This window comes from Melopsittacus undulatus, chromosome 10 (assembly GCF_012275295.1).
Source record: "Melopsittacus undulatus isolate bMelUnd1 chromosome 10, bMelUnd1.mat.Z, whole genome shotgun sequence".
In the NCBI taxonomy this organism is placed as follows: Eukaryota; Metazoa; Chordata; class Aves; order Psittaciformes; family Psittaculidae; genus Melopsittacus; species Melopsittacus undulatus.
The window spans coordinates 34836404-34959635 of NC_047536.1; the positions used below are offsets into that span (position 1 = coordinate 34836404).

Sequence of the window (123232 nt, forward strand, 5' to 3'; positions counted from 1 at the left end):
AAGCATCCCACCAGCCCGAGTGTGCCTGTGTCCTGGCACCAGCCCCAGCAGCTCCACTGCTCTCTCAGCACCCAGCCCTTTCCCATCCCCGCTGGTCGGATCCTGCTGCCGGTGTTGGTGTAGTGCGGAGTGGTGTTGGTGCAGGCACTGGGCCATCCACACCTGCTCCTGTTCCTGCACAAACACCAGTGGCAGGGAGGGGACCAGAGGCAAAGGCAAACAGTTACTGATTTACTGCTGCATTGTTGACTGTGGGGTTAAATTACCTGGAGACAGACCCCGGCAGAGTGGACACTGGCTCATGACTTGGGCAGGGACTGTGCCCCGGCCCCGTATGCCCCTGGCCACACAGGTCTGCAGGATGCTCCAGCCTGGAGCTGGATCTGCCCCTGGTGCCTCTGCAAGCAACAAGGGGACATCACTGGAGATGGGGCAGGTCTCACCCTCTGCCCTGTGCAGGCTCCACCTGTGACCATAGCCAGGATGGGTCCCAGAGAGCTGGGATGATCTAGGACTGACCTCCAGGAATGGGGTCCAGCCCATGGTGCCCAGCCAGACAGCACCGGCACCATGCAGGAGGACCCTCATTGCAGTGGCATCCAACCAACCAACGGTGTTGAGCTGACACCAAGAGCTGCGAGCCAAGGGGGGTCCTTGGGGTCCCCGTGCAGTTGCTGGGCATCAGGAGGCATTAAAGCCACCACTGACAGCACCAGTGGAGGAGACAGGAACTGGCAGGGCAGCAAACTGCTGAGAGCAGGGCAGGAAAGTGGCTGCTCCAGGCTGCTTGGAGCAAACCAACCCCTGCTCGATGCTGCATCCGGAGGGAGCCCGCAGGCCTCGGGAGGGATATCTCAGACACTGCCGTGCTGAGGGGCTCTGGGTCCTGCGGCACCGCCGTGCCCTGAGCACCGGGCGTGCAGCCAGAGCTGCCGGCTGCTCGCTCCCTGCCAGCCACTCACCCAACCGGTGCTGCCGGATGGTCCGGGCCGCATCCCCGGAGTGCTGGAGGCTGCGGGGATGGCAGGGGCTGAGCCGGGAGCCTGCGGCCGGGCAGCAGGAGCTGTCGGGGGGAACCAGGGGCAGCCCCGAGGTGAGGGCCGGCCGGAGGCAGAGCACCCTGGAGAGCCCTTCAGTGGAGGAGAGGAAACCGGAGGAGGACAAGCGGCTGAGGCAGAAGCCGGGCAAGTGGCAGCAGCCTCCGATGCACAGTGCCAGCATCAGGGACCAGTGACTCAGGCTGGGGCTCCGCTCGAGCTTAAGACGGCAGCAGTGGTGGTGGCAGGAGCAGTCTGAGCCGGGGTACATCCCGCACCACCGGTGCCCTGTGCCAGGCTCACCAGCGGCATCCCCTCGGGCTCCATCACCGAGCCCAGCCCGATGCCACCACAGCCCACAGCACGGGGCCGGTGGGCTCGGGTGCAGCACACGGGGCTGCGCCGGCGGCCGCTCTTCCTGCCCGGCCGGTTCCCGGCGCGGCCGCCGCTCTGCTCCAGGCTCCCCCTCCCTGGTCGGCCGCCAGCAGCGGCAGACACCTGATCCTCGGGTTGTGCAAGCGAAGGGGGAGCCTGGCCCTGCCCGGCCCCCGGGAGCCACCCGGAAGGCCGAGCCCTCCTCCGCCCGCCGCCCCACCTGCACGGGAGCTTAAAGGCCGCCGGGCGGCCCGAGGCGCAGCGCCGGTCCCGCACCATGCCCAAGGCCCGCAGCGTGCTCGTCCTGGCTGGGCTCCTGGCTCTCTGGGCACAGCTGCCGCCAGCATCCGCCCAGAATGTCACCAGTGAGTATGAGCGCACGGCTGGGCACGCCCCGGGCCAGCAGCCAGCATCACTGCCAGCCCCAGGGCCTGCCGGGGTGGGGGCCGGGGCCGAGAACCAGCCCTGGCGCGGTTGGGCTCAGCAGCATCCCTGGACCCAGCCCTGGTGCTGGCGGCAGCATCTCCTGCCGCGGTGCCCACCCATGGCCTCCACCTTTGCCTTGCAGCAAAAGCCGGCGTGTGCCCAGAGCCGGCCACAGAAGCAGTGAACTGCACGGTGGGGTGCCAGTCCGATGGCGACTGCGAGAGCATCCTCAAGTGCTGCCCAGCGGCCTGCGGCAAGGCCTGCCTGAAGCCCGACGGTAACGCTCCCTCCTGCTCCCGGTGCTGCTGCCGCAAGCCCACAGCCCAGCCTGGCCGGTGGCACCGGTGCTCCAGGGTGTGGGGCCTGGGCACCCGTTGTGCATCACCTGCAGTGCGGTTACTGGGGGCTGAGCAGGGACCCCAGCAGGCCTGGGGTGTGCTCCTGGTGACCTCACTCATCCTCCTCCCAGCTGCATACGACTGCTGCAGTGGGCAGGGGTCTGTGCCATTCCCCTCTCAGCCCTCATTACCTGCTCATCCTGGTGGGCAGCAGCCAGCCCAGGACATGGGCATGGTCCTGCCTCCCAGCCATCGTTCCTGGTGCTGCATGGACACGGCCCCACAGCCACCCAACTGAGCTCATTCTCTGTGCCGGTCCTGCTGGAGAGCAGCCCCAGTGAACGGGTGCAGGAGTTGAGATCTCCAGTGGCAAACAGACGGATGTGAACCTGAGGCTCTGGTATCTCCATGGCCACCTGCAAGGACAGAGCTGGGCCGGCTGTGCTGCAGTGCAGGACAGTGTGGTGCAGAGCTGGAAGCCCAGTGCTGGTGGCAGGCAGCTGGGCAGGATGGCAGGGACCCTGCGCACTGGGCCCTGACTGAGCCCACACACAGCAAGCACACAGCTGGGACTGGCTGTGGCAGCTGTGGGGGAAAGTGGGATGAAGGCACTGTGGTGGCTGTGTGTTCTGTGCCACTGGGTCAGACTGCATCATGCGGTACAGGGCTCTGCGGGCCAGGATGGGAGTCCCTCCACTGCGGCAGACAGGGGCTAGGCCATGCCCGCAGCTCCGGGGCCTGCAGGGTCGGCCCTGCCCCTTGTGCTGGTGCCGGCAGGGCTCAGGCCATGTCCCTTTGCCTTTGCAGAGAAGCCGGGTACGTGCCCGCCCGTCAGCCCTGGGATCCCCATGCTGGGCGTCTGCACAAACCAGTGCAAGTCGGACTCCAACTGCTCCGGGAACCAGAAGTGCTGCAGGAATGGCTGTGGCAAAGTGTCCTGTGTGACACCCATTCACTGAGGTCAGTCGGGTGCCCGCCAGCCCCGGGGATCCTGCTGTCCTCACAGCCCATCCCACTGACAGCTCTCTGCTCCCTTTGCAGGCACAGCCGCCTCCTGCCAGCGACCCACAGGAGAGCTGCTGCCCAACACGAGCCCTGCATGCCCAGGCCCTGGCCCTGCACCGTCCCCTTGGCTTGGAGCCTTCAGCCTCATCCTCCTCCCTGGGGTCCCCTGCATTCTCTCCAATAAAGCAGCCTCTCCCTGCCACTCTTCTTGCTGCCTCTCTGTACTGCTGTGCTCCTGAATGGGCAGCATCCTGCCCACTGCTGGTGCTGGTGCTGCCTGGAAGGGCTCCACATGACAAGCACCATCACTGACTGGTTGCACCGTATCTCCAAGGGTCGCCATCCTCTGGCACGGCCTCCACTTCTGTGCAGCCAAGTTCAGAGTGAGGCCATCAAGGTGCAGCCACATCTGTGTCCTATGGGAGCAGACCTGCTCTGCAATGCTCCCCAGGCAGGACCGGGGACAGGACACCGCTCCCTGTGTCCCATCCCTCCAGGAGTTCCATCCCAGGAGCTGCTCACGGGTCACTGGTGACCTGGAAAGGGCTCAGTGTGGAGGATGCACCAGTGCGGGCTGCGCGCCCAGCGCTGCCCTGGGAGCCTCCCCTGAGCTGGATTGTTCGTGCCTGGTGCTCCCACGGTGCCCACACGGTGCTGCTGTGGGAAGGAGCCGCTCGGTGGGGCCGGACCCCCCCCCAGCAGGGTTTAAATCGCGGTCCTGGGGCGCAGCCCCAGCTCTGCTCCCCGACGGCAGCGCCATGCGAGGCGGGCGCAGGCTCCTCCTGGTGCTCCTGGTGCTCTCCATGGAGCTGCCTCCCGGCCCGGCCCGGCAGCACCGCAGTGGGCACCGGGGCACTGCCCCCACGGCGGAGGGCAGCGGGGCCGCCCGAGCGCCCGAGCTCTTCTGCCTCTCGGACCGCGGCTGCCCCGGCTCCGAGCAGTGCTCCTGGAGCGGCCGGGTCCGGACGTGCCTCCTGCCGGCCGCAGGTACCGCGGGGCCGGGCGGGGGCCGGGGCCGGGAGCCCCCGGTGCGATCCCCGCTCCCGGCCGCCTGTGGCATCTCCCTGTGCAGAGAGCCCCGGTTACTGCCCCCGGGCCGGCGGCGCCAGCGGCAGGAGCTGCGGCAGGAGCTGCGCCAACGACACCTCCTGCAGCCCCGGCCACAAGTGCTGCCCCCGCGGCTGCTGCACCCGCTGCCTGCGGGCAGAGCCCGGTGAGCCGGCCCCGTGGCCCCGTGCGCGGACGAGCCCGAGCTCCGCAGCCCCCGTGGCTCCATGGGGCCGGTTCGGCTGCACCCGGAGCCGCAAACCTCCCGTTCCCTGCAGCCAAGCCCGGGCTCTGCCCTCGGAAGCGCGTCCAGAGCAGCGCCGTTGCCTGCCCCAACCGCTGCGCCGATGACCGGGACTGCCCCGGGAACCGCAAGTGCTGCTTCTCCGGCTGCGGGCTGGCCTGTGCCCTCCCCGACAGAGGTAGGGCTCCGCCATCCCTCCCGAGGCTCCACTCCCCCCAGGGCAGGGGCTCAGCAGACCCACATCTGCCTCAGCCCAGTGTGTGCCCCTGGCACTGCCCATGGCTGCCCCGCAGCCACCCCGTGTCCACCGCAGCTGCACTGGTGGTGGCACAGCCCCTCCCTGCCTGTGCCCAGCGGGGTGTGCAGCCGGTGGCGGCCGTCCAGGCCCCGGGGTGCTGCCGGCTGTGGCACCTGGTGCTGCACACACACCCTGGCACAGCCCCGGCCACTGCCTGGGACAGGGGCAGGACCAGGGATGTGATGGGGGCACAATGGGGACCAAGGTCACACAGGGCTGGGGAAAACAAGACCCTGGCACTGCCGCGGTCCCCGTTGTCACCAGGGAGCCATCATGCTGTGGTGAAACCTGGCACGTGCCCTGTGGTGCTGCGGGGGTCCCTGGGACCCTGCCTGGAGCTGTGTGACACCGACAGCGACTGCCCCGGGGCTGCCAAGTGCTGCACCACCGGCTGCGGACACGTCTGCAAACCACCCACCGAGGGTAAAAACACCAGCACCCTATGGCACTGATACCCCCCATGTCCCCTCCCTGCCCTGTCCCAGGCTGAGCTCCCCTGCCAGGGCCAGCACCCTCGTGGGAGCTGTAGGTGTGCAGAGACCCAGCTGCTGTCCCCATGGGGCAGGTCCGGGTGAGGAGCCCACCCCAGAGGGTGACCCCCTTACCCCTATGTAAGGGTCACCCCTTACCTAGAGGTTAGCCCCTCATCCCTCTGTCTCTCCACATGTGCCAGCACATCCTGGGCTCTGTCCCCCCGTGACCGATGGTGACCGATCAGCCGAGTGCCTCGTCCTGTGCCTGCAGGACAGGGACTGTCCCCACAAGCAGAAGTGCTGCCTGCGGGGCTGCGGCAGGACCTGCGTCCCCCCTCTGCAAGGTAAGACTCCCCCCGAGGCCCCCAGGTTCAGCAGCCCTGGGCACCGCATAGGTCTCACCCTGCTGTGGGTCCAGCCTGGTGGTGACCAAGAGTGGCCCAGGGTGGGAGCACCCCATGGTCCCCATCGCTTGGGTCAGAAGAACCTATTCTGCACTGCCTGCCCCGTCCATCTTCCCCAGGCACGGCCTAGCCCTGCCTGGGAAGGGCTGTACCAGGAGCTGGGTGCCAGAGCCGCTGTCATCTCACCCTGTGGGTGAGCAGAGAGCTGCTGCTGCTCCCAGCACCCACATCCCTCGTCTGTCCCTGTCCCGGATCCTCTGCACTGCCAGACAACTGCACCAGCATTGCTCTGACGGGTCCTGTCCAGGGTACTCAGCACCCCCAGACCCTGCACCCCATCGGCCTCGGCTGCTCCACAGCACTGGAACAGAATAAACTGCATTCAGCTCTGAGTGGCTCTGTGGTGGGTTCCAGGAGGCGCAGGCAGCCCTGGGCTGTCACAGGCAGTGAAGTGCAGGCAGGAACCCAGCAGCATCCCTGCAGGCAGGCACTGGCTCTGGGCAAGGAGAGGTTCCCGTTTCCATGCGGGTGCCTCCAGCCACCATCACCCCATAGTGACCATCCCACTGCATCTGGGGCTGCACCGATGTCCCCTCAGCAGTCATGGGCTGCAGTGCAGAAACCAGTTCCCTCTGGTTCCTGTCACCAAGGAAGGGTTCATCAGCATCCCAAAGTGTCAAAGCCTGATTGGGAAAGTCATGGGTTGGGGTAGGTGAAGCACCCAGACAAGCAGGGAGCAGCACCCACCTGCCAGAGGCCGCTGCAGGGTGCATGGGGTGCATGTGGGAATGCACGAGTGCACTCACTCCCAGTCCCAGCCCAGCCCCATCACCACGGAGGTGGCCCAGGACACATCTCCCACCTCTCAGGGGTGGCCGGGCAGGGCCGGGCTGTGCCCTGCAGGGTCAGCAGCCACCCGGCCCCAGCCGCCCTCCCGGCCCCACGGTCACCCTGACCTGCAGTGGGGCTCAGCCGCCGATAAGCGGGTGTCTGGCAGGGAGCCGGCGGGTTCCAGGAACTGCCCCTCCTCCTGCCCCCCTGCCCCGGCTCCAGCGGCCCCGGCACCAGCACCCACAGCAGGGACCTTATACCCATCCCTGGCTCAGCTCTGGACACACACAACATCCCCGGCAGCACCATGAGATTGGGTTTGCTCCTCCTGGGGCTCATCACCCTCCGGGCAGAGACGGACACTGTACCTCAGGAGACAGGCGGTGAGTACCGCAGGAGAACCTGGCAGCTGCCAGGCCCCCCTGTGCCCTGCTGTGTCCCCTCTGCCGCTGCCAGGCTCCTCTTTGTTCTAACCAAACAGCTGCTGTTTGGAGTGAAACCTCCTGCAGCGTCTCCATTTACAGCCCAAACAGTGTGGCTGGAGCAGAAACCACTGCCCAGGGGCATTGCCCACTGCTGGCAATGGGACACAGGCACCGGCTGGAGTGTGCACTCACCTGTGCCCATGGTAGGACTATCCTGATTTTCCCAGCATGGTCAAGAGGAGCACAGGGGATGGAGGATGATGAAGGAGCTCCATCCTGCTGACACAGGGGATGGAGGATGAGGAGCTTTGATCCCATTCCACTGCAGGGGAGCCCCAGAAGCCTGGGAGGTGCCCGCGGGACTTCACACGCTGCCTGCGCCTGGAGCCCCCGCTCTGTGCCAATGACTCCAGCTGCCCCAGCTGGTACAAGTGCTGCCTCCGAGAGTGCCGGCTCCGCTGCACCATCCCGGCACAAGGTACAGCACCACAGCACAGCCACCAGCTGGCATGGGTCATATGGAGGGGTTTGGGATGGGGCAAGTGGTGGGGTCCAGCCAGAGGCAGTGGAGGGGTCAGGCAGGGGCAGGAGGCACTGCCCTCAACACCATTGGTGCAGCCTCACCTCAGCCCATGCCACAACTGCAGAGAAACCTGGTGCCTGTCCAGCGGCTGCTCCCGAAGGGCTCTTCTACCCCTGCTCCTTCCCCTGCCTGGAGGACCGGGACTGCCTGGGGAGGCAGAAGTGCTGCTCGCTGGGCTGCGGCTCTGCCTGCCTGGAGCCGGTGCAGGGTAAGGCCCAGGGCAGCGGCACAGCCTCGGTTCACTGCTGTGTGTCCGCAGGCCCGGCCGTGCTGTAGCCATGTGCCTGCTCCCACGTGGGGCCTGGCAGTGCCATAGCCATGTGCCCGCTCCAATGGGCCATGTGCCGCTTCCCCTCCGCTGCCAGCACCCGCACCACGGTGAGGGGCCTGGGGACCCGGTGCGGGTGGGCACCAGCTGGGACGCTGCAGCCTCGCACCCGTCTGCTCCCCCAGACCAACCCAAGCCTGGGGAGAGCCCCACGGCACAGCCGGGGCCGGGGAGCCCGTGCCAGGAGCGGTGCCACGGAGACAGCGACAGCCCCAATGTGCAGAAGTGTGGCAGCAGCAGCTGTGGGGAGCAGGGCCTGCACCCAACCCCAGCCGGTGAGATGGGGGGGCCGGGCAGGGCTGGGGCCCAGGGGGATGCCGTGGGGCCGGAGCCCCCCAGGCACAGGGCTCTGGCACAGTGGGACCCCTCACAGTGGGTCCCCTCACCCCTCACCCCGTGCTCACTGGGGCAGGCTCTGCCGGTGCCAGCCGCTTGCTGCTGTGCCCTGTGGCTCCTGTGTGGATGCCACTATAGGGACACACCGCACGGCTCCTGGGTGGGCACTGGGGCCGGCAGGGGACACGAGGCCACCCCCGGCCGGCCACCATCGGCTCTGTCCTCACCACCGGCACCATCCGGCTCCGCGGTGCAGGGGACACCAGCCCTGCCACAGCCACACTGCAGCAGCCCCAGCAGCAGGGGTGCCACTGGGACCAGGACTGTCCCCCATCCGAGGTGTGCTGCCACCAGCAGTGCAGCCGGCAGTGCCACACACACAGCCAAGGTGAGCGGGTCATGGAGCTTTGATGGCTCTGCCCACCCTGGTCCCCATGGCTGTGCTCTGAGCAGTGCCAGGAACCGAGGGCACAGGGCACCAGCACTGGTGCAACCCTGAGGCAGTGGGTGAGTGCCGCAGCCAGGGCAGGAGTCAGGCAGTGCCAGGGTGGGAGGGGATGGGTTTGCCCTGGTCCCCACTGGCATTCCTGGCAGCACATGGGCCGTGTGCCTCGCAGGGGCTCCCACGGCCACACCAGCCTGGCAGGAGGGGGTGAGGTGCCGGAGAGATGGGGACTGCAGCAGAGGGGAGATGTGCTGTGATGGATGGTGTGCAGGGTCGTGCAGCACCAGGCACCAAGGTGGGACATGGGGGACACTAAATCCAGGGAGCTACAAGGGCAAAGGCAGCTCCTCTCCAAACCTCTGAGGGTCTGGTGCCAGACCCATGGTTCTGGTGGGAGATGCTGCAGCATCGCCACAGGGTAGAGCTGTGCTGCAGTGCCTGGTGCAGCAGGGCTGTGGTGCTGAGTGGGCTGCGGTGCATGCTCTGGGCAGCCCCCAGGCCACTCCGCACCATGTCCTCCAGAGAAACCCGGCTTCTGCCCTGCCCGTGCTGGGCTGTTCCCCACTTACGACTGCAGAGCCTGGTGCTGGCACGACGCCGGGTGCCCCGGTGAGGAGAAGTGCTGCCTGCAAGGCTGTGACTACGTCTGCCTGCCCCCGGCCCGAGGTGTGAGCTGCTCAGCCCCAGCATGGGAGCACCGGGCTGGGATCCTCCCGAGCTGTGGGGCTGTGGGTCCCCATCACCCCTGTGCCCACAGCTCCACTGCCTCCTGTCCCCAGAGAAACCAAGCATCTGCCCTGTGGCCATGGAGGCACCGACCGCTGCGGCCCCATGCGGCACTGCCTGCACTGGGGACTGGCAGTGCCCGGGGGATGAGAAGTGCTGCAGCAGCACATGTGGGCACGTGTGCTCAGCCCCTGAGAGAGGTGAGGACACAGCCACGGGGGTGCAGGGCCCCATGGACACCACGGACATGCTGCCATGGGGCAGTGCTGCCGTGGGGCAGGTACAGCCCACAGGGCAGGGGGTACCTGTCCCTCTCGCCCCTTCCCACCCCTCAGACAAACCCGGTGAGTGCCCGAGGGTGAGGCCCCGGCAGCCACCGGAGCCATGTGAGGAGGAGGATTCCTGCACCCACGACAGGGACTGTCCCTGGCAGCAGAAGTGCTGCTTCTCCGGCTGTGCCATGCGCTGTGCCCGCCCGGCCCGAGGTGAGCGCGGGCAGCCTGGACCCTGCATGGGGCACAGTGTGTGTGGGACCCGCACCCTGAGCTGGACCTGCCCATGCAGAGCACCCAGGGCAGTGCCCTCGGGCAGAGCCGTGCTGGGACCCACGGCGCAGGCGGCAGAGCCAGTGCCTGGATGACAGCGTCTGCAGGCGAGCTGAGAAGTGCTGCAACACTGGCTGTGCATGGGAGTGTGTGGCTGTGCCCACAGGTACCAGGAGCATTGCTGGGGGGAACTGGGCACCAGCCCCTGAGGGCCACTGGGTGACAGCAGTGGCTGTGCCCATGCAGAGAGCTGGGACAGGGACGGTGGGCAGTGCATGGAGGTGTGCAAGGATGACTCACAGTGTCCTCGGGGACAGAGGTGCACCAACAACGGCTGCGGCCGCATCTGCACAGACATCCCTGGAGGTGAGAGCCAGGCGGGTCCCCCATGGCCATGCAGGGCCCACCCCAGGGTGCCCCATGGTGGGATACCCCTGCGGGTGCTTCCCTTGCAGGCAGAGTGGGAACATGCCCCATCCCTCGGGAGCCAGGGACGTGCCTGGACCTCTGCAGCTTCGATGAGGAGTGTCCCTGGGGTCACAAGTGCTGCAGCAATGGCTGTGGCCATGTCTGCACCCCTGCCTCTCTGCAAGGTCAGCACCCAGCACCCCCCGGCTGAGCCCAGGGGTCCCCTCGACACCAGCCCCACAGGGACAGCCTGGTTGATGCTCCCCCCCCAGCGAGGAGGGGCTGTGCCCCAGGGTCCTGCACCCTCCCCATCCCTCTGTACCCCACCTCCTCCCATGCACGGGATGAGCACACGAGGCCTCAGCTCAGGGCTGCCCCTGCTGTGCTCTCCCTCCCTCAGAGCACGATGCCATGGCCATGCCCTGGCACGGGGCCGAGCGGTGCCCGCAGGAGTGCGAGGCAGACTCACAGTGCCCTGGGCACCAGCACTGCACCCACAGCGGCTGCGGCCACGTCTGCACGGACACCCCCACAGGTGAGGGGGGCTGGGGCAGCCAGGACCCCACAGCACCGTGGGGTGCCCCACACAGGCTGCTGTGCATCATGGGCAGGGGGGAATGTGCCACATCCCCAGGGGCCATGGGTTGTGTCTGAACCTCTGCAGCCTCCATGAGGACTGTGCCCGGGGGCACAAGTGCTGCAGCAATGGCTACAGCCATGTCTGCACTCTGGTGCCTTCAGGGAAAGGGGCACTGGGCCACCAAGCCGGGGCCAGCACCAGGGCAGAGCCATATGAAGGGCACAGTGTTCAGTGTGCTCCTGGCTCCACATCACCACAGCTGGTGGTGTGCCACCCTGCTGCTGCCCTGGCACTCTCCCCCCAGCAGAGATGTGCTTTTGGGATAAGGGGACCCGAAAGGACATGGAGCTCGATGAAACTGCTGCCAGAACCAGCCATGCTCAGCAGCACCCATGGCCTCCACAGCCTCAGAGCTCCCTAAAGCCACATCCATCTTTTCAGGTGCTGCATGACTCAAGAGCAGCTCCACCATGGCAGGAAGATACCCTCGGAAGGGGACACCGGGTGGCCAGCTGGCTTGTCCCCTCCCCACCACCTCCAGTAATAAAGCCTGTGCTTGGCCATCTCCAGCTGCACTCCCGAGTCTTGGCAGCACCAGGCTGACCTCACCAGGCACTGGGACAGCACCAGGGCAGGGATGGCCTTACCAGGGCTGGGGCTGGTGGCTCAGACCATGCCAGCATCACTTCACCAGAGGTCAGTGAAGTGATGCAGACACAGACTCGAGGCTGTGGGACAGGTGTACCCCAGCATCCACCAAAGGGTCTATTCCTCCTCCATCAGGTTGCTTTAGCTCCCAGCCAGATCACGTCGGCAGCCTGAGGGCAGAGCTGGGGCTGGGAGCCCATCCAGGGGCAGTGGGAGCTGCAGGGTGGTGACTGGGGGAGCCTGGGGCTGCATGTGGTGCTGCAGAGAGCACCCACCGCCTGGTGCCAGCACAGGAGGGCAGCCCAGAGGGATGGGCACTGCCTGCCCAGGAGGAAGGACAAGACCCAGACCCAGACATGCTCATCCAAGGACCTGCCCTTGTATTGAGGTGACACAGCCCATGGGAAGGTCAGGCTCCTCCAGGTGGGCACCATGGTGCAGGAGGGCACAGCTGTGCTGCCATGGGTGCACATCCCTGCCCCTGGGCTGGTGAACATCCCTGGCAGAGCCGCAGCCCCCAGCACAGGCACCCTGGCCAGCAGCGCCCATCACTGCCAGCCCTGTGGGCAGCGGCTCCAGGGGACAGGGCCGTGGTGACCAACAGCAGCTTCCCCTGGGCAGGGACCATGCAGGGGCCACTGTGCTCCCCGGGACAGCACTACCAGGCACCTGGAACTGAGACACAGCACATCAGGAGCGGGGCAGGGGCAGCCCAGGGCACACGGCACAGGCACAGGGTTAGTTACCAATGTGGGAGCAGGCCTGGAAACACTGGTCCTCGGTCTCGAAGTTGTTCCTGTTGCCACCGCAGCCGCCGTAGATGAACTCCTCACACTGCTGGCTGGAGGCGTTGAAGAAGAAGCGGCGGAAGAGAGCCTTGCAGCTCCCGCAGACAGAGGGCAGGTAGCACAGGTCTGCGTGGTCAGAGAGAACAGACTGAGCCAGGGCTGGCAAACGGATGCTGCCGGCTCAGCACTCCCAGGGCCCATGGGGAAACCTCCACAGCTCCCGTCCCTTCTTAGTACCAAACCCTTCCCACCAGCAGCCAGCTCTGCACCCACTGGCCCCATAGCCCCACACACCTGCAGGTGGTTACTCCCCACCCCACAGCATGGCCCCCCTGGCTCTGCAGGATCCAGCAAGAGCTCAGGGATACCCCAGGGAAACCCCCTCCCTGTCTGCTTGGCTCCCACCCCTGCTGCTGACTCCCAACACTGCAGCACCAAGCCCTCACCCAACACCGGCTCCTGGCACGTGTAGCCACACTTGCTGGGGCAGCACTTGGTGGCACCCGGGCAGCCAGCATCACTGGTGCAGTGGGAGCAGGAGCCATTCTTGTGGCAGGCGGTGCAGTCCTGGTGCAGCAGATCCTCCACATCTGGGAGGTGGTAGCAGTACCCAGGCTTCACTGCAGGACACAGATACCTGGAGATTGGGGAGGGCTCAGGGCAGACCCCACAGCTGGATGCAGGTCACCAGCAGCCCTGGGCCCCTGCAGACACGTGCAGGGAACTCTGGGCAGCAGCAGCATCAGGAGCATCCCCAGCACATGCCCCGAACACACTCACCCATCACCGGCTCCTCTTGTCCGGCTGTGAGTGGGGTCGGACCAGACCGAGAGGGGGAGAGCAGGGCTGCGAGGAGGGGGACGAGGAAGAGGCATCCGGGCAGCAGCTCCATGGTGCTCTGAGCAGCCGGCTCTGGCCCAGCCGCGCCGGGCTGGGATTTAAGGTGTGCCGGGGGGCGGAGGGAGCCCGGTTAATTCCTGCCATGTGGGTAACGAGCCGCACCCAGGCCGGGCCCGGCCTCCCCAGCAGCATCCAGCAGCGCTGAGCCGGGGCGACCGGTACGACGGGATGGCTGCGCCGGTGCGGCAGCGGCATTGCCCGTTCCGGGCTGGGGGCATCACCGGCTGCAGCCGCAGCCGCTGGGGACCAGCCGTGGTGGCGACGGGCAGAGGTTGGTGCCAGCCCCTGCGCTGCCACGGGGCACGGAAAGGGAGTGGAAAGCCTCCGGGGTCGCACGGGGCAGGGGCTGCGGGACTGCTCTGCCCCGGTGCAGGTCCAAGGGGAAAGGCCCCTTCACCCCTTCCTCTCGAGCTCCGCCCCGGTTGATGGAGCATCCCTGGCGGATGGTCCCACAGACGGCTGAGTCCCCGGTGCCCCGTGCGCCGGTCCCCACTGCTGTGGAAGGGAGGTCCCGCAGGACAGTGATGCTCCCATCTCACCCTACAGGCACTTTGCCACCCACTTCATCTTCTCCTGGGCTGGGACCATCCCCTTCACCCGCTCCTCTCCCGGGGCTGTCTGAGCGGAGCCGCTCCTGTGCCCCCCCCCCCGCGTGTGAGGCACTCCCTGGGCCACAGCCGGAGGTCCAGACCCACTGCAGCACAGCGCTGCGGGCGCTGGGCTGGGCACAGGCACATCCCCGGCATCCGGCCAGCACCCATGGGCGGGTGTGGGGTGAAACCTGCCAAAACCAGGGAGAAACAGATTAAGCTGTTGCCATTCAGCAGGAATAATTGTCTCCTAATTACGGGTGTAATTACCATCCCAAGGGGGAAGTGGAGGGCAAGGAAAGCTCCGTGGGGAGAGGCCAAGAAAGTTGGATGTGGGGTGCAGTTTGTGGGGACACCCACGTCCCACTGCAGCCTTTTTCTGTCTCTGCTGTGAAACCCCCGGATGGAGACCCCAGCAGTGGCACCACACGGGATATGAGGATGTGGCAAAGCCTGAGTGGGGCAGGAGCAAAGCTGGAGGGACATAACAGTGATGGGAAAGGGACCCGGGCACAGGGACAGGGGTGGTCCTGGGGCTGTAGCTCATCTTCCATGACCTGGAGCTGCACAGAACATTCCCAGTGACACAGAAACTCCCAGCCCTGTGTCCCACAGGAGGGCAGGGCCATGGCACCAAATCCACCAGCGCTATGTTTGTCCCCATTATCTTCCCATGGTGTCTCAGCTGCCTGGGTGATCACTGTATGGACTGACATCATCATCCAGAGCAGCCCCTGCTCCCAAAGGAATGCCATGGCCAAGCTGGGCAGACACAGCAGTGGACATGGGGCTGGTGCCGCTGGTACTGGGGCTGTGTCACCATGGTGCAGAGGGGGGTTGTGAGACAGCTTTGTGCCACCAGGAGGATGGCCTGATGGGACTGATGCTCCATGGGGTGATAGGAGCCAGGTGCTACCCTGCTGCCCACCCAGGGACAGGGACAGCCCCTGTTCACAGTGAGGATCCCCCAGCACAGCACAGCCCAGCCCGTGCTCCCCACTGCTGCTCATCCCATGACTCCATGTGCTCCTGGGATGGGTCACACCGATGGGAGCAAGCCCCCATGCAGTCAGAGCCATGCTGTCAAGTGCATGGTGCTGCCCAACCAGCGTGTACCGCGGATGGCTTGGCAGGCACATGCAGGTGTGTGGCACACACATCCATCCACACACACACACGGAGCGTGGACATGCACACAAACACACGTGTCCAGCCCGTGCCGGCTGTGGCTGCCCGAGCACATGCACACGCTCGCACACGTGCAGGCAGCCGGCCCAGAGAGCCGGAGCCCTCCTGCTCTTCCCGGAAGGGAGCCAGGGGGAAAGTCCCAGCAGCTCCAGAGCCTCGGTCCTTGCGACACGCAGCGGCAGCAGCCGACACCACCGACACCGACACCACTGACACCACCGACACCGACACCACCGACACTGACAGCCCCACGCAGGCCCTGCTGCCAGCATCACCTGTGGCACACTGGCAGGGTGGGAAGCACAGCCAGACCCAGGAAGGGCTGTGTCCTTCCAGATGCTGATCCATGCCCATGCCTGGAGACCCAGCAGCGGGCGGCTGCAGCAGCTGGGGTGGTTGGTCCCACCAGCCCCATGGAAGGGAGCAGGAGGCAAGAGGAACCTCCAGCACTGTGTGACAGGGACCTGGGCACCCACCCTGGCTCTGCAAAGGGCACAGGGCCTGGTGCTATGACCCCACAGTCCTGGCACCCAGACACAGCACCCGTGCACGCTCCAGTTCCCTGCCCCCAGCATCAGGGCCCTGTGCCCCCACAGTCCTGGTCCCAGCTGCTGCCCACGGTGTGGGGCCAGGTGGGCACGGGCTGGCCGGGAGCTCGGGGGCCACGGTGCAGCGTGGGGCTGTGAACCGTGTCCTGGCACAGGACGTCCTCTGGGAGCCAGCGATTGTTCCGGAGGCAGAACAATGCCTGGGGAGCTGCCAGGGCACCGCGGCCGCTCCATGGTGCCCGGACGGGAGCCACCTCCAGCACCCATGGCTCCATGTGGGTTCCCTGGACCCTGCCTTTACCCGCCCTGTGCAACAGGAAACTGCACCAGCTGCTCTTGTGGCATGGCACAGCATGACAAACATGGCACACATGGCACAGCACAGCATGGCATACACAGCACAGCATGGCACACATGGCACAGCATGGCACACAAAACACAGCACACATGGCACACACAGCACGGCACACATGGCACAGCATGGCACACATGGCACAGCACAGCACGGCACACATGGCACAGCACAGCATGGCATACACAGCACAGCATGGCACACATGGCACAGCATGGCACACACAGCACGGCACACATGGCACACACAGCACGGCACACATGGCACACATGGCAAACATGACACAGCTCTCCCAGGGATGCACAGAGCAGCAGCCCCTTTGTGTCTCCTGCCTGGCTCAACCAGCAGCATCCTGCAGGGAGGGGAGGGGGGGTCATGCTCGGCCGGAGCGTGCTGGGCACTGGGCACAGACCAGGTCACTGGGACCAGCCTCCAGCCCGAGAGGATTTAAAGCTGTGCCCAGCCCTGGTGCTGCCCTGCACCATGCGGCTGCTGCTGCTGCTCCTGCTGCTGGGGCTCTGCTGCCTCTGGGCCCGGCTCCTGTCCACCGGTGAGTGCAGGGTGGGCATGGGCAGCCGGTGCTGCGGGAGGGGGCAGCCGTGGCTGGAGCCCAGCTTCCCGAGCAGGGTCAATGGCTGCACCCCAGCGTGCTCTGCAGCCAGGGCTTGGGACATGGATGCTTTGGTCTCTCCCCAGGACTCACCTAACCCCTGCGTGGACCTGGACCAAGGACCCAGCCTGTGCGGCCACGGGACAGACAGACAGACAGCGGCCATGGAGGGACCCACCAGCTGCTGGATAAGGACCCATCCTCCCAGTCCCACCTCCATCCCTCACCCTCAGCTCCCTGCAGAGCACTGGGGTCCCAGTGCCCCCTGTCCCCAGTAAACCCATTCTGCAATGACCACTGGTGGCTGCTGCTGCATCAGGCTCCTGGTGAGCCCCCTGGGAGCTCTGGGCCCTGCGGGAGGGCCTGGGTCCAGCAGGGGCTGTCACCAAAGGCAGCGCATCCCTGGGGATGGGTTTGTCCCCAGCTCCAGCAGCTCCTGTGGGCCCTGGCCAAGCTCTACCATGGCAGCTGCTGCCGGAGGATGCTGCAGAGCGGCCATGGGGCAGCTCAGCCCAAGGAGCCCCTGGGAAGCTGGGTAGGGTCTCCTGGCCCAGAGATGTTCTGTTGGTTGGGGCAGGGCTCTTCAGGGCCATTCCTGTGGCTCTCTCACAGGGACCAAGTCATGGTGCTGTGCAAAGGGCCCTGCCAGGCTCACACCAGGTGCAGGAGCTCCTCGTGCATGGGACAGGCTGGGGCAGCCTTGAGGGGCTGGCCATGCCAGGCACTGACCAGGGATAGTTCATCATGCCAAGCAGGTGGCTCAGTGTGGGGTTTATTAGGAAAGAGAAGGACCTGACCAAACACAGCTGGTGCTCGGGGCCGGCCCTGGCAGAGTGAGGCAGAGGAGGAGCCCCAGGGTAGCCACCCCTGAGCCACCACAGGCTCTGCTTGCTTCCTCACACACCTGGTGGCATCGATCACCAAGTGCCATCGTCATAACCACCACCATCATTATCACTGTCATCATCTTCATCGCCATCATCATCTCCATAGTCTTCATCATCACCACCATCATCATTATCACCATTGTCATCACTGTTGTCATCGTCATTGTCATCGTCATCACTGTTGCCATCATTGTCATCACCATTGCTGTTGCCATCATCATTGCCATCATCTCCATCGTCATTGCCATCATCATCTCCATCGTCATCACTATTGCTGTCACCATCGTCGTTGCCATCATCATCATCACCATTATCATCACCATCACCATGCTCATTTTTACCCTTATCGTCATCATCATCACCATCATCATCATCATCATCATCGTCATCATCGTCCCCACTGTCACTCTGGTCAGACTCAGGTTTCTCTCCTGCCTCAGGCTTCCCCTCGCTCTCTGGCTTCTCCCCAGCCTCCGGCTTCTCCCCAGCTTCTGGCTTCTCCCCAGCCTCTGGCTTCCCACCAGTCTCCGGCTTCTCCCCCAGCACAGGTTTATCCCCAGTGTCCGGCTTCTCTCCAGCCCCTGGCTTTGCTACAGCCGTTGGCTTTTCCTCAGTCTCAGTCTTCCCCCCACATGTTGGCTTCTTCCCTGAACTCGGTTTCTTCCCTGTGTCCGGCTTCCCAGCCAGTGCAGGCTTGTTCCCACCCAACACGGGCTTGTTCCCATCCAGTGCAGGCTTGTTCCCACCCAACGCGGGCTTGTTCCCTGCCAGTGTGGGCTTGTTCCCATCCAGTGCAGGCTTGTTCCCATCCAGTGTGGGCTTGTTCCCACCCAACACGGGCTTGTTCCCACTCAATGCAGGCTTGTTCCCTGCTGCAGGCCCTCGCCCGGGCTCCGGCTTCTTCCCCGGTGCAGGTGTTGCAGCAGCCACGGGCAGGAGCTGGTCCTTACACACCCACTCTGCACACTCCCATGTCCCATCGCAGGCGGCATTCCCGGGCACCGGAGCGGGCACCGCGCTGGGCTGTTCCACAGGCAAGAGGCTCTTCCCGACCAGAGCAAGTCCAGGACATTCCGGCTGCAGCTGTGGGTCTGGGGCTGCTCCAGGGCGCCCTGGAAGGGAGCAGAGAGCAGCAGCATCACCATGTGCTGCCCTCGCACCTGCGGCTTCCGGACATTACACCCAAAGCTCCAACCCCTGGTTCACCCCCGTGCACCCCAAATCCCACCCACAGACTGGCACCGCGCAGGGGTGGGTGCAGGACTTGAGGAACTGGGCAGAATGGGGAGAGGAGAAGCAAGAAAGTGAGTGTGTGACTGCAGCAGCTGCTGAGCAAAACCACCCCAAATACAGTAGGTGCTGTTTAACCAGGGCAGGGATGCAGGAACTGGGAGCACTCTGGTCTGTGAGCTCTCATTGAGCAGCAGCACATGAACCCGCTCGGCAGCACCCAGCCCATGGCTCCCTACAGCAGTGCCATCTCTGGGACAGGGAATGGGACCAACGCGTTGACAGCGGAGGCAGCAGTACCACTGGTCGCTGGCAGAAGGTGGGTTATGCCACAGGGCTTAGAACCAGCCTGTAGCTGAGACCAAAAGTAACTCGGGTTTCCAGAGGAGCACTGGGAAGTGATGACATTTCTTCTGACACATTCAGATCAGTGCACGATGGCCCCAGCATCCTGTTACAGAGCAGCAGCAAACCGGGCTCCTACTGCACAGGAGCTGGTGCTGCCTCAGTTTGAGCTCGGCTGGCAACATGGGTGGGAGCATTTGGAAAGAAGAGGTTCTGCAAAATGCTCTCAAAACCCCTTCATGGCTCATTCAACACAAATGCTGTTCTCACTGTTGAAACATGGACGGTTTTCCCAGGAAAAATAATAATATTAGAAGGAAAACTTTTTCCTTGGTAATCTCTCCTCTCCAGAACAGCACCTCCCCTGGGCTGGTGCCTCCAGAGGGCTCATGATGGGAAATGCCCTGAACAGACCCAAGCCAAGCACTGGGGCAGCCACCAGCAGGACCATCAGGGTCCAGACCATCCCATTCCTGCTGCAGCACCTGGGGCTCTGCCTGGGCTGCATCAGCACCAGTCCCTGCTCCCGGCACTGGTTCAACCAAACCCCCCCTCAAGCATCCCTGCACCTGTGTGCCGGTTCCACAACCCTCTGCATCCTGTGTTGAACTCACAGTTTACACGATTAAAGCTAAACCTGAGCAGGGCTCCAGCTTCTCACAGGAAGCTTTCGGAAACACAGGGATTAAAGCAGACATTTAAACCCATCACCCCCAACACTGCTCTAGTGGAGGATGTCCCTGCTCATTGCAGGCGGTTGGAGCAATGACTCCCCCTCCAACCCAACACACAAACCCCCTCAGCCCCGGCAGGCCGGGGGCTCCCAGCCCGGCCGTACTTGCCTGCGGTGGGTGCTGCCTGCAGCCCTGCGCCCAGCGCCAGGAGCGCCAGCACCAGGACTCCCATCGCTCTCATGCTGCCGCAGTCACTGGTGCCCGTGCGGAGCCGGCGGCGATTTAAAGTTCCTCCCGAGGGCTGCGAACGGGAGGAAGCAGCTCCCAGGTGACCTGCGGGAACCTCCCAGTTTGCTGTAATTGGGTTTTCGGGAGAGCCACTCCAGCGCCGTCCTCCACCCTAACCCCAGCCGGCCTCACACCGCAGCACGGGGCCAGCAGGGTCTGCTGCAAGAGATGGAGCTCTGGGGAGGGGAAAGTCAGGATTTCAAGTGAAGAGCTCAGGCAAGGTGAAGAGAGCACAGGAATCTGCCCTCAGACCCCAGGTCCAAGCTGCTGACCTTCATCAGAGACCCACATTAAAAGACAAACACACTGCCACCTTCCCTTTTCTCTGCACCTGATTTCAGGGTAAAGACTTACTCAATGTGTTTGAGACAACAGAGTGAGCAGTACCTTCAATGAGTGACAACCTGTTTACACTGAGTTATTCTCAAGTCACACTGGAGTGTTGGGATCTGATTTTGTAATATTTTTCCTTCCCTATTTAGTTATTTCTTCCTGAATTATACACAACCCAAAGTGCAATCAGCATTGTAGGAGCTTTAGGACTAGCATGGCCAGGAGACACCAGCACTGGGCAAGAATGGGTCAGACTTGCTGGATCAAAAGGCAAAGTTTAAACCTGTAGCTGTGGGGGGACTGAAATCAACTGGTTTGAGCTCCATGTTATTTTTACAGTTCTAAGCAGTGTTCACTGCTTGCTGCCAGCACGGGAGGGTGAAGGTCCTGCTCAGAGCTTTCCATCAGTCATACCACAGTGATGCACAGCAATGCAAAGGGTGAGACCTGGGAGCAGGCAGGTGCACTGCTGTGTGCTGCCAAACCTGTGTGGGAAGAGGGCTCAGTGCAAGAAACACATTTTAAGAACAGGTTTAATCCTCTCGTGGCCATGACTCAATTCGGTGCCATTTCCACATGAACCGCCCGTGTTTGCTGGAGATCCGGTGTTCCACCCTGTGGCTCTGGGCCTGACCTCCCAGCCCATTGCTTATCATGTGCTGCTGGAGCAGGACACACCTGGAGCCTGCACTGGGGTGCTGGGCTGGGGCAGGTCATCACTGAACTGATGCTCACAGCATCCATGTAAGTCCCACTTCCATGGGCAGCAGGGGTTTGCTCAGGCTCCTGCGCTGCCCACCCAACTCCACAGACATGGAACATCCTGAGGCTGACACGGATTGATGGGAAAGGGACCCTCAGCTTTCAGACCATTGGGTTTCCTTCCCTCTTCCCTCCCCAGCCACCTCAGCCCCTGAAATGCAGGCTCCTCTCCTGTGCCCTTCCTGTGAGGGCTGGTGCACTTACAGCGTTTGATGCTAACCAGTGATGTTAAAGGGTAAAGTTTACAGGATGTGGTCCCATTCCTCGTTCCTAATGCCCTGTGCTGCCTCACACTGCAGCCATGTGGTGACCTGCAAGGGCAGAGCCAACGATGCCATGAGGAGCCAGTGAGATAATGAAGCTTTTGCACCAGTCTGCAACAGGATGTGGGATTGGGCTCAACAGGTTTCTGCTGCCACCAGAACCTGCCTGCACTGAGGGACAGACGGGACCTGTCTGAAGTGTCTGTGAATCAGGAAAGCATTCAGGAAGCCTCAGCTGTGAAGCGGCTGTTGGTGCATGGCAGACACCCGCAGGCTGGCGTGTTCTGCACACCCACCACACAGATCCATGGGAAATGTACCAACAAACAATGGGAGATCCAAACAAGTCCTCTCATCAGTTACGTTGTGGTGATCCCTGACATTGTTCTGATCTACCCTTCAAAAGACATCCCCACCCATGCCAGAACAGGGGCTCCCTTAGTGAGAACTTGGTGCAGTATTTAAGTCTCTGTGAAAGCTTTTCCAGAGACCTGATCCACATCTCACTTGATTCAAGCCAACAAGAGGGTTTGTCTGCTGACAGTGGGCACAGAGAGCAACCGACAGCGTCCTCCCAGCAGCACATACACTGAGCTGAGCCCTCTCTGTTGAGCTTTGCAGGTTGAACAGAACCACTTCTCTCACCTCCCATGACTCTCCACAGCCGTAGTTATCTTCCCTCCCCTCTGGACAATGTCCCATCTTTGTTGCAAACAGTTTGGAAGAACCAAAACAAGCATGTGATGAGCCAGGGCTGGTGGTGATGGAGCTGATGACAGATCCACATCCGCAGGTCAGGTTTGTGTATCAGCCTGGTCCCCTCCCGTGCTGACACAGCCAGGGCAGCAGGAAGGGGACAAGGAGGGCAGGAGCCTCCTCCGTGTGTATCCCAGCCTCTGATCCTGCTCCCAGCTCTGGTCTCCAGTGGGTGCTGAGCACGGTCACTGCTGACAGCAGCAATGGGAGGACCCATAGGTCACGCTGAGGGGATGCAGCCACAGACTGCAGTAACGCAGGCTGAGGAACACCCACAAGCCATCCTCTGGCAGCACCAGCACCGTGCCTGTGCCACAGACACTGGGCTGCAGTGTCTGGCAGACAGTGGGGACGGAGAAGCTGCTTGCCCTCAGTGCAGCACAGTGCAGGGATTTCCCCTTGCACATAGGGCACACCAGGACCCCTCTGCTCGGCACCATCCTCTGTGCCAGTGGCTCTGGGTGCGGGCATCGAGTGACCTCAATGCCTCAGGCTTTGGGAAATTCCATTTCTATGGGTTATCTTGCGATCACCTCGGAGGGAACAAGGAAAACCATTACCCGCACGTCAGCAAATGCTTTATAACCTTACATTGCTCTCCAGCTGACCCCATGGAAAAACACAGGTCTGGAAACGACAGAGCCATTGTGACCGTTGTGCACACACCGGACACCGGGGAGGTGAGGGCTCTGAGGACACGGACACGGAGCTGCTACAGCCGCAGCAGGGACGAGCCTGGGTTCGGGTCATGTGCGGGCCGAGGGTCATGTGTGTGCGGGTCCGCACGGGGACAGCTCCGCCCCGGCCATGCCGCAGCCGGTGCACGGAGACACGTGTCCCCGCTCCGCCCCGCCCGCCGCCGTGTCCATGGCACCGCATCACTTCCGGAGCGCGGGGCGGTGACGCGCACGGGGCGCCGCGGTTCCGGTAGCGCGGTGCGGGCCCGGAGCTGCCATGGGCGCCGCTCGGGATGCGGAGCAGCAGCAGCCGGGGCCGGGCGCGGAGGAACAGCAGGTGAGGGGTGAGCAGTGACCGGTGACTGGTGAACCGTGAACGGTGATCCGTGATCCGTGAGCAGTGAGCAGTGAACGGTGATCGGGGAGTGGTGAGCGGGGAGCGGGGAGCGGTGAGCGGTGAATGGTGAGCGGGGAGCGGCAGGGTCCGGGGCCGCGGCTGACACGTGTGTCCCGCAGAGCCCATGGAACATCATGATCAAGCACCGGCAGGTGCAGCGCCGCGGCCGGCGCTCGCAGATGACCACCAGGTACGGGCGGACGGAGCCGGGGATCGCGGCCGGACCAGGCTGGGGCCGGGCCGCGGCCGCCGCTGACCCCTGTGCCCCCAGCTTCACGGACCCGGCCGTGTCCATGGACCTGCTGCGCGCTGTCCTGCAGCCCAGCATCAACGAGGACATCCGCGGCGTCTTCAACAAGTACATGAAGGTGAAGGGCACGGGACGGGCCCGCAGCGGCCGTGGGTGCCCGTGTGCCGGTGCTGAGGCTGCTCAGGCCATAACCTGCTCCTCTCCAGTTCTTCCAGAAGGCAGCCACCAACGTGCGCGATAACGTCGGGGAGGAGGTGGACCCGGAGCAGCTGATCCAAGAGACGTGTCGGAGCTGCCTGGAGCAGGTGAGAGCAGTGAGGGGCTCCACAGCCTGCACCCTGGGATGTGTCCCCTTTAACAGCTGCGGGAACATCTGCAGCCATCACATGGTGTAGAACCACAGAATGGTTTGGCTTGGAAGGGACCTTAAAGATCGTCCAGTGCCACCCCCTTGCCACAGTGCCAGGTGCCCAGACTCTGTCGGGCTCAGATCGTGCTGTGCACACACACGCTGTGTGGTGGTGCTCTGAAAGCAGAGCAGTTATGGGGCTGTCCGGCAGATACATGAAAGAGGGGGTGTCAGGCAGGTCTCCCTCTGGACCCAGAATGGGATAACCTTTCTTCCTCTTCCTGCAGGCCAAACTGCTGTTCTCAGATGGGAAAAAGGTTGTTCCCAGGCTGCCCCATGAGCAGACAGTGCCAAAGGTAAAAGTTGTCATTGTCCCCAAAGGCCTCAATGACGTGTCAGAACTGGGAGGAGGAGGAGGAGGGTTGAAATTCCTTACTCTCCTGCTTCTTCCTGTCTGGGGGCAGAGCTGGTGGGAGGGGTACCTGCAGGGCCCCGAAAATGGCAGCTGGTTTGGTGCTTGTCACCAGGGTGGGGTGGGATCAGCCTTTCCCCACAAAGGGGAGCGGTGGCTGGAGAAGGGCCCTGCTCATCCCACTGCTGCTCTGCTTCCAGCGAGCCCGGCAGATGGACGAGGAGCTGAGCCGCCGAGGGAGCCCCATTCCCAAGAAGGTAGGGGCATTTCTGCAGGGCACAGGCAGCTTCTGTGCTGCCTCGGAGGAGGCTGCTCTGCTGCCAGCACCGCTGCTGGTGACGGGAGCAGCTGCCCTGGCAGGGGGAGGGCGGCCGAGCAGGTTCTCAGCTCACACAACTGAATCACTGGAGGATTTGTTCACACAGAGAAAGGGGAGGCCTCCAGGACAGAGCCTCTTGAACGACCGCGGGGTCTCCGGCATGGCTGCGTGAGTACCAGAACACATCCTGAGCTGGTGGGTGCTGTGCTGGCCCCACAGGGACTCATTCTCACTGCATCTTCCTTCCCCTCAGGTGGAAGCTCAAAGTCTCTGAGCCTGTGAGAAGGGATGGACCAAAGGTACTGGGTGGCCAACGCTGCTGGGCTCACCCTCTCCTCCCCTTTGCTCCCTCCAGCAGAGCCCTGCTGCTGCAGGAGCAGAGGCCAGCACAGAGCTGTGCTCTGCCCAACGGGCCCCTGTGGCACAGAGAGAAGCAAGAAGAGGAGCGAAGTGCCTGGAGGCCTTTGCTTGCCTCCCCCGGGGTAGCCTTTAACTCTGGTGTGGGGCTGGGGAGAGCAGGAGCAGCCACCAGGATCCCACAGGGTTTTCCCACCTTAAATCAGCCCAGGGGGATTGTAACTTCCCCCCTCTGCAGGAGTCTGGAGGTCTGTGTCCAGCTCCCAGGCCGGGGCCTGTTTGAGGCACCCCATCAGAGACCTGAGCTCGTGGAACATGGGCCAGCATCAGCCTCACTTCTAATGTTGCCCCTTTTCCAATTGCTCTGTAGTGGGATCCATCCCGACTGACTGAAACCACAACCTTTGTGCTGGGATCTCGAGCAAACAAGTAAGGAGCGGCCCTGTCAATGGAGGGTGGTGTCTTCAAGGCAGGAGCCCGTAGGACCCTCCCGTCACTTCGCTTCTCTGCCTCGAAAGCAGCAGGAAGGGCCTGGGGAGGAGAGAGGTGTCCCTGTGCTGCCATGGCTGCCGCTGCGCACTGTGACACCTCCTGCTTCTCTTCCAGGGCTCTCGGGATGGGAGGAACAAGAGGGCGACTCTACATCAAGCATCCCCACCTCTTTAAGGTCAGATGCTGCAGCAAAACACTTCCTTCTTCGGGGCTTGCCTGGATCCGGTTTCCAGTGGGAGTGGGGAGCCTGTGCTTTGGATTGCTTGTGTTCCTGCCCCACCATGTCCCAGAGCACATTCCCGCAGCCTGGCCAGGGCACTGGAGGCCAGCTGAGGGTTTAGTGCAGCCCCTGCAGCAGTGGGTCTGCCTGGAGCCAGGCCCTACAGCTGGAGGAGCCGGAGCCCTTGTGGGGAGCGTTGGAGCGGGTGTCCCGGCAGGAGGGGATCAGAGCGGGAGGGTCTGATCCTGTGTTCAGCCAGGTCCTTGCTGCTCTATTGCAGTACGCAGCTGACCCGCAGGATAAGCACTGGCTGGCAGAGCAGCAGCACATGAGGGCCACGGGGGGCAAGATGGTGAGTACGGCTGGGCTCCTGCAGCACAGAGACCCACCCCAGGGCCAGGACAGCGGCTCTGCAGGACACCAGGGCAGGGCATGTGGAGCAGAGGTGCTCCCAGGGTCCAGCCACAGTCCCTTGGTAACTGGGTGCCCAGGAGGGCGAGTTGTGCCATCTGGGGATGGGGGACATGACACTGCTCTCAGTATGTGTGTCAGCCCTGAGGTGTCCTCCCGCTGTGCTGCAGGCCTACCTGCTCCTGGAAGAGGACATCCGGGATTTGGCTGCCAGCGACGATTACCGGTGAGGAATGACCTGGATGTGGCCATGCTGTGGGGCCTGGGGCTGCTGCCCTGGGAACCCCAGCACTGTGGGGAGACTGTCCTGGAGGGGCATGCCCCATGCTGCATGGGGTGCTTGGTGCTGGTTGGGGGTGGCTGGGAGTCCATGTGAGTGCTTTGGGTCCAGGCTCAATGCCGGCTGGGGTCTGGGCTTGGTGCTGGGGGTCCCGGCTCGGTGCTGGGTGCCAGGGCCCACGGTGGGTGCTGGGTCCATGCCGGGGCCCCCACCTCACCGTAGCCCCCCCAGGGACTCGGTGGACCTGCGGCTGGAGGAGCTGAAGCCGTTCGTGCCCCCGGCCTGGATGACCGAGAAGATGCAGAAGCACATGGAGACCCTGCGGCGGGGGGCGGACACGGCGCCCCCCGAGAGCCCCCCGGAGCCCTGAGCCCCACGGAGCCCTGAGCCCCCCGGAGCCCTGAGCCCCCCCTGGGCCCCAATAAAAGCCGCTTCACTCTCACCTCCGCTTCCGGGGAAGGGATCGGGCCCTTTAAGAGGCAGCGGGGGCCGCGGGCGGGGCTCAGCGCAGCTCTCGCCGTTACCGGAGCATCGCGTCCCCGGCGAGCGCCCATTGGCCAGGTCGAACTGGGCTGAGCGCTGATTGGCGGAGCGGGCGCACGTTGCGTACATTCAAACGGGCGCGGGAGTGGGGCGGGACCGGATGCGGCGATCGCTGAGAGCAGCGTCTGGCGAAGGGCTGCGCTCCGGGACTCACCGAGATACCGGCACCCACTGAGATACCGGCACCGACTGAGATACCAGCACCGGGATACCGGCACAGGGACCCACTGAGGACCCGTGCACCGGATACCGGCTCCGGCACCCTGCGCTGCGGGCCCGAGCTGTGCGCAGCCGCGGGAGGGGGAGCGGAGGGGGCCCCGGTGCGGAGCAGCCCGGACGGAGCGGCCGCCGGAGCCGCCATGGCCTCGCAGAACGCGGATCCCGCCGCCGTGCCCCGGAAAGCGGCTGAGGCTGGGGCCACGGCGGCGCGGGGAGCGGTGGGGAAGCGGTGAGGAACGGGGCGGGGGGGGCAGGGCCCGGGCGGCCCCGGCAGGACCGGGCCGGTAACACGGTGCTTCCTCCGCAGGCTGCAGCAGGAGCTGATGGCGCTGATGGTGAGTGGGGCTGGCGGGGGGAGGCGGGGTCGGTGTCACGGGGTCGGTGTCACGGGGCCGGTGTCACGGGACCGAGCCCCGGGTGGGGGGGGTCCGTCGGCCCTGACGCGCTGCCCCCATCAGATGTCCGGTGACAAAGGCATCTCCGCCTTCCCCGAGTCCGACAACCTCTTCAAGTGGATCGGGACCATCAACGGCGCCGCGGGCACGGTGAGCAACCGGGACCTGGCACGGTGGGACCCCGGGTGCCCCCCGGTCTGTGCCCCTCTGACTCCCTTCTGCCGCAGGCCTACGAGGAGCTGCGGTACAAGCTGTCGCTGGAGTTCCCCAGTGGGTACCCCTACACTGCGCCCACAGTGCGGTTCCTGACCCCCTGCTACCACCCCAACGTGGACACCCAGGGCAACATCTGCCTCGACATCCTCAAGGACAAGTGGTCGGCCCTCTACGACGTCCGCACCATCCTGCTGTCCATCCAGAGCCTGCTGGCAGGTGGGTCCCATGCTGCTGGGGGGGGTCAGGGCCCAGGGGTCCTGGTGCCCCCCCACTGACCCCACTGCTGTCCCCAGAGCCGAACATCGAGAGCCCCCTGAACACGCACGCTGCTGAGCTCTGGAAGAACCAAACCGGTGAGTGCCTGGGGTTTACACACATCATCCCCCCCAAACCCCCCCAGTGCCCTGCTCTCTGTGCCCCAGGGTGTGCAGTGATGCAGCCCCCGGCCCCACTGCGGCTGCCCCTCAGCCCCACACTGCTCCTCTCCGCAGCCTACAAGAAGTACGTGCGGGAGACTTACGCGAAGCAGACCCACAGCCAGGACAACTGACCCACCCCACTGCATCCCCCGTCCCTCTGCCCCTGCCCAGCGCTGCCCCCGCTTCTGTATCATAGGCTATTATTAAATTAATGTTGCAGTCTGAGCCACGGTTAATGTATAAATAAAAGCATGTTTATAAATGTCCTGGGGGTTCTGTTGCCGCCTGGCACCCCTGAGTCCTGCCAATCCCTCTGCAGCTGTGGGCAGGAATGGAGGAACACTGGTCCTTGTGGGGTGAGAGAGGCTTTATTGAGCCTTGAAGGGCCTGAAGCTGGTCCCTTTCCCTCAGCAGGTGGGGGCATCGCTTGCCCTGGCTGAGGGTACACAAGGTCCCATCCTCTGTGACACCGGAGGGTGCAAGGGGGTTGCTGCTCCTGCCTCCCCCCCGTGCCTGCTCAGAGCACCCTGCAGAAGGGTCCAGCGTGAGGCCCCCCCTGCCCTGACCCTGCCGTGGTGCTGCCCGTCCCTGCCGCCTGCGTGGCCTCCACCGTCCACAGCGGGATGTTGGCTCCGCTCTCCATCTCTGCCAGCATGGCCCTCACCTGCTCCATCTCCTCCTCCAGGCACGGGGCAGGCAGGGGCTGCGCGGGGCCCCCCCCTCTCCGGTTCCCCATCCCGGTGCGCAGGAGGGCTGCTCCGTGCCCCTGCAGGGGGAAGAGCTGGCAGAGGTGATGGGCTCTGCGCAGGTCCTGCAGGAGCAGCTCCAGCGCCGACAGGAACAGCACCCACATCCGCTCCAGCTCCCGGCGCTCCCCGGTGCCCACCGGTGCCTGCCGCAGCCCTGCCAGCAGAGCACACCGCAGCCCTGCGGGACAGGGCGGCTGAGCCGGGTGAGCCTGGGCTCCTCTCCAGCCCCGGTGTGGGTGCAGGGGGGCCGGTGCAGCCCCCTCCTTACCGCAGCTGAGCTCTCGGGCCTCCGCGCTCCTCCTGCGCCGCTCCTCCCGCAGCCGGGGGCCGTCGGCGCTGCCCCCCAACTGCAGCACCAGCTGCCGGTGCCCGGCCATGGCCTTGCAGAGCGTGGCCTGGGCTGCAGCACACGGTCCTGCTGCTCCCCGCATGTGGCACACATCCGCTCTCCTCAGTGCCATCATGCGCCGTGAGGCTCTGGCAGGGCCCAGCCCCTCCATGGTGGCCCCTGGCTCTGGGCTCTGTCCCCCTGTCCTGCTGGGTGCTCCCTCATAGGCTGGGTGCTCCCTTGTTCCCTGCTGCGCTTCTGGCCGCAGAGCCTGCATGGAGCTGAAGCTGGAGCCAGGGAGGAGCACATCCCTGGGGAGCAGCAGTGCATGCCGGGTGGGCACAGGATGTCCCAGCACAGCAGCTCCAGCATTGCCTTGACTCCATGGGGTGGGGGGAACCCGTCCCCCCCTTTCCATCCCCTCCCCAGGTCCTCTGCACCCTCCTAGGCAGAGCACAGGGTTCCTGGTGTAGCGCTGGTGCTGGAGGCTCCCCAGATCCCCCCACAAGGGCAGGAGCAGCCCCAGGGCCCCAATGCTGCCGTGTGAACCGGCTGCTCCCTATGGAAACTCTGAGCTCAGCGCTGGCTCTGGCCCAGCCTCCCGTGGGAACCCCTGCCCCACACTGCCCTATGGTTCCACTGTGTGAGCGTGACCAATGCAGGCACCCATCACACCCATTGCTGCCAGGGGAGCAGCGCAGGGGCCGTGGGACCGCAGCCCCCCCCATGTGAACCAGACTGAGCCCTGCACCAGCAGCTTGAGCCTCTCCCTTTATTGAGGATGACACTGAAGCCACGCGCAGAGGAAGAGCTCGGCCGTGGCAGTGGGGCCGGCGCAGGGCAGGGCTCAGCTGCAGCCGGGGCCATGGAGCGGTGGAGCTGCTGCTCCCTGGCTGCTGTGGAGCTGGGCTGGGCACAGCCGCCGGCCTCAGGAATGTCTGCTCCTTTACTGCACCCCCTCCATCATCTTCAGGAACTCTGCAAGGAAGCAGCGTGCTCAGCCTCTGGCCCGGCCAGGCTGCACAGCACCAGTGCTCAGCCACAGCCGCACTCACCATCAAAGTCAATGCGGCCATCGTTGTTCTTGTCCGAATCCTTCATCATGTCCTCAATGTCCTCGTCGGTGACGGGCTCCCCGGTGGCCCTCAGGATCTCACCCAGCTCCTCGATGTCAATGAACCCGTCTGCATTCCTGCAGCAGAGAGGGCAGGATGTGCCCAGAGACATAATAAACATCTTGCTCAGAGAAGCTGTGGCTGCCCCATCCCTGGCAGTGCTCAAGGCCAGGTTGGACACAGGGGCTTGGAGCAGCTGCTCCAGTGGGAGGGGTCCCTGCCTGTGGCAGGGGTTGGAGCTGGGTGATCTTAAGATCCTTCCCAACCCAAACCATTCTGATTCCACGTGACCCCGCTTGCCCCTGCAGGCAGGATGGGGTAACCATCACATCACCCCCACTCACCGGTCAAAGACACGGAAGCAGTTGGCCAATTCCTCCTCAGACTTGCCCTTGGCATCCTCTTTCATCTGGCGCACCATCATCACCAGGAACTCCTCGAAGTCGATGGTGCCGCTGCCTGAGTAAAGCCAAGCATGGGTCATGTTGCCCACCTGGCACCAGCACCTCCTGCCCAGCACCCTGCTCACCATCCTCGTCCACCTCCTCTATGATGGCATCCAGCTCCTCCTTTGTGGGGTTCTGGCCCAGCATCCTCATCACTGTCCCCAGCTCCCTGGTGCTGATGTCCCCACCGCCATCAGCATCGAACATGTCGAAGGCAGCCTTGAACTCTGTGGGGAGAGGGTCAGTGCTGGGCTCAAGCAGGACAGCACCGGGGCAGGGCCTGGCCCCACACCTCCCCTGGGTCCGGTCCCTCTCTCCCATGCTCACCTGCGATCATCTCCTCGCTGAGGAAGGCGCGAGCCTCTGCCTGCTGGTCCGTCTGCAAGGCACAGGAGTGGGCTCAGCACAGCCACACACACTGCACCAGGAGCCCCATGCACCCCGGGGAGCACCGCGCACACCACCGCCAGCGGGGCAGGACGGGAGAACCCATCACAGCCAGGGGATGGTGTCAGGGCAGCTCCGGTGCCACGCAGGCACCTCTGGGGGCAGTGGGTGCTTGGGCCCCTCCATGGTGCAGTGCTCATGGTCCCCACGCGCATCCTTGGCATCCCGGGCACGCGGTGCTATTTTGGGGGTCTCCTCAGCTCCCCTTATAGGGATCAGTGGAGCTGCGGCCGCCGGCACCTGTCGCTCCCGATCAGGTTTCCCCTGGAGGCGCAGGCTGGGGCCGGTGCGATGCCGATGCCGTGTCCCATGACCCTGCGCTCGCCTTTCAGCCACCACTGCCACGGTGCTGCCCCGAGCTCCGGCCACAGCTGAACTCATGTCCCCAGGCACATGCAGCCCCCATGCAGCCCCCCAGGGTACAGCCATGGGGCCCCGGCACCACCATACCCTCACCCGCTGAGCTGTGCCCGGCCCCGGCTCTGTCTCCCCACCACCATGCACGGGGGCACCTCAGCAGCCCTGGTTCCCAGTGCACCCCCTGCTCCCCGGTCTCACCCCAGCACACAGCACATGCCATGCAGCACATGGCACGTGGCAGCTCTTACCATTGACGGCATCTTTGCTGCTTCCCTCCCCGAGGGAGTCACCACCTCCTGCAGCAGAGCCCCCAGAAGCTTCCTGGTGCCGCTGGCACCCCAATTTGTAGCGTCCGGCCGGGCTGGCGCAGCCCCAGGCGCTGGTCCCCCGGCCGCAGCAGCCTATCAGCTCCTGGGTGGCAATCCGGCCCCACTCATTGGCAACAGGTGCATTTTACCTAATTTAGCCAAAGCGTTATTGGCCAGAGCGAGGGATTAAGCGCGGGTCTGGAGCTGGGATAGAAATTCAAGCCCTTCGGGGAGGGACACCGGAGCCTTGGCAGGAGGAGGCTCTGCACCCCCCCCCCCCGCCCAGAGCAGCTCAGCGAGGAGGGGGTTAAAAATAGCCCCAGAGGCACCAGCATCACTCAGACAAGGGGCTCAGGACACCCCCGCCCCAGACATCTGCCCCAGGACAGGGGTAAGGACCATTACCCCCTTCCCCTGTAAGCCAACAGCCCTGCTGGGGCAGGATCCCAGGACGGGGCCAGGCTCCCCTGACACAGTCACCTCCTTCACCCTACAAGCCCCCTGGGGCTCCAGACTCGCTCCACCACTTGTGCCCCTCCTTCAGCCCCATTTTCTGCTCTGGGGGGCCAGGGCACAACCGTGTTGCAGCACCCACCTCAGGTGAGGAAAGGCCCCAGCAGGATCTGGGGCATGAAGCCCCTGCAGGGCACAGAACATGCTCCCCCCCCTTGGTATGGGGTCCCCAGACAATTGGCACCTGAGCCCGGAAAAGGCCGTGTCTCTCCGTGCCACCGGGAGAGTGGGAAATCTGCCCATGTTCCTCTTTGAAGGCTGTGCCATCACACAGCACAGCCCATGCCAGCCACCTCTGCCAGGGCCAGCCACGGCTAGTGGCCCTGGGGACATGCTGGCCAAGTGGCCAGTGCCCTGTGATGCTCTGAAGGGGATGCATAAGAAGGGAATGCATAAGAGCTGGGTGCTGCAGAAGGGTCAGGCAAACAGCACCTTGTTCTGCAGGTCCCAGTGAGGGAACATCCAGGAGGTTCCCTGAGTCCCGGTTTTGCTGGGAACACCCATTCCCAGAACAGGTGCTGGGGATGGCACCAACGCAGCCTCTGCAAAGGCCTTTGCAGAGTTGGGAGGGTTTGGGACCGCTGGGCACTGGGTGCTGAAGCCCCCGGACCCGCCGGTGCCGTGGGGAGCTCCGGGACCCCCGATGGAGCCCGGGCAGGATGCGGGCGGCTGGAGCGGAGTGCAGCGGGTGAGCAGGGGCAGAGCGATGGCAGCAGCTGTGCCGGGGCCTCGGTATTAATAGACATTCCCAAGGAAACGGCGAGGAGGGAGCGGGCACGGCGCTAAATAAGGCAGCGGAGCCGCACGGGGCACGTAGCGAGGCCGGACAGGGCGAGAGCCCGGGGAGCTCCCGGCCCCTACCCGGGGGTGCGGCACCGCTGAGCAGGTACGGGGTGATGCGGCACCGGACACGGCGGTGATGGGCGCCAGGACCCCGCAGCGCCGGGGGCCTCGGCAGTGGTGAGCGGCGGGGGTCGGGCTGAGCCGGCCCCGCTGCCGCGATCCGGGTTCCAGGCGGAGGCGGAGCCGCGCAGGGAGGATCCCGGGACGCGCCGCAGCCATCGCTCGGTACCTCCCGGTACGGACCGGACGGACCGGCCGCGGCTCCGCCGACGGGAGCGGGGAGGGGACGGGAGCCGGCCCGGGGCTTCCCCAGGGGGTCCCGGGGCCGAGGGGTCCCAGGGCCGGGGGGTCCCAGCCCAGGCCTGCTCGGGGCCCGCGGGGAGCGGCCCGGTGCGGCGGGAGCCCCCGTCCGGCCGCGTTGGGGTGACCCGTGTGACCCCCCCGCAGCCTGCACCGGGGGATGGCCGCCCGCATCCTGCACCGCCTGCGGCACGCGTTGTCCGGTGACGGTGGCCGGGAGGAGCGGCCGTGCGGCGGCGCTGAGGCCGAGGACTGCCCCGAGAGCTCGGAGCTGGAGGATGACACGGAGGGGCTATCGACGCGGCTCAGCGGCACCCTGAGCTTCACCAGCCACGAGGAGGAGGAGGACGAGGAGGAGGAGGAGGGTGCGGGAGAGGAGCCGGGGCAGGCACCGCAGCCGGCGGCAGCCGAGGACGGAGGTAGGTGCTGCGGGGCCGGGGCGGCAGCACCGGGGGGGGGCCCGGGCCACGGTGAGTGCCGCGGCTGACACCCGTCTCCGGTGCAGAGTGGGGCCCTGAGGCCGAGCGCGGCGGCGGCAGCAGCCTCCTGAGCCGGCAGCTGCAGGAGCTGTGGCGCAGGTCCCGGGGCAGTCTGGTACCGCAGCGTCTGCTCTTCGAGGTCACCAGCGCCAGCGTGGTCAGCGAGCGCTCCTCCAAGTACGTGGTGAGTGAGCCCGGCGGGGCTGTGTGCGGGTCATGAGGGGTGGGAGCGGGTCCTGTCCCCCCCCCCCGGGCTGGTGCTTATCTCTCTCTGTCTTTCCCTGTGCTGCTCGGACGGTGCCGGCGGCTCAGATGAGCCTCAGGTAACTATTGCCGATGGGCGCAGCAGCTGCTCCCTCCTGCCCGGGCAGACCCCACCACAGCCGTGCTCTGGCTCTGCCCGTGGCTCTGCCTGACGCCCGGCTCCCCCCGCAGCTCTACACCATCTACCTGATCCGCTCCGGCCGGTTTGACAAGGCCCCCGCTGCCATTGCCCGGCGTTACTCGGACTTTGAGCGGCTGAACCGCCGCCTGCGCTGCCGCTTCGGCTGTGACATGGCCGGAATCGCCTTCCCCAGGAAGAGGCTGCGCCAAAACTTCACTGCTGAGACCATCGCCAAGCGGAGCCGAGCCTTCGAGCAGTTCCTGTCCCACCTGCACTCCATCGCCGAGATCCGCCGCTCCCCAGAGTTCCTCGAGTTCTTCTTCCTGCAGGACCTGCAGGCTGCACAGCGCCTGACCTGCACCGGCATGTACCGCGAGGCCCTGGCTACCTGGGCCAATGCCTACCGGCTGCAGGACCGGCTGGGGGCCTGCGGCTCCAGCCGCTTCCTGCTGACGCTGGCCGGGCTCGCCGTCTGCCACCAGGAGCTGGATGAGCTCAGCGAGGCCCATGGGTGCTGCGAGCAGGCTCTGCAGCTGCTGGAGGCTCAGGGCAGTCACCCGCTGCTGGGGCCCTTCCTGCAGGCACACGTCCACCTCGCCTGGAAGGTGGGCAAGGACAAGCGGCGCTCGGAGGCTCTGCTGCAGGACCTGCGGGAGGCTGGGCCCCCCCTGCAGCAGCAGCCCACCCTCAAGGAGTGCCTCATCAAGGAGCCTCTGGAGTGAGCATCCCACTGGTGCTGCGGTGAATGGGGACAGGGGAGAGCAGCGATGGTGCTGGCACGAGGGGGATGGCGCAGGGAGGCAGCTCTGTGGTCCTGCAGCAGCACAGCCCATGCCCGGGAGCCGCCTCAAAAATGCACTTTCTCTGTGGTTCATCCACCCCATCCTGTGGGGCTGGGCACTCACCAATGCCCCAGTACTGCTGGGAGCTGGCTTGAGGGGCTTCGGGGGCGGATGGGACCTCAGCTGGGTCATACTGGCACTGCAGAAGGGAGCAGGAGGCATCTGCAAAGTCCAGGGCTCTTGCCAGAAGCTTCCCATAGAACTTGCATAAGGACTTTATTTAATAAAGTCTCAGTAGGAAGCAGAGCAAAGTGCCTGCAAAGTCTGTTCAGCTCCACCTCCCCCTGGGCACACCAGCAGGACACCTCATGCTGCCCACGCTGAGGTGGGAGCTGCTGCATCCCCTTTCCCTCCAGGGCAGGAGACGAGGGTGAGCAGAAGCATCAACTGAGGTGCAGGGCACAGCAGGGGCAGAAGTGAGAAGGGGAAGCAGAAGCTGCATGCACCACAGTGACACTTTCACCGGCTGCAGGGGCAGAGCCAGCCCTGGCACCTCCCACCCTCCCCTCCAGAGCTGGGGTGCGCATGGTGCCACAGGGACAAACTCCAGAGGCCAAGCCCAGCTCTTCATCAAAAGCTTTATTGCAGGTGAAAGGTGCTGATCATAGAGTGTGGTTCTGTGCTGTGCAGTTGGTGACAGCAGACGTCTCTGTGGGTCCCATCCGTCGCGGAGGGCCTCAGGCACTAGCACTCCCACAGTGCTGGATCCAGCCCATGCTTCAAGGCTCCTTCCGGCCGCCTGGGTCCTGCTCTGCCGCATCAGCTTTGGTCCCGAGGACCCCAATGTGCCCACGCCCCGCCCTGTGGGGCTCATCAGCTACAGCTTGCTCTGGTTTGGCATTTCCTGCACCCTGATGACTCCCTCCTGTGCGCAGGTGACAGCCAGGACCCCGTCCCTGCGCCACAGCCGGCCCTGCACCAGGCCCCGGCACCCACCTGCAGAGAGGTACCCTCAGACCACAGCTCCGGGGGTGGGCAGGGCCCCAAGGACACCCCGAGCACTCACCAGCCCAGGGGCTCTCGCACTCGTACAGCATCCAGTGGTCTGCTCGGAAGGGCGCATGGAACCACATGGAATGGTCAAGGGACACCATGAGCTTGATGTGGTACTGCCGGTGCGGTAGCAGAGCCGTGCCCAGGAAGGCATAGTCAGAGATGTAAGCAGCCACACAGCAGTGCACCTTCATGTCAGTCTCTCCTGCAAAGCAATCGGCTCTGCCCATCCCCACGGCTGGCTGCGGCACCAGCGAAGCCCCGGCCAACAGCTCTGCTTCCCGAGAGCATGGCACAGCCGAGGCACTCCTCCAGAGCAGCTGCCCTGGCTGTGCTCCCGAGGGAAGCCTGTTATGGCTGAGCATGGCACAGGGCACTGCTCCGTGCTGCGGCACCTGCATCACAGCCTTGAAATCCACAGGCTAGGGCTGCAGGAAGCCTCTGAACCACAACCCTCGAGTGCTCTGCAGCATGAGCTTGTGGGGCAGCCGAACACCCTCCTGGCAGACCCACCTATGTAGCCTCGTGCTCGCACCCAGAAGAACTGCTTTGGCTCCTGTGGTTCCAAGCAGAACGTGTCTGGCGGGTTCACAGGTTTGATATCAATTGGCACATCTTCAGCTTGTATCTTGGTGAGGTGCTTTCTGTATCTCTCTGCCAAGTTAGGATTCCTGTGCACCGACACAGAGAGAAGCGAGGTTAGTGCCAGGCAGGCCAAGGGCAGGTCCTTGGCAGTGGCTTCAGTCCAGGGCACACTCCTGCCCTGCCCTGCCTCTCTGCTCCTTTCCCACGTGTATTCGGGAATTCCTTGGGCAGTCATCCGAATCCTCTCCTGCCTGCTTTTGCCCCCGGACCTCCCCAAGCCCCAAGCACAGGAATGGCATCCCCGGGGTGCCCCTTCCACCCCACTCACTGCAGGAACTTCTGGATGAGCTCCTCTTGCGTCAGCAGGTCTTCAGGGGGGGGCACAGAAGGCATGGTGAACTGGTGCTGCACTGGGCTCTCCTGGGAGAGCTGGAAGGAGGCCTGGCAAGTGAAGATGGGCTTTCCGTGCTGGATGGCCTTCACAGAACGAACAGAGAAGCTCTTCCCCGTGCGGGTCCGCTCCACCTCGTACAGAACCGGCACCTTGGGGTCCCCTAGGACACCAATGGGACATCCTGACTGGGCCACCAGCACCGCAGATCAGACGCGATCTACAGAGACCAGGCCCTGGAGCCACGCGGGCAGTGCCACAACCCGGTCCGTGCTGCGCCGCACAGCGCACCCTGCGGGGCTCATCCACGGGAGTCACGGCCCGGCCCCGACCCCGGCTCCCTGCCCGCTGACAGCCGCCCCGCACCGCACACCCCTCCCGGCCCCCTGCCCGCTGACAGCCGCCCCGCACCGCACACCCCTCCCGGCCCCCGCACCTGCCCGCACGAAGTAGCAGTGCAGGGAATGGACCTGCTCGTCGCGGCTGACGGAGCGCGCGGCCGCCACCAGCGCCTGCCCCACGATCTGCCCGCCGAAGAGGCGCTGCGTGGCGGGCACCCAATGGTGCCGACCCCTGCGGGGGACACGGCGGTGATGAGAGCGGCGGCGGAGGGAGCGCGGCCCGGCCCCGGCCCCGGCCCCGGCCCCTGCCCCGGCCGCACCTGAAGAGATCCAGCTCCAGGCGCTCCAGGCTCAGCACGCTGGTGATGAGCGCGCTCCGCAGGTCCCCGGGCGGCGGCCGCCCCGAGCCCGGCCTCGAACCCGCACCAGCCCCGTTGGTGTCTCCCGGAGCCGCCATCGCATCCTCCACCGGCACCGCGGACACCATCCCCGGCCGCCGCAGAGCGTCAGGAAGCACCGCCCACCCCCGCGGGGCGGGGCCAGCATCTGATTGGCAGCCCTGGTGTCAGTCAAGTGGGTGTGGCAGAAGGCTCCGCTCTGTTTGGCTCCCCTCCTGCCAATCCGGAGAGGGCGTCTCTGATTGGCCAGATCCAGGGTGAGGGCGGGGCCGCAGGCAGTTTAAAGTAGGAAGCGCGGCCACAGCTGCGGCTTTTGTGGAGGCTCCGTTGGGAGCGTGCTCTGCTCCCCGCTCCTCCGGCTCTCTGCTCCCGGGTTCTTGGCTTTCGGCTCTCCTGCGTTCGAGCTTCCTTCCCCGGGATATGATGGCAGCGCAGACCCCACCGGTGCCACCGGTGCCACCGGACCCGGCAGCAATGGCCGCGTCGGGCTGGTCCATCCCAGGGGATGCTGGGTGTCCGCCCGGCCGGCAGGGGGCCCCCAAAGCCAGGGCACAGCAGCGGTGGGGCGCGCTAGAGCGGGGCACGCCGGGCAGCGTCCCTCCGGTACCGGCTGTGGGCGCTCGGTCGGTGCGGGGAGAGGCCCCGCCGGGGCTCGGTGGCGGCTCCGTGTGACCTGTGGTCACATGACCTGTGTGAGCACATGACCTGTGTGAGCCTCCGGAGCGCAGCCACGGGCAGCGGCCTCGCCCAACCCGGGGCTGGGGCCTCCCGGTGGCACTGGAGGTGTCCCCGGTGCTGCCGCGAGGAGGCAGTGGTGTGAGGCCGTGCGCTGAGGCCGTGCAGGTCTCCGGTGCAACGGGGACAATAATGGGCCTCGAGTCACTGGGCGCTGGGTCCCCCCCCACGCCGCAGCCGCCCCCTTTCTGCTTGTGGCGGCTGCTGCCGACCCCCAGGATGGGGTCCTGCCCCCGGCGCACAGGGGCAGCGGGGGGGGCACCGCAGCCCCGGGCGCTGAGCTCGCAGCAGGAGCTGCTCCAGAGCCCGTGGGGCTGGGATGTGGGGGGCGGTGTTGGAGACTTCATCCCATTGCTGTGCTTCGGTTGCGTTGGTGTTGTTGGTAGGCTCGGCCCCTTGCAGAGCAGGACTGCTGTGGTTGGGATTTCCTCTTGATCAGGGTTTTGTAACATTATCTGATACTATCAAATCTCTCGGAATAAACGCAGTGTCGTGTTCCCTAAAGCGCTGCTCTGTGCACTTGGAGCTGTTTGTTTCACCCCTAGCTGAGCTGTGGAGAGACCCCGGGGGCTCTGCCTGCTGCCCCCCGGCCATGTGGGGGCTTCCGTCCGATTCCGGAGGGCTCTGCCTCTTGCTCTGTGCAGTTCTGACCCTGTGTCCCCCCCGGCACCGGCACTGCAGGAGGGTGAAGGGTCTGGGGAGGGGTTGGGAAGCGCTGGGCTCCCCGCAGGCAGTGAGGTGGGAGAGCTGCACCCTGCACGGGGTCACCGGTCACAGGCTGTGCCTGAGCCGGTGCTGTGGGGCTCCCTGCGGTCCCGCCCCGTCCCCCGCAGGAAACAGCTCATCCCTCACGGGGTAAACACGTTTCCCAAGAGCGAAACTGCCCGTCCGGGGCCAGCACCCGCCTGTCATTTACCTCCACGTGAGCGCGGGGCCCTCCCGTGCTCTGCCCAGCCCACACACAGCAGCACCAGGGTCACAGGCTCAGCTTCAGGGGGCTGCTGCAGTAGGGGGGATCCCAGCCCGGCCGCAGCCCTGAGCCCTCCTCTCGAGGGACTCTCCCACCTTTACCGATGGCAGCACCCGGCAGCCACAGGAGATGCTGCCACAGAGGGCGAAGGAAACCCCCCTGGTGGGGACCAAACACCCAAAGCTGCAGCTTCCTCCCCAGGCAGGACAGGGGCAGCTGCCCCTTGCTCCCCGTGTCCTTGCATGCACCCAAGCCCTGCCGTGCACCCACTCGCTGGCTGAAGGACTTTATTGGGCTGTACCTGCTGCTGCCCACACACCCACCCTGCAGCACGGTCAGGGTCCCTCTGATGCACTCTCGTGTCCCATGTTGGGTGGCTCGTGCCGTGCTCACCAGTGCTGGATGCAGCTGCGGGTGCAGGTCCTGTTGCCGTGGGGGGAGCCCTCCACACCTCACTCGTGTTTGCAGAAGCTCTTCAGCAGCGGGGGCAGGTCCAGGCCGTCGATGGCCAGGCGGTGCACGATGTGCTTCTCAATGACCAGCCGGCACAGGGTCTGCAGGGATGGCACTGGGACAACACAAACAAGGAGCTGAGGGGGCTGTGGGATGGGTCCCACAGCTCCCCAGATGCACCCAAAGGTGGTGGTTTCTCTGCCACGGGAGCAGCAGGGTCCTGCCCAGGGCTTGAGCTGGCTGGGCCGGCAGCTGGAGGGCTCCATGCAGGGGAGCTGAGGGATGGTTCTGTGCCCAAGTCACACCTTGCTGTGCCTGTTTGTATCTGTCATCTCCTGGGGCTGTTGAGCAGCTCCCCAGGTCTCACACACCTGCCCTTGCTCTGCTTTCCCTGGCTCCTTGGCCTGCTCCCACTGCCGGGTGTCTGCAGGACAGCTCTAGTGATGCCTTTGTGACAACCTCCTTGACCTGTTCTGTGGCCACCCCTGAGGCTCTGCCTGGTTCCTGCTCCTGTGACACTCATCCCTCTAGGATCCTCTCTCCACAGCCCTTGGTGGCTCATCACCACGGTGTGGTTGTTTAAACAGGAGCTAACTCAGGTACAGCCTGTGGGCCTTGGTTCATCCACAGCCTCCAAGCCAAAGGAGAGCTCCCTGAGGCATCACACTCAGCCAGAGTGGACCCAGCCCTTTTAGCTGGGGCCTGCTAGCTGCAGGACGATGCCTCCAGGAGTTCACACCAGGCAGAGCAGGGCTGTGCCAAGCAGGACCATGGTGTGCCGAGCAGGACCATGCTGTGCCGAGCAGGACCACGCTGTGCCCAGGCCGCTGCCAGCCGCGGGGCTGGTTTTGGAAGGCTGGAGCACTTATCTCCACCTCGGCAACGTGGGGCTGCATCCTGCCAAGTGCTGGGTGGCAGATGCCCTTTTCCTGCCCCCTGCACCGCGTGTCACCAGCAGCTCAGCTGCTACTTCTGCTTTCCACTTCATCCCCCAGTCCCTGGCCAGGAACAGAAACTCACTGGGACTGATTTGAAACCCTGCGGATGTGGGGCACAAACTGCAGCTACTGAAATCTTAGCAGAGGAGAGGAAGCCAGATTGTGCCTCTGCAGCGGTGCCGGTGCCAGCCGCGGGGACAGCCTGGGGCTTGGCGCTCACAGGGACCATGGCTGCGGTGCAAGGGGCCAGCTCTCCACAGGTATGTGCTCCAGTGCATCCCTCACCCTCCACGGTCCCGGTTCCCTCCGGTAGGTCAGGTTGGTGACCCTCAGTGCACTCCCAAGGCAGGGCCTGGGCAGCCAGGTATGATTAACCCCGTTTGGATAATTGGGCTCATAGCAACTGGTGGAAGAATCCCAGATTCCAGCCTTGAGACAGAAGCAGCTGAAGGCAGCACCAGTAGGGACGCGGTTGGTGGCTGCTGGTGGTCAGTGCAGCCACCGCCCAGGCACCAGCTCCTGTCTTGCCCCTTGTCTCACCTCATCCTCACCACTGGGTAATTTATGCTGCTAATTAGCAATTAGGAGCCTGACTCCTCGTAAGAGCCATGATCAGCGCTGGCTGAGGGACGCCAGCCATTGCCCAATCTCCGGTGGCATCATGGGGTGTCAGCCCAGGCCACAGCACAGGGCACGGGGCTGGTGCAGGGCACAGTGCGTGCCTGGGCAGGTGCTGCCGGATGTTTTGGTGCCCTGCAGGACGTTGCCTGGCTCCAGTTGCCACGTGCCACGGGCAAGGCCAGGCACCGCGACGGACACCAACAGGCAGCAACCTGAGCACCAGCACCGGCCTCTGGTCAGGAGTGTCCATGCGGCTGGGGGTGAGCACGGCATTGCTGGGGCACCACAGCCCTCAGTCCAGGGCAACCCAGAACACCAACCCAGGAGCAGCAACCAGGCAAGGCTCTGCCCTGACCACCGCCACCAGGAGCTGGTGTGGGCTCTCACCTGAGACAGTGGGGCAAAGCTGTCAGCAGACACTGCTCATCAGCAGCAGTGTGGGCTCTCACCCCTGCTCTGTAGGGTCCAGGGCTCTCCTGTGCCCTCTGTCCCGTGTCCCTCTGCCCTGTGCCACTCTCTGATGCTCCCACTGTTGAGGTGACCCCCCCCAGCCACTCCACAGCTCCTGTCCTGTGCCCCCAGGAGGGTTTGGTGCTTACAGCCATAATCCACTGGGATGACCCGGACGCTCTTGGTGGAGGCAAAGACATCGACCACGGCGTAGAGCGGGCGGGCTGTGGGCAGCTGCCGGGCGCTGGGCCCCATGTCCTCCCCATTGATGATGATGTGCATGTCGGCGGTGCCGTCGGGCTGCGGGGTGTACAGCACACCAATGCGGCTGCGCCGGGCCGTGGGGGGCAGCACATTCGTCCTGTACAGCTCGTCCAGGATGTGGCTGTAGCGCCCGGGCCTGCTGCGCCCAACCAGCACATCACGGGGGATCCTCACGCGCTCGATGCACAGGAAGGGGTCCCCGGGGGGGGCTCGAGCCTCCTCCCCATCCACCGCCACGCGGTTGTGGTTGCGGGTGATGGCAAACACCCACGTGTCCCCCATGTTGACCAGGTCCGGCAGTGAGTACTCGGGCACGGGCTGCAGGCGCTGCGGGTCCAGGGCCGTCAGCCCCACGCGCAGGTGCCCGCACCAGCCCCGCTCCTTCTCCTCGATCTGCACCAGGAACAGCTCTCCCGGTGCCAGCGGCTCCTGGCTGAAGCACAGCCCGTGCCCGAAGCTCTCCACACGTGTGGCCCTCATGCGGGCCCCGTCCAGGCGGATGTTGGTGCCGTGGACGCGGTGGAAGCGCGCGGCCATCACCGGCCCTGCTGTGCCTATTTATAACCGGGCCCATCGGTGCCGGGGGGCGGGGACGGGCGCGGGGCCCAGAGGGGTCCTAGTGCCGCGGGGGAGGCCCCGCGGGTCCTGGGGACAGCCGGGCACTGCCGGGGACAGCCGGGGACAGCCGGGCACTGCCGGGGACAGCCGGACACTGCCGGGCACTGCCGGGCACAGCCGGGGACAGCCGGGCACTGCTGGGGACAGCCGGGCACAGCCGGGCACGGCCGGGGACAGCCGGGGACAGCCGGGCACTGCAGGGCACTCCCATCCTCAACGGATCTCCGCGCAGACCCTGCCCTGGGGTCCCGGCCGTGCCCAGCGCCGTCCGCTCGTGCCCGCGGTGCCCGGGCCTCTGCCGGTGCCGGTGCTGCCCTCACGTGCCGAGCGGACCGGGACAGAGCTGGGCGCCCCCGGAGCGCTGATTGGTAGCGGCGCGGCCCCACCTCGCTCACGTGACAGAGGGAGGTCATATGGGTGGGCATCATGTGCCTGCCGGTATTGCAGCCTGCGGGAGCGGCGCCGGGAGCTGCGGGGGTCAGAGGCACCGGACGGGACGGGGAGGGACCGGGCACAGGAGCGGGGCCGGGGGCAGCGGAGCCGGGAGCAGCGGGGCCGGAACCGGCAGCGGGGCCGGGGGCAGCCGGGGCCGGGGGCAGGGGGGCAGCGGGGCCGGGGGCAGCCGGGCCGGGGGCAGCGGGGCCGGAACCGGCAGCGGGGCCGGGGTCAGCGGGGCCGGAACCGGCAGCGGGGGCAGCGGGGCCAGGGGCAGCGGGGCCGGTTCCTGCGGCGCCGCCGGTGCCTTTCCCGGCCGGCAGCGCCCCGACCTCTCCCCGCCGCCCGCAGATGGGACCGGTGCTGCTGCTGCTGCCGCTGGTGCTGGGGCTGAGCCGCGCAGCCCCCCAGGACCATGAGGTGACCTTCCTGCCCGGGCTGCGCAAGCAGCCGTCCTTCCGCCACTTCTCGGGCTACCTCTGCGCCGGGCCGGGCAAGCGCCTGCACTACTGGTACGTGGGCCAGCGCTGGGCTGTGCCCCGGGCGAGGGCAGCGCCGGCCGGGCACTGACAACAGCATGTCCGCAGGTTCGTGGAGGCCCAGAGCAACCCCCAGAGCAGCCCCCTGGTGCTGTGGCTGAACGGGGGTCCCGGCTGCAGCTCCATGGAGGGCTTCCTGAAGGAGCACGGTCCCTTCCTGGTCAGTAGCTGTGGCTGTGCTGTGGCTGGGGCTGTCAGGCTGTGTATGCAGCACAAGCCGTCCTGCTGGGGCCAGCCTGGCTGTGCCCTTGGGCCACTGCCTTCTGCCTCCGCAGGTCCAGCCCGATGGGGTCACACTGAAGTACAACGACTACGCCTGGAACAAGGTACGGGCACCGGCGCAGCCACCACATCTGAGAGGAGAGGGTGACCCTGAGATCCTCCTGCCTGTGCCATGGAGCCCATTCCTGCAGCCCCCCTGCCTGGCTCACTCTCAAGTGTGCTCTCAAGACCTGGCAGGAGCCCTGGGCCGGGCCAGGCACCCGTGGATGCTGCTGGTTCAAGCCAGGAGCAGATCCTATGAGCTCCCTCTCCTCTGCTCTCCCTGCAGATCGCCAACGTGCTCTACCTGGAGTCCCCTGCTGGCGTCGGCTTCTCGTACTCCGATGACAAGAAGTACGCCACGAACGACACGGAGGTGAGTGATGGGGCTGCTGGAGGGGCCTGTCCAGGCACAGGGGTCCTGCCTTGCTGGTGACCCATCCCTTCCGCCCTACAGGTTGCTCACAACAACTACCTGGCGCTCAAGGACTTCCTCCGGCTCTTCCCTGAGTACTGCAAGAATGATCTCTACCTCACGGGGGAGAGCTATGGGGGGATCTACATCCCCACACTGGCTGAATGGGTGATGCAGGACCCCAGCCTCAACCTGAAGGTGAGCAGTGGGGCTCTGCTGCCGGCCCAGCCTTGCCACGGTGCCGGGGTGGGGACAGGCGTGCGGGGCTCTCTCCGGGGTGGGGACAGGCGTGTGGGGCTCTCTCCGGGGTGTGGGGCAGGTCCGGCCCCACCACCTTTCATCTTGTGCTGACTCTGGCAGCGGCTGCTGCGGACGTGCCCAGCGCGGCCATGTGGGACCCAGGGAGCGTTCGGAGGCAGCCCTGACCCTCCCTGTTCCCTCCGTGCAGTAAACAGAGCTGCATCTGCTTCCTGCCGCCTGCCTGTGCTGCCCTGCAGGGAGCTGGAACACAACAGAGCTGTTTTCTTCTTGCCTCGCAGGGAATCGCTGTGGGAAACGGTCTCTCATCCTATGAGATCAATGACAACTCCCTGGTTTACTTTGCCTATTACCACGGCCTGCTGGGGACCGAGTAAGAAAGGGGGGTTCTGCTGGATGCGCTGTCCCTGTACGAGTGGGCCAGGGCTGGCTGGGGCTGTGGTGTGTGGGACACGGGGAGCCTCTGGCCTGGGCCAGCAGCTGGGCTGTGGAGATGGCCCCTTGTCATGGGCAGCTCCCATGGGTGTGAGTGCTCATGGGCACACAGGGCACGGGCTGAGCCACGTGCTGTGCTATGCAGCAGCAAGGCCGGGAGCCTGCGGTGCTCTACAGCTGATGGCTGTGCTGGTGCTGCCATCTGGGCAGTGTGGTTCAGGACCCTGGTCTCTGCCCACAGGCTGTGGAAGGACCTGCAGACCTTCTGCTGCTCCCAGGAGAAGTGCAACTTCCATGACAACTCCAACCTGAACTGCACACTCAAGGTGAGGGGAGGAGCAGCCCTCAAGCACGTCCTGCACTGGTGTGGGTGAGCAGCACCCAGCACAGACCCTGCAGCATCCTGCTGAGTCCCAACCCCTTCCTGTGGCTTGTTGCAGATGGAGGAGATGATTCAGATCGTGGAGGAGTCTGGTCTCAACATCTACAACCTGTACGCGCCGTGTGACGGTGGCGTCCCCGGGGGCTTGAGGTCAGAGGCTGTACAGGGCAGTGGGTGTCCAGGGCTCGGTTTGGTTTGCGGTGTGTGGGTCCTGGCTGGCACTGGCATGGGGTGGGCTGGGACACTGACCAGGCCTGGCTGCTGTCAGGGACTCCCCCATGGAGGGCCCCAAGCTCTTGCTCCCCCAGAGCATTCAGCCCATCCCACGTCATCCGCTGCAGGTATGAGCGTGACTACCTCATCACCCACGACCTGGGCAACTCCTTCATCCGCATGCCGCTGCGGTTCTCCTGGCGGCAGGTGAGCTGTGGGGCTGTGTGTGTCCTGGGGGGTGGGAGGGGGCAGAGCCGCCCCTGCCAGCAGCTGTGGCAGCGCCGCTCCCGTCTCCCAGAACCTGTTCCGGATGCCGGTAGCACGCAGTAAGGTGCGGATGGACCCGCCCTGCACCAACTCCACAGACATCAGCGTGTACCTGAACGCGCCGGAGGTGCGGAGGGCTCTGCACATTGCCCCCGAGGCTCCGGAGTGGCAGGTCTGCAGGTGAGTGAGCCCCGGGCGGAGGGACTGGCCCCGGTGCCGGCGGCTGCCTGATGCTGACACCTCCTGCACAGCTTCGAGGTGAACCGCGGCTACAAGCGCATCTACATGCAGATGAATGACCAGTACCTGAAGCTGCTCGGAGCCACGGTGCGTGGGGGGAGCCAGGGCCTGGGACTGGCTCTGCTGAGCTGGGAGCACTCACCCTCCTTCTGCCCCACAGAAATACCGGATCCTGGTGTACAACGGGGACGTGGACATGGCCTGCAACTTCCTCGGGGACGAGTGGTTCGTGGACTCCCTGTGCCAGAAGGTAAAGGGGCAGCAGGCGCCGGTCGGGCTGCTCAGCAGCTCTGTGTGCTGGGGGTGGCTGTGGTGAGGGCAGCGGGTGCTGAGGGCACCGCACTGCCCACAGGTACAGGTAGCTCGCCGGCCCTGGCTCTACACCGAGAGAGGTGAAAACCAGATCGGAGGCTTCGTGAAGGAATTCACCAACATTGCCTTCCTCACCATCAAGGTAGGTCCTGTGGCCTCGGGGGGACAGGGCTGCCGGTGCTGCAGCCGCAGTGGGGCCTTGCTGGCTGGGCTGGGGCTGACCTGCTGCCACCCATCTCCCACAGGGAGCCGGCCACATGGTGCCCACGGACCGGCCGCTCGCTGCCTTCACCATGTTCAGCCGCTTCATTAGGAACGAGCCATACTAAAACCAATGGAGGCAGCACCCGGCTGCCCCCAGCACCTCCCGCACAGCCCCACTGCAGCTGTGCCGGGGCTCCTGCCCCACACACCCACCCCTGCTGCAGCCTGTGGGGCTCCTGCACCACACACCCACCCCTGCTGCAGCCTGTGGGGCTCCTGCCCCACACACCCACCCCTGCTGCAGCCTGTGGGGCTCCTGCACTAGCCTGGGGTGAGGATGGAGCTGCGGGCAGGAGGAGCAGCCCCGGGGGCTCTGCTCTCACTGGGTAAGGAGCTGCACGCCTGCTGCAGCTGCCAGCTCTTATGTGGCTTCCTGTGTCGCCGCTTCCCTGTCTGGGTGGCAGCTGCTTCCCCCTGTCTGGCACAGCCCCACACTTCCCTTTGCCCCTCACGCAGAGCCCTGGGCAGACTGAGGCACTGCCCCGTTCGGAAGCACAGTCCAGGCGGTGGCTGCAGGCAGCTCATGGGAGGTGTCTGCTCCCGCTGCAGGAAGCATTCCATGACAATCCCAGTGCCTGCTCCCTGCCCAGGGCACACAGTGCTCTGGGAACTTGCAATAAACTCTGTGAACCAGGTGGTTCTGCTCCTCACACCACTTTGTTGCCCCTCTGATAAGTACCACCCTGTGCCAAGGGTGCTGCAGCAGTGAGTGCTGCCGCACCAAGACTTGTGTGTCCTCTGTCCCCTCCACTGCTCATGGTCACTGAGGCCTGGAAATGGCCTCCACAAGAGCAGGGAGGGGCAGTTGCTCTGAGCCCCTCTGCCACTGGTCTGTGGCTGCCTCCTTCCCCACCTCTCCCCATGCACAACACAGGCACATCCTCCAAACAACGAGGCCACAGGGGTTAGAGTCGCATGGTTTATTAGTGTGAGGAATGGGAGCAGCAGGATTCCCAGAGCGTCTGTCTCCACCTTGCTGCTACCCACTAGGGCACAGGGCCCTGCAGGAGGTGTCAGTGGGATCGGGGAAGCTGCTTCCTACCTACAGTCTACGGGTCCAGCCCGGGCTCTGCCCTCGATCCCCAGTGAGGAGTGAGTGTGGAGAAGCACTAGAGCTGTTGGGGCTCCAGGCTGGGTGCTGTGGGCTCTGAGCTGGGGCGGGCAGCGGATGTGGGCGCCGGGCGGTATTTCTCAATCACCTCTCGCAGCTCTTTGGAGAAGTGGAGATCAGCTCCCACTGTGAGGAATCCCTGTGAGGGGGAGAGGATCAGCATGAGGCTGGTGGGAAGGGGCCCTGCCCCACGGGACACAGTCCCTGCATCCACCGCTGGGCCCCAGGCTATCCTCATACCGCATGGTTGGTGACGACCTCCTTGGTGAAGTCCATGCCTTCTGGCAGGGGGATCTGCACCCCCTTCTTGGTCCTCTCTGCAGGGAAGGAGAGACACAGTGAAGCCAAGTGCGGCTGTCCCAGGCACTGGGCAGGCAGCACTGATGCCTACCGTTAATGATGGGCATGATGGTCAACTGCAGCAGCGTCTTCAGAGGGGCCTGCAGTGAGAAGAGCTGTGGGGAGAGGGGTGTGGGTGAGGCAGCAACAGCAGCCCAGGCCCTGCACGGCCCTGAGGGGCTCAGTACATGTCCTGTGCCCCGGGCAGGGGCTGCTGCCTGAGCTCACCGCAAGTGACTCCAGTGCCGACTGCTTGGAGTAGATGCGGAACCTGCAGGGAGGAACCAGGCATGAGCAGGGCATGGGGGCACCGACCCACAGCCTCCAGCGCCCCGCACGGGCCCTACCGCCGCAGGTCCAGCTGCACCCGCAGCGCCTTCCCTTGCAGGTACACCCTGGCGCTCAGCTTTGTCTCCTGTGGAGAGAGGACAGTGAACTGCAGCCCTGGGTGCTGCTCCCAGCCCGGCTGTCCCCTGTTCTGGGACCCCGCAGCCTTCCATGGGCGCTGGGGAACGCGGCTCCGTGCAGAGGTCCCAGCTCACCATGGCCATACTGGAGAGCGGCACAGCCGGGCGACCAGGCGGTACCAGTGAGATGTTGAGGAAGGCAGAGACGGAGACGGAGGTGCCCGTGGGTTTGATGGTGCAGCGAGGGGGAGCTGAGACCTGCAGCACCAGCCGCAGGGGCGCATCCACAGTGGGGCTCTGAGGGGGGCATGTGAGCCACGGGCAGGGAGTGGGGCCGGGCTCTGCCCCCTGCCTCCCGCCCGGCCACGAGCTGCTCTCACCAGCATGAAGATGGTGCCAAAGAAGGTGGCTCTCAGCAGCACCTCCAGGTCCTTGGGCACCTGCAGGGTGAGTGAGCAGTCACTGTTGACCCAGCAGAGCTGCTCCCTCATTGCTGTGCAGGCAGAGCGCAGCCCTCCCTCCTGCCTGCAGAGCTGCCTGCTGGAGCCCGGTGCCCTGCACTGCTTTACCTTCTCCCCCTGGAGCTCAATGGCCAGCACGCCCGCCTGGAAGTACGCCTGCATGGCCGAGTCAAAGAAGTACTCGGAGAAGGCGACATAGACCATGCGCTCGGTCTCCTTGATCACCGGCTCCACCGCGTGGTTCTCCAGTTCCTGGGTCTCTCTTACACGTGGGAAGAACATGCCCTAGGCCGAGAACAGGAGATGTGTCTGTAGCTGTAGCACAGCCCAGGCTGCTCTGCGGTGCCCAGCATGCAGCCAGCACCGCTGCTGTCAGCAGGGCAGGATCCAGCCTTCACCTTGAAGTCCAGGTCAAGGGTGTCTGTGGAGACGGTCGGATCCCGCAGGAGGGAATAGTCAATCCCTATGTGCTCATCCACATAGTTCCTCACTGCCAGGAGGATGTGCTGCTGTCACCATGCCCGTGAGCAGCCCCATGCCCAGCTCTGCTCCCTTGCCCCAGCAACACTCACCCGGCACTGTGTCCAGCACGGAGTTGAGCAGCACCAGGCTGGCATGCTCCAGCGATGGGCAGATCTGAAAGGCAAGGGGCTGGGCTAAGAGGTCTGGGTGAGGACCTAGCCCTCCTGCTGCTGCAGGGCAGAGGGAGGCTGGGGTCCCCATTGCCTGTGTGCACTGAGCTGTACCTGCTGGCTGAGGAGGAAGCGCATTCCTGTGACAATGAAGGTGCTCAGGAACTCGTAGACCTTCCTGCAGGACCCAACAGCAGCTCTGCAGCTGCTTGCCTTGCCCTGTGACTCCAGCTCCATGTGAGCACACAGCCCAGGCAGGGAGGGGGCAAGGGTGCAGAAGGGGAAGTGTGGGACCTGGGCACAGGCAAAGCTGCCTTGGCAGAGGGACAGGGCTGCTGCAGTAGTGTCGGGTGTACCTGAGCGTGCCGGAGAAGCCTGCATGCATCCTGGCAATGGAAGCATTGCAGGTGATGTTGGAGATCTTGAGGCGCCCAGCCTCGTCCTTGGCCAGCTGCAGCACGGTGTGGATGTGGACACCATCTGCGGAGGTGTTGATGGACCCGATGTCATAGCTGGAAGCGAGGAAAGCAGATGAGAGGAGCCCACAACACCCAGCGGGCACAGCTGGGGGTGCCTGGGGCAGTGGGAAGCTCACAAGAACCAGTAGAGCAGCTGCCTGCGGAAGCGCAGGCTGATGGAGGCATTGTTGATGTTGAAGACGAGATGCTGCTGTGGCTGGAAGTGCAGGTCCGACAACGCCAGCTGCAGGTCCATCACCTTGACCCTGCACGGAGGGGACAGAGGGGGTGGGATGCACAGAGGGTGCAGGGAGCTGCGGGCAGTGGGCAGCACTCACTGGCTGATGTTGTAGTGGAACTGTCCCTCCTTCCCGTGCAGGTCTGATATTGTGATGTTCTGCAGCTCCTGCTCCACGAAGCGCAGTCCCTCCTGCTTCACTGCAAAGCAAAGGGAGCCCGGGCTGGCCACAGCCAGGCTGTGTTCCCCCCAGCAGCATCGCCCTTGTGTGTGCAGCACAGGCAGAGCCCGGCCAGGCTGTGTCCCACCCTCCCTCCCTCTGCCCAGGCCCTGGGGCCCCTTACCCAGGTCCAGCCCCTTGGAGGTGATCCGGATCTTGCAGCCGGGTGGGCTGTGGGAGGCAGTGACCAGCCAAGGCAGGAGGAAGAGGAGGAGGAGGCAGCGGCCGGCAGCCATCTCGTATCTGGAGCAGAGCAGAGGGTCAGCAGGGGCATCGGCCGGTGTCTGACCTGCTCACAGCCCCCGGGCAGAGCACGGCCCGAGGAGCACCCGCAGCTCAGACCCCATCGCCTGAACCCCCAGAGTGGAGCTGCCCACAGGAGGCAGAGCCCCACAAACCCCTGCACGGACCCGCGGGGTCTCCCGTGCCCCGGGAGCAGTCGATTCCTGCAGCCCTGAACTCCCTGAGTCCCGCAGAGCAAGGCACAGGCTGAGCTGCTGCTGCTGCTGGAGCCGGGCAGCCCCATAGCCCCCCCAGCCCCGCTGCGGGGATGTGCCAGGGTCCGGGGGCTGGGCTCAGCAGCAGCAATGGGCAGAGCTCTGGGGCTCCCCCCTGCACTGCCCCCCCCGGTTCTCCCGCAGGGCCCGGGGAGCCCGGCCCGGTCCGGGTACTTACAGCGGGGCTGGCCCTCGGTCCCCCGGCGGGGATCACGTGGAGCGGCGGAGGGAGAGCACCAACAGCTCCGGGAGCTCCTTCGGCGCCGGCTGCGGTTCTGCCTTTATAGAGCCCACCCGCGGCCACTCCTTGCGAGCCCACGGCTGGGAGGAGACAGCGAGGGGAGGATGCGGGTCCCGGGCTCGCTGCCTGCGGGGGGGGCACCTGGGGACTGGGGCTCCGTCAGTCGGGGCAGCCCCCCCGGCTGCTCCTGGTGCCAACTTCCCCTCTGCCAGCTCCGGGCTCGGGCTCTGGCTGCCGGTGCAGGCGGGTTCATGCCCATCTGCGACGTGAGCCCCAGAGAAGCCATCGGTGCTGCCAGCGCAGCAGCCGCTGCCTGTGCCCCTCGGGGCTGCAGGACGTGCCCAGCTTGCTGCCGGCGGCCTGGCAGGGCCCGGCACCTATGGCACCATGATGGGCACTGCTGAAGCCGCTGTCCTGCTCCCTCATGGCAAACCTCCAGCACAGCGTGTGTGGGAGCTGCTCCTGCCCCTACAGCTCCTTCCTCTGCCCTCGGGACCCGCTGTTCCCCTGCAGGCAGGGGTCGGTCGGTAACCCCTCTGTGCGCCGGGTTATCTGTGCTGTGGGGCAGCAGAGCAGGGGTGCGCTGCGGGCTCACCCCCAACACAGGAGGCTCCGGGTTGGCTTAGTGCTTACACAGCACTTACTGCCCCACAACTGCTTCGCCAGCATTAACCCCTGCATTGACCCCGGTGCTCCGGGAGCAGAGGGCAGGACCTGCGGGAGGGAGCGGTGCTGCCGCTGCCGGGAGCCCGGGGGCAGCGCAGAGGCAGCGGGCAGAACGGGGCCCGCAGCGGTGACGGCCCCACGGCTGGGCACGCACCACAGCAGCCCCGGAGCGAGGGCAGCCCCGGAGCGAGGGCAGCCCTGCCGAGCCGGCAGCAGCAGGGACGGGTGCGCTGCCGACGGCCGGCGGAGCGGCCCCGGTCACACCCCGGTATCGCCCGCACCGGAGCCGCTCAGTGCCCGCTGCCCGGCGGGGATGTGCGCTCGGACCGCGGGGCTCCCGCTGCGCTCCCCGGGACAAGCCCCACCCGGCCCCGCTGAGCCTCCGCCGCCGCCGCCTCTTCAAAGGCTCTTTGTGAGCGGCCGCCCGCGGCGGGGCTGGGGTGTGTCCGGTTGGGTATGTCCGATTGGGTCCAGTTGGGTGTGTCCGGTTGGGTTGGGTCGGGTCCGGTTGGGATGTGTCCGGTTGGGGTGTGTCCGGTTGGGGTGTGTCCGGTTGGGGTGTGTCCGGTCGGGATGTGTCCGGTTGGGTCCAGTTCGGGTGTGTCCGGTTGGGATGTGTCCGGTTGGGGTGTGTCCGGTCGGGATGTGTCCGGTTGGGGTGTGTCCGGTTGGGGTGTGTCCGGTTGGGGTGTGTCCGGTCGGGCCGCAGTGACCGCGGCAGGCCCGAAATAGCGGCTGCGGAGCGGCCCTGCCCGGGGCGGGCCCGACCACACACACCCAACATGGCTCCGCGGCCGCCGCACCCCCTCCGCGCATGCGCCCCCTTCCGACCAGAGCGCGGGCTCGGCTGTGCGCAGGCGCCCTGGCGGGCGGGCCGTGGGCTGCCGGTATCGCGCATGTGCCGGGCGGCGGCCGCTCGGCGGCACCTGCGCAGTGCCGAGGGGGGGCGGCCCCGCGCCTGCGCAGCGCCGGCCCGCGGTCCCGGCGCAAGATGGCGGCGGCGGGACGGGCGAGGCGGAGGTGGGGCGGGCGCGGCGGCGCGCGGAGCCCGCAGGCCCCGACAGCACGCGCAGGTGAGCGGCGCATGCGCGGCAGCCGCGGGCACGGGAGGGTGGGGGGGGGGGCAGCGGCGGGAGGCGGCGGTGCAAGGAGGCGGTGCGGGCCCGCGGCCGCCATCTTAGAGCTCCGCCGCCGCCGCCGCCTGCCCCGGCCGTGGCGGGCGCGCGCTCCCGCCGCTGCGCGTGCGCCGTAACGGGCTCGTGTCTCCGCAGCGGGCCCGGCGCGGGACGCTCCGCTCTGAGGATGCGGCGCCAGCGGCGAGCCCGGAGCACGCGTGCCCACACCGTAAGTACCGGGGCCGCCCGCCCCGTGGGCCCCTCCCGCTGCGGGCTCCTCCCCCCCGGCCTGCACTGTTGTGGCCGCCGCGCTGAGGAGCTCCGTCCGGTCACCCCCGTTCCGGGGAGCTCCGTCCGGTCACCCCACGCTCCGGGGAGCTCCGTCCGGTCACCCCACGCTCCGGGGAGCTCCGTCCGGTCCCCGCCGCCGGCCGCTCGCGTCCCTGCCCGCGGCGGACGCGGTCCCTGCGCTCCCCACACGTGTCCGGCCGCCCCGGGAGCGGAGCCCCGGCCGGGCGCAGGCTCCGGCGCTCGGGCCAGGGCAGGGACCGACGGAGGGCGGCGGGGGCAGGAGCGGCTCCGGGTCAGGGAGCTTTGCTGTGCCCCAGGGGCTGTCGCTGCTCTCCTTTGTTTGCGTTGCTGTTGTCCTGTGTAAGATTCCACCTCAGTGAAATGGAAACAAACAACGACTCTGTTCGCTGCACTTCGTGCTTTGTGTCTCCTTTCACCTTGCTGTGGTCTCCGGTTGTGCTGCTCCTGGGCTGTAAGCTCTCTGGGCAGGGACGGTGTCTGTGAAGTACTGTACACACCGTGGTGTATAAAACCAACCAGAATCACCATAAAGTGCTGGATTATTCTGGATCCCTTTATTATTATTCTGGATCCCTTTCACTGACTACATCCCAACACCAGTTGCATAAAGGTTGGGATTCCCATCAGTTTGCTTTTCCCTTTACCCATACCTTAAGGGTACTTCAGTTCAGTACTCATCAAACCTGATCAAGTAATAAATCTTCTTATCTCCTTCCACCATCCTGATTTATCCAGAAGTGGGAGAAGGCAGAGACAGGGACAGACCACTCTTTGCCAGTGGGTTTGAGCACCTGCAGGTGGCTGCAGCAGGATCTTCATAGCCAGCACTGTCACCTCTTGACATTCACTGGGAGGTCTGGTCCCCTCAGTATGTACTGGTTTGTTATAAGGTGTTCTCTATGTACTGTGCAGGATACACGAGCCCTGCGTGTGCTTCAGTCTGAGCAGGGGCTGAGCGCGGCCTGGGAGGGCTCCCTGCCTGCAGTAGTCCCTGGCTACCCTGCAGCCCTTGGCCGGCAGCTGAGGGGCTGGGGCTGGGCTGCAGGTGTGAGCGGCAGCCACTGCCCGGTGCTGGCTGAGGACACTGCACCTCCTGACCTGCACTGGAGCTGTGTGCAGAGGCTCTGCCTGTGGCTTGGTCCCTGTCACCTGCCTGATTGTGCTCCCGATTCCTGCAGTGTCCCAGACCTTCCCCTGCTCACCATGGCTGGAAGGATGGAAACATCTTCCAAGGTGCTGAGAGGGGTCAAGTTCTTCAGCCCTGGCCTGCATCAAACCAGTTCCGCAGGTGGTACTGCAGGCACCCAGGTAGTGCCTGCTGACTCGGGGGTCCTTTTGGCTCTCCCCATTCTGCTGCTCTGACAGAGCCAGCAGGTTTCATGGGCAGGAAGGGGAGCAGAGGTAAATAAATGGAGGTAACTTGGCCTGCAGACTGAACAAGGGAGTTAGTTATGAGATGATCTAAAGCAAGTGTGCAGCTGGGGCTGCTGTGGTGTTCAGTTAGAAACACTTCTGGGTACAAGGTTGTGCTGCTGCAGCCCTGACTGTGGTGTTCAGGGTGTCCCCAGAGGCCTGAGTCAAGTTAAGTAATTGAGGTAACAGTAATTATTTCAACTGCCTCATTTTCCCAGGTCTTTGCCACTGTGTTTCAGGCTGTGGGGAGGAGGAGGCTGCAGTGCTGGTAAAGAAACCTCCCCGGGGAGCAGTGGTGACTAAGAGGAGAAGCCTGGTCCTTTCCCTCTGGCTGGCTACCTTACATGATGATATAGGGGAGCTCCATTGTCTCACCAGAGCTGCTTCTGCATAACTGCTGTTATGCAAATGTAAAAGTACCAAAGGCTAAAGCTGCCTGAAGCCTTGCAGCCAGTCTGGGACATGCTGAGGAGAACAGGCCAGGAGGTCCTGACCCCTGTTATTAGTGAAGCACTAGGGCTATTTTATACAGCAGAAGTTGCTTAACAAGAGCCGTTTTGTTAAATTATGTGCACTTCTGTATGTGTAGATGTTGTTGTAAGCCGTCTCTGAGTGTAACAGGTCAGGTTCGGCTGTGGTGTGAGTGTGGCAGAGGTGGTACATGTTCCCAGAGGAGTGGATTTCTGGTTTATGCTCTCAGTGCTGCTCTATGGGTCAGGCACTGCACTCTCAGTAGGGCTTTAGCTGGAAAAAAGAGTATTTTGAATGCTGGCCTTAAGAGCTCCCTACCTGGCACCACACAGAGCTCAGCACTCCTCACAGCTAGCTGTGTATGGGACAACAGCTACTACTGAGGACTTAGGTGCTGTGTGTGCTTGTTCAAACCCTCTTTTATTGCCAGAACAAACTTGCAGTTCTGTAGCTGAATGGACCAAGTGCATCTGGGATCTCTCCTGCTGTGACATGGGTTTTATGTCTGTGTTTTCTAGTGTGGTTGCTGAGAAATGGCCAATGAGAATCACAGAAGCCCTGCGGAGGAAGCGTCTCTCATGAGTCACTCACCCAGCACTTCCAACCAGAACCAGCCCAGCTCCCCCAAACCTCTGCGACTGGTGCAGGACCTGCCAGGTACAGCTCTGCTTTAGGAGGGCTCAGCACGGAGCTCTCCTGGCCCTGGGGCAGGGGAGGGTGCAGGAAGGTGCTGTGGGGGTGCTGCGTGTGTCAGGGCTGCGGCAGCAGTGGGGCTGCTCTGCAGGATGCTGCTCTCCTGACTCCCACTGTGTTCCCAGATGAGCTGGTGCAGGCTGGCTGGGAGAAGTGCTGGAGCAAGCGGGAGAATCGCCCTTACTACTTCAATCGCTTCACTAACCAGTCTCTGTGGGAAATGCCTGTCCTGGGGCAGCACGATGTCATTGTAAGTGCACACTTCTCCAGGGACTGTGCTGATGGTGGGGTGTTCTGCAGGGGCAGGTGCCCTGGTCTTGGGGACATCAGATTGCACATGTGGGAGGGTCTTCACTGCCTCTAGAACTCCTTGTGAAGCCCATCGTGTGCCTTGGTTCCAATGAGATATTCTTCCTCCTGGTGCACATGCGGCTGGTGCTGTTCCAGGGTGGTGCCTTGCTCAAAGAACACCCTGGGGGAGCTGTGATGCAGTTTTCTCAACTAAGTCATAAAAAAAGCACACAGCACAGGTCTAGAAGGGAATTTTTTAGCTTCTTCAGGTGTGAGCATTGGTGTTCGTATGTCCATCCATGTCAGGCTAGGGCTGAGGGCTTATTGTCTTTGTCTGGGACCCAGGTGTGTCCTGGGTTCAGCAGCAGCTGGTGCAGTGCTGTGGTTTTGACTTTGAGCCTGGGAACAGCGCTGATAACACCGATGGTTTCAGTTGTTGCTCAGTAATGTTTACTGTGACCAGGGAATTTCTGAGTCTCATGCTGTGCCAGGGAGGGGAGGGGAAGCTGGGAGGAAACAGAGACAGGACACCTGACCCAAGCTAGCCAAAGAGGTATTCTGTACCACAGCATGTCATGCCCAGTATATAAACTGGGGGCAGTTACCGGGAAGGTTAGATCACTGCTGGGGTCAGGCTGGATATTGGTCAGCAGGTGGTGAGCGGTTGTATTCGCTTCCCTTGTTATTTCCTTTATCATTGTTTTTATTGGTGGTGGCATCAGTGGTTTGTGTTATACCTCAGTTACTGGACTGCTCTTATCTCAACCAGTGGGAATTACATTCTTTCCATTTTCCTCCCATCCCTTTGGGAGTAGGGGGAGGAAGAAGTGAGTGAGCAGCTGCGTGGTTCTGAGCTACCGGCTGGGCTAAACCACAGCAGTTCTTTGTACTGCTAACATGTGCTATTGTTGTTTGGGTGTTCACAGTCAGACCCTCTGGGACTGAACGCAGCTCCGATGCCCCTGGAAGGTGGGATGATAGATACCTCTGTGGAGAGCAAGCAAAGGAAGAGGAGATTCTCTGAGGAGGTTCCACCAAGCGGCAACAGTATGAAAAAGCCCAAGGTGGGTCTGGTGCTGTGAAACAAATAGGCTTAAGGATGTTGTGCCCACTGAAACCTAGAGGGTCTGGAGCTTGTGTCTGGGTTTTTGAGCTGTGCAGGTCAGGCCACCCTGGTGTAGCTCAGCTGATCCTCAGAAAGTAGAAGAGCAGAAGCAGACTCAGGTCCTGGCAAGTTGTCATTTCTCTCCTATGGCCTGAGTCAGACCATGGGAGCTGGCAGGTCACAGAGTGGGACTGAGAAGCAGTTGGGACATAGACTGGGACTGAAGTAGGGTGACTTGCACATCCATGTTAATGTTCACCAGCACAGGCAGAATGTGCTGTAGCAGTCTGGGGGTATCCTGAGTGCCACTTAGCAGGACTGTTGGCTGCACCGGCTGCTTTCCCTTTACCTGTTTCTGTGGGGCAGTAATTCCTCTTTTATACCCCCAGGCTGATGTCCCCGGGAACCCGGCTGCTCAGCCAGTCCCCAGCTCTCCCAGTATTCCAGGAACCTCTGTTCTGAAGGCCTGGTGTGTTTCACCTGAAGATAAACAGCAGGCAGCTCTCTTACGACCAACTGAGTGAGTTGTCTCCATTTGTCTTCTTCTCTTGGTGGTAGATTAGACAACTGGTTTTCCAGACATCTTTGAAGCAGAACCTGAGGGATGTAACACTCCTGTGTCATTGCAAGGAGCCTGGATAGTTCAGTTTCCTGGCTGGTCAGACAGCCCAAGGAAGCATCGCTAGCAGTAATATTTGATAATTAATTAGGCCATGGTCTGATCACCCTGATGACATCTGCTTCTCCCATAGAGTGTATTGGGACCTGGATATTCAGACAAATGCAGTGATTAAGCAGAGGGCACCATCTGAAGTGCTTTCTCCACACCCTGAGGTGGAGCTGCTTCGATCCCAGCTCATTCTCAAGCTGCGGCAGCATTACCGTGAGCTCTGCCAGCAGCGAGAAGGTGGGTTCCTGTTGGCTCCCTGCTCACCTCGGTCTGCAGTACTGAGGTGATCTGCCTTTTGGTTTGTCTGTCTTGTCCTGTGATCTCCTTTTGTGGTGGTTTTACTCTCTGTGACATGTTGGTTACATACTTGTCAGGCAGAATTCCAGTGCGCTGACCCATATCAGAGCTTTTGGGCACACCTTTGTCGTATTGATTAGAGCCTTTTCCTGTGTTTCTTCAGGGATTGACCCCCCAAGGGAGTCCTTTAATCGCTGGATGCTGGAGAGGAAGGTGGTCGACAAAGGGACAGATCCTCTTTTACCCAGTGACTGCGAGCCAGTAGTATCTCCTTCCATGTTCAGAGAGATCATGAATGACATTCCCATCAGGTACTGTTCAAAGCAGGGCACCTTGCTGGGATGGCTTTGGGTAGGTCTGGTTAGGTGGTTTATTTATCTGCCTTGGTTTTGTGCTCTTGTGTTTTACTCTGGGGATAAAGTGGGATGCTGGGGATGTCAGTCTGGGGAACGGGACCTGGCCTCTGGGGCAGCTGTGGAACTGATGCATCTGAACTTAAACTGACCTCAGGTTGTCCAGAATCAAGTTCCGGGAGGAGGCCAAGAGACTGCTCTTCAAGTACGCTGAGGCTGCGAAGCGGCTGATTGAGTCCAGGTGGGAGTTCCTCTTACATTGCTGCCATGCTCAGAGGAGAAAATAAAGTTACAGGGACTTTAGGAGCTGCTGCATCCCATTATTCAGCATTGGTCATAATCTTATTGAGGAGAAGTAAGGTTAGGAACGTACAGAAGAAAACCAGTAGTGTTGGAGGCATCTCTTGATGGAATGTTGGGAAGCTGAGTGAATGTGGAGACAAGTGAGAGTCTGTGAAACACTGGACACGGGATGTCCTGTGCCACGTGTCCCTGAGAAAGAACTGGGTGCTCAGGCACTCGCTGCTGTTGAAGAGCAGCAAGCTGACAGCAGGATGTTATTACGCTGTGTGCGATTTCTCTGACAAACTCTGCCACAGGGCAGAGTTGAGGATGACAGCCACGAGGGAAGTGCAGAGCTTGTTAATGGGGTGGTTTTCTCAGAGCCACAAGCTACAAACAGCAGCTGCATTTGAACATGGGAGGCAGGGTCAAAAGGGATCATTTCCGAGACAGATGAATGCTTCCTCTGCCTCTCCGTGCAGAGGGCAGTGGGCAGCTGCACTGTCCTTCGGCAGTCCCTAGTTGTGCAGATGTCTGGAAGCACTTCCCAGAGGAGGCCTGGAGGGAGCAGCAGCAGAGCTGTGGTGGTGGATGGATTCTGTTGCCCTGCGGCTGTGGGTTAACTTGGGCTCCTCTGTTTTGAGCAGGAGTGCTTCGCCAGACAGCAGGAAGGTGGTGAAGTGGAACGTGGAGGACACCTTCAGCTGGCTGCGACGGGACCATTCTGCCTCTAAGGAGGACTACATGGTCAGTATCCCTCTGTGTGGGCAGCTGAGCACAGGGAGCCTGGGAAAGGATGGGAAAGCCACAGGAAAAGCCTTTATGTGACGTGTTGGGAATGGATGAAGGTCCTTCTGGAGAAGGCGACGACTGCTTTCCTTTACTCTGTGATTTGGGAGCGCCGGAGGCTCTGCATCCCTCTGGTGGGATGTGTGAGGGCCTCTGGTTCTCTGGTTCTTCAGGACCGCCTGGAGCACTTACGCAAACAGTGTGGGCCCCACGTGTCTGCTGCAGCAAAGGACTCTGTTGAAGGCATCTGCAGTAAGATTTACTACATATCCCTTGAGTACGTCAAGCGGATCCGGGAGAAGAATCTTGCCATACTCAAAGAGAACAATATATCTGGTACGCAGTCAGCTCTGAGGAGCTGTCAGGCTACTGCACCGCAGCACAAACATCCTCTGGCTTGGCCCCACTCCAGCAGCGTTACGTGCTGGGGGGTTGCTCTGAGACCACGGGGCTGAGTTCCATAGTCAGGAATAGCCAGTCCAGTGTAGGTCTTAGCTGGCACTCACACCGTGTGTGCAGAGGCAAAGTGCTTTTCCATCAGGTGCTGTGGCCAACTCTAATATCAAGTATCATAAATTATGGTTTGTCAGGATGAAACAGCTTGTTAGGAGCTGACCCCAGTGCACGGGAGGTCAGTTCATTGCCCTGGATCATACCTTTTTTCTGTACTTCTGCATGAATTCCTGGGGGCAGCTGACAATCCCTTTCCTCCACAGCATTCTTCCTTTCCTGGCAGATCTGTTCTTTCTTCCTAGTTGATGTCTGTACTTCTGTCTCTGGTCACTTTTTGCTTCTTACATGATTCCTGCTGCTTTCATCACCACCAGTCCATAGTCCTTTTCCTTTTTGAGCCCTACCTCTCCTCAGATTCCCTTCAGATCCCAGTGTGTGCCTTTGGCTGCTCTTGGTTTTGCTGCTTTTCTTCCCACCTGATTGAATCCCTCATTCCATCTAACCAGTCTTTCCCATGAGCTCTCTTTCTCCCAGCTGAAGCTGCTGCCCATGATGGGTAACCACAAGGTAGCAGGAAGATTCCTTTGCCTCCTGTGCTTGACAACCTGGGAATATTTATTGTGGTTTGGATGAGTTTGGGGCACACTGAAATAATAAGTGTAGCAACAAGGAGGGTGTTTTACTTGTCTGAATGTGCCTCACAATGCTGGGGTGCTTGTGTTCAGCCTACAGGTCTGTCTTAGAGATGGATCCTTCCTGTGCTCTGGCAGCGGGTGATGGAGTTAATGTGGGGAATCAGCTCAGAACCTAGGTAGCTGCTTATGCGATCTGTGAAGGATCACCATGTACTTCTGGGGGGACCACTCTGCTCTTTAGCCCTGTTCCTGTCACTGCATGTTTGGAGGTGAAGGGAAGATCTGTCCCAGATGTCCTTGGATTCTAATGGGCTGCCTTTCTCTTTACGGTCTGCAGCTGAGGTGGAAGCTCCCGAGGTCCAGGACAGGCTGGTGTACTGCTACCCAGTGAGACTGGCCATCCCCTCCCCACCGCTCCCCAGCGTGGAGATGCACATGGAGAACAACGTGGCATGTGTGCGATACAAGGGGGAGATGGTCAAAGTGAGCCGCAACTACTTCAGCAAACTGGTACGTGCTGAGCCCTGTGTCCCCCTGTCTGTGAGGGGGGGGACAGTGCAGGGGATGGGGGCTGCTGGACACTGCCCTGATCACAGCAGAAATGAGGACACCTTAGTCAGGGTCACGCTCCTGCTGGGAATAGCCCCAGGGTGACGTGTGTGTGTGCTTTGGACACAAACTGTGCTGCGAGGATGGCTGTGCCCGCTGGTGGGCACGTTCATGCTAGTCAAGAGCTTGTGGTTCACTCACGTGGTAGGAGCAGATGTGCTGACAGCTTCCATGCAGAGCCCCACCTGCTCCTGCTGCTGCTGAGCATTTCTCCAAGGCGTGTTTGTGTGCTCTTGTCTGTGCTCATTCTGTCTGTGCTTAATGCTGGGCTTTCTCTTGCAGTGGCTTCTGTACCGGTACAGTTGCATTGACGACTCCAGCTTTGAAAAGTTCCTGCCCAGGGTTTGGTGCCTTCTCCGTCGATACCAGGTGCTGTCTCATCACAGCTCTATAGCAGAAAGCTTCACTAATAGCGAGGAACTTCATCTCTGTGCTCTGGGAGAGGCTCACAGCTCCAGGAGCCTGATGCAAAATAGGGTTTAAACTGGGTCTGTGGTCTGTTCCCAGTGTTTGGAGAGAGGACTCCGGTCAGGGGAGCAACTGTGATCTTGACAGGAGACCTCAGTGGGAGGAGAGATTATTATTTATGAGAGAAACCTTCAGTAGTGGTGGACTCAGGCTCAGCTTCACGGGGGATATGTGTGGAAATCAACACTTGGTTTGTGGGGCCTCAGTTGGATGGAATATCTAAAGAGGCATTCTTGGGTACGTGCAGGGGACCTACACGAATTTGAGAAAGGACGAGGGGGCCCTGCATACCTAGAGGAGTGGGTGCATGGACGTGTGGCCTTGGGTCCGTGGTCAGTGAAGGGAGCAGCAGGAACAGCGAGTGCAGGCACAGCTCACCCGGGGTTTGCTCTCCTCAGATGATGTTTGGTGTGAATCTGTATGAAGGAACTGGTCTGCAGGGGTCACTTCCCGTGCACGTCTTTGAAGCCCTCCACAAGCTCTTTGGAGTGAGTTTTGAATGCTTTGCCTCGCCCCTGAACTGCTATTTTAAACAGTACTGTTCGGCCTTCTTGGATACAGACGGGTATTTTGGATCCAGGGGGTGAGTCCACATTTGGTGCTGTGTTTGTGTGTGGATGTGGGGCTGGGCTCAGGAGGATGTGTGGCTTCAGGGCTGCAGAAGGGCAGTGAGTGGACACACGCTGGCTGTGAAGTGTGGGTCTGGCTAAAGGCCTCTGATCCTGGGGTGATGCAGTTTGTGGGTCTGCCAGCACCTGTCCCTGTTCTGGAGAGTGGGGCCCCAGGCCCTTAGTCAGCTTAGGTCAGCAGTCACCTGCAGTGAGGACTGGTGGGATGTGTCCCCAAGGACCAACACCCCTGGTCAGGCTCTGCACTGCCAGAGATCTGGGCTTCCCAAGAGTGTGACTGCCTTTCCTGAGGAAATGTGCTTTTTGAGGTAGAAAAATCAGACTTGCAGCCTCTCTGACAGGGATCTTTGCCTTTTCCTCCAGCCCGTGCCTGGATTTCTTTCCTGTAAGTGGCTCTTTCGAGGTAAATCCTCCGTTCTGTGAGGAGCTGATGAATGCCATGGTCTCTCACTTTGAGGTATGTCTGCTCACGTGTGGAGCTGCATCTGTCCTGTCCTCCCCACTGCTCTGCAGCCTCACAGCAGGGCTGTGATGCGGGAGGTGAAGGAGGGTGACTGCTGCAGCACTGCTCTAGGAGCAGAACTGTTTCCTGTCTGTCATTGCTCTGCCAGGGCTGAGTTTGTTTCCTCCTTGAACAGAAACTGCTGGAGAGCTCCACTGAGCCTCTGTCCTTCATCGTCTTCATCCCTGAGTGGCGGGACCCTCCTACGACAGCCCTGATCCGCATGGAGCAGAGCAAGTTCAAGCGGCACCAGCTCAGCCTGCCAGCCTTCGACCACGAGTACCGCAGTGGCTCCCAGCACGTCTGCAAAAAGTAGGCCTTTTCCTGGGATCCTTCTGGGAATGCGAATCTGAGCCATGTGACAGAAATGTCCTAAGTTGAAATCAATGGGAACAGGGAGCGGACAAGGACAAGGGTCACCCCCACATAAAAATTTCATGTTGGTTTCATGACTGCTGAGGTATTTCTCCACAAAAGGCTTGTGGGTGATGTATTCCTTGGCACAAGTGCAGCCTGATCAGGTCCTACCTGGGGTGCTGTGGGGATTGGCTCTGGTCCACCCCCAGCCAGATCTGGGGAGCAGCAGTTTGTGGGCTGCCGGATGCTGCAGTGTTCAGTCCCTTGGGGAAGCAGAGCAAGGGGCAGGTGGGATCTCGGTGCTCAGTGGAGCAAGTTGGCTGCTGAAGAAACAAGTTCAGGCAACAGCTTGTTCAAGCAACAAGTGCTCAAACACTGGAGTTCACTGTACTTGGTTAAGACTGACACCTTAGCATGACAGGTCTCCTTCTGCAGGGACAGTGATGTCCCCTGCATGTGGGAATTCTTAAAGAGCCAAGGCCACGTAGTGAGCGATCCCGATACCCTGAGCCTTGTTACTGTAAAGTAAGAAGATTCTTGGCAGGCGTAAGCAAGGTCAGTTGTCTTGTTAGGCCCCTGTAATTTTCTGCTGAAAACGTGCAGAGAATGATCCCTGCCAAGGTTGTACTTTCCCACTGTATTTTTAGAGTAAGGTATTTAATCACAATTATAACAAGTTGTAAACATCAGCTCTGTAAACGATAGTAACCTGTATACTCACCAATTAGAGCTCAATATCCAAGGCTGTTACATAAGGGAGTAAGGGTATAAGAAGAGCACTGTATCTAATAAAGTTTGATCACATTGATTGTCTCCCGTTGTCCGGGACTCCTGCGTCAACACCTGCACGTGCAGGTAGAGAGCAGCCTGGCTGTGCAGCATCGTGATCCTCTGCCTTACTCAGAAGTGCCTGATACTGTGTTCTGCCCACTCTTGTGCTCAGGGTAATGAGAGTCAGAGAGAGAGGGTGTACTTGTCCTGGATGTGGCACAGGGAGAGGGCAGGTGCTGGGCAGGGGGTCTGGGTGCATTCTGAGCTGGAGATGCTGAGTGCCTGTTGTCTTCTCTTGCAGAGAGGAGATGTACTACAAGTCTGTGCACAACACGGCCATCCTCTTCCTGCAGAACAGCGCAGGCTTTGCCAAGTGGGAGCCCACCCCGGAGCGGCTGCAGGAGCTTGTTGCAGCCTACAAGCATTCAGGCCGGACCCTCAGCTCCTCCTCCTCATCTTCCTCCTCCTCCTCCTCCATAGTGGACAAAGAGCGGGAGCTGGGCCGAGAGCAGAGCAGCAGCCGGGAGACCAACCCCAACTAATGCGCATAGCAGGAGGCAGAGGGGAGGTGCCTTGGCCCCGGTGGCAGGGGGGCAGTGACAGACTCTGCCTGGCAGCAGCTCCGGGCACCGCTTCCCCCCGCGAACTGCACGGGAGGGGAGGCTCCGGCAGCGCCGGGCACGGAGGAGCCGCAGTGCCCAGGGAAGGACGGGGCAGGCGCAGGCCCGGGCGGAAGGACAGCGGCATGGGATGGACGGAGGCACAGGCGGCGGGTGCTCGGCACCGGGGCTGGAGGGGCCCTGGCAGCGCCCACAGCCCAGCGCCGCCGGGACAGGGACGGGCAGAGCCCGGGGGCTCCTGCGGCCGGGGCGGCACCAGAGCAGCTCCGTGTCCATAGTGTAAATAGATAGGTCCGTGGCGCCGCAGCTCACGGGGCTGCTCCCATCGCATCCGTGTTTCTTTCCCTTGTGTGAGTCCCGTGTTCGCCCACGCTGTGTACTGTATAGGGGAGGAGCGGAGCAGAGGAGTTCCTTTGGTGTGTAAAGTCTTTGCAGCTGTTTTGTAGTCGTCGTGGTTTTTATGCGGAGCCTCTGGGCTTTATTTAACCTCCTTGGGTTTTGTTTTGTAAGGATTAATTTAACACCGCTAACCATTTTATTACTTTTATCAAGAAGAGCAAAGTCTATTTTTGATTTCTGTTTCCTAGTTCTTAGGAACATTAAAACCAGCATTACAGCTCTGCGCCGGCTCTGCGCCTTCTGTCAGCCTGGGGCTGTGCTCACCCCTGCCCTCCCTCTGGATGGAAGGTAGAACAACGTTGAGCTTTTCCAGATCCATCTGACCCTTCTGTGCTGCCCATCCCTCCTGGGAACAGGTTTTCCCACTGACTGCTGTGAGCCTCAAGCCCCCCAGCAGCTGCCACTGAAGGTTTGGCTCTCCCTGCCCTGACTCCAGGGAGCAGCTGTGGTCACACTCGGGCTCCTCAGCACAGAACCAGCCCCTGTCTGCTTGTGTGGTCTCAGCTCTTGGTGCTTCGGGTGCTCCTTGTCCCAGTCAGGGGGGCCCAGGCTGAGCCTCATGGCACAAAGCAGCCACTGGTGCCATGCCAAGAGCAGGCCTGGGCGCCCTGCAGGGGGGCCCTGATGGCCCTGGTGAGAGGGGGACGTTCCTGGGGTGAATGCACCCAACTTCCCCCTTGGGTATTGCTTCAGCATCTGTGTTCAGTCTCACCGTGTCCTGGCTCTTGGGCTAAGGAGCCATCACTACCACCATTCTCCCCTGGTCTGAGGCTGTAAGGGCAGCTCGGGGTTAAACACAAATAGTCATTCTCTGGTCCAGGTTTCCTGCAAACATCTAGAGCGTTTCCCTGCCTCTGGATATGGCAGGAAGAGCCTGGCTCCAAGCACCCCCTATTCCCAGTGTTCCCACAGCTCTCCAGGGATGCTTTCCATGACAAGGAGATCATTGACGCCCTCTGGCCCTGGGGAGGACTGGGAGCCCTAGGGAGGACTGGGAGCCCTGGCACTGAAAGCTGCAGCTTTGGAAACCTTTTTTGCCTGTTATTCATTCTTTGGAGCTGAGGCAGCTGGTTCCTCAAGCGCAGGTGAGCACAGACACAGGCCCTGGGGAGTCAGTGAGTTCTCCTTGGGGTCTGTCCCCAGGTGCTGGCCCATTGCCTTGTTAAGTGCTTTATTGCTGAGGTCTCAGTGGAGATGTGAGTGCTCAATGGCCAGGCAGCTCTGTGGTTTCCCTTCCAGGACATCTTTACCCAGTCAAAGGGAACAGAAGGTAGAACCATGGGGGCTCTGTGGGTGCTGCCATCCTGGAGCTTCCCTTGAACAAGTGGAGGGGACAGGTCCTGAGCAGGAGCACCCCAGGACCCAGTCGGGGCTGTACAAGGGGCTGTAGGGATGGGGCAGCCAGGGGCACAGCTGGGAACACTGGGGGGCATGAGCAGCACTGGGGGGATAAGCCCAGGAGCTGGACCTGTCCTGGGCCCTGGTTATCCCCAGCTCGCTCAGACCCTGATGGTGTGAACTAATGGGGTCCTCTGGGCAGCTCCAGTGGCAGTGGCTGCTCTGGGCTGAGCCAGTGCTGAGCTCGTCAGGGTGTGGACATTAATGACAGGGCAGCTCATGGAGCTCAGCACAAACCCTTCATTCCCTTGTGCACAGACGCCCTGTCCTGAACCCGGGGCTGAGGGCAGCGGGTGGGGGACCCATCACTGGTGAGGGCTGGAGCCCCCCACACATCCAGGCTCAGGTCTGGGTCCATGCGCAGGGTCCATGGGTCGCTGCTGCCCTCACTGGGTGCTCACTGCCCTCACTGGCTGCTCTCTGCCCTCACTGGGTGCTCGCTGCCCTCACTGGGTGCTCACTGCCCTCACTGGCTGCTCTCTGCCCTCACTGGGTGCTCACTGCCCTCACTGGGTGCTCACTGCCCTCACTGGCTGCTCTCTGCCCTCACTGGGTGCTCACTGCCCTCACTGGGTGCTCACTGCTGCCCTCACTGGCTGCTCTCTGCCCTCACTGGGTGCTCTCTGCCCTCCTGTGGTTAGTGCTGGGATGGGGTTTGTCCTGCCCGGGCTGGGGGCTCTGATGGCTGCTGCCCACTGGAGCTGCTGGAACCACCGCTGTGAGGGCTGCAGCCGGGGGGGGGGTTGGCACAGGGGTAGGGATGTGCTTGGCTGTGTCCAGCCTGGATCTGGGAAGCTCTGCAGCCCCGAAGTGCTCCTGGGGTGTGAGGGTGGAGTGAAGGGCCTGGGCACACACTGGCAGGTTGCTCTGCACCCCAGGACCTGCTCTGTGAGGTGCTGCTGGGACGGGTGTGCGGGGCCCTCCCCTCCTGAGCAGGAGCCGCCATTCCCAGGCTAGGGAAGGGCAGGGGCTGTGCCAGTGCTGGGGGTGCCTCAGGACCCTGCTCTATGGCAGTGCTGTCCCCAGGGCCGGAGGCTGCAGTGTCCCCACTGCCGGCATCCGAGGCAGGGAAGGAGCATCCTCAGGGCTGCCCAGGAGCAAAGGAGCAGTGGGGCTGCATTGATCCCCCAGCACCGACCCCCTGCAGCCCGTAAGGGGCCGGGGGATCCCCCTGCCCCCGCTGTGTCCCGTGGTGTGCAGCTTGACCCGAGCTCCGCACAGCACCGGCCCCGGCCGAGCATCCTCCTCCCGCTCCCGTTGCCAGGCCAACGCCGCGTTGGATGCCGACAGCCCCTGCGCCAGGGCCTCCGCAGCGTGCCGGGCAGCAGCCCCACAGCTCCCCATGGGGTGCCCGCTGCAGCCGGCCCCCCAGCTGCCCCCACGACGGACACTGACCCACGGCCGCGTCCCCTCCCGGAGCCCCGGCGCACACCGCAGGTATGGGGGGTCTGGGGGGGTGAAGTGCGGGGCGGTCCCTGCAGTCAGCAGAGCCGTGTCCGAGCCCCAGGAGCCTGCACACATGGGGAGGGATGAGCATCCAGGCCCAGGGCCCTCAGCCGCTGCCGGTGCCTCCCTCCCAGCCAGGCACCGAGGCAGGGATGCGGCTGAGCCCCAGCGCTGGCAGCAGTGCCCAGTGCCTGGATCCCGGCTGTGCCAGCCCTGGGAGGCGGCTGCTGCTGGTGCCGGTGCTGGTGCTGCACTCCCCTGGCGCTGGGCAGGACCTTGCCAATGGGGCCAGGCAGGAACCAGCCCTTAGAGCTCACAGGGGTTCCCTCTGCCCCAGCCCCGGCAGCCCCAGGCCCCGGCAGCCCCAGGCCCCGGCAGCCCCTGGCCCCGGCAGCCCCAGGCCCCGGCAGCCCCAGGCCCCGGCAGCATGGCGCAGCAGGACTCAGAGCATGGCCCTCGGACGACGGCGCCGGCAGCCCCCGAGCTGGAGTGCAAGATCTGCTACAGCCACTACGACACCTGCTCCCGCAGGCCCAAGGTGCTCGGCTGCGGCCACCGCCTGTGCGCCCGGTGCCTGTGCAAGATGGTGCCACCGGCGGACGCGTCCCCCCCCCGGCTCTGCTGCCCCTTCTGCCGCCAGCACAGCCCCGTGCCCGCTGGGGACGTGCAGCAGCTGAGGGATGATGCTGAGGCCCTGGCGCTGCTGCCGGCTGAGCAGGACGAGCAGCAGGGGCCCCCCCAGTCCCCCGAGGTGCTGCTGTGCCCCAGTGTGCTGGAGCCGGTGCCCAGCCCCGAGTGCCTGGTGGTCACCATCCTGCAGGTGCCGGAGGACGTGTCACCGCCCGAGGGGCTGGGCAGGCTGGAGGTGGTGCGGTTGTACCGTCCGGCCAGCCCGGCTGCGCTGCCCTGCCGCGGCCCCGGCCACAAGTGCCGCTCCTGGGGGTGGCGAGCGGTGCCCCGCTTCATGCTGGGCGTCCTCTGCCTGCTCTACTTCAGCTCCCTGCCCTTCGGCATCTACCTCCTGCTCATCGAGCACCACAGCCTGGGCATCGTCCTCGTCAGCCTCGTGCCCTGCACCCTCCTCCTCTGCATCATCTACAGCCTCTGCCAGTGTCTGTGCCGCGAGCTCTTTGGGTTCCCCCACTCCTGACTCTGCCTGCTGAGCTCTGTGCTGTGCTGGGGAGGTTGTGGGCACCTTGGGGAGCTGTCCCTTGGCTATGGGTGTTCCTGCCCCACAGCTGACCCATCCTGGGGGTCTGCCTGGACCGTGGGAGATGCTCAGTGCAGAGCAGCGCAGACTTCTGCAGGAGCACAGTGCAATCCACGAGCGTTCAGAGCCTTGACCCTCGTGCAGCAGAGCTGGGCCTGGGCTGGGTGCGATGTGGTCACCAGGAGGGGAATGGCAGAGCTCGTTCCCAGCTCCCTGGCACATTAAAACCGTGGTGCAGCTCTGCCCTGTCTCTGCCTCCCCGGGGCTCCCTTCTCTCCCTGCCCGGCTCCCCTGGCCCAGTTTGCACCCGGGGCTGTGCAGAGCCGCCTGCCACAGTCCGGCCCTGGAGCCAGGGCCTGAGCCCCATCCTGGCAGCGATGTCCCGGTCAGTGCCCCCCGTGTGGTGCCTCCCCCATCCCCATCAATGCGTCTGTACCTCCCTGTGCTGTGACAGCAGGAACGGCCACCCCCAGCCCTGCGCCCCACACGTGAGCCCACCCCACGTGTGACCCTGGGCAAAGGGAACCTAAGCAGCTTGTGTCAGGATCTGCCAAGATCCCTGGGAGCTTTACAAAGTGGAGATGCCCCCATCCCACCAACATCCCCATCATCATCCCCCCCACAGCCCTGGATCCTTCCTGGACCCAGCATCCCCCCTGCAGCCCTGGATCCTTCCTGGACCCAGCATCCCCCCTCAGCCCGGCAGCACCAGGATGCCCAGGACAGTGACATTTATTTATTGCTCTCCGTGCCCGCACCCCCCGCTCTGCTCTGCGGGGCAGCAGCCGGGGCCGTGTCCGTGTCCTGCCCTGCTCAGCCCCGGGGCTGTCCCCTCTCGGGCCCCTGTTCCTGCTCCCGGCTCTCGCTGGGTGCCACCATCTCCGCCACGCTCCAGATCTTGGGTTTTGGGGGCTCACTGCCCTGCTCAGGGCCCGGCCCCGCCTCGGGGCTGCCCCCGTCCCCCTCCTGCTCGGGGCCGGGACCTGGGTTCGCCCCCGGGCCCCTCTCGCTGTCGCTGTCGTCGCCGTCGGAGGCTCCGCGCGGGGCACAGCTCCCGTTGTTCTCCTTCTTGAGGCGCCTGCGGGCGTTGGCGAACCAGGTGGAGACCTGCGTGAGGCTCATCCTGCAGCCCAGCGCCAGCATCACCTTCTCGCCCTTGCTGGGGTAGGGGTTCCGGGGGTGCCGCGCCAGCCACGCCTTCAGGGCCCCGGTGCTCTCCCGCGCCGCCGCCGCCTTCCCCCGCCCCGGCTCCGCCGGATGGACCTGGGGGTCAGGATGGGGCTGAGCACCTGCCCCGGGCTCTGCGCCCACAGTGCGGGGGGTGCAGGGGACAGCAGCTCCCCGGCCCCAACCATCCCACACCGGCCGGTGCTGGGGCAGGAGCGGGTCCCACGTCCCGGCTGCCCCTGAGTGGTGCTTACCAGCGGTGCCAGGAGGGTCAGGGGGGGCGGCAGGAGGCTGTAGGTGGCCAGCACGGGGCAGGGGCAGGGCAGCAGCGCTTGGGGGGGTCCCCATGGCCCCCCGCAGCTGCCTGGTTCTCGGCCTGGGCTCCCCTCGCCCCGCGGTGCTGCCATGGTGCAGGGAGAGGAGCTGGGGAGCTGCTCTGGGGTGTTTTATAGCTGCCGGGGTCCGGTGACTGACAGCTGATTAGGGGGTATTAGCACCCACGGGAGCAGGGATCTGGGGCAGCCGATACATCCCCCCCCCCCACCAGCCAGGATGTGTCCAGGCCCTGCAGCCCTGCATGGCCCCAGCGCAGCCCCCAGGGATGGGGTGAGCCCACAGACCCCCGTGGCCATGGGGACACAGGTGGGACAGGGCACACTGTGGTTCTGCTGCAGTGCCCAGGGCTGGCAGTGCCCATCCCTGCCCTCAGCTCTGACCTTCCCTGGGCAGGGGTCCCACTGTGGGGCAGGATGGGAACTTGTGCATGGTGCTGAGTGCTGGGCTGGAGCCTGCACCTCCTCTGTCCTGGTCGGGTCCTCACACAGCCCCAGTGCTGCCAGACCCTCTGCCCAGGAGCAAGGGGGCATCACAGCCCCTCTGGGGACCCTTTTCGGGGGGGGGGGGGGGGGGGGGGGGCATCCCGTGGTGTTCCTGCCTGCATGAAGGCGCAGCAGGCAGGGGGCAGGCAGGGCAGACATGGGCAGCTGTGCGAGGGGCCCTGGGAGCCTGAGACCCCCTCAGCCATTGTGCCCCCCTGCTAAGAGCAGGATTATCCCACAGGTTGTGGCCGTCATTAAACACCAATAATAACACTCTCAGGATATTAAATATGTAACAAACCCGCTTAGCGCTGGTGGGACGGGAAGGGGAAGGTCACCGGTGCTGCTGAGCCTGACACATCCCTGGCCTCCCCGCAGGCCTCTGCTGATGGTACAAGGGCCCCCACTGTGGCTATGGCCAGAGCTCCAGCAGACCTGGAGCTCCCCACGTTGGCAGCCGGGAGCTCTCTCCCGTCCATCCCATCCCCACCTCAGCTGCTCCTGGGCTCTTGGCAGCCACAGCCATGGAAGGCACCAGGCAGCCAGGACGGGACCAGTCCTGGCCATGGCCCCACAGCAGCTCCGTAACCTTGTCCCCACAGGACTCCTCCATCCCTGATCGGTGCCAGCAGCCGAGGATCCGATTTATTAGATAATGGGGCTGTAATCTAGGGAATGCTGCACTGAACCTTAACCCTGCTCGGCACAGCTGGAGAGGGAGGCCCAGCCAGGCAGGCACAGGGGCAGGCACAGCTGCCTTGCACTGAAGTTGGGTGGTTCTGGACCTTTTTCCCCTCTGCAGATAATCACTTTAATGCAAGAGCACCAAACTAAAACTCAGATTAGCTGTTATAATCACATGTAAACACTTCCAGACAATCCGCTCAGGGGGGAGGCTGCTGTAGTCCGGGACAGTTACATGGGATTTAGGCTGTTTACCACTCGATTAATTTCATGACTCCAGCCCCCAGCCCACCACTGCAGCTGATGCCCGGTCAAGGTCACTCGGGCAGAGGAAGCCAACAGCCAAGTGCAGCCACATGTGCCTGGCCCCAGAGCCAGGCTCGGACTCCCAGGGACAAGCAGCCAAGGCAGGAGGGAGCCCCATGCCCCTCAGGCAGGCACAGGCACAGGTTTCAATCCCTTTCTATTCATAAGCACAGTCAAAGCTTGAGAACATGAGAACTGAACACCCCACAACCCAACCCCAGAGTCCATCCCTCTTTAGAAGAAAAATAGAGCATCTTCCCCCACTGCCATGTCCTGCTCTGGGTTCTTCCAGTCCAAAGCCCCACTGCTGCCTGCCTGCAGGCCAGAGAAGCCAAGGGAAGGCCAAGTACCCCGCATGCAGGGAGCGCATGGCTGTGGCTACGCAACCCTCCTGCAGCTCACCACAGGCTGTGCTCAGCCCCACAGCTCCTGCCGGACCCTGGTGTGCTGGGCAGATGCTGAGTCCATGGAGTTCAGAGCATCCAGTGCACCAGGCAAAGAGCCTGTGCAGACAAGTGCTGCCCCTGCGGCTGCAGAGCAGGTGCTGCTGGAAGAGCCGTCCGTGCTGGGGCGATGTGCAGGACCCTCACGGGGCACAGCAGAGCTCAGGCATGGCCCTCATGGCCCCGAAGCAATAAGGCAACTGCTGAGGAGGCTCCTGCCGGCATGGGGGTTCCCGGTGCTAGTCCGTGAGCGTGATGACATCGTAGTGGATCCCCTCCTGCAGCTGCTGCATCTGCTCGGCTGCTGCCTCGGCCGTGAACACCCCCTGCGCCTGGGCCATGGCTGCGTCAGCCACTGCTGCACAGGAGAGCGGTCAGAGAGGGGCTGCCCTGCACAGCCCCATGCAGGAGCCTGGTGTGAGCACAGGGGTCAGAGAGGGGCTGCCCTGCACAGCCCCAGGCAGGAGCCTGGTGTGAGCACAGGGGTCAGAGAGGGGCTGCCCTGCACAGCCCCATGCAGGAGCCTGGTGTGAGCACAGGGGTCAGAGAGGGGCTGCCCTGCACAGCCCCAGGCAGGAGCCTGATGTGAGCACAGGGGTCAGAGAGGGGCTGCCCTGCACAGCCCCAGGCAGGAGCCTGATGTGAGCACAGGGGCCGCCGCGCTCACAGCCAGCCCACGTTAACTACAAAGGCATCAGGGCATCTGCACCCTGTGGAAGCTGCAGCACATCCCAGCACCTCGGCTCCAGGGGAAGGGAGCTGGAGCTGCTCCACAACTGGGGCAGCAGAGATCAGACACCAGGGCTGGCCACCTCCCAGAGCTACAGGGACTCAGGCAACCAAGTGGCCACAGAGTCTCATCTCCCCAGCCCGCTGGCCAAGGGCAACAGCACAGCCCCCCCGTCAGCTGCAGCAGAGGAGCAGCATTTGCAGCAGGGCTGGGCTGGGCCCATGGCATGGAAGCAGCTGCCAACGGCATCACAAACTTCCTGGCAGGAGCAGCACCCCAAGACCTGGAGGGAGACAGAGCTGCCAGAGCTACACCAGAGCTTGACTCTGGGCCCTGGGATCCTACCTGAGACTGCTGAGTGTGCCGCTGCCTCCAGCTGCGCCTGCGTGACCAGCTGCTGCTCAGGCGAGACTGGCATGTACTGGATCTGCAGGGAGGAGAGGACAGGAGGGTCCTGCACTGAGCTGCCAACCCACATGCACCTTCTCTTTCCCACCCCTCCCTCTCCAGCCCATCTGCACCAGCCACCAGGCCTGGCCCCTCACCTGCGGCTCCTGCAGGAACTGGCTGCCCTGCTCGTACTGGATGTGGGTGATCTGACCATCCTGTACCTGGAGACAAGAGCTGCAGTGAGGCTGTGTCAGGACCACCGGGTATCTGTGCCCTCAAAAGAGCTGTGGCTTGAGCAGAGCGAACCACAGGGAGCAAGGAGGTCCAGCCCCACACATGCACACTCAGGAGCCCCATCCACCACACCAAGGGAGCAGATAGCCTGAACCTTACCTGGATGTGATGACCCCCCGGGACAACAACATACTCGTGGGGAAGCAAATGCTGTACACTGTCCTGGGCAATGATGTACTGAACCTGCAAACACCGGGATTCAGACCCAACAAATGTCACCACTGCCCCATGCCCCTCCCCAGCAGGGCTGGTTCTTGCCTGTTTCCTGTCCCCACCTCACCTCTCCCACTCCAGCTGCACAGAAGCCCCCTCACCTGGTTGTCAGAGGTCACCAAGTGCTGCACTGTCTGTCCATCAGCAGTTGTGATCTCCTGGATGTACGCAGCCTCCTCCTGCAGGTCAGCAAGAGCCAGTGTCAGTGGGTTCTGGAGCAGGGAACCCCAGAGCTCCCGGGTGGGAGGAGATGTGGCTCACCTGGCTCGGGACGCTCTGCCCCTGCGTGACAATGATGTGCTCCTGCCCTAGAGCCTGCTGCAGCCGCTCGGGAGCCAGCACTGCCTGCCCAGACTGCAGAGCTGCTGCAATGGCAAGAGAGCTGCTGTGGGTGCTGCCAGGGCTGTGGGCACTGCCGGGGCTGTGGGCACTGCCGGGGCTCTGGGCAGCACTGGCCCCGTTCCTGAGCAGCCCCTGCCCAGTGCCTGCCCCAACGAGGAGTTGGACACTTCAGAGATCTGCTCACAGGTCAGAAGCTAAACCAAACTCTCCCAACATGAAGGGAACTAGAGCTCAGTGTGGGCAGAACAACCTCCACATCAGAGCATGAACTGTGCTTCCCATTTCAGCTGTGACCTGCTCAGAGCACTGCTGCTCCCACAGTGCACTGAGCAACTGGGATGTGCCTGGAAGAAACCCCAGACCCTGGTTCTGCACAGAAGCACTCAGCCAATGCCTCACGGGAAAGGTCCCTGTGCCCAGCCCTGTCCCTGCACCGCTGGCACTCACCATCAGCAGGGGACCCCTGGCCCTGATCCCCACACCCTGCCCACAGGATACATCTTACTCTGCAGTGTGGCCAGTGTGTCCTCTTCGCTTTTCAGTATGATGGTCTGTGGGGCAGCAGCTGCAGGAGCCCCTGGCCTCTTCCCCTCCGAGCTGTGCAGACGCTGCATGTGGAACTTGAGGTGCCCGTTACGGTTGAACCTGCAGGAGGGAGAGTGAGGTGGAGCTTACCACAAGCAGCACAGAAGCTTTGTGACTCTGCAGGGACCCAGGCCACAGCCACCACATCCTATGACATGGCCTGTCCCAGCTCCCACAGTGCTTCAATCAGTGCTCAAGTACTGCACCTCCCCATGCAGCAGCTCCCTGAGATGAGGCTGGGCCCACCTGCAGCAGGAATGGTTCTCAAGGACAGGGTCCTCTCTACCAGGGGGATGCTCCCAGCAGCAGGATTGGGGCAGTCACTCTCTGCCAGTATCCTATCTCCTCTTGAGCCCTGGGGAGCTCATCTCTCAAAGCAGCAACAGCCTCACAAGCTTCACCCACCTCTGCCCACAGACTGGGCAGGAAAAGGGCTTCTCGTTGGTGTGCGTCAGCATGTGCCTGCGCAGGTCCTTCTTGTTCTTGGAGGCGAAGCTGCAGTGGCTGCACTTGTGTGGCCGCAGGCTGGCGTGTTGAACCATGTGGCTCTGGGGGCAGAAGGACAAGCGCAGGGTCAGGAAGCCCCGTTTCTCCAAAGCTCCTGTTGCCAGGGCTGCTCTGTGCTAGGGAACCTACCCGAACCTCTGGCCAGAGGGCTGCAGTGAATGGACAGTCAGGACATTTGAAGGTGCTGGGCCCAATGTGGGCTCTCTTGTGACTCTCCATTTCTGCTCTCCCTGTGAACATGGCTGTGCAAATCTTGCATGAAAACTTTTTGGCTGTGGAAATCTTGCACGAGAGCTTCTTGGCTGTGGAAACCTTGCACGAGAGCTTCTTGGCTGTGCTTTGGAGCGCAGGCCACTTGGCCTTTGGGGATGAACTTTCCTGGCCCTCGGAGGCTGGGGATAAAGACGAGTCCTTCTGGAGCTGACTAGTGACACAGTGCACCAGGGGCCACTTGACACCAGCCTCCCGGCGCTCCGCAGGCGAGGGGAAGGCAGCGACTCCGCTGAGGGGCTGCAAGAGAAAGACCCGGTCACAGCTGCACCAGCATGGCCCACACCAGCACTGGTGCAGCTCCTCACCTCTGTGTGTTGGAACTGGCTCTCTGCAGCACCGGGAGGCACGAGACAGGGATTGCTGCGGCCCTTCAGATCCTCCTCTGCCATCACAGCCTCGCTCACAACCACCGCCTCGGAGGTCTCCACAGGGCTCTCCTCCTCACTGTGGAGAGGATGGGGTCACCTCACCACTAAAGCCTCCTCATTCGAGGCCACAATGCCCCCACCTGCCGCAGCTGACCTGTACAGGGCACCCGGAGCCTGGATCTCCTCACTGATGGGTGTGATGATGCTGTACTCTGTTGTCCCACCAAAGGGGATAGTGATCTGCTGCAGCTCTGAGCCATCCAGGGTCGCCTCCTCATAAGCCTCCTGCACCAATGTCTCCCCAGGCTCCACCATGTGCAGCGTCAACAACTTCTGCTGCTGCTGCTGCTGCTCCTTAGAGTCGACCTCTTCCCCCTCCTCTGCCTGGGGCTCACAGGAGACTGCTGCCTCTCCAGAACCATCCTGCTTCACCACAGCCACCTGCAGGGCGGCAGCAGCCCAGGCTCTGTGAGACGGCCCCTGAGCAGAAGAGGCCTCCCCCTGCTCCCTGAGCCCTCCTCACCTGCAGTGAGCCCGGGGCCAGCTCTCGCTGAGTGCTCATGTTCAGCAGGAGATCCAGGGCAGTCTGCGTTGCCAGCTCTGCAGATCCAGCCACATCTGCAGGGCTCACAAGGGAAGGGTCAGGCACGTGCTCGCCCACCTCTCCCATTCCCATCCCCACCCCTACAGTGGCCACTCACTCACCTTGTTCATAGATGATGGTGGCCCCTCCCAGGGAATCCTGCGAGAGGATGGGAGGCTCTGTTCCTGGGAGGGCCTGGACCGTGTGGTAGGTGACGGGCGCAGTAGGTTCCTGTGTGAGAGGGTGAGCTGACAGCACAGCCGGGGCCCCGAGCACCAGGAGCTGGGCCATGGGCAGCAGCACTTACCGGCGGACTGGCCTCTGGTTCAGCCGGGGCCTGGACCTGGCTGTGCTGCTGCTTCAGCTCCTCAATCTGCTGCAGGGTGAAGAAGGGGCGGCGGCGGCACGGCGGATCCTCAGGGTGCATCTTTGCCCACTCCTCGAAGGACTCAGCATGGCGGCAGTGCACGTGGAGCCGCAGGTTCTTCTTGTGCTTGGTGGTGAAGTGACAGAACTCACAAGCAAACGGCTTCCCTCCTGCAGGAGATGGGAGTCAAGCAGGGGGTCCCTGCAGGACAGCAGCCAGGCTCTGACCACCTCCTGGAGAGCAGCGGACACGAGGGCAGTGGGCAGGCAGGCAGCTCCTCTCACCCGTGTGCTTGACAGCCATGTGGGACACCAGGAAGTCTTCCCGCAAGGTGGAGTACTTGCAGAAGCTGCACTTGTAGGGCTTGTCGTTCATGTGGGACAGCTGGTGGTTCAGCAGGACCTTCTTGTCCTCGCAGACGTAGTCACAGAACTCACACTTGAACCTGCCAGGACAAAGCCACCTGTCACACGAGCAGCAGGGACCTTCTGTCCTCCCCCGAGGGGAGCTGGGACACGGCTGGGCTCTGCCAGGGCGCCTGCGGGCTCTGCTGGCTCCCACCTGCGGTTGGCAATGGCCTGGATGTGTGTCAGAAGATGCATCTTGAAGGTGTAGCGCTTCTTGAAGGACTTGCCGCACTGCAGCGAAACAAAGCACAGCAGCGTCCACCTCCCCTCAGGCCTCACTCACTGCTGCCACCCCCCAGGCTGTGTGTCCTCCCCTCACCTTGTCACACATGTGTGGCTTCTCTGTGCTGTGTGTCTTCATGTGCTGGGTAAGCCTCTTCTGCATGGGGTAGATGCGGTTGCACACAGGGCACGGGAAGGAGTTCAGCTTTGGGGGCTGGAGGAGGAGCATGAGGATGAGCTCACTGGGAGGAGCTCACCAGTCTCCTCACCCTCTCCCCACCGCAGGACTGGGCTGCCTTTCCTCAGATGATGCAGAAACACTGCCTTCAACTAGGCACCAAGAAGTTGTGGAAGACCCAGGCATGCCTCTTCCCATGTAACGGTGTTGAGGGACAAGCCAACAAGGAACTCAAACTCACCGGATCTGCTCTTTTTTTCCTGAAAAAGAAATAAGAAACCCCCCTTTTGTGTCAGCTGTATCCCAAGCCCGAGCTCCCTTGCACCCAGACACCAAAACTCCCTGTTTTGGAAATGGCCAGAGGTCAGGGAAGGGGAGGGCACAGCTGCCTCCCAGGGCAGGAGGAACACCATTACTGCAGCTCAGCTAGGCTGCAGGGCAGTCTGTAGGACTGCACATCTCTTACCTGTCCCGGCTGTGCACTGCAGAGTGCCGGATGACATCCTTCTTGTACACGCTGGTGTAATTGCACTCCTCGCACTTGTAAGGCTTGCTGCCCACATGGTTGAACATGTGTTCCTGTGGCAAGCAGAGTAGGGCCCGTAACTCCCAGGGCTACGACCCCCCGGTGGGCACAGCAGTGGGACAGACATGCTCACCTTGAGAGAGGACCAACGGCGGGCACGGTAACTGCACTGTAGACACTTGAAGAGCTGTGGGTTGTTGGCCTCGTGTGAGTTGACATGGAAACGCAGATCATCGTGTGTGAGGAAGCGTGAACCGCAGATCCGGCACAGGTACGGCCTCATCAGGGGCTTGGGTGACTTGTAGTAGTACCTGTGGAACAAGGCATGGGCTCAGGGCTGCGGGAGCAAGCTGGGGCTGGACCGGCCCTGGGCAGAGGCCAGAGGGCCCAGCACCGCCTCGGCTCACACCCCTCACCTGTGCCCCATGTACTTGCGGTATTTCTTGCCCAGGAAGCGGCGGGAGGGCCGCCCGCGCCGCCTGGGGAGCACGTCTGCCTCCTCAGAGCTCATGTTGGAGGAAGGGTCCTTGTTCTCTGAGTCGGACTGGCTGATGCTGGGCTCTGCCAGGCTCTCGCTGGTCCCATTCTCCAGCCCAGAGGATGTGGCTGCTTCCGAGTTCTGCAGCTCACAGCCTGGTGTGCTCTGGGATGTCACCAAGGGCTCCGTGTCCCCTCCTGCTCGACAGAGCACAGCACAGCTCCAGCACACAGCTCCCTGCCCCAGGCCACCATGGGGCTGCTGCCTCTTCCCCCCTCACCTTCAGCCACATCCTGGGGCACATCCTCCAGGGGAGGACACTTGCGGGGTCTCCCCAGGCGGCGGCGCAGCCTCTCCTCGCTGGATGTGGGCACACTGCGGCTGAACTTGGGCTGCCGCCCACGGGGCTCGTCCTCAGCTGGGTTGTAGTCACTGTCCTCTGGGATAAGGAGCCCAAAATGTGAGACACACACTGGAAAAAGACTAAGCTACATAAGATGTGGGGAGGACAAGTCCTACCTTCAGAGTCATCAATAGCACCAGCATCCATAATATCATCATCATCTTCGTCTTCTGGGACCTCCTCCTCCACAGTCTTTGGCACAGATTCCTCCTTTTGTGAACGTCCTTTCTTCAAAGCCAGAGCTGAACCCGCTGCCACAGAGAACAGAACAAAACCAACCTGCATGGTGGAACAGGTCCTTAAACCCCTCCCCAAGAGCAGAGCCCATTTCCCCCAGCACCCAGCACCCACCTGGCTGGAAATGCCGCTCTTTCATGTGGTTAATCAGTGTTTTTTTGGAGATGCTCTTGTACTGACACATCTTGCACTTGAATTGCTGCACCACCACCACCTCCATCATCTCTTCCAGGGTCTCCATGTCTGGCTGGTCCAGCTCCTCCTCACCATCCACCTCTTTGGCCTGATCTGGCTGTGCTGGCAGCTCCACCGCTTCCAGCTGCTCAGAAGGCTCTGAAGGGCCGGGCTGGTCAAGGCATGTGGAGGTAGGTCCATCAGCAACAGCTTCTATCGCCAAGCTATTAGCCAGTGCAGAAGTGGCCATCTGGGACACAATGGGAGCACCTGAAATGCCAAAACTAGGTCAGCCAAGAAGACCCTCATCTGTGTCTAAGGCTGCTCCCACCTCTGGGGCAAGAACTGGACACCAGTTCAGTGACCACCTCCCAGCAGTCATCGCATCCCGAGGGACTCTGGCACAGGCACTGGAATGCTCACCCCAGGGTGCAGCCTTACCATCGTCAGGGCCTTGCAGGATGAGGTACTGGGTGGTCTCTGCCCCACCATCCTCCGCACTGGTCACAGCAATGCAGCCTGAGAGAAAACGGAGAGCAGGGTGGGTAACTGCCAGGCACAGGGGCTGTAGGGTCTGTGGGGCTGTCCCACGTTTGGACACAAGCAGGAAGTGGTGAGGAAGGTCTGGCTGCAAGCACCACAGCTGAAGGAGCAGCCAGACAGAGGGAGGGCTGGTCTGTCAGCAGCTACGAGCTCGTCGTCAAACCCTCCAGCCACTGCAGCAGGGCAAGGAGAGAATCCCCACTGACAGGGGTGTATGATGACACGTGGATGCACTTCCCCCTCCTCAGGCATGGCACAGCAACAGCACCCTTCCCAGCACCCCAGGTGAGAGCAGGCTGGGCTGCCACAAGTGAGCAGCTCCCACTCACTCTGGATGATGTCAGGCCCGATTGTGGACTCGATGATTTTGTCAATGGCAGAGCCTAGGTCCGAGGAGGTGGATGCGGTGGAGTCCGACACGACTGTGGCTCCATCAGTGATGACACTGGAATGTACCAGGACTTGTGGGGACTCTGACACCATGATGGACTGGCTCACGGTGGAGACACTGGAGACCAAGGTGGACTGGGCAATGGAGGATGAATCCGGCAGGTAAATCCGGGGAATGGCATCTGTGCTGGAGCTGCTTTCCGACACCTCTTCCTGTATGCAAATGACACCAGCACAGAGCTGCTGGGAAAGGCATCAGCAAACTCCCTGTGGCACTGCCAAGGACCCTGGCCCTCCGGGCCTGCTCTTGCTACTGAAGAGGCTTCTGTTCCTCAGGTCAGCAAGCAGCCCCTCCACCAGCACTGTGACAACACCTGCTGCCACCGGCTGAACTACAGCCCTGGCTCCGAGGCTGGGCCTGCCAGAACCATACAGAGAAGCACCAAGAGCCCCAACCCAGGCACCCTCCCCTCCGAGCCGAGCGCTGCCCCACGGGCTCCTACCAAGGAGGCCTCGCAGCTGTCGGAGCTCTGCCCCACGCCGGTGTCTGCCGCTCGGGAGAGGGCTCCGGGGGCCGGGGCGGTGTCGCTGCTGTCCGCGGACACGGCCTCGGAGGAGCCGACGCCCAGGCCGCTCTCGGACGGCTCCTCCCGCGGGGCCGCGTCGCTGCTGCTCTGCACCGCATCCTCCTCCATGCCCGCCCCGCCGAGGCCCCCTAAGCACCACCTGAGGAGGAGGCCGCCGCCATCAGCGCCGGAGCCCCCGGGGGGGACCGGGGCTGCCCCCGGGAGCGGCCGCGGAGCAGCCCCGTGCCCGGCGCTCCCGTCATGCCCCGCGGCGCCGCCCGGCCTCCGGCCGCCATCTTGCTGCGGGGTCCCCCCCGCCGCCTCCGCGCGCGCGCACACGGCGGGGCGGCCCCGGAGCGCCGGGGCGGGGGGCACCGGCGGAGCCGCACGCAAGGACCCGCGGCCGCCGCCCGCCCGCCCGCCGCCTGCGCGCTCACCCGGCCCGCAGCGGCCCCGCCGCGCCTCCGCCGGAGCCGGCACCACGGCGGCCGCCATGCCCCCCCCGCCCTCGCGCCGCGGAGCGATACGGCCGCGCGCACTCGCGCCGGGACTACTTACCTCGGCCCGGGGCCCGGGCCCGGCCGCGCCCGCGGTGCTCGCCGCCGCGGGGACCCGCTCCTCGCTCTGGCCATCGCCGTCGTCTCCCGGCAGTGAGCAGTGAGCCAGCGGGCTGCGGGAGCCCTCGTTCCTCCTCCGGCAGGACTACTTCCTCCGCGAAGGGATCACGGGCAGGTGCTGCGGCTGTGCGTCACGGCGTCACGAAGCGGCGCCTGGGCCCTGAGCGTCGCCGTCGCGCTGGGTTGCGCCCTTCACGTGACGAGGAGGAGGAAGTGGCCGTGGTCCGGGCGCTCCGTCCGCCGCCGGTGGTCGGGGCTGACCCCCCCATGGGCGCACCGGGGGCACCTCCGGAGCGGGGCTCCCAGCGCTCCGCAGCGCTGCGGCTTCACCGACACTTCCGGACGCTCCGGTGTCACCGCAGGGACTCTGCGGAGCCTGCGGTGCTCCGCTCCCGGTGCAGTGCTGTGCCGCCCCTCCGGACCAGTGCAGCTGCGGATGGAGAGCCGGGTTCGGGTCTAGCAGCCCCTGCTCTGGCTGACATGTTGTACACACCCCTGGCTCCAGTCTCACCGGTGTTCTCTGTGCTTGCTGCTCTGCTGAGAGCGTCTCCATCCCAGGTTCTCTCTGGGACGGAGGCAGCCGTATTGTGCCTGCTCTTACCTCCTTCAGCTCCGTTAACCTGCCCGAGGGAAGCCTGAGCTGAGCTCTTAGGCAGAAGCTGTTCCCTGGGAGGGTGCTGAGGCACTGGCACAGGGTGCCCAGAGAAGCTGTGGCTGCCCCATCCCTGGCAGTGCTCAAGGCCAGGTTGGACACAGGGGCTTGGAGCAGCTGCTCCAGTGGAAGGGGTCCCTGCCCGTGGCAGGGGTTGGAGCTGGAGGAGCTTTAAGGTCTCTTCAACACAAACCAGTCTGGGGTTTTATGGTTTTGAGGCTGGGGCTGAACCCGGCTGCTCGGCCCCTGGGAATGGACATTGTTGCTGGGTGGGGGTTGGGGGGCACATGCTGCAGTGCGGCTCCATCCAGCGCCGGTCGGGGCAGATGGTTGCATTGTCTCGCTGGCCAGGACAGCCGGTACCGGGCCGGTGCTGATGCGGTGCCAGCTGCAGCAGGACAGACAGTGCCTCATCTGGCACAGCCTGCTAGCGCTGAGCTTGCCTGCCAGGAACCTGGGCTGGGTGGCCTGGATCAGTGCTCGGTGTCGTTTGACTGCGGTGCCTTCAGGTCCCCGGTGAAGGCTGGGCTCAGCCCAGGGCTCCTGTGCCGGGCTTTGCAGGTCCGCAGTGTCAGCCTGCTTCTCACCTGCTGCCCTCGGTGAGCTGCCCGGAGATGCCATGGGCTGTAGAGGCCGCAGAGGAGCTGCTGCTGAGCCGCTAGCATCTTTTGGGGTTTTTTTTCAAGCTAATTAAACATATCCTTGACAGGTTTGTATCCTCATCCATCCCTAATGCAGGTACTGAGTCCCTGCGTGCAGCCACTGCTGCGTCGCACCTACGGCTGTGACAGCCCGAGGGGTTGGGGTTTGCTTCCTTCCCCCATTACTCCATTTAAAGCCACCCTGTGCAGCTTTGTGGTTGCTGTGGGGAAGTGGAGCCAGGGAGGGTGCCGGGGGCTCCTGTGGCTGATGTCCCCTCTCTGTAGTCCCGTGGCTTGCATGGGAGGAGCCCGGTGCTGCCTGGGACAGGCTTTGGGGCTTGCTCTGTCGGGGCTCGGGCTGCCCCTGTGCTCCCTGCTGGGGAAAGTCGGTGTTTCTGTCAGTCCAGGGTGTGGGTTGAGGCACAAGTTACCTCCCAGGCAGGGGTTTGTGTCGGACCAGGCAGTTCCCACTCGTTTTCCTCCTGCCTTCAGTCAGCTGCTGACTGTGAGACAGTGAAAGGTTTTCCAAGGGACAATGGTTCCAGGGCACTGCAGCCTGATCTCTGTGAGCCACAGGGGCTCATGCGGACCCTGCTGGTGCTGGCTCGGCTGGTGGAACACGGGCTTACAGCTGCTGTTACCCTGCAGATGCCCATGCCCTTGGTCTCAGAGGGTTGTACCCTGCAGATGCCGGTGCCCGTTGTCTCGGGTTGTACCCTGCAGATGCCCGTGCCCGTTGTCTCGGGTTGTACCCCGAGCTCTGGGGATGGGTCACCTGCTATTTTTAAAGGTGCTGCATGCCCCAGCAGAGTGAGGGGATTTCCAGGAGCGGCTCCTGCTCAGCTCCCATCGGGCTCCTCTGCTGCACTCCAGTGCCTGAACTCACCCTGGGGCCAAAGAAAACACAATGAACTCTCAGCAAGAGGCTTAAGAGAATCCAAAAATGGATGCGGCACGTGTTGGGTGCACGTCCAAATACCTTTAGCAGGGGGAGCGCTGGGCTAAAGGCCTTTTGGGAATGGGCTGAAGAGACAACACAAAGCTTGAGCCTGGAGAGTAAAGCGATAAGAGAGCGGTGGGGGTTGCAGCTGATTTTTAACAGGCACTGACAGGCTGTCTCCTGCTGTCCAGCTGGGATAAGGCGCTTGGAAGCAGCTCCAGCCGGAGAAGCTGCTGCCTGGGGCAGGGTGAGAGTGACCCTGGTTGGGGTCCTGCTCCTGTGGTGCCCCTCAGGGCAGCCCCAGCAGCAGCTCATGGTGCTGGCCGGGGCTCCCCCTGCTCCCACGACAGCTTCTCCATGAGCCTTGGTCAGTGTCCCAGGATAGGTGGTGGCTGGTGCTGAGCGCAGTGCCCAGGGCAGAGCCCCCCCCGGCCCCCAGCAACCCGAGCCCGGATCCGTGCTGCCGGTTGTGTCATTGTGTTGTTTGTTCCTCCTTGTTTCCATTTGTCTTTTAAAGAAACCACTGCCGGTGATGTTTGTGTAGCTGCAAAGCACCCGTCCCCATCCGCGCCTGTGTGTCTGTCCCACCTGGGAAGCGAGGTTGCATCAGCACATTTTGTAAAGGGTTGAGCAAAACAACTTGCTGCAGGAAATGGTTTTTCCTCACAGCAGATTGCTTCACCACCAGCTCCTTCCCAGCAGCGGTGGCTCCAGGAGCAGGCTCCGGGGCTCTCCTGGGGCTTGCTCTGAGCCAAGGGGCAGCAGCCAGGATGCTCCCACCGTGCCCAGCCGCTCTGCTGTGTGCCCGGGGATGGCCGGGACACGGTGCCAGCCATTCCTGCTGGGACCTCCGCTCCACAGGCCCCTGGTGGGTAGCACCCATTTTCTGTGGCCAGCACCACTGCAGCTGACCCCACAGCCTCAGCCCTAATGCTGCCCTTGTGCTGGGCAGGGCACTCCAGCTGCTCCCTGGGTTCCAGGGAGCCTGTGGCCGGGACACTGACACCCCTGCGGGGTCCCCTCAGCACAGGCAGCTCATGGTCCTCAGCTCTGCCGCAGGGAGCTCCTGCCTGTGCAAGGAGCAGCAGTGCCCCAGCAGTGTCCTGTGGCCTCCTGGGCAGCTGGGACCCGTGTCCCACACCCAGGCTGGGGCAATGCCGAGCTTTGCCCTGCGTTGCCAGCCCTGTGTGCCTTGTCCCGGGTCACAGCTGTGGCTGCTGTTCCCACAGGGCTCAGGACCACCAGGATGTGTGTGGAGCTGCTGGATGTGAGCAGCCATGGCTGCAGCCCCTCCTCACCAGCCAGAAGTGCTGCTGCTGCTGCTGGTTGTTTTCTTTCCCCTTCTGGAGGGATCCTGTGGCTTCCTTCCCAGACCTCGGAGCCACGGTCCAAGGCCGCTGGCTTCCACCCTCTGCAGTGCTGCTGATTCATCACTGCTGGTTAGTTAGAAAAAGGATAATCAGCAGATTACTGAAATATAAGTTAAAATAAACAAGGTGGGCAGGGGAACTGCATGTGTAGCAGTGTCCTGGAGGCCTGAGCCAGCATTGGATCAGGCTGTTCCCATCTTGTGCCCGTGGCCTGCATGGAGCGGGGCAGCTCAGCACCCAGTGCTGCCACGGTGGCTCCTGCTGGTGCCAGTCCTGCAGCCCTGCCCATGGCTGGTCCCTCCAAGGCTCCCGGCTGCTGCCCAGGCTGTTTGCCATTCCCCGGCTGCCTGGGTTTTGTCCATATGCCTGTGTTGACAACTGAGCTGCTCTGAATTAATTTGGCAGAGGATGATTCGAACAGTTGTCAAATGTTTTACTGAAACCTCAGTGGTTTATCCACCAATCTTCCTTCTGCTGCTCAGAGTTTACCATTAAATACAACTGGGTTTGCCCATATTTCACCTTCTACAAACGCCCGCTGCTGAGTCCTGAGCTGCCGGGTTGGCAGCAGCCAGTGGGTCCCTGGTGCCGCACTGTCCCCTCCGCATGCCGGGCAGGTTTCCGTCATTGTCACAATCGCTGCTCTTCCCAATTTAGCCGCAGCTGCTGTGCCCATCTCACTGCTGGGGAACAAAGCGCTCCCCACCTGTGCCGTGCCACACTGTGCTGTGCTGTGTTGTGCTGGTGCAGGGGCACAGGTGATGGCCTCTGTGGGCTGGGGCTGTCAGGTCACCCCAGAGGAGGTGGCCTCAGGTGGCTGGGATGCCCTTGGACACCCCTTCCCAAAGCCACCAAAGGAGGTGAGCAGGTCTCAGTGCCGCCCCTTGCAGCCCTGGGCCCTGTGCACCCACTGTGCTGCTCTCCGGGCTGGTGGGAAGGTTTGGTTGGTAGACCAACAGTTGGTCAAAGACCAGGTAAAAGCTGAGCAGGGGCAAGGTCTGAGGAGTGGGGATGAGTTTACAGCAAAGCACGTCATGAAATACTGCACGAGCCCTGTGGCTTTTGGAGCTCTTGCACACATTTCATATGGCCCCAGTGCTGCCAGGGGCTGCCGGGCTCCTCACACCACTCCAGTGGGATGCTCTGAGCTGTTTCCCCTCCAGTGTCAAATGCCTCTGACGAATGTCTTCAAACCCTTCCTGGGTTTCCCACCTTGAAGGCTTCCCAGCACACAGGAGCTGGTTTCCTCTCCATCCCATGGCACCAGGGAGCGTAGAGGCTGTGGCGATGGCTCAGAATGCACTGGGTCCCCTCCACCATCAGCAGGGCTATGTCCAGTACTGCCCTGGCACAGGTTGTGCCACTGCCGGCTGCCGGCCCTGGTGCCTGGAAGAGCAGAGCATGGGGTGGGAGACCCTTGATCCACATCCCTGAGGGGCAGGCAGCAGGTTCCTGAGGGGTGCAGGGGCCAGGGAAGGTGTGGAGCAGGGAATGTCCCAGCCCGATGCGGGGAGGTGACTGTGCCACCCACCCGGGTGGGATCCGTCATGGGCGGCTCGGGGCTGGGATTGGTGCTGCCGAGGGGTGAAGCTGCTGTGCTGGTTTCAGTGCCTGCAGGCAGAGGTGATGCTCACTGACAGCCGCTGCGTCAGCCTCACCCAGACAGAGCAGCAGCAGGACTGGGGACCAGACCCCGGGGCAGGGACAGGCAGGGACGGGCAGGGACGGGCAGGGACAGGCAGGGCCCTCGCTGCTGTGGTGCATGGCAGGGCTGCAGCTCTGCAGGACCGCGGCACGTTCTGTGCTTTGCCAAGCAGGGTCCTGGGCGCAGCTGGAGGAGCTGATCCCGACCCACGCGGGGCAGGCGGCAGACACGGAGTGTGTGCAGGAATGTTGTTTCTGTCTGGAGCCCTGGAGCAGCAGTGATGGGGCTCCCAAAGCTGCTGACGCACACAGAGCTGCTCCCTGGGCCTCTGGTCCTGCTCCCGCACCGAGCATCCCCATGTTCGGGACACAGTGTCCAGTGATGGCCGGGGCAGCCGGAGTGCAGGCAGTAGCCCCACTCCCTGGGCTCAGGGTGCTGCAGGGCCCATAGGATGGCAGCAGGGCCAGGCCTGGGGCTTGTGCCGGTGTCTGGCTCTGCCGCAGCAGCCGGGGCACACGTGTGTTGTATGGTGGCTGCCGGGTTCGAGCAGTCCCTGCCCTCGGCACGGGCCACGGTGCCCGTTGGCAGCACTTTGCTCTCCCTGACCCGGTGCTGTCTCACCCACACAAGACACTGACTCTACCCCCTCTGCTTCCCCTTCCTGCTCACTCCCTGTGCCCGGTGTGAGGCACCGGCTGTGGCAGCTGCGTGTCCCCTCATCCCCTATCCTCAGCTCTCACCTTGGCACTGCTGCGGTGCACCCCAGGGCTGAGCCGTCAGACCTCACCTCCCTGCCTGACCCCCCCTGCTCACCAGTGCTGGGGGAGAGGAGCTGGGGAGCAGCCTGGCTCTGGGGGTCCCATCCCCCTGACCCCACTGCTGGCCTGGCTGGAGACCTGTAACCTACAGAGGTGCCACCATGTCTGGTGAGCCCCTGCCACAGGCAGAGCCGCTGCCTCTCCAGCACTGATCCTGGCCCCAGGTGGGTCCTGGGCCAGTTTCCCACAGGAGTCTCCCGGCAGTGGCCACCAGTGTGAGGGTGGCCATGAGTAAGGGCGTGGGAAGGGGCTGCGGTGGCTCTTCCTTCCCCTTTTGGCAGTGCCGGTGGTGACGGGCAGCCTCGTGGCTCAGCAGCAGCTGGGATGGACAGTGTCTGTGTGGGTTTTTCCATGTCACTTGTCCTTACAGGGGCTTTGGGTGTGAACGGTGCCTCTGGGTGGATGAGGGCTGGGCTGGGATGCTCCTGCAGTCCCTGACAACCAAAGTCCCCTGGTGCTGCTGCACTGCCTGTGCTCATGGCTGCCCTCCTCTCCCATTAGCTGCAGCGGCTGCCCTAAGCATCCCTCCACATGTGCCCATCTCAAGGGACCGATGCCCCAGCTCCCTGTAGCCGAAGTGTTCTGTTTCCAGCAGCACCGAGCCCATCCCCATGGACTTCCCCTGCCCAGCTCTGGGGCCGGTGCAGGCAGACACGGGGGTTTCCTGGTGCCCCAGCCCTGCCTCTGCTCCCTGCGGAGCTTCCACAGTCATCAGAAAATCCCCAGGCTGGTGCCAGGAGGAAGCTGGTGAGCGGGGCCGTGAGTCAGGGGGAGAGGCTGGGCCAGGGGCAGACCTGCAGCCAGAGCCCCCTGCGGGAACAGCTCCAGGAGGAGCTGGGCCGTTGTCCTGAGCCCCCCGGAGCTGTGCACCCAGCACTGGAGGGGCCAGGCAAGCACGGGCTGTGTGCCATGTGGATACGTGTTGGCTCCTCCTGCCATCACTTGTGCCTGCTCTCAGAGCCCTGTCTGTGCCAGCTCTGCTCTGCTGGACCATGGCTCTGCCCTCGGGTGCCGCAGGCAGTGCCGTGCGGTGCAGGCTGTGCCATGGCAGTGAGCCCAGGCTGTGGGAGCTGTGGCTCTTGCATGCGGTAGAAATGAGTGATGGGAATAGCATGGGAAAGGCCCAGGGATCTGCCACAGCCCCAGGGAGCTCCTGGGCAGTGAGCACGAGGAGCCGCTGCCTCCTGCCTTGCCAAGAGCTGAGCCGGGCATAGGGCTGAGGGGTACCAGGCTGGACCCCGCAGAGGGGGCTGTGTGTGGGGGTCCCTGTCCTGTGTTCCACTGGGAGCAGGTCGGGCTGGATGTGTTTGTCACCCCAGGACATGGCACAGCAGCTGCTTGTGGAGCAACTTCCTGCGCCTGGGAGCCAGGGCTGCGCTTGCAGGGCTGTGGTGGGGAGTGAGGCAACCCCACAAGTTCCCAGCACCGCTTCTTCCCAGTGCTGTCCATGAGCTCCTGGCACCCAACCACCTGTGGCCCTGGTGCTGTGTCTGCCCAGCACCGGTGCCCACCACTTGTCACTGGGCCATGAGGGGGTCTTGGGCAGAGCCTGTGCCCAGGGTGAGCTCTTCCACGAGCCCCCTGCCCTGCGTGCGCGATGCTCCCCCAGGGATGAGCCCCTCTCCTCTTGCCATGCCCCAGCCGTGCTGGGCACTGCTGGAACCTGTTCCTACACCGGCTGTGCCAGGAGTGGTTTGCTCCATTCATCCGGAGCCAGGGTGATGTGGGGAGGTGGTGGCTGCAGGGGCATAGCACCGGGCCTTGGGGAGCACAGGGCACCAACAGCAATGGGGCAGCGCAGGGGGATCGTCCTTGTGGGGCACCGTCAGCAAGAGCTGGGGAAGGGGCACCCACCCCGAGACCTGCACCCCAGGCAACGTCGCTGGGCTGCACCCCCCTCCTGCATGCCGCTGACACTGCGCCTTCCTCCCCGCTCTGCCATCTGTTTTCCCTCACTTCTCATCCCTGTTTGCTTTCCCCTTCACCACTCCTGTTCCCACAAGCGTAGGCACTTTGAGAGAAGCAGGAAAACACCATCCCATGGTGAGGTTTGTGTTGTGCCAGGTGGGAATTTGCATCAACAGTGACCTGTGGAGCAGCCAGCAGTGAGGATGGGGCACCCTGTGCACCCCAGGCATGGAGATGCTCCCAAGCATGTGCTGCCCAGTCCCACAGGGCTCTGGCAGGCAGCTGCTGGATTAGAGGCATCTGTGGGGTGATGAGCCACAGGGATTGTCTGTGCAGGGAATGCTCTGTCCCACTGGGGTGATGCAGCCACAGCAGGGACATGGGGATGAGCATTGCATCCCAGTCAGGGCCCAAGCTCTGGTGTGCAGCTCCTGGGCAAGTGACTGCAGGCACAGGGCTCTGGGCAGGAGAACTCCTTCCCCGATGCCCACCCAGGTCCTGGCAGGTCAGGCTCTGGCTACATCAGCCCTCAGCCAGCTGAGCTCAGCATCAGTAAGCCCATGTGGTGACATGGCTGCAAGGTCCTGAGCACCTGGGCAGCCTCTGGCCTCCCTGACCCCGCTGCTGTCCCCACTGCCACTGTGGCCTTGAGCAGGGCAATCCTGGCAGCCTCAGGACCACTGTGCTGTGCCCGTCACCCTCCCTCGCACCGCGGGTGATGCAGGACCGAGTGTGTTTTGTAAACAAGGTGATGAAACAGTTAAAGGCCATGAACAGAGGAGCCTGAGTGTGCGTTTCGTCACCGTGGGAAGGGAGCGTGAGTCGAGGGGTCTGAGGGTGACTCACTGCCCTCCCGACCATAAATAGGCGCAGGAGCCAGCACTGGGACCGGCACAGCAGAGCCCTCCTGCCCCGTGCACCATGGCCCCCGCAGTGCTGGTGCCGCTGGCCCTGGGGCTGTTGGCAGCCTCCTGCTGCGCGGCCCCGATGCAGAGCACACTGCAGAGCACACCGCAGGCAGTGGTCACCTTCCTGGGGGAGCTCAGCGCCGTGTCCGACCGGGAGCTGGCGGAGGTGAGGGGAGCACCCCCGGACCCGCAGGGCTCTGGGCAGCGGTGGGTGCCCCTCGGCGGGGGTCACCCGGGTGTGCGGTGCCCGGGATCCCGGAGCCCCCCCGGCCGCGCTCAGCCCCCGGCGCTGCCTTTCCCTGCAGAGATACCTGCTGCGGTTCGGATACACCACGGAGGCCGAGGCGCGAACCGGCACCAAGCACGTGTCCCTGGCCAAGGCTCTGCGCCGGATGCAGAGGAAGCTGGGCCTGGAGGAGACGGGGGAGCTGGACACTGCCACGCTGGAGGCCATGCGAGCCCCTCGCTGTGGTGTCCCCGACGTCGGAACCTTCCTCACCTTCGAGGGGGACCTCAAGTGGGACCACACAGACCTGACGTACCGGTGAGTGTGCCCCGGGAGATGAAGCCTCATGGCCGCAGGGCAATGGTTCCCTCTGCACACCCAAAGCAGGGTCACTTCTGAGCCGGGAACCAGGACCTGGCAGTGCTGATCCCCTGCTCCCCCCCAGGGTGATGAATTACTCCCCTGACCTGGACCGTGCCGTGATCGATGATGCCTTCAAGAGGGCATTCAAAGTGTGGAGCGACGTGACCCCTCTCACCTTCACCCAGATCTATAGTGGCGAGGCAGACATCATGATCATGTTCGGCAGCCAAGGTGACGTTTCACAGGCAGGCAGGAAGCTGGGAGATGGCTCAGCCATGGGGAAGGGACCAGTGATGTCCCTGCCATGGAATCATCACCCTACACTATGTCTGGGATCCCCTCATGTGCCAACAAGGCATATGTGGGACGTGGGGCATGTACTCAGGGGTCCGTGCACACACCAGGGGCACAGGGCCTTGTTGATTGGAGCCGGCTCTGAGGGTGCTTGTCCCCACAGAGCATGGGGACGGGTACCCTTTCGATGGCAAGGACGGGCTCCTGGCTCACGCCTTTCCCCCTGGCCGCGGCATCCAGGGCGATGCCCACTTTGATGATGACGAGCTCTGGACACTGGGAACAGGCTTAGGTAAGGGCAGAGCGTGGCGGGTGGCGGGGGGCTGATGGCACCTGCCCAGCCCCGTCACTGAGCCGCCCCTCTCCGAGCAGTGGTGAAGACCCGTCATGGGAACGCTAATGGGGCCGAATGCCACTTCCCCTTTGTCTTCGAGGGCCGCTCCTACTCGCGGTGCATCACGGAGGGGCGCACGGACGGGCTGCCCTGGTGTGCCACCACTGCCAGCTATGACCACGACAAGAAATACGGCTTCTGCCCCAGCGAGCGTGAGTAGCAGCAGCTGCAGCCCCTGCCCGGCCCCAGAGCCCAGAGCTGTCCTCACCCCTCCTCACCCCACAGTCCTCTACACCAACGGCGGCAACAGCGATGGGGCCCCCTGCGTCTTCCCCTTTATCTTTGACGGCACCTCCTACAATGCCTGCACCACGGACGGGCGCTCCGACGGCTACCGCTGGTGTGCCACCACCAGCAACTTCGACCAGGACAAGAAATACGGCTTCTGCCCCAACCGAGGTGCGAAGGGCAAAGGGAGCTGGTCTCTGGGCACAGGATGGGCACCAGAGGGGTACTGGGGCTGTCCCATGGCCTGGCCAGTGTGGCTGGGGTCTGGGGCCAGCCCCAGTGACGCTGCTACACTGCAGACACGGCAGTGATCGGCGGCAACTCCCAGGGGGACCCGTGTGTGTTCCCCTTCACCTTCCTGGGGCAGTCCTACAGTGCCTGCACCAGCCAGGGCCGGCAGGACGGCAAGCTCTGGTGTGCCACAACCAGCAACTATGACACCGACAAGAAGTGGGGCTTCTGCCCTGACAGAGGTACCGTGCTGGCGTGGGGTCATGGTCCCTGGCCTGTGTGTTGTGTCCCACCCCACCAGACACAGAGGCTGGTGCTTTCCCCCAGGTTACAGCATCTTCCTGGTGGCTGCTCATGAGTTCGGGCACTCGCTGGGGCTGGACCACTCCAGTGTGCGTGAGGCCCTGATGTACCCCATGTACAGCTACGTCCAGGACTTCCAGCTGGACCCGGATGATGTCCGGGGCATCCAGTACCTCTATGGTGAGCAGCTGTGGTGCAGCAGGAGTGCTGGGGCCCCACAGTGCTGGGCTGGCCCCAGCCTCACTCGCTCCCCTGCATTGGCTCAGGTCGTGGCTCTGGCCCTGAGCCCACTGCCCCTGTGCCTGCACCCACTGAGGAAGCCCAGCCCCTGCCCACGGAAGCCGGCAGCACCTCCACCACTGAGGAGGAAGAGGAGGAGACGCCGGAGCCCACAGCTGAGCCCATTCCTGTGGACCCCAGCCAAGATGCTTGTGTGGAGAAGAACTTTGATGCTATCACAGAGATCAATGGGCAGCTACACTTCTTCAAGGATGGGTGAGCAGCTGTGCCTGGCACCTCCTGCCCTGATGTGTGCTGTGGTGATGGAGGGGTGTGGGGGAACACGGGGCTGTGCCTGGCCACAGTAATCGGGATGGCTGACCTTCCCCACCAGGAAATACTGGACCCTCTCATCCTTCTGGGATTCGGGCATCCAGGGTGCCTTCTCTATTGCGGACACTTGGCCTGGCCTCCCAGCTGTCATCGATGCTGCTTTTCAGGACGTGCTCACCAAGAGGATCTTCTTCTTCTCCGGTGAGCTCTGCTCCTGCTGCCTTCGCCCCCGGTGCTGCTGGCGCTGTGAGGAGCCTGGTGCCATGCCGGCACCTCAGCGCCTGCTGACTCCAGTGCTCTCTCCGGCTGTAGGTCGGCAGTTCTGGGTGTTCTCTGGCAAAAGCGTGTTGGGCCCCCGGGGCATCGAGAAGTTGGGCATTGGCAAGGAAGCCGGGCGCATCTCAGGGGCCCTGCAGCGGGGCCGTGGTAAAGTGCTGCTCTTCAGCGGGGAGAGCTACTGGAGGTGAGCAGGTCTGATGGTGGCGGTGGTGACCACCGGCTGCCCCAGAGAGGGGCTCCAGGCACCCTAAGCACGGCTCTGCTCTCCTCACAGGCTGGACGTGAAGGTGCAGAGGGTGGACAAGGGCTACCCCCGTGCCACTGATGATGTCTTCACTGGCGTTCCCCTTGATGCACGCAACGTCTTCCTCTACCAAGGTGAGCTGGGACCTGGTGGGTGAGAGGTGGGCGGTCGCTCCTGGGCTGCCATGAGCCTCCTGTGGGTACATCACAGCTCTGGGGAATGGCTCAGGAGCAGGAAGTGCTGTCAGCCCAGTGAGTCCCTGTGGTGGGGGTGACAGGGGCCCACGAAGTGCTCCATGCCAGAGGCAGATCCCTGTGCCCATAGCACATGGGTGGCCACTGGGTTGGGTGCTCTCAGGTCTGGCCTCCTGCTGACCCTGCTTCCCTCCTTGCCCAGACAAGTACTACTTCTGCCATGGCAGCTTCTACTGGAGGATGACACCGCGCTACCAGGTGGACCGGGTGGGCTACGTCAAGTACGATATCCTGCAGTGCCCCCAGCACTGAGGGCCCGACCGGACTCCTGTGGCTGGTGTGCTGCTCCCTGCCCACCGCCCCCAGCTTACAGCCTCCTCCCTGGGGCATGGGGGGCAGTGCAGGCTGTGGGGCAGCCCCAGCTGAGGTGGGGGCTCTGCTGTTCCCCAGCAGGAGGGGGCTGGGAGCTCTGGGGTTGCCCCTTGGGAGCTACCCGGCTGGGGAGCAGGACTCCTGTTGTGCCAGCCCTGCCAGTGCCTGCAGAGGTGTTTGCCTGGTGCAAACCACGCACGGATTTCAATGACTTTGTCTTTTTCCTGAGCCATCCGGGCTGGGATACACTGGGAGCTGGCACCCAGGGACTCGGCCAGGGCAGGGCTGGGGGCTCTGCCTCACTCCTGCCCGCTCTGCCCACCTCCATCTGCCCGTTTTTAATAAAGACAATCCTTTGGACATGGCCTCCAAGTGCTCTGTCACTGGCTGTGGTGTGGGGAGCCCCCATGGTGGTGAGCCCCACAGCATGGTGAAACCCCCAAGGTGCAGGGCAGGGGGCATCACCCTCCTGGGCTGTGGGATTGCAGCGCTCAGGGGGAAGGGGCATTGGGTGGGCAGGCTGCAGCCAAAGCACCCCTCTGCTGAGGGCTCTGGGGTCCCTAAGGGACACTGGGTACCATCAGGAAGGATGTCCCCTGTCTAACCATGCCCACCACCTGCCCCACACCATTTACAAGGCCCTCCCGTGTCCCTCCACCGTCCAGAGCCCCTCCTGCTCCCACCCCCCCGGACCCCGTCAGACCCCGGTCCGCTTCTACGTTCCCGTCTCTCCGTGTGCGGTGAGGGGCAGGCGTTTGCCACAGGCCGGGCCGCGGGGTGCGGCCGGACCCCCCAACGCTGCTGCCTTCGGAGCCGCCCAGCCCGGGCCCGCCCCGGCCGGACCCAGCGGAGGCCGGGGCCGGTTCATGGCCGGGGTGCCCGGGGCCGTGGCAGGGTGGGGCGGCCGCAGCCCCGGGGCTATAATTAGCTGTAATTAGCGGCCGTGGCTCCGCGCAGGGCGGGAGTAGAGAGCGGCCCCGTCCTGGCCCCTCCGGGTCCCAGACCCACAAGTCCCCCTGCACGGCGGCTGCGGGCGCCGCGCTGCCCGTCCCGTCGAACCGGGCCGAGCCGAGCCGAGCCTGGCTGAGCTTGGCTGAGCTGTGCCGATCCGTGTCAGCCCCGTAGCCGCGGGGCGGCGCGGCGGGCGGTGCCTCGGGCACTAGGACCCCGGTCAGCGCCCGCCGGGGCCGCGCTCGGCGGCCGCCGGGGCCCGGAGCCACTTGTGGAGGCGGCGGGGCCATGAGCCGGAGGTTCACCGTCACCGCGCTGCCCCGACACGGCCCCGCTCCCGGCCGCGGCCCCGACCGCGCATCCGGCGACGGCGGCCGCCAGCCCGGCCGCGACGGCAGAGGTGAGGGCCGGGGCACGGGCAGCGGGGCCGGGGGAATGTCCGTAGGGCAGAGCTCGTGGGGCACAGCCTGTGGGGAACGGAGTGGGGCAGCGTCCATGGGCAGGGGCCGTGGGTCGGGTCCGCGGGGCAGGGATGGGACGTCGGGGAACCGTGGGGGCGTGCAGGGCAGCCCGGGGCTGGCAGTTGGTCGGCCGGGCCCCTCGGAGGTGGTGGGGACCCCCTGAGAGGGGCTGTCGTGGGGCTGCAGGACTCGGGATCCGGCGGGAGCAAAGGGGGGAGCATGTCCTGGTCCCCCGGGCAGGCCTCCTCATACACGGGCTCTTTCTCAGGGCTGCCCCCATTCCTCGGGGAGCTGCCCTGCCCTGTCACTATCCCGGGGGTCTGTTGGAGTGAGGCAGGACCGACAGTGGGATCACAGCTGGCTTGCAGTGACATGGCTGTGAGGTGCAAGGCTGTGTACCCGCCTTGTCAAGCAGGGTGGGCTGTAGCGGGGCTGGTGTGAGAATATGGGGAGGGTGGTGGTGGTGGCAGTGCTCCGTGGGGCTGCGGTGGGCACGGGGGCTGGCAGGCTGTCGCCCTGCGATGCCCAGGAGACGTGGTGGCGGGGCTGTGCTGTTACCGGAGCCGTATCGATCCCAGACACCGAGCCGACGGCAGCACTGCGCTGCGCGGAGCTGTGACCTTGCACCCTTGGCGAAGGGCGCGGGTGGGAGGCAGTGAGCAGCTGGATGGGGCTGCAGAGTCCAGGCTAGGCTGCGCCCCCATGTGTGGTGCAGGGCTGCGTGTCACCCCATGGCATCGTGGGGCAGCTGGGCCTGGCCCGTGGGCTGCATCGGAGCAGAGCAGCCCCTTCTGAGCTGGAGCCACAGCTGGAACCACAGCTGGAGCCCATGGCCCTCCTGGAGCAGTCAGCAGCTGGGTGGCTGATGTGCTCATGGGTGGCTGCATGCAGGGTGAGGGTAGCTGGGGGTGCTGGGGTGGGCTATGTTGTAGGGGCTGTGGCAGGGATGGTGTCCCTCTGGCTGAGCTCTGACCTTGTGCCCTCGCGGAGAACGGTGTTGGCCCATCCCTTCCGGCAGCTGCCGGGACTGCCCCTGCAGCGGCTCAGCCACAGTGTGGTGGGAGCGTGCCCCGGAGGTCGGGAGCCCCGTGTAGCTGTGGGTGCAGCCTCGGGGATGGTTGTGTGACTGCCGTGTGGCTGTGTCTGCCGTGTGGCTGTGACTGCAGCGCTGCCTGTGCTGCCACGGGGCCGGACCGAGCTCTCGGTGCCGCCGGTCCTTGTCCCGGTCCCGCTGGGTGCGAGGGGCCGGGTGGGGCTGCAGCCCCGCGGGGGTCGGTACCAGCGCTGGGGGGGGCCCGGAGCCGCCCGGTGCCGGTGGCGCCGCAGGGGGGGCGGGACGGGGTCTCGCTGCCGCCAGGGGGCGCTGCCGGGACGGGACAGGGCAGCCGCTGGCCCCGCCCCCTGGCCCCGCCCTTCCCACCCCGCCCTCTCATGCCCCGCCCCTGGCCCCGCCCCCCAAGGGTCCCCGCGGTCCCCGTCCCGGCCCCCGGGCTCTGCCCTGGGCGGGGGGCACCGGAGCATCCCGCAGAGGAGCCCCCGCCGTGTCCCGAGCAGCCGGGCTCGGCGGCAGTCGCCATGGCAACCAACCGGTTAAGGAGCCTCTCTGGTTCCCATGGCAACCGGGCCCGGTGTCATCCCTGCAGGCGGTTCCTGGTGCCGGAGGGGTCCGTGGGGCTGTCAGCTGTGTGGGGCAGCGGGGGTCGCCCTCGAGGGAGGGGGACAGTGGGGACCCCTAGTGCAGGGGGGCTGCTACCCCGGGAGGGCTGGGGGGTGTGTGTGGGGCAGCTCTGCAGGGGGGATCCAGCCCCCCCTGCCCATCACACCCCTCTGCTCCCGGCGTCCCAAGCCCCAACTGCCACCTGCGGCATGTGCCCAAGGCCTCTCCATGCCACCGAACCTGCTGCAGGGTGCTCTGGTGGGGTGCCAGGCCGGGGTGCTTGCACAGGCTGGGGTGTCTGGGCTGGGGCCCTGTGGGACACAGGACACCCCAGTGCCTCGGTCAGCCATGTGCTGGTGCTGGACTGTTCTGGTAACAGCCGCTCCTTGGCCAGCACAGACCCCACAGGCCCTTGCTCAGCTGCAGCTGCTGGCATGGGGCTGCTCAGGAGCTCCCCGGCGGCTCTGAGCAGCATTGGGCCGGTGGCTGCTCCCAAGGCTGATCCCTGTGCTGGGCTCCTGCTGCCTCTGCCCTGCTGCTGGCAGCACATCTGGCCCATGACAGCTGTGCATGGTGCAGTGCTCTGGTGATGCAGAAGCTCACAGCCTCCTACTGTGCCCCACAACCACCCTGCTGCTCTTGGCCTTGGACAGCTTCACTGGCTCCTGGCCCCCTCTGGCTCTGTGTCACCTTCAGGCTCCGGTATTGCCCCGTTGCTGGCAGCAGGGCCCTGACCTGTCTGGATGGAGATGAGCAAGATCCCTCCATCATGCTGAGGTGCTGCAGGACAGGCAGCCCATGGTGTCATGGGGTGTCAGGACAACAGCACGGGACACACCATGATGCAAATCTGGAATAGCCCCACTGCTCCTGTCCTCTTGGGGTCTCTTCTGGCCTTGTGCCCTTGAACCGCTGGTGCTGGGACTGCCGACCAGGCAGGGTGAGGGTCAGGTGGGCTGTGACGGTGCCTGGGGATTGCTGCAGGAGTCCAGCATGGGCACCTCTGCAATGTGGTGGCCCTCCCCTCCCCATCAGGCTGCTGCCAGGCTGCCTGCCCCATGCCCTTAGGTTTCCCAGCACCACTGGCGTGTGTTGGGCTCCTGAGAGGCTCAACCGCTGCTGGCATCAGGATGAGCAAGGGCTGTGTGCCAGCTGCAGGGACAGGGCTGTGGGGATGGATCCCCCACCTGGGCTTTGTGTGCCACAGGGGATGCAGGGGGGTCTGGGACGTGCTCAGGCACCAATGCAAGGTCTGCAGCTGCACAATTTGCAGGGATGCTCCATGTCCCAGACCAGCTCTGGCTTTTGGGGTCTTGCATAGCTCAGCAGTCTCCATCCTGGGGGATGCAGAGGCATCACAGGGAGTTGGTCCAGCTCTGCTGTGCCAACCCCTTGGCCTGGCAGAGGAGCTGTGCAGCTCTCCCTCGTCATTCCTGGGCATCCTCTTGCAGTTAAATGGGGCACTGATGCTGTGCCTGGCCCCGTGCCAGAATCCAGCCTGCACCAGGGTGCGGGGGCCACTTGCAGCTGACTCCCCCCACTCATGCCCAGGGAAAGCCGGTTGCCTTCCTCCATACCCAGCTCCTCTGCCCCTGCAGTGCTGCAGCCCCACTGCTAGACCCCTTTTCCCTCAGCCTGGGAGATGCAGAGTGCCAGGAAAGGGGTTTGGCACTGGTGCTGCAGGCAGCACAAGGGCCATGGATGCTGCACAAGCCATGTCCAGGCTCTCTGCTTCTGGAGCACTAGAGCCATATACCCCAGCCCAGAGTATCATGCTCATGGGCCAGGGTCAGGTCAGTTCTGTGCTGGGAGAGTTGAGCCCCCTCAGTCTGGCTCTGCACTGGGGACACCTTCCATGTGCCCCACTGTACCTATGGGACACTGCGCGTGAGATAAGCAAATGCAATTGATAGTGTAGCCCCCCATGCTGCTGGCAAATCCCAGCCCCTGAAATGGAGCCATAATCCAGGGATTAGGGGATTAGTGGTCCTTCACGTGCTCCCTGCCCCCCATCTGTTTTAGCAGGAAAATCCCTCTTGTGCTGAGCCCATGCTGTAGCCTCCTGCGCAAAACCACCCTCTTGGTGATCAGCAGTCACCGTGTCCCCTGCGCAGCCCCCAGCCCACTGCCCTCTGTGTGTGCATGGACTATGCAGACCCCCAGGAAACACCATTGCTCTGCCTGCTGTATCCCACCTGCAGCCCTGCCTGCTCAGGCAGCATGTGGGCGTCAGTCCCATTACTTGAGACGAGGCAGCCCCGTGCTCTGGTGATGTCTCCTGCTCAAAGCCAGGGGACAAGGGGGCAAAGGGATGGTGCTGCTGTGGCTGGGCAGGATCAGCCCCACAGCATGTGGAGTCCTGAGCTGGGAGGGAGCCTGGGGGCCAGGTGAGGGCAGGAGTAACCCCCAAGCTGCCCACCCTTCTTGTGGTTATCCCATGGCCTTTGCCATGGAGCTGGAGTTGTGCTGGTGTGGCTCCAGCTCCCAGGGATGCTGGGTCTGGGGATCACGGCTACTGCAGCCAGGGCAGGGCTGGGGCTTCTGATCAGGCCGGATTCCTCCTGCCCCAAGGTAGGAGGTGCGGGCCGGGAACCTCTGCGCTGCAGAGCAGCTGGCCCCTTACCAGGAGAAAGTAAACAATTAATTACAGCCGTCAAGAAGTAAGTAACGCCAGCAGGCTGTCATGATCTCAGCGCGCCTGAGGAGAGGCTGGGAGCTGCAGCCAGCTCCAGAGCCGGGATCCTCCCGGATTAGTGGGTGAGAGTAGGGAGGGTGTGAGCAGCCCTGCGGGGTCCTGCTGGCAGCCTCCAGATCAAAGGTGGCCCCAAGACTCGCGGCCCTGCAGGGCCTGGGCAGTCTGTCCTTTCACAGCCTTTCTCCAGGGTCAGCTCCGGACCTGCCGTGCTGGAGGTCGGGAGGGCTGTGCAGGGCTGTTAATGGGCACTGAGTGACCCCAGCCCCACCTGGGGCCCTGGGCGTCAGCCCAAGCCAGCTCCCGGCTGCGGGCAGGGTTTCCAACGCTGCAGGGTGCGGGTGCCCGGCAGAGCGGTGTGGGCAGCCTCGGCCCTGCAGATGGGTGCTCTGTGTACCCCTGCTCCCGGGGTGCCCTTGGGTACTGGGGACCTCAGGCCGGTCCGACTGCTGAGGCAGGGGCTTGGCCCCCGGCCGGGGCCCTACTGACTGCGGTGGTGTCCTCGGCGCCGCTGCCCCACCCGGGAGCTGCGGGCAGGGTCTGTCCCTGGTCCCCGTGGATGCTCAGGGTCTGTCCCGCTGCTCCCCCCGACCCGGTGCCGGTGCCGGTCCTGCGCCGGGGTCTGGTGCGTGCTGCCGGTGCGGGGCTGTCCCGCAGAGCGGCCGTGCCCCAGTTCTCCCCCAGCCCCCCGCCTGGTGCAGCCGAGGGGCGGCCCCGCTCCTCTCCGCGCCCTCCCCCGCTCGCTGCTGCTCCCCTCCCCGCGGCGGCGGGGGCAATGCCTCCCGCATACGTGATGAAGTGAGCGGCCGGGCTGAGCCGTGAGCCCGGCGCCTCCGCACTGCAGCCCCCTCCCACCGGCGGCGGGGGGCGGCGCGGGGACGCGGCTGGCTGCGGAGCGCGGAGCTCGCAGCTCCCGGGCACCGGCGCCATGCTGAACAACCTGGCCGACTGCGAGGACGGCGACGGCGGCGCCAGCCAAGGTGAGGCACCGGCATCGGGGCTGCCCGGGGCGGTCGCCGCTGCCGGGCGGGCGGCGGAGGCGGCGCGGAGCCGGGAGCCGCGGAGGTTGGGGGGGGCCCGGGCAGCACCGGCACCAGCACCGGCACCGGCACCAGCTCCGGCCGCGACGATGGCTCACGGTCCGCGGCCCCGCGGGGCTGCGGTGAACGGTGCGGAGCTGCTCCCGCTCCCGGCGCTGCGGCAGCCCCGGGGAACGGCAGCGCGGCCGGAGCAGCGGCTGCTGTGGGGCTGAGCCGTGCCCGGGGCTCACCGGGAACCTGCTCCGGGCCGGGGTGCGCCCTGCCCCGCGAGCACCGACCCCTGACACCGCTCGGACAGCCCCCGGCTCCCCCCCCCCGCTACCCCCGCAGGGGTCCCCACACTCACCTCCCCACCCCGGCTACCCCCTCCCCACCGTCCCCCCCCTCGACTGCAACCCCCCCTCCCTGGCTACCTCCTCCCCATCCCTTCCTCCCTCCTCCCACATCCCCGTTGCTGCCCCCCCACCCCTCGCTTCTGCCGCCCCCCATCTCCGGCTGCCGCCCCCCCATCCCTCCCTCCCGCTTCCCTCACCCCCGCTGCCGCCCCCCATCTCCGGTACACCCCCATCCCCGGCATCCCCCCCATCCCGTTCCCCCATCCTCCGTCCCCCGGGGCCGCTGCCGCTGTCCGCGGTGCTGAAGCGGCCGTCCGGGCCCTGCGCCGGGGCCGGCAGCAGCCGTTCGGGCAGGGGCCGAGCTTGGTTGTGCCGAACCCAAGGCTTGTGCTGAGCCGAGCCGGGCCCCTCGGTCCAGCCCGAGCCGTGCCAGGCGTGCTGCAGCCCGGCGCAGTGCAGGCAGGCTGGGGCCTGTGACCTGCAGCCAGGGGTCCGGAGCTGCAGCCACACACACTGCCGGGCCCGGGCACAGGACACTTGGCCGCTGGCTCTTGGCCGGAGCTCCCTGTGGGGCCGTGCAGTTCCCTCTCCTGCAGGTGCCCTGTGGAGCACAGGGGTGGTTTGGAGCTAGGGAAATGCAGCATGTGCCCGAGGGAACCTGTAAGTGTCTCTGATCCCCCAGCCCCACACCAGGTCTCCTCGTGGAGTCCGCAGGACACCCCAGCAGGAGGGGACATCCAGGAGGGGACAGTCGGCTCTGGCAGCTGCTGCAGAAGTCCCTGCTGCCTGCAGTAAGGTTCTGGGCATGGCTGTGATGAGGGTTTGTGTTCGCTCTGCTCCACTGACCTGAGCCTGTTTATTTGCTTGTTTATTCGTGGCACTCAAGGTCAGGGCTTGCAGGAGTTTTCTGGGAGCACCTTTCTGGGTCGGGGGGAGCTGCAATGGCCCCAACCGTGTCCTTCCCTTTGCTCTCTCCCTCCCCTTGCCCTCTACAGCACCAGGATCTAAACTGCTCACTGTTTCCATCGCGGCAGTGGCAGCAGGCGTTTCTGGTGGGGTCTGGTGGGAGGGCTGGACATGGTGCACTACAGATGGACCAGACAGTCTGTCCCTAGAGCTGGGCCTGGTGAGATGCTGTCCTGTGGGCTGGCAGGAGCAGGGCTGGAGGTGCTGGGGCCCTGAGGGCTTGGGGGAGGATCTGTAGGGCAGAGCCCCCTGCACCTATGGTGAAGGCGGCTGATGCAGGGCTGTGGGGTCACCCCCCATGCCAAGGATTGCACTGAGCTCCCTGGGCAGGGTCTGTTTGCAGGGAACATGGGTGACCTGGGGGGCAGAGCTGTTGCATGCCAGCAGCCCCCCATGAGTCCTGGCTGTTCCAGCACTGGCCAGCCAGGGAGATGCTGAGCCCAGTGGAACTGCTGAAGCCTTGGGTGCTACTTAGGCCGTTTCTGTTGGGAAGGCTGAGCAGGATCCCTGCACTGGACAGCCTGTGCTGGCCTCATGACAAGGGCTGGAAGGGCTCCAGTCCTGGCAGCCCAGAGAGGGCTGGGACAGTGGCAGACCCTCTGGGGACGTGGTGGGGAGTGGGGGAGTGGGCAGGACTGCTGCCTGCAGTGTCCAGGCTGGCGGCTTGTACTGCTGTTTGGGTGTGGAAGTGTCAGGCACAGCCCTGAACAGGCTGCTGGAGGCACTGGGCTGCCCAAGGAGGGCAGACCCAGGGCCGAGAGGTTTGCTGAAGCTTCAGTCCACAGCGATTCCTGAGGCAGGGCTCCGGCTGTCAGGGAATTTGGGAAGCTGTTAAAATGCAGCCAGGCAAAGCGCCTGTACTGAAATCCTGCGCCTGCAGGGCTGGCTGATCAAAGAGAGGATAATCCCTGGTTTATGAAGGAAGAGGATAGGTCTGAAGTAGCAGTTGGTCCAATTTGGGTCAGGCAGTGAAAGAATGCAGCCCAAAAGGCCATTTGGTGTGCTCTGGCTGGAGGGACAAAGTGCAGCCCAGGGCGGGAGGACTGTCCTCCACCCCAGCACCGCAGGAGCTGGCACTGCTGCACGCGCTGCCACACGGACCAGTGCTGCCCTGGCCACTGGTTGTCTGCCTTGGCAGGGCATGAGGGCTCTGTGGCTTCTCCAAGGGGGGCAGCTGGCAGATAACCTTGCTGAGGGGAGAAGGAAGCCTGGGTGGGAGCAGAGGTGCCAGCCACCATAAGGGTCCTTTGGCCATCCCTATCTGATTCAGGCACCCCCTGGCCAGCGGCCCAGGGCCAGGCCAGAGGATGAGCAGCCAAGTCCCCTTGATGCCTGGGGGTGACAACAGCACCGTGGCTGCCCTGGCCAGCAGCTCCTGCAGAACAGCAGCAGCTGGGGACACGAGCCAGGGCCACGTGCTCACCCATGTGCTCGTCGTGCTGCTGGGGTCACCCTGGGGTGCCCCTTGCCGCTGGCTGCGGGCAGAGCCCCAGGGAGCGGGAGGAGGATGCTCAGAACACTCTGGCAAAACTCAAGGTGCCCTGAGTGCCTGGAAGGAGCCCTGGGGCAGCCCCGGTGCATGGGCAGCTGCGGCACTGCTGCTGGCCCGGGGATGTGGGCACTGGTGCAAGGGGTGCCACAGGAGGGGTCAGTGGCCAGGCTCATGCAGGGGCTCTCTGTGCTGTCAGCACTCCTGTGCCAGCAGCCAGCAGGCCCTGAGGTGCTGCAGGAGCACTAATGGAGGTGCCTGGTGGTGCAGCGGAGCTGACCCTCACACGGTGCCATGGACAAGACAAGCTGGCTGTGGCTGGGCAGGAGAAGGCAGCAGCTGTTTAATTAGCCCATAGGGGTTGGCTGCTCGGACTCCCTGCAGGCAGTGCTTGGTGCCCTGTGCCATGTAAAGTGATTAGGGAGGATTTGGGATGAGGGACATGATGCTTCCCAGCCTAATTTAAGGCTGAGTTAAAAGCCATTAGGAGATCAGCCTGTGGCTGATAATGCAGCCGGAGCACTACCCTGGGGGGCAGGTGAGATCCGGGACACAGGGATGGTCCCTTGGCTCTGGGGGTGTTGGGATGGGCACCAAGGTCGGCCTTTGGATGCCCTGGGCAGGTAGGGCCGGTGGTAACCCTGTGGTGAGCGGGATGGCACCGTGCCCACCGCGGGGCTGCAGGTTCCTGCCAGCAATCCTGCCGCGAACCCTTCCAGCAGCCGCAGCAAATTAAAAGGCCGATTCATGTAGAGCGATCCCTGGGGAGGGGGCAGCTGAGCGCCGGGATCGAAGCCTGGCACAGCTCAGCTCGGCTCTGCTCACACCGCCTCTGCCGGGCCTCGTCCTGCCCCCGTGCTGCCCTCCCGGGGCAGGCCTGGCTGGTGTGGGGGCACCGGCAGTGTCCGTGTGCCCCGTGGCCAGGAGGTGTCACCCCCTCGGTGCCGCCGGGCCCTGGCGGTGTCCGGTGGGTGACAGGGTGAGCCCTGCCCGGGCCGGGCTGCGGGTCCTGCCTGCCGCTGCCTGCACTGAGCACGGATCCTGTGGTAGCTGCCGGGGAGCGGCTGCACCAGCCCCTCTGCGGCAAAATGGTCTCCGGTAGGAGCAGGGAGCGCGTTGTCACCGGGGACCCCTGGCACTTAACTCCTTCCAGCCTGGAGGTCAGGGCTCCCCTGAGCCGTGCCCCAGGAATGCCGGAGCTGTGTCCATCCCTGGATCCCCACCTCCTGCCCCTCCCGGCGGCACCACCGGGGAAGGGGGTCCTGTGCCCCCTCTGGCCCTGGCAGCCCAGGCGGTGCCAGCTCGGGGCTGTGGTCCATGTGGTGATGCAGAGGTTTGGTGCCCCGGGACAGGGCAGAGGGTGGTGAGGTTTGGTGCCGGCAGTGCCGCCGGGTTGGGGCACGGGCACCCCGGGGTGCTGCTGTCTGTGGGGTCCCGTCGGGCCCGTCCGTGGCAGATGCCGGTGGCCGAGACGCGGGGGGCACCGGTGCGTTACATAAGCGCGGGAGCGGGCGGCCATGGCTCGTCGTTGCCATGGAAACCAGCGCAGTGATGTCGTCGCCGGGTACCAGGCGGCAGCGAGGCCCCGTGGGCTCTGCTCTCCCTCTGAGGCCCCCGGGCCTCAGCCTCCCCCCCGCACTCCCCCCCGTGCTCCCTGGTGCTGCTCAGCCCTGCACGGGGTCCCAGGGAGCAGAGGTGGCTCTGACACCCCTGGTCCTGCACCCCTGGATGTGTCCCCATTGGCATAGTGGGCATCCCACATCCACACGGTGCCAGAGGCAGTACAGTGGGTGGCAGCCATGGCCAGCGGGGGTGTGCCAGCCTGCACTGCTGCCGTTATCTAATGAGTGCTGGGTGCTGCTCTTGAGACAGATCACAGCAAGGAACATGTTGGGTCCATGCTGAGAATCCCCTGCACATCCTTCAGTGTTGGACACGGGGCAGACCACGTGCCAGCCATGAAGTATGTGGTGCCAGGCGTCCATCCAAAGGGGCTCTGGGATGAGGGTGGGGTGTCCGGGTGCTGCCACCACAGCCATTCCTGTGCAGAAGGAACCTCAGCTTTGGTTGTACTGCTGGGGATGCTGCTGCCCTGTGCTGGAGGGGACCAGGAACTGTTGGGAGATGGGGGACAGCCTGTGGGTCAGCATCACCTGTGGCACTCAGGGCTTCACCTCCGGTCTGCCATGATGAATGCAGATGGTGAATCACCACTGCACACTGGATCCAAGAATCCTGAACATGAGTCAACAGGCAGGAGGTCTGCAAAGGACAGGTTGCTCCAAACAGTTGTGGGACACCCATCACACAGGGGATGGGTGTCAGCACTGTCCTGGACCATAGGTCCCCCTTGCATCCTCTCTGGGCACTCCCATGCTCTGTGCTCAAGGCCAGTGGAGGGGATGGCTCTTGCCCCTGTCCCGGGGTGTGGAGTGGGTCTTTATCCCTGCCTGTGCAGGCAGCCTGCCCTGCAGAGATGCCACCACCAGCAGGGCCATTGCCCTGGCTGCAGGGCCATGGTGGGTGAATGGGTGTGTGGTGAGGAGCCCCTCTCCTCCCACCCAGGGCTGGTTTCTTTGTGCCATAGGGAGAATCACCCACTGAGCCACTCTGCCCATCACCATGTCCTTTGGCTTCCCAGCCTCTCACGGCCCCTGCCCCCTTCCTTTTGGGCCTCCGCTCAGGGCTGCACCACTCCGGCAGCACCATCTTCACTGCTGCTCCATTTCCAGCCTGATTTATTTCTGCTGCTCTGCAGCTCGGCTGTTTTCCTTGCTATTAAGCCGGCTCCGGGTTTCTTCTGCATGAGGTCGTTAATGCAGTGAGCAGCCATGGCCCTGTCCCAGCAGCTCTGCAGGCTCTGCAGGCTGTGGTGTCTCCCATGGCCCAGCAGTGCCTGCACTCAGTGGTGGCACCTCCAGACACTTCCCTGCCTTGAGGTGCAGCCTGTGAGGCTGCAGCCCCTGCTCCCGTGGTGCATGTTGTGGAGCAGGACCAGGCTTCCGGCCACTCGCTGCACTCCCAGACACTGCCAGGACCATCCTTGCCACGATTGCATGCAGAGCATCTGGCCGCATCCTGCCCCTGCAGGCACAGCACTATGAGCAGCCCCACCATGAGTTACTGCTGCCAGCATCCTGCTGGGAGGGTTCCCCATGGATCCACACCACTCACCTCACTGCATGGATGCACCCGGCCGTGCAGGGCAGCATGTGGCTCCTGGGGACAGGCTGGAGCCTCCCCTGCCCACGAGTGGCTTGGAGGTGATGCTGATGGCTGGATACAGGAGCTGCCCTTGCCTATCCTGGGACTGGGCACAAGTGCGGTGCCCACGGCCCCTACTGCTGGAGCTGGGTGCAGCTGCAGCCCCCCCACAGCAACAGCCTTGCAGGGTGGCCGTTCTCGCAGCGCAGGCTGGGGCTGGGGCTGCATGGGTGACTCTGCTCTGTCCCCACAGGAGATGGCAATCCCAAGGAGAGCAGCCCCTTCATCAATAGCACGGACCTGGAGAAGGGAAAAGAGTACGATGGCAAGAACATGGCCCTCTTTGAGGTAGGACATGCGTAGTGGATAGAGGGGTCCATGGGGAGGGGGCTGAGCTGAGCAGCTCCCACAGCACCTGATCTGCACCCTGGCACCCAGAGCCTCAGCCTGGGTCCACTCTGCTGCAGCCATGCCAGTGGGGCAGGCAGTGCAGTGGCATCTGGTGAGGAGGTGGTGCTGGGGGCTGGCCAGGGCCCTGAAGGACTGTCCTCATGGTACGGGGCTCTGTTCTCTGCAGGAGGAGATGGACACCAGCCCCATGGTCTCGTCCCTGCTGAGTGGGCTGGCCAACTACACCAACCTGCCACAGGGGAGCCGGGAGCATGAGGAGGCCGAGAACAATGAAGGGGGCAAGAAGAAGCCGGTGCAGGTGGGGGTACACTCTTCTGGGCCCCTGGGCATGTGCTGGGCAGTGGTTTCACCAGGGTCCCTGGCTGTGTTGCAGGAGGAGCAGGACCCCTGGCTCCTCTGCCAGCCAGGCCTGTGAGCTCTGATGCTTGCCCCTTCCTTTGGCAGGCCCCGCGGATGGGCACCTTCATGGGTGTCTACCTGCCCTGTCTCCAGAACATCTTTGGGGTCATTCTTTTCCTGCGCCTCACCTGGGTGGTCGGCATCGCCGGCATCATGGAGTCCTTCTGCATGGTCTTCCTCTGCTGCTCCTGTGTGAGTGATGGAGCCGCCGAGTGCCCCCTTACCTCCCTAGTGTCTGGGGGCCACCAGCCGGGCTGGGCAGGCTGTGGGTGCAGGCGCACACTGCCCTGCCCCTCTTAGAGCAAGGAGAAGCCTTCTGCTTCCCAAAGGAATCAGCAGCAGAACAGTGCTCAAATGATGACCCAGATCATAGCAGCCATGTGAAGGGATGTGGTGGGGGGATGTGAAGGGAGGTATGTGGAGGGGGATCCCTTGCCCTGGCCCCATATGCCGTGCTGCAATGAGCCATCCCAGGACAGTGACCCCAAGGTCAGGGGCTGAATATGGGCAGCATCCTGGGCAGCTCAGGGGCTGCCAGCCAACCGCCTGCCTGCCCATCCATCCATCTACCCGTCCTGGCCCTGTGGCACATCTTAGCATGGCCCCAGGGAGCCCCATGTCCCAGCATCGTCCCAGCTCTCCCTTCCTGCTCCCAGCATGGAGGGAGCTCTGCCAGGCGCTGACATCGTATTTCTTCCCACAGACGATGCTGACGGCCATCTCCATGAGTGCCATCGCCACCAACGGTGTGGTGCCAGGTACAGCTGAGCCCCGGTCCGTGTGTGTGCCATGGGCAGGGGCGCCGGCTCCCTGCGGGTCCCTGGGTGCCGGAAGGGCCGTGTTGTAAAGGAGGTGACAGCACCAGGAGCCGCTCCCGGCTCCTGCCACCCCCGTGCGGGTTCCCCACGGCCCTGGAGCTGCCGCGAGGTGCAGATGGCAGCGAGAGCCGCAGCCACGGCTCCTCCCTCCGGCAGACGCGGGGGCAGAGGGTGGGAGCCATGGGATGGGGACTGCCCCGGAGGCACCGCAGGGTTTGGTGTGCAGGCTGCACCCCCAGAGCACGTCCAGCCCGGGGAGCTGCACTGGGGTGGTTGGTCTCTATGGGCTGTTCTGCCATGGGCTGTTCTGCCGGGCTGGGCATGGCACTGACGGCCCCAGCACATGGTGCAATTAAAGCTATTTATCATCCTGCTGCAGTGAGGCCATCGATCCCAGCACCTCTGTAAGGGCTCCTCTGGGAGGATGGAGCAGGACAAGGCCCTGAGGGAGGCTTCATTGTCCATCTGGTGTCCCAGGGGCCAACGCGTCCCCACAGCCATCACACCTGGCTGCTGGGCTCCCATGCAACAGCTCTGCCAGCCTGGCTGCTCTGGGCCCTGGGGACTGCATCCTGCTCTGTGCTGGAGCAGGGTCCAGGGCTGCCCTGGCTCCACCTGCCCCCCTGGGATGCCTGGCAGGGCTGAGCTTGCCACAGGGTCTGTCTGGGACTCACCTTTGCTCTCTTTGCAGCGGGTGGATCCTACTACATGATCTCACGCTCCCTGGGACCTGAGTTCGGTGGGGCCGTGGGGCTCTGCTTCTACCTGGGCACCACCTTTGCCGGCGCCATGTACATCCTGGGCACCATCGAAATCCTGCTGGTGCGTGTCTGGTTCTTCCCCTCACGTGGTGCCGAGGGCTCAAGTCCTGGCAGGGCATCCCTGCCCTTGCCTGCCCATGCTGCCTGCTCCTCATGGCCTGTCAGGGAGCTGAGGCTTTGCAGTGGGGCTGAGGGATCCCCTCCATGAGACTTAGCAGTGATGCCATGACTCTCTCCCAGGCCTACATCTTCCCGGCTATGGCCATCTTCAAGGCAGAGGACGCCAGCGGGGAGGCGGCAGCGATGCTCAACAACATGCGTGTGTATGGCACCTGCGTGCTGACCTGCATGGCCACAGTGGTGTTCGTGGGGGTCAAGTACGTCAACAAGTTTGCCCTGGTCTTCCTGGGCTGCGTCATCCTCTCCATCCTCGCTATCTATGCTGGTGTCATCAAGTCAGCCTTCGACCCACCAAGCTTCCCGTGAGTACAGTGTCCCGTGGGGCTACGGTGGGGCCAGTGTGTGTGTGCATATGCTGAGTGCCTGCCCCACCACCCCCAGGATCTGCCTCCTGGGCAACAGGACCCTCTCGCGCCACGGCTTTGACCTCTGCACCAAGATGGTGATGGAGGGGAATGAGACAGTGGGGTCCAAGCTCTGGGAGCTCTTCTGCACCTCCCGCTTCCTCAATGCCACCTGTGACGAGTACTTCGCCATGAACAACGTGACTGAGATCGAGGGCATCCCTGGTGCTGCCAGCGGCCTTATCCAAGGTGGGCTTAGCACAGGGACAGAGGCATGGGAATGGGCACAGGGATGGAAGAGCAGGGAGAGAGGTGTGGGGATGTGGGTGCAAGGAAGGAGGCACAGGACTAGGCACAAATGAGACATTAAGAAGGAGCTCTTCCCTGTGAGGGTGCTGAGGTGGGACACTGGCACAGGGTGCCCAGAGAAGCTGTGGCTGCCCCATCCCTGGCAGTGCTCGAGGCCAGGTTGGACACAGGGGCTTGGAGCAGCTGCTCCAGTGGAAGGGGTCCCTGCCCTGGCAGGGGTTGGAACTGGAGGAGCTTTAAGGTCCCTTCCAACCCAAACCAGGCTGGGGTTCTGTGATTTTATGACAAGCCCAGGGGAGCTGTGGTGGGGCAGTGGCCATGCTGGCAGGGCTGGTGGAGAGGCCGGTGCTGTGGGGGACACTGTGGGCACAGATGGGTAGCTGGCCCCTTGGCCATGCCAGGCTGGTGTTGTGGGGGCAGCTGGGTGATCCCTGCTGCGGGTGATCCCTGCCATGGGCTGCTCTGCCACTTGGGTACAGTGAGCCATGCTCACACTGTACCAAGCAGCAGGATGGACTCCAGCACCATCAACTGAGCTGGGTGCTGCAGCTGCCTGCGTGGGGTCTGTGCCAGCTGGACTGCAGCAGGATGCCTCCAAGGATGCCCAAAGGCTGGGGAGGAATAAATCCTCCCTCCACTTCCACTTGGCCTTTGGAAAGGCTGGTATTGATCTGAGGTTTTGTGAGGAGCAACCATCCCTAAGGGGCACTTTGTTGCTGCCACAGCTGGAGAGTGGCCATGGCTGCAGAACAGCTCATGGCTTTGCTGGGAGGAGCCACTTGTGACCTGTTTTCCTGGAGCTGCTGGTACATTTACCAGGGGCTCACAGTCCACAGTGGGCAGTGGAGGCCAATGCTTGGTGCCATGCTTGGGTTGTTGGACCCGGCTATGGGAGCTTGGACTTCACTAAACCTGTGGTGCGTGGGGCTGTGGCTGGAAGGCTGTGTCACAGTGAGGTAGGGGAGTGCATTCACTGGGTATTCCTGTAGCCTCGATCAAAGGCTGAGGCCTTGTGAAGAAGGAGTATGTGGCTGCTGAGTACAGCCCTTTTCTGCTGGGAAGGGGATGCAGCCCTCAACCCATCCTGACAGTCATCTGGGATGTGCAGGGCAGAGCCAGGGCTGACAGCACCTGACTGGCCTGGCAATGTTGCGAGTCAGGGTGGCACCATGTGGTGCCACAGAGTTGTCTGGGGATGGCTGTGCCCAGGCACTGGGTGTCCCTGTGGGGAGAAATGAGCTGTTCTGGGGGATGAGCTGCGCAGGGTGATGAGGGCTGGTCCCTGTGGACCCACTCAGTAGCTGTGCCCAGGTGCTGGCTGCTCTCTGCTGCTCCAGTTTCTCACTGTGATGCACAGCCAAGGCAGCACACTAAGCCTGTTACATCAGCCCTGTGCTTGTAATCCTATCACAAACATTACCAAGTTACTCTTGACACGATCCACTTTCCTTAAACCTGTGTTGATCAGCATTAATTATATTACCCTCTTAATTATTTGCTACAGCAATCCTATGTCATCTGCCCCAGTATCTTGCAAGATTGATACCAGTGACAGGACAGACCCACTCCAGTCCTTCACCCTTGCTGCCTGTCTGGATGTTTTTCTGTATTCACGACAGGCTGTGGATGCCATGTCCCTCACCTGCTGGATGCCAGTGGTGCTCAGTGGTGCTGGAGTGGGGAGAGGTGGTGCTCCGTCCCTTTGGGCTGTGGGGCAGGAGGTGCTGTGCTGGGTGTGGGTGACTCTCCAGCACCTCCTCATGCCAGCCTCTGCTTCCTCACAGAGAACCTCTGGAGCTCATACTTGACCAAGGGTGTGATTGTGGAGAAGAGGGGGCTGCCCTCCGTGAGCACCCCTGACACACCAGTGGACATGGACCAGCCCTACGTCTTCAGCGACATGACCTCTTACTTCACACTGCTTGTTGGCATCTACTTCCCCTCGGTCACAGGTGGGAGCCGTGGTCATGCCCAGGGGCACTGGTTGGCACATGTGCCATGATGTGCTCTGGCACAGGCCAGTGTGCACTGCCTCGTGCTGGGTGCGGAGATTGGTGCAGGGATAGGTGCACGGATGGATGCAGGGATGGATATGGGGTTGGGTGTGGGGATGGATGTGAGGATGGATACAGGGATAGATGTGAGGATGAACACAAGGATGGATGTGGGGATGGATGCGGGGATGGATGCGGGGATGGATGTGGGGATGGATGCAGGGATGGATGCGGGGATGGATGCAGGGATGGATGCGGGGATGGATGTGGGGATGGATGCAGGGATGGATGCAGGGATGGATGCAGGGATGGATGCAGGGATGGATGCGGGGATGGATGCAGGGAAGGATGCGGGGATGGATGTGGGGATGGATGCAGGGATGGATGCAGGGATGGATGCAGGGAAGGATGCGGGGATGGATCACAGCCTGCACCTCCCGCGCACCCACCCGCGCTCCAGATCTGACGGAGCCGCTCGGCGCTGACGTCCCAGCGCTCGGATATTTATAGCTCCCGGGGGCGGAGGAGCCCCCCCTCGGCCCAGTCCCACTGCGGAGCCGCCGCGGTGCCGGAGCCGGGGTCCTCCCAGGGCTGTCCCAGCAGGGCGGTCACCGCCCGAGCCTGGCGCTGTGGAGGGAGGCGGGGGGGGCTCCAGCGGGCGGACCCCGCAGTGCCGCTCCGCACACGGACCCTGCCGGTGTCCGTGCGGGGCCGGGGCCGGTGCCGTCCCCTCGGAGGCGTGGGCTGAGCTGTGCCGATGCCACAGCAGGAGCCGGGTCGTCCTTTGGCTGTGCCGGACCTCCTGGTCCCAGCCGTGTCCCACCCGTGTCCCAGCCTCATCTCCTGCCTTCCCAGCGCAGCGCCTGGGCTGGACTCTGTAGCTGCTGCAGCTGCCATCACTGATTGAGCTAATTAAGGGCTAATGAGACAAGTCACTTAAAAGCATTTTGAGCTAATCCTTGAGTGGCCTCAGACTGCGGCTTGGGGAGGGGAAGTGCTGGGGGGCATAGGGAAGGGTGGACTAGGGACCCCGAGTCATGGCACTGCCAGCTCCACTGCCAGCTCTGTGCCCGCTGCCTGTCCTGGCACACAGCAGAGCCGGTGCCCTGCAGCATCCAGGGCTCGCACTGTGCCTGGCATGAGCTCTGCTGCTGGGGGCTACACTGGGCACCATCCGCTCTCATCCCAGGCATCATGGCCGGCTCAAACCGCTCCGGAGACCTGCGGGACGCCCAGAAGTCCATCCCCACAGGCACCATCCTGGCCATTGCCACCACCTCTGCTGTCTGTATCCTTCAGGACTCGCCTAAGTCTGGGCCATGGGCTGGGGGGGTGTGGGTTTGCTGTTTAGGGACCCGCTTGAGTGCTCCACTGGGCTGGGGCATGGATCCCGATACCTCACGGGTGGTGGTGTTTGATGGGGGGACTCCACAGGCTCCTGGCTCTCCTTGACCAGCTGGCAGATATCAGCTCTGTCGTCCTCTTTGGGGCGTGCATCGAGGGGGTCGTCCTGCGTGACAAGTGAGTGTCCCACAGCCGTGCAGGGCTGGGGGGAGCATTGCAGACCCCGGGAACGGGCTGGGGCAGGGGTGACCCCGATGGGAGGTGGGGACATTGGTGGGAGGCTGCAGCTGGGACACAGCAGTCTGCAGGGGTCTGGGATGAGAGCGCAGGGGGCTGGGGGGGGCTCTCGGGGGAGACCCAAACTTGTAACAGGCGTTAAGGGCTCATCTGTGCCCTGTCCCCCCCCCGGTGTTTTGCTGTGCATCCACAGCCCTTCCTCCCGCAGCGCTTGTTTGTCAACAGGCGGATCTGGGGCAGCCCAGAGCACTGCCGCTGCAGGTGACACTTCTGGGTCACCAGCACCAGCACAACCACATGCAGCCTTAGCAGCTTCCTCCCTCACAGGGAATGAGGAGCCCCTGTCCCCTGTCCCCCCTTGTCCCTGCCACTGTCACGGGTGCCAGGATGGGTACAGACTCCCAGTACCTGAGGCCCCACAGGTGATGTTGGTGCCCCATAGGTTTGGTGAAGCTGTGAACGGGAATCTGGTGGTTGGCACCCTGGCATGGCCGTCCCCATGGGTCATTGTCATCGGCTCCTTCTTCTCCACGTGTGGGGCTGGGCTGCAGAGCCTCACCGGAGCCCCCCGCCTCCTGCAAGCCATCTCCAGGGATGGGATCGTGCCCTTCCTCAGGGTAGGTGTCCCCCGAGTCCAGCCAGCCCCAAGCACCCACCATGGCCACGGTTCTCCCAGCACGGGAGCCTGGTGAGCCCCACGCTGCCTCCCGCGGGTACCGGTGGTGGTTGGCCGCAGTGGGCTGCGGTGTCGGTAGTGGGGAAGGGCACCCCCCCCCCCTGCTGTGCTGCTTTATGTGCTCTCTGAAGACACGTTCCCACAGCCTCATCTCTCTAAATCCAAGCCGACAGCTCCCCCAGGGAAGAACAGGCTAATTTTAACCTCCCTTCTTGCTCGCGCCGCCCGAAGCCTCTAATGCATCCAGACACTCACCCCTGGTGCCTGCCTTGCACTGGGGCCCCCCCGTCCCACAGCAGCAGCGTGTCCGTTCCAGGCGTGGGGTGCCTGACTCCAAACTGACTGAGCTGGGGCTCATCCCTGGGGGGGGTCCCGGCGACACAGGGGCCGCTCTGGGTGCGGGGTCAGTCAGGAATGGGACTGTACCAGCAGTGGGAGCCAGTCCTGCCAGCCTTGGGACCATTGACCTGATAGGACCTGGCAGGATCTGGCATAGAATCAGAGAATGGAAAGGACCTTAAGCTCATCCAGTTCCAACCCCCTGCCATAGGCAGGGATACCTCACATTAGACTGTGTTTCCTAAGGCTCTGTCCTACCTGGTCTTGAACACTGCCAGGGTTGGGGCGCTCCACATGTGTCAGCTCTCCTGTGACCCCTGGCCCCAGCTTCTGCCAGGGCTGGGTGCACTGGGGGGTCTGACACGTGCCCTCCCTGCTCCCAGGTCTTCGGCCACGGCAAAGCCAATGGGGAGCCAACATGGGCACTGCTGCTCACAGCCTGCATCTGCGAGATCGGGATCCTGATCGCCTCCCTGGACGAGGTGGCTCCCATCCTCTCCATGTAGGCAGCATGCTCTGTCCGCACACACCTTTGCGAGCGATGGATGGGCACATGTCTCCTCACCCAGGCCAGGCGGGTGGCACATGTGGGTCACAGCTCCTCAGGGGGGTTTGTCCCCATTGCCCCAGCCCCTGGCCAGGAAGAAGGGAACCCCTCAGGGACCCCAGAACTCCTCCTTGGCTGGTGTTGGGGTGTGGTTGCTCTGTGTCCCCCATCTCCCTTGTCCATTGGAGGGCCCCACTCCAGCATCGGCCACGCGGGGCTGGGAGGTGCAGTGGGATCCGGCTGTGGCCCTGGAGCTCCTGGCTCAGCCTCATGCACTATCCTGCAGGTTTTTCCTCATGTGCTACATGTTTGTCAACCTGGCGTGTGCAGTGCAGACACTGCTGCGGACACCCAACTGGCGGCCCCGGTTCCGCTACTACCACTGGTGAGCAGGGATGGGGTGGGACAGGAATGAATGGGTGTCCTGCCACACCTGTCACTCTGCAGCACTCCGGTCACTGCTGCAGGCCGGGACACGCTGACCACGCGTTGCTCTCCACAGGACCCTGTCATTCCTGGGCATGAGCCTCTGCCTGGCGCTGATGTTCATCTGCTCCTGGTACTATGCCCTGGTCGCCATGCTCATTGCCGGTCTCATCTACAAGTACATTGAGTACCGCGGGTAAGGGTGGCTGGGGTGCCACAGACCCTGCCCGGCAGTGACAGATGCCCTGGGCTGCTGGTCCTGGGGTGCTCTGGGGTGCCAGGGTGGTGATCCATGGCCGGAGCATCCCTTATGTGCTGCCGGTTCCCACAGGGCAGAGAAGGAGTGGGGCGACGGGATCCGGGGGCTGTCCCTGAGCGCTGCCCGCTACGCCCTGCTGCGGCTGGAGGAGGGACCCCCCCACACCAAGAACTGGAGGTGAGGCTTGGGGGGCTGTGGGGACCGGTGCTGGCTGGGACATGGGCACTGACTGCAGAACCATCCCTCCAGGCCGCAGCTGCTGGTCCTGGTCCGTGGCGATCAGGAGCAGAACGTGGTGCACCCGCAGCTCCTGTCCTTCACCTCACAGCTCAAGGCTGGCAAGGGCCTCACCATCGTGGCCTCTGTGCTGGAAGGGACCTTCCTGGACAACCACCCACAGGCACAAAGGGCAGAGGAGGTGAGAGCTGCCCACGCCAGGGCTGCTGCCATCCTGGGAGTGTTGCTGCCCCATGGCCAGGGCTGGTGGATCCGGCTGACGGGAGAGCACTGACACTGGGTAGAGCCCAAAGACTCCGTGTTTTGCCTGTGCTTGGGGCACTATGGGGACCTCTGGACCCATGCCCCCTTTCTCAGTTTCCAGAGACAGCAGCACCAGGCAGGCAGTGGTCCCAGTCTCAGCTGCAGCAGGGCTTGGCATGGCACAGTGCATGGCACATAGCATGTGGCATTGCACATGGCACAGAGCACAGAGCACACTGCATGGCACAGCCTGGCAAGGTGCTGCTGCCCTTCCGCTGCCCTGCAGCTGCCACAGCCCCCAGAGCCCCGACCCTCCCCACAGCCCTCAGCCCCATGGCCCCAGCGCCAGGGTGGGACTCGGCTCCTTTCCCCGCTGGAGCAAGGACAACCCCACCCCCAGCTCAGCATCACATTAACGAGATTAAGCCCTCGGAAGCAAACACTTTCTCTCCCATGCAGACGTGTTATAATTTCTGTGAGTAAATACCTCTAATTGCTGCTCCACCGCCCGGCAGAGCCCTGGCATGGGGACACCCCCTGCTCGGCACTGCACAGCCATGCGCCAGCACCGCTCACCACTGCGGCTTACCCCTCCCAGTCCAGAGCTGCCGGCCTGCCCTGGGGCACAGAGAGCCGGCACCCCACAGGGACCTGCACCGTGCACTCTGCACCCACATTCCGTACCCCACTCCTGCACCCACAGCCTGTGGTGCTGCAGCTGGGGCTGTGGTTGACACCCGCACCCATCCCCTGTCCCCCCAGTCTCTGACCTCCCTCTCCCCCCCAGTCCATCCGCCGCCTGATGGAAGCAGAGAAGGTGAAGGGCTTCTGCCAGGTTGTGATCTCCTCCAACCTGCGGGATGGGATGTCCCACCTCATCCAGTCCAGCGGGCTGGGGGGGCTGCAGCACAACACGGTGCTGGTGGGCTGGCCCCGCAGCTGGCGCCAGAAGGAGGATCACCAGACCTGGCGGAACTTCATCGGTAGGTGCCACAGAGGTGGGTGCTGCTGCTGCAGGCACGGCTGTGACCTGCTGCTGTTGACACTGCCCTTCCCCTCCAGAGCTGGTGCGAGAGACCACAGCCGGGCACCTGGCCCTGCTGGTGGCCAAGAACGTCGCCATGTTCCCGGGCAACCAGGAGCGGTTCTCCGAGGGCCACATTGATGTCTGGTGGATTGTGCATGACGGGGGGATGCTCATGCTGCTGCCCTTCCTCCTGCGGCACCACAAGGTAGGCTGGGCCCCGAAGTGTGGGGCAGGGGCCGGGGGGCTGGAGCCTTCTCCACCGGGCCGTGGCCATGCCTCCCTCCCTTGCAGGTCTGGCGCAAGTGCAAGATGCGCATCTTCACGGTGGCACAGATGGACGACAACAGCATCCAGATGAAGAAGGACCTGACCACGTTCCTGTACCACCTCCGCATCACTGCAGAGGTGGAAGTGGTAGAGATGGTGAGTGCTGGGATGGGGCATGTGCCGCAGCTGGGGATGCTGCGTATGGGGAAGCCAGAGTGACCCTGTCCTGGGGGTACATGGCACCATGGTGGGGGAAACCCACTGCCACAGGGACACACAGGTCCATGGAGAAGTGCAGGGCCAGGCTGGGAGCAGTGGGTGCTGCTCACCCTGCACTGTAGTTTCTCCTGCTCCCCTCCACAGCATGAGAGCGACATCTCTGCTTACACCTATGAGAAGACGCTGGTGATGGAGCAGCGCTCCCAGATCCTCAAGCAAATGCACCTCACCAAGAACGAGCGGGAGCGGGAGGTGAGGCTGCAGCACAGCCTATGGGGTCCAGCCCCATGGTGACCCTGCTGCACTCATCCTGCGAGGCAGCAGGCTGGGGTCTGCCCGGCCAAACCCCTGCCCTGCTCCCTGACTGACCCTGTCCTGCACAGATTCAGAGCATCACGGACGAGTCCCGCGGCTCCATCCGGCGCAAGAACCCAGCCAACACCCGCCTGCGCCTCAGCGTCCCTGAGGAGCAGGGGGGTGATGGTGAGGAGAAGCCAGAGGAGGAGGTGAGGGATGGCACCAGCACAGGGCTGGGCTCCTGGCTGCCCCCTAACCCTAACCCTAACCCTAACCCTGCCCACTGCTGCCCTCTCCTCTCTGCAGGTCCAGCTCATCCATGACAAAAACGCCACCACCTTCTCCAGCAGCTCCCAGTCCCCCGGGGATGAGGTGGAGACGGCCCCTGAGAAGGTGCATCTCACCTGGACCAAGGAGAAGTCTGTTGCTGAGAAGAACAAGAGCAAGAGCCCCGTCAGCCCTGAGGGCATCAAGGACTTCTTCAACATGAAGCCGTACGGTCCCACCTGCCACCCCCCCCCCCCCGCATCCCACATCCCGGTCATCCCTGCCTGCCCCAGGCAGGGCCCTGGCAGCACTTCACTTAGAGGAGGGGTCCCCGCAGCCCCTGAGCTGAACCCTGTGATGTGGTGGGAGGTGGGATGGGGGGTCCCTCAGTGTGTGCAGGGACATCAGGCACACATGGCACTCACTCTCCTCTTTCTTTCTTTCTTTCTCTCTCCCTCCGCCCTGGCCCCATCGTGCTCCTGGCAGGGAGTGGGAGAACCTGTAAGTGTGGGTTTGGCTGGGGCTGGGGTGGGGAAGCTGGGCCACACTCACAGCGCTGTGGTTGCCCCATGCACGGATGCGGTGGTGCCGCTGGCACAGCCCCTGTGACCATGCAGTGCCTGCACCACAGCCCCTCTGCCCTGGCTCACTGCAGAGAGCTTCCTGCAGAGCCGGCTCAGGCACCAGCGGTGACACTTGAGCATCAGCTCCCACATGGCACAGCCAGAGCAGCCGTGCTGTGCTGCTGCCCGTGGGCACCGTGCGTGGCCCTGCAGCTCACCGCGCCTCGGCTCGTGGCACCCTTGGCACCGGTGGCTGTGCCGTCCCTGTGCCCACACGTGCTGTCACCCACAGGAACCAGTCCAACGTGCGGAGGATGCACACGGCTGTGAAGCTCAACGAGGTGATTGTGAAGAAGTCCCAGGATGCCAAACTGGTCCTGCTGAACATGCCAGGGCCTCCCCGCAACCGGAAGGGGGATGAGAACTGTATCCTTCCTGTGGGGCCACTGCCCCGGGCTGGCCTGGGGACAGGTTCCCCTACACCTTTTGCCCCCAGCTGGGTCCAACACCCATTGGCACCAGGCTGCCGGCCTGGCAGAGCTGATGGACACGGGACAGGCGCTGGGGACACCTGACATTGCACACACATGTTGTGTGGTACCAGCGGTGGGGGGTTCCCCTGGCCCCTCGGCTCAGGACAGCTCCTGGTTCTGCTGTGGGGCTGTTGGTGCCCTGAGCTCTGCTCCGCAGGGTGAAGGCCTGTCAGGGATGGGGCAGAGCGGTCCCCATGCTGCGGTGTTGCTCCTTGATGGCCGTGCAGACATGGAGTTCCTGGAGGTGCTGACGGAGCACCTGGACCGAGTGCTCCTCGTGCGTGGTGGGGGCCGGGAGGTCATCACCATCTACTCCTGAGGCACAGCGAGAGGTTTGTCTGCACGCTGAGAGCCCCACCACCCCTGCACCGCGCGCCAGAGGGGAGGCTGGATGGCGGCCGGTGCACAGAACCTTCACCTGCCTTTGGCCGTGCCCCTGATCTCTCCATTCGAACTGCAGCACCAGATCTTCCGGGAGCATCCAGCACCAGAGCAGCTGTTCCTCATGCAACATCACAGCACTGCTGTCCTTGTTTATATATAAATAGATACAGTGTACGTGGGCCGAGCACCACAACCCCGCGCTGCTGCCGCTGCCCGTCCCTGCAGCCCTGGCTGGGCAGGAGGGCGCCGTGCCCAGCCCCACCGTGCCGCTGCCCTGTGCCGGGACGCACCGGTGCCCTGTGACCGCCCGCCGTGGTGCTGAGGAAGCCAGAGGCCACCAGCACGGCTCCCTCGCCAACGCTCCTCTTGCCGCCCCGGCCCTGGACAGCCCGACCTGACCTCACCACTGCCTCGGTGCCACTGCCTCAAGAGGCCACGGGCCAAGCTTGTGGAAATGCAGCGTGATGGTTTGGAGGGGGCAGAGGGTGGGGGGCAGCTGTGGGGGGTGGGTGCTGGGGTGCTCCCCATCCCCTTCCCCACTGACTCCAGGTTCCTGCTGCCCTGATGCTCTCCTGGTGCTCGTGCAGTGGTTGCAGGATGGAGCTGTGGTGTCTGCAGCCGGCACCGAGCGGTGTCCCTCACCCCTGGCACCAGCTCCTGGCACAGCTGCAGTCCCAGCCCCGACCCCCCTGCCCACCACACTGCACCAGGACACTGCCCAGCCCGGCTGGCACCAGCCCCTGCTCCTGTGCTGGGTGCCCTGATGCCCCATGTGCTCCCTGCTGCTCCCAGGGCTTCACTGCTAACCCGGCCCCAGGCAGGCGCAGACGCTGGAGCTGCCAGGACCTCTGCATCTCTGCGCAGTTCTAACATATGCAAAGTGCATTGGGCTGCTCTGACAGGCCTGGCCCACAGTGAGGGGTGGCTCTGGGGTCCCAGCACTGCAGCATCAGGGTGCTCCTCACCGGGAGCCTGTGCCACCCGGGGTGCACTGGCACAGACAGGTCCTGCCGCAGGCAGCAGCTGCAGGGTCACCCCCAGTTGTCCTCCCGCACCCCCAGCATCTCTCATGCCAGAGAAACTGAGGAGCTTTTAACAAATGTGAACGGTTCCAGGAACCAGGTGGGCAGCGGTGCCGAGGGCCCCGCCGGCACCCGCCCAGCCCATGTACATAGTGTACATAATACAGTACGTGTATTTTTAAAGTGATCATATTTATGTTAATAGAACCAGATGAAGTCTATATATAGAGATTATATCTATTCTGAGAGATGCAAGGCTCTGCTAGCACCAGGCCGTGGGGACGGAGAGCCGAGAGCCGCTGCTCCTGCTCGGAGCAGGTGTCTGCTGCCGCACTGGGTGTGCTGGGGCCACGGAGGGGCTGCAGCTGCCCTGGCCCCAGCAGCCCTGCACAGGGCCAGGCCACAGCCTCATTCTGTTCTCAGTTCAGCTTCTTAAGAGTTTTCAGGGAAAAGAAGTCACAGACTTCTCTGAACTTACTTCACAGCAGATCTGAGCTTCCACTCCAAGTGCAGCCTGCTAAGAGTTGTCCTCTCCCGGCTGCTCCGTGCCAGCCTGGCCCGAAGCAGCAGCTTTGTCCCAGCCCTGAGCCCCAGCGCCGCAGTGGGTGCCCCGTGTCCCCATGCATGGCCTGGCAGCAGCCGCCTGCCCGAACCCTCTGCCAGCTCCTGCCTCCCTCCGCACCCGGCTCCGGTTCCCACCTGCTCTGCAGAGCTCCCCTGCACCTCCAGGTCCAGGACAAAGCTCTTTGGGGCTGCTTGGAGAAAAAGCAGTGGAGCTTTTATTTCTTTTTTAACTTTAAGATACATCTTGGACTCACTCCCAGACCAAAACCAAGCCCCAGCTTCAAACCTGTGCTTGCTCATACCTTGCTTTTCATTTCCATCGCTCCCAAAGTGCCTCCCTTTGCTCCGGCAGCAGCCCCAGCCTGACTTCCTGCCAGCTTTCACTACCTGCACAGCTGCACGGGTCTGTGCCGCAGGCTCTGGGGTGGTGGCTGTGCCAGGGGCACCAGGAGCTCGGTGTTCACAGCAGGTAACCACAGCGGTGAGCTGAGGCCTGGTTTCAGCACAGCAGCTCTGGACCGCTGGTGCAGACACACAGGGCAGCGCTCTGCTCTTGGACCAGCAGGCATCTGTAGGTGCAAAGTTCCTTTAGCTTTGGAAAGGGCAGCCCCACAGGAACCAGGATGTGTGGTGTGCAGCTGCTCTTCCTGCCCCACCACACAAGCTCATGTGCTGTTTCCAGCCTCCCAGGGTGATTTGAGGCAAGGGGGAGGTGAGTGCAGCCACTTGCCCACTCATGTGCCAGCTCCACGTTTGTTGGGCCTGGGACACCCGTCAGCTGCTCTGCCTTCAGAAGATGCTCCTGCTGCTGGCACCTGCCCTCCCCTCACAGCCTGGCTCTTGCCCTGCCGCTGGCCCCGCAGCAGTGACCCGGGGCTCCTATCCTGCCCCGGCTCTGCACTGAGGGCTGTGGGGCAGGGCCAGGTCGGGCCTCTGCTGAGACTCCATCTGCCTTGAGGGCCGCGGGTGCGGAG

The 123232-nt window shown here is 63.7% G+C and overlaps 17 protein-coding genes and 1 long non-coding RNA gene across 34 annotated transcripts; 10 read left to right on the top strand and 8 right to left on the bottom strand.

Moving 5' to 3' along the window:
* Window positions 1-1556: 1556 nt before the first annotated feature.
* On the top strand, window positions 1557-3383 carry WFDC3 (WAP four-disulfide core domain 3). The gene is made up of 4 exons (XM_034066912.1): window positions 1557-1777; window positions 1981-2115; window positions 2984-3136; window positions 3218-3383. The coding sequence occupies exons 1-3, from the start codon at window positions 1690-1692 to the stop codon at window positions 3133-3135; spliced, it is 375 nt and encodes a 124-aa protein (XP_033922803.1). The 5' UTR covers window positions 1557-1689; the 3' UTR covers window position 3136; window positions 3218-3383.
* Window positions 3384-11859: 8476 nt separating this feature from the next.
* Window positions 11860-13231, bottom strand: SPINT4 (serine peptidase inhibitor, Kunitz type 4). Its single transcript, XM_034066914.1, has 4 exons — window positions 13071-13231; window positions 12737-12910; window positions 12249-12416; window positions 11860-12177 (listed from the first exon to the last, which is right to left on the bottom strand). The coding sequence occupies exons 1-4, from the start codon at window positions 13180-13182 to the stop codon at window positions 12161-12163; spliced, it is 471 nt and encodes a 156-aa protein (XP_033922805.1). The 5' UTR covers window positions 13183-13231; the 3' UTR covers window positions 11860-12160.
* A 73-nt stretch (window positions 13232-13304) lies between these two features.
* On the top strand, window positions 13305-16775 carry LOC117436732 (uncharacterized). Its single transcript, XR_004550063.1, has 2 exons — window positions 13305-13461; window positions 16565-16775. It is a non-coding gene; the product is annotated as an uncharacterized lncRNA (long non-coding RNA).
* A 438-nt stretch (window positions 16776-17213) lies between these two features.
* On the bottom strand, window positions 17214-20060 carry LOC115947399 (S-antigen protein-like). Of its 3 annotated transcripts, none has more exons than XM_034067282.1 (3): window positions 19783-20060; window positions 17873-18477; window positions 17214-17836 (listed from the first exon to the last, which is right to left on the bottom strand). In XM_034067282.1, the coding sequence occupies exons 1-3, from the start codon at window positions 19853-19855 to the stop codon at window positions 17396-17398; spliced, it is 1119 nt and encodes a 372-aa protein (XP_033923173.1). In that variant the 5' UTR covers window positions 19856-20060; the 3' UTR covers window positions 17214-17395. The 3 variants fall into 3 exon arrangements, with proteins under 3 accessions (XP_033923173.1, XP_033923174.1, XP_030909949.2); XM_034067283.1 differs by having other exon boundaries at window positions 17214-18129; window positions 18172-18477; window positions 19783-20054; XM_031054089.2 differs by having other exon boundaries at window positions 17214-18477; window positions 19783-20056.
* A 2812-nt stretch (window positions 20061-22872) lies between these two features.
* On the top strand, window positions 22873-26608 carry DNTTIP1 (deoxynucleotidyltransferase terminal interacting protein 1). Of its 4 annotated transcripts, XM_034067095.1 has the most exons (13): window positions 22873-23030; window positions 23210-23280; window positions 23362-23458; window positions 23547-23645; window positions 23977-24045; window positions 24302-24358; window positions 24527-24588; window positions 24674-24719; window positions 25148-25206; window positions 25384-25444; window positions 25770-25841; window positions 26071-26126; window positions 26412-26601. In XM_034067095.1, the coding sequence occupies exons 1-13, from the start codon at window positions 22971-22973 to the stop codon at window positions 26548-26550; spliced, it is 948 nt and encodes a 315-aa protein (XP_033922986.1). In that variant the 5' UTR covers window positions 22873-22970; the 3' UTR covers window positions 26551-26601. The 4 variants fall into 4 exon arrangements, with proteins under 4 accessions (XP_033922986.1, XP_033922987.1, XP_033922984.1 ...); XM_034067096.1 differs by lacking the exon at window positions 25770-25841 and having other exon boundaries at window positions 26412-26608; XM_034067093.1 differs by having other exon boundaries at window positions 23210-23458.
* Window positions 26609-26740: 132 nt separating this feature from the next.
* On the top strand, window positions 26741-28235 carry UBE2C (ubiquitin conjugating enzyme E2 C). The gene is made up of 6 exons (XM_005139525.3): window positions 26741-27171; window positions 27250-27277; window positions 27401-27487; window positions 27565-27769; window positions 27847-27906; window positions 28045-28235. The coding sequence occupies exons 1-6, from the start codon at window positions 27083-27085 to the stop codon at window positions 28101-28103; spliced, it is 528 nt and encodes a 175-aa protein (XP_005139582.1). The 5' UTR covers window positions 26741-27082; the 3' UTR covers window positions 28104-28235.
* Window positions 28229-29358, bottom strand: LOC117436762 (regulator of G-protein signaling 9-binding protein-like). Its single transcript, XM_034067097.1, has 2 exons — window positions 28990-29358; window positions 28229-28899 (listed from the first exon to the last, which is right to left on the bottom strand). The coding sequence occupies exons 1-2, from the start codon at window positions 29324-29326 to the stop codon at window positions 28490-28492; spliced, it is 747 nt and encodes a 248-aa protein (XP_033922988.1). The 5' UTR covers window positions 29327-29358; the 3' UTR covers window positions 28229-28489.
* Window positions 29359-29807: 449 nt separating this feature from the next.
* TNNC2 (troponin C2, fast skeletal type) lies at window positions 29808-31977 on the bottom strand. Its single transcript, XM_031044563.2, has 6 exons — window positions 31666-31977; window positions 30938-30989; window positions 30694-30837; window positions 30509-30623; window positions 30105-30241; window positions 29808-30027 (listed from the first exon to the last, which is right to left on the bottom strand). The coding sequence occupies exons 1-6, from the start codon at window positions 31675-31677 to the stop codon at window positions 29996-29998; spliced, it is 492 nt and encodes a 163-aa protein (XP_030900423.1). The 5' UTR covers window positions 31678-31977; the 3' UTR covers window positions 29808-29995.
* Window positions 31978-32741: 764 nt separating this feature from the next.
* SNX21 (sorting nexin family member 21) lies at window positions 32742-35333 on the top strand. 3 transcript variants are annotated; one of them, XM_034067259.1, is made up of 5 exons: window positions 32742-32926; window positions 33529-33800; window positions 33887-34044; window positions 34173-34183; window positions 34296-34951. In XM_034067259.1, exons 1-5 carry the CDS (start codon window positions 32898-32900, stop codon window positions 34312-34314), a joined length of 489 nt encoding a protein of 162 aa, XP_033923150.1. In that variant the 5' UTR covers window positions 32742-32897; the 3' UTR covers window positions 34315-34951. The 3 variants fall into 3 exon arrangements, with proteins under 3 accessions (XP_033923150.1, XP_033923151.1, XP_033923149.1); XM_034067260.1 differs by lacking the exon at window positions 34173-34183 and having other exon boundaries at window positions 33887-34037; XM_034067258.1 differs by lacking the exon at window positions 34173-34183 and having other exon boundaries at window positions 32753-32926; window positions 34296-35333.
* Window positions 35334-35646: 313 nt separating this feature from the next.
* Window positions 35647-39537, bottom strand: ACOT8 (acyl-CoA thioesterase 8). 3 transcript variants are annotated; one of them, XM_034067186.1, is made up of 6 exons: window positions 37718-38214; window positions 37493-37629; window positions 36994-37219; window positions 36594-36751; window positions 36094-36285; window positions 35647-36023 (listed from the first exon to the last, which is right to left on the bottom strand). In XM_034067186.1, exons 1-6 carry the CDS (start codon window positions 37882-37884, stop codon window positions 35905-35907), a joined length of 999 nt encoding a protein of 332 aa, XP_033923077.1. In that variant the 5' UTR covers window positions 37885-38214; the 3' UTR covers window positions 35647-35904. The 3 variants fall into 3 exon arrangements, 2 of the variants coding, with proteins under 2 accessions (XP_033923077.1, XP_033923076.1); XM_034067185.1 differs by having other exon boundaries at window positions 35647-36285; window positions 37718-38218; XR_004550108.1 differs by lacking the exons at window positions 35647-36023; window positions 36094-36285; window positions 36594-36751; window positions 37493-37629 and having other exon boundaries at window positions 37133-37219; window positions 37718-39537.
* An 83-nt stretch (window positions 39538-39620) lies between these two features.
* Window positions 39621-42844, bottom strand: NEURL2 (neuralized E3 ubiquitin protein ligase 2). The gene is made up of 2 exons (XM_034067028.1): window positions 42112-42844; window positions 39621-40068 (listed from the first exon to the last, which is right to left on the bottom strand). Exons 1-2 carry the CDS (start codon window positions 42761-42763, stop codon window positions 39953-39955), a joined length of 768 nt encoding a protein of 255 aa, XP_033922919.1. The 5' UTR covers window positions 42764-42844; the 3' UTR covers window positions 39621-39952.
* On the top strand, window positions 41104-47515 carry CTSA (cathepsin A). Of its 3 annotated transcripts, none has more exons than XM_034067027.1 (15): window positions 41104-41151; window positions 43631-43791; window positions 43867-43978; window positions 44094-44144; window positions 44369-44455; window positions 44537-44692; window positions 45034-45125; window positions 45429-45513; window positions 45628-45719; window positions 45911-45989; window positions 46081-46229; window positions 46301-46376; window positions 46450-46539; window positions 46642-46743; window positions 46847-47515. In XM_034067027.1, exons 1-15 carry the CDS (start codon window positions 41119-41121, stop codon window positions 46928-46930), a joined length of 1449 nt encoding a protein of 482 aa, XP_033922918.1. In that variant the 5' UTR covers window positions 41104-41118; the 3' UTR covers window positions 46931-47515. The 3 variants fall into 3 exon arrangements, with proteins under 3 accessions (XP_033922918.1, XP_033922916.1, XP_033922917.1); XM_034067025.1 differs by lacking the exon at window positions 41104-41151 and adding an exon at window positions 41746-41772; XM_034067026.1 differs by lacking the exon at window positions 41104-41151 and adding an exon at window positions 43231-43321.
* Window positions 47516-47766: 251 nt separating this feature from the next.
* PLTP (phospholipid transfer protein) lies at window positions 47767-52298 on the bottom strand. Its single transcript, XM_034067138.1, has 16 exons — window positions 51407-52298; window positions 50856-50974; window positions 50612-50711; window positions 50411-50539; window positions 50172-50327; window positions 49930-49993; window positions 49756-49819; window positions 49582-49673; window positions 49292-49468; window positions 49103-49162; window positions 48858-49019; window positions 48663-48730; window positions 48544-48586; window positions 48368-48431; window positions 48217-48293; window positions 47767-48115 (listed from the first exon to the last, which is right to left on the bottom strand). Exons 2-16 carry the CDS (start codon window positions 50965-50967, stop codon window positions 47975-47977), a joined length of 1509 nt encoding a protein of 502 aa, XP_033923029.1. The 5' UTR covers window positions 50968-50974; window positions 51407-52298; the 3' UTR covers window positions 47767-47974.
* An 818-nt stretch (window positions 52299-53116) lies between these two features.
* On the top strand, window positions 53117-65592 carry PCIF1 (phosphorylated CTD interacting factor 1). 2 transcript variants are annotated; one of them, XM_034066966.1, is made up of 17 exons: window positions 53117-53208; window positions 53407-53479; window positions 55965-56103; window positions 56265-56389; window positions 57357-57494; window positions 57925-58055; window positions 58288-58442; window positions 58666-58813; window positions 59013-59096; window positions 59785-59884; window positions 60100-60262; window positions 61352-61524; window positions 61906-61992; window positions 62490-62674; window positions 63084-63177; window positions 63359-63534; window positions 64652-65592. In XM_034066966.1, the coding sequence occupies exons 3-17, from the start codon at window positions 55980-55982 to the stop codon at window positions 64890-64892; spliced, it is 2124 nt and encodes a 707-aa protein (XP_033922857.1). In that variant the 5' UTR covers window positions 53117-53208; window positions 53407-53479; window positions 55965-55979; the 3' UTR covers window positions 64893-65592. The 2 variants fall into 2 exon arrangements, with proteins under 2 accessions (XP_033922857.1, XP_033922856.1); XM_034066965.1 differs by lacking the exon at window positions 53407-53479 and having other exon boundaries at window positions 64652-64892.
* Window positions 65593-68640: 3048 nt separating this feature from the next.
* On the top strand, window positions 68641-69363 carry LOC117436772 (E3 ubiquitin-protein ligase RNF182-like). The gene has a single exon (XM_034067238.1). The coding sequence runs from the start codon at window positions 68641-68643 to the stop codon at window positions 69361-69363; it is 723 nt and encodes a 240-aa protein (XP_033923129.1).
* Window positions 69364-72203: 2840 nt separating this feature from the next.
* ZNF335 (zinc finger protein 335) lies at window positions 72204-81885 on the bottom strand. 4 transcript variants are annotated; one of them, XM_034066778.1, is made up of 27 exons: window positions 81555-81885; window positions 80991-81264; window positions 80560-80637; window positions 80059-80388; window positions 79824-79958; window positions 79585-79743; window positions 79258-79501; window positions 78960-79137; window positions 78767-78879; window positions 78542-78560; window positions 78220-78336; window positions 78055-78131; window positions 77778-77938; window positions 77434-77663; window positions 77249-77357; window positions 77067-77161; window positions 76698-76984; window positions 76481-76619; window positions 76032-76412; window positions 75801-75943; window positions 75316-75455; window positions 74730-74833; window positions 74570-74647; window positions 74355-74438; window positions 74117-74182; window positions 73917-73998; window positions 72204-73199 (listed from the first exon to the last, which is right to left on the bottom strand). In XM_034066778.1, the coding sequence occupies exons 1-27, from the start codon at window positions 81744-81746 to the stop codon at window positions 73081-73083; spliced, it is 4134 nt and encodes a 1377-aa protein (XP_033922669.1). In that variant the 5' UTR covers window positions 81747-81885; the 3' UTR covers window positions 72204-73080. The 4 variants fall into 4 exon arrangements, with proteins under 4 accessions (XP_033922669.1, XP_033922668.1, XP_033922666.1 ...); XM_034066777.1 differs by having other exon boundaries at window positions 74730-74830; window positions 79243-79501; XM_034066775.1 differs by having other exon boundaries at window positions 72204-73196; window positions 79243-79501.
* A 9188-nt stretch (window positions 81886-91073) lies between these two features.
* On the top strand, window positions 91074-95161 carry MMP9 (matrix metallopeptidase 9). The gene is made up of 13 exons (XM_034067222.1): window positions 91074-91282; window positions 91422-91660; window positions 91788-91936; window positions 92163-92291; window positions 92372-92545; window positions 92619-92792; window positions 92921-93094; window positions 93180-93335; window positions 93422-93650; window positions 93769-93908; window positions 94020-94170; window positions 94261-94364; window positions 94627-95161. Exons 1-13 carry the CDS (start codon window positions 91130-91132, stop codon window positions 94734-94736), a joined length of 2082 nt encoding a protein of 693 aa, XP_033923113.1. The 5' UTR covers window positions 91074-91129; the 3' UTR covers window positions 94737-95161.
* Window positions 95162-96035: 874 nt separating this feature from the next.
* On the top strand, window positions 96036-120607 carry SLC12A5 (solute carrier family 12 member 5). Of its 2 annotated transcripts, none has more exons than XM_034066827.1 (26): window positions 96036-96147; window positions 107845-107939; window positions 108169-108300; window positions 108447-108593; window positions 109105-109159; window positions 109911-110041; window positions 110221-110462; window positions 110542-110753; window positions 112598-112765; window positions 113997-114095; window positions 114271-114328; window positions 114831-115005; window positions 115787-115905; window positions 116237-116335; window positions 116453-116572; window positions 116708-116812; window positions 116885-117053; window positions 117903-118098; window positions 118178-118347; window positions 118434-118565; window positions 118773-118880; window positions 119012-119134; window positions 119232-119419; window positions 119679-119693; window positions 120048-120181; window positions 120516-120607. In XM_034066827.1, exons 1-26 carry the CDS (start codon window positions 96036-96038, stop codon window positions 120605-120607), a joined length of 3396 nt encoding a protein of 1131 aa, XP_033922718.1. The 2 variants fall into 2 exon arrangements, with proteins under 2 accessions (XP_033922718.1, XP_033922719.1); XM_034066828.1 differs by lacking the exon at window positions 96036-96147 and adding an exon at window positions 101486-101537.
* Window positions 120608-123232: the final 2625 nt, after the last annotated feature.

Coding starts and splice junctions, on each gene's coding strand:
- WFDC3 (XM_034066912.1), top strand. CDS start 1,690: ATGCCCAAGGCCCGCAGCGTGCTCGTCCTGGCTGGGCTCCTGGCTCTC. Junction 1,778..1,980: donor ATCCGCCCAGAATGTCACCA/GTGAGTATGAGC, acceptor TTTGCCTTGCAG/CAAAAGCCGGCGTGTGCCCA. Junction 2,116..2,983: donor GGCCTGCCTGAAGCCCGACG/GTAACGCTCCCT, acceptor TTGCCTTTGCAG/AGAAGCCGGGTACGTGCCCG.
- SPINT4 (XM_034066914.1), bottom strand. CDS start 13,182: ATGGAGCTGCTGCCCGGATGCCTCTTCCTCGTCCCCCTCCTCGCAGCC. Junction 12,911..13,070: donor ACAAGAGGAGCCGGTGATGG/GTGAGTGTGTTC, acceptor TGTGTCCTGCAG/TGAAGCCTGGGTACTGCTAC. Junction 12,417..12,736: donor GTGCCAGGAGCCGGTGTTGG/GTGAGGGCTTGG, acceptor CTGACCACGCAG/ACCTGTGCTACCTGCCCTCT.
- LOC115947399 (XM_031054089.2), bottom strand. CDS start 19,855: ATGAGAGCGATGGGAGTCCTGGTGCTGGCGCTCCTGGCGCTGGGCGCA. Junction 18,478..19,782: donor GCAGGCAGCACCCACCGCAG/GCAAGTACGGCC, acceptor GCTCCCTTCCAG/GGCGCCCTGGAGCAGCCCCA.
- DNTTIP1 (XM_034067093.1), top strand. CDS start 22,971: ATGGGCGCCGCTCGGGATGCGGAGCAGCAGCAGCCGGGGCCGGGCGCG. Junction 25,445..25,769: donor AGCATCCCCACCTCTTTAAG/GTCAGATGCTGC, acceptor GCTCTATTGCAG/TACGCAGCTGACCCGCAGGA. Junction 25,842..26,070: donor GGGCCACGGGGGGCAAGATG/GTGAGTACGGCT, acceptor GCTGTGCTGCAG/GCCTACCTGCTCCTGGAAGA.
- UBE2C (XM_005139525.3), top strand. CDS start 27,083: ATGGCCTCGCAGAACGCGGATCCCGCCGCCGTGCCCCGGAAAGCGGCT. Junction 27,278..27,400: donor AGGAGCTGATGGCGCTGATG/GTGAGTGGGGCT, acceptor TGCCCCCATCAG/ATGTCCGGTGACAAAGGCAT. Junction 27,488..27,564: donor TCAACGGCGCCGCGGGCACG/GTGAGCAACCGG, acceptor CTTCTGCCGCAG/GCCTACGAGGAGCTGCGGTA.
- LOC117436762 (XM_034067097.1), bottom strand. CDS start 29,326: ATGCAGGCTCTGCGGCCAGAAGCGCAGCAGGGAACAAGGGAGCACCCA. Junction 28,900..28,989: donor GGCCCGAGAGCTCAGCTGCG/GTAAGGAGGGGG, acceptor CCTGTCCCGCAG/GGCTGCGGTGTGCTCTGCTG.
- TNNC2 (XM_031044563.2), bottom strand. Junction 30,242..30,508: donor TGCTTCCGTGTCTTTGACCG/GTGAGTGGGGGT, acceptor TCTCTGCTGCAG/GAATGCAGACGGGTTCATTG. Junction 30,028..30,104: donor TGGCCGCATTGACTTTGATG/GTGAGTGCGGCT, acceptor GCTTCCTTGCAG/AGTTCCTGAAGATGATGGAG.
- SNX21 (XM_034067258.1), top strand. CDS start 32,898: ATGCGGGCGGCTGGAGCGGAGTGCAGCGG. Junction 32,927..33,528: donor GCTGGAGCGGAGTGCAGCGG/GTGAGCAGGGGC, acceptor ACCCCCCCGCAG/CCTGCACCGGGGGATGGCCG. Junction 33,801..33,886: donor GGCGGCAGCCGAGGACGGAG/GTAGGTGCTGCG, acceptor TCTCCGGTGCAG/AGTGGGGCCCTGAGGCCGAG.
- ACOT8 (XM_034067185.1), bottom strand. CDS start 37,884: ATGGTGTCCGCGGTGCCGGTGGAGGATGCGATGGCGGCTCCGGGAGAC. Junction 37,220..37,492: donor CTGCTACTTCGTGCGGGCAG/GTGCGGGGGCCG, acceptor TTGGTGTCCTAG/GGGACCCCAAGGTGCCGGTT. Junction 36,286..36,593: donor GCGAGCACGAGGCTACATAG/GTGGGTCTGCCA, acceptor ATTGCTTTGCAG/GAGAGACTGACATGAAGGTG.
- NEURL2 (XM_034067028.1), bottom strand. CDS start 42,763: ATGGCCGCGCGCTTCCACCGCGTCCACGGCACCAACATCCGCCTGGAC. Junction 40,069..42,111: donor CATCCCAGTGGATTATGGCT/GTAAGCACCAAA, acceptor GTGTTGTCCCAG/TGCCATCCCTGCAGACCCTG.
- CTSA (XM_034067026.1), top strand. CDS start 43,271: ATGTGCCTGCCGGTATTGCAGCCTGCGGGAGCGGCGCCGGGAGCTGCG. Junction 43,792..43,866: donor GGCAAGCGCCTGCACTACTG/GTACGTGGGCCA, acceptor GCATGTCCGCAG/GTTCGTGGAGGCCCAGAGCA. Junction 46,377..46,449: donor TGAAGCTGCTCGGAGCCACG/GTGCGTGGGGGG, acceptor TCTGCCCCACAG/AAATACCGGATCCTGGTGTA.
- PLTP (XM_034067138.1), bottom strand. CDS start 50,967: ATGGCTGCCGGCCGCTGCCTCCTCCTCCTCTTCCTCCTGCCTTGGCTG. Junction 49,674..49,755: donor CGTGCTGGACACAGTGCCGG/GTGAGTGTTGCT, acceptor TCCTCCTGGCAG/TGAGGAACTATGTGGATGAG. Junction 48,731..48,857: donor CGCTCTCCAGTATGGCCATG/GTGAGCTGGGAC, acceptor CTCTCTCCACAG/GAGACAAAGCTGAGCGCCAG.
- PCIF1 (XM_034066966.1), top strand. CDS start 55,980: ATGGCCAATGAGAATCACAGAAGCCCTGCGGAGGAAGCGTCTCTCATG. Junction 58,056..58,287: donor GCTCTCTTACGACCAACTGA/GTGAGTTGTCTC, acceptor CTTCTCCCATAG/AGTGTATTGGGACCTGGATA. Junction 63,535..64,651: donor TCCCAGCACGTCTGCAAAAA/GTAGGCCTTTTC, acceptor CTTCTCTTGCAG/AGAGGAGATGTACTACAAGT.
- LOC117436772 (XM_034067238.1), top strand. CDS start 68,641: ATGGCGCAGCAGGACTCAGAGCATGGCCCTCGGACGACGGCGCCGGCA.
- ZNF335 (XM_034066774.1), bottom strand. CDS start 81,746: ATGGAGGAGGATGCGGTGCAGAGCAGCAGCGACGCGGCCCCGCGGGAG. Junction 80,638..80,990: donor CGGGCCTGACATCATCCAGA/GTGAGTGGGAGC, acceptor GTTTTCTCTCAG/GCTGCATTGCTGTGACCAGT. Junction 76,413..76,480: donor GCCAGTTCCAACACACAGAG/GTGAGGAGCTGC, acceptor TTTCTCTTGCAG/CCCCTCAGCGGAGTCGCTGC.
- MMP9 (XM_034067222.1), top strand. CDS start 91,130: ATGGCCCCCGCAGTGCTGGTGCCGCTGGCCCTGGGGCTGTTGGCAGCC. Junction 92,546..92,618: donor CGGCTTCTGCCCCAGCGAGC/GTGAGTAGCAGC, acceptor CTCACCCCACAG/TCCTCTACACCAACGGCGGC. Junction 93,095..93,179: donor GGGCTTCTGCCCTGACAGAG/GTACCGTGCTGG, acceptor GCTTTCCCCCAG/GTTACAGCATCTTCCTGGTG.
- SLC12A5 (XM_034066827.1), top strand. CDS start 96,036: ATGAGCCGGAGGTTCACCGTCACCGCGCTGCCCCGACACGGCCCCGCT. Junction 118,348..118,433: donor TCCTCCTGCGGCACCACAAG/GTAGGCTGGGCC, acceptor CCTCCCTTGCAG/GTCTGGCGCAAGTGCAAGAT. Junction 118,881..119,011: donor AGAACGAGCGGGAGCGGGAG/GTGAGGCTGCAG, acceptor TGTCCTGCACAG/ATTCAGAGCATCACGGACGA.